General features: G+C 37.0%; 1 pseudogene; it reads right to left on the bottom strand.

The window, feature by feature from the left end:
• Positions 1 to 36,848: 36,848 nt before the first annotated feature.
• LOC141410245 (transportin-3 pseudogene) lies at positions 36,849 to 97,902 on the bottom strand (annotated as a pseudogene).
• Positions 97,903 to 125,797: the final 27,895 nt, after the last annotated feature.

The following is a 125,797-nucleotide window of genomic DNA, read 5'->3' as shown; positions in this document are numbered from 1 at the left end:
TTGCTTCAATTTCAGTTTTACCCCAAGTAGGACACAGTACACTTTTTGGGTAATAATGAACATAAAATATATATCTGGTTATTTCAATATGGTATATGTCATCTTCATTTCCTTCTAAATCAAAGATAAGTATCCATTATGCAGAGAAAATAATTAGAACATATTTGCCTTTCACTTTATGAAGTACTTTCATTAGTTTAAATAACATCATCTGATTTGATCCTTGCATCAAGTCTGAGATGTAGGATGGTTACCAAAGCACTTCTCTTGATTTTACAGTGAGGAAACTTAGGCTCAAGTTGACACTCAAGCTCACCTTGCAAGATAGTGGCAGAGCTGATAAGTTCAATGCTCTTTCTGTCATCCCATGCTGCCATAAATGTAAGTATGCATCCATAGGCATCATATAAATATGCCAATACCAAGTTTTGCTAAAGTACTTGAAAAGCAAAAACAAAAAATCTAGTACATTAATGTGTTATAGCATAATATATGTTTTAACAGCTCATTAGTTTGCATTAGCTAGAGAAAGATGTGCTTCTCATATTTGTGCAAAATTTGAACTATCGAATATTTTTAAAAGGATGAAGATTTACCTCTTTCAAGTATATAAAAGAAGTGGACCTGCAATAATTAAAGATTTCTTTTAGAGGTTCTTAGAGTGCCTACTTTGGTTAATACTTAAGAATGTTTTGTAATTATACTCTCAATTATCTTTGTGTAAATGGGTGTTCCTCAAGTACTTGAGGATGCTAACAACAGTGTATTCTCTTAAACAGTCTACATATGCTCCCTATAAACTTTATTTACACTACAGATTTGTTCAGCAAGTCTTTTGTCTGTTGATATGGTAACGGAAAACTTCTGCTTAGCCAGACTTTCAGTAGATCAGAAATTCCGATTTAAGGTGAGTCTGAATTAATGAGGTTTTACTTTATTTGCAATTTAATAGGTGTTGCCCCATATATCTGTCTTTACATACATGTATAACTTTATTAATATATATGTTTTTATACATTTAACAGTACTTTGCAGAGCTACTGACTTGATTTATCAATGAACCTGAGAAATTTCAAATTATTTTATAGCTTCTTAGCATAGATTTGTCTTAGTCTGTCTGTAGCTGTGGAGGAAAAATTCTGTTTCCTTAAGTCCTTTTATGAGGGTGCCAAAAGGTATAAAAATATGAAGCCATTTAATAGCCAGGCTCTTTGAAACTACCAAGCACACACAGTGTGCGTGCTAAGTTTAATCACAGTGATGGATTTACACATAATGTCTCAATTCCAGACTCCCTCATTAGTGCAGTCAATCTTGAAATTCTCCCCGGTGAGAAGGGTGAAGGTGACTTCAATACCCGTGAGGACGGCTGGATATTGACAACACCCAGAAAAAGACAGTGGGAAAAATCTCTACCATATGAGGCTATAATCCTAGCTGTGGTCAATGTGTTGAAAGCTTTATATTTCCTGACCACAGGATCTTTCTATAAAATGAACAGGGAGGAGGGATATTCCTAGGATTAGCCAGCTGGCTATTCCTATATGCTTATTAAAATTTCTGGAAGAAATGGTGGGGCCTTTAAACCCTTTTACAATAAAATGACTATATCCGTTTGAGAAATTATAACTTTTCCCTCCTCCAACTATTTCATGCAAGAGGGCAGAATAAAATATTTTCAAACTTAAAATTTGATAGTTGCAGCAAAGAAATGGGAATATAGAAAATGGTGGTAAAAACAGCAGTAGCAGCAGAAGCAAGGAGAGAATCCAGATGTCACCTTTGTAGGAAGTCTTTTTCTCCTCTGAGGACCCGCAGGTCAGGCTTTTAAATTTTGGGCAAAACACAGTTTTATTCCATGCCATACAGAGTGTGGAGACAGCCTTGTCTTTTGGAGGCTGCATTTGGAACCTGCTGCCTCTTTTATTCAACACCCACATGTTATTCCTCTAGCTTGCTGAGTGAATCCCTGCACAATTGTGGCATTAAAGAAAGCAAAGCACTGGCAATGTATCTGGCCTCTTTGTTTAGGAGAAGAAAACCAAGTAACTTAACACTTAACATTCATCAGAAGACACTGGGTCATCACGAACACTGTAGAAATAGCATTAGAATTGGGTCCCTTTTATACGAAATCCTCAGGGTGTTTAGTCAATAGTACCAGACGCCGGAATATTGTGTTTTATAGTCTTCTTTCTCCTCTTCCTTCTCCGCCCCCCCTTCTTCTTTTTGATAGAGATTTAGTAAGTAAAGCCAAGATGCGTGCGCGTGCGCGCGCGCACACACACACTCTCTCTCTCTCTCTCTCCCCCTCTCTGTGTGTGTGTGTGTCTCTGAATATATAAGTAGATCTCCATTTCCTTCTTCCTCTCCCTCTACTTTAAATAGATCACTAAGCCAACTAGCTCTTCATTTTCAGATGAGGGCCCTCAGGATATACATAGAGGATATCCAGTGAACCTTCAGTATCTTGACATTTTATCATTCCATTTGAGCCTGTGTATTTTGTTCTAATTGATATTTTCAGAACTTGATTGGGGCCTTGAATGAACTTGAAGGAAAATCTTTTGTTGAAAAGTATAATTAAAACAATAGTTTATATTTGTTTAGCTTTTGTACAGTTTATAGTGTGCCTTCATACATTTTATTTAATTCCCCATAACAATTTATCTAATATAATATGAACTACTTAGAATTAGTTAAGCAGAGGGCTGTTGAGGAAAGTTAATAGGCTTGTTCAGCAATAAGAAACTAAAGAGATTTAACCTGACTTTCTGGAAGTCTTCTAATTGCCATTGGACATCCTGCCACACCAGAGTCCTCTAAATCGTAATAGACAATCCACACTTATCAATTTGACTACAATAATTTAGGTGGATTATGAAAGAATGAATTAGCATATTTTAAAGGGGTGTGTATATCTGAATTAGCATATTTTTAAAGGGATGTGTGTATAAGGGACCCAATTCTAATTCTACTCCTAAAGTGTTCCTGATGACCCAGTGTCTTCTGATGAATGTTAAGTGTGTTTTCAACCCTCTGGTTTCTGGGGGTGGGGTGTATATATGTAAGTCATGGGTGGTAGTGTAAGATGAAGAGAGGGCACTGAGTTTTAGAAAGATGTCTGCTTTCTGGCATTTAATCATCAGGATTTAAGAGCATGAAAAGACAAAGGATATGTTAAATGATTGTCCAAAGGGGGAATGAGGAAAGGAATATAAGGATGGAAAAGAAAGCAAGATAGGACAGAATGGAGAAATAAAGGAAAAAATAGATTAACAAGTGGGAAAGTAAGTGAAACAGCTGGTAATACCACTGTTCTTTCTGACTGAAGGCTAATTTTGGGACCCTCAAAGATGATGTTGAAATTGACTCAGCCAGATATTTAACATGAGTTCGAGACAAGAAAAGGCTGCCTTCACTCTAAATATCTCTTCTACCTGATTCTTGAATGGCAGAAATTCTCTTAATATGAGGCAAAGTTTTTCAGTTCTCTATTACAAATTAAAGATTTTTAAAGCACAAATCTATAGGTAAAAGAGTACATTAGTATAAATGATTTTCTGTCAAAATATAAAGGGTAATTTCAGCTTATTTTTTGTTTGGATATACGAGTTGTATTCACAGTAAAATATTATTTGTGTTTTCAATAATGAGGTGGAGCTACTACTACACAAAAAATGAATGGAGTCACTGGAGACTCTAAAGAGATATTTTACAATTTGCACCTGGTTATATCCATGCACTTGCGTATGGGCAAACAGGTTATTCATAGCGATGTCTTAGTAAATGTGATATGTGTAATTAGACAGTTTACTTTGTAGTAGCCTTTCTGATCATCTCTCAAAGGTATACATCTCAGATATATAGTCAGATGACGGATTTAGAGAATGATGGTTTTTCTAAACCAAAGAGAAATTCCAAACCCTAGAGAAAGATTCAGAAAACTTTGTCTTGCAGGTAAATATTTTTATAAGTCTGAGCAAATGATTCAATTAATTTCAACATAGTAAACTTTACTATATAGAGTGCAATGCACTAGCTTCTGCAGAGGAAACAAGGTGAAGAGACACAGCTTTCTAGATCCAAAAGAACATAAAGTTGAGTTAAGGAGGCAATGCTATTTCTTAAGTTGGATAAGATGAAGAGAAATTAAAAAAATGTATAATTTAAAGCTAAGTTGAATTTCCCTTCCCTTCTCTTTCTTTCTCTTCTCCCTACCTTCCATCCTTTCATCCGTCCTCTTTTTAAATTTCTTCTCACGTGTCTTTTTTCCTTGAGTGCCAGCTTTGTTTTTACTCAAAGCAAGTCAGCAAGTCTGGCATTCATCAGTTTAGCAGAGATAATCCTTAGTTCCTAGAAAGGCTGATTTTTTTGTTGTTGTTGTAATGAAATCAAGAAAACAAAGGCCTAGCATTCCAGGTTTATACATGCCGATGTATCCAAGTAAAAGAGGAAAGGCATGAATCTTCAAGTAAAAAGTACTAGATAATTAGAGATAGGTGACTTTACTCTAAATTCAATTACTAGCTACTTGTGGCTTTAAGGGACTGTATCTTAGTTTATTCATTTATAAAATGGAAATATCATTTTACACTTGCCTCCTAGAGTTGCTATGATGGTTAGTATAATTAATATATGAAAAAGTGTTCTGTTTCAGTGCTACAAATGTTAGTTTACAAGGAGCCTGGATTTTTTCATTAACTAATATAGCACTTCACGTGAAATGAAAAATAAAAAGGAACCCTATTCTGTATTTTGCATGTGAAAGAAGAGAGACATAAATTGCTTTCATTAAGGTTGCACATAAGGAAAGCAAAGACAGGAAAGCAAATCACCTTTATGTGTTTTATTGTCTTAGCTGGAGTGGGTTGAATTTTGTCCTTCAAAATATATGTTTAAGTCCTAAACCTTGGCATCTGTGAAGGTGACCTGATTTTTTTTTTTTTTAAGAGTTTTGCAGATATAATTAAGCTAAGGATCTTGAGATGAGACCATCTGGGATTAGGGTGGGCCCTAAACTCAACGGTGGGTATCCTTAAAAGAGACACAAAAGAAGATGCAAAGAGACACAGAAAGAGAAGCCATGAGAAGACAAAGGCAGAAATTAAACTGCTGTGTCTTCAAGTCAAGGAATAACGGAAATTAAGGAGAGTCACCAGAAGTTAGGAGAGAGGCATAGAATAGGTTCTCTCCCAGAATCTCCACCAACATCTTATTTTCAGACTTCTGGATTTCAGAATGGTGAGAGACTACATTTCTGTTGTTTTAAGCCACCCAGAAGATTCTAACGCGAACTAAGTTTCAGACCTACTGCTTGAGCATTGAGGGAAACAAATTACCAAACTAGAGCTCATTATTTCTACTTAATGTCTGGCAGGTTGTTTTATAGGAAACTCTCACCTTACTTGTAGGCATGATTGATACCAATTAGCTTCAGATAATGCTAAGAAAAGTTTCATTTCAATGTCCTTTCAAGGAAATTAGCTCTAGAAATCAGATAATTTCATTGATAGGGTAATAAGTACATACTAGGGGAAGTTTCTGGTTTAATTTGAGAATGTCGTCTGACAGAATACATTAGATTTAGACCAAAATGTGTTACTTTTCATTTACTCTCTAAACCAGAACTTGTTGGAAGTAAGAACATTCTTTTCAGATTTAACTAATTTATCATTAATAAGCTGTGTTCTTCAGTACATGGTCCTGCCAAATGCTACATTAGAAAAAGTTTCCTTTGACTTGAAACCATTATCAGGATTTTCGTCTCTTACAGCTTTAAGATGCATGGTAAATGCTCTGAGAAATCTTGCAATAAAAAAACTATTTATCCCTGTTTAAGAATTACTGAAATTTATTTGAAAATAGAAGGTTATTTTCCTTCTCTCATATAATATCAATGGATAATACACAAAATAAGTGATCTCCAGAAAATTGTTTTTTAAAAATATATATTATTAGAATTTTGTCTGGTTGAGAAGAGACTGTTAAATGAGACAACTTAAGGGGTTCACATTTGACAAATCTGGGACAATTTGCCATCAAAATGAGTAAGGATAGTAATGGGTTATAACCCATGAAAAATACAAAAATTGATAATTCCATACTAATAATCAGTTGATTGATAATTAAGTAGAAGGAAAGGAGAAGAAAGCTCTTCCTGGTCGTAGGATGCCAAATAATAAATGTAGAGAGACACACACTCATCCTTTTCTATGGCTGCATAGTATTCCATGGTGTATATGTGCCACTTTTTCTTAATCCAGTCTGTCACTGATGGACATTTGGGTTGATTCCAAGCCTTTGCTATTGTGAATAGTGCCGCAATAAACATACGTGTGCATCTGTCTTTATAGCAGCATGATTTATAATCCTTTGGGTATATACCCAGTAATGGGATGGCAGGGTCATATGGTACTTCTAGTTCTAGATCCTTGAGAAATCGCCATACTGTTTTCCATAATGGTTGAACTAGTTTACAATCCCACCAACAGTGTAAAAGTGTTCCTATTTCTCCACATCCTCTCCAGCACCTGTTGTTTCCTGACTTTTTAATGATTGCCATTCTAACTGGTGTGAGATGGTATCTCATTGTGGTTTTGATTTGCATTTCTCTGATGGCCGGTGATGATGAGCATTTTTTCATGTGTCTGTTGGCTGAGTTTGTGTCCTTTGTAGGGACATGGATGCAGCTGGAAACCATCATTCTCAGCAAACTATCGCAAGAACAGAAAACCAAACACCGCATGTTCTCACTCATAGGTGGGAACTGAACAATGAGATCACTTGGACTTGGGAAGGGGAACATCACACACCGGGGCCTATCACGGGGAGGGGGGAGGGGGGAGGGATGGCACTGGGAGTTATACCTGATGTAAATGACGAGTTGATGGGTGCTGATGAGTTGATGGGTGCAGCACGCCAACATGGCACAGGTATACATATGTAACAAACCTGCACGTTATCCACATGTACCCTAGAACTTAAAGTATAATAAAAAAAAAAAAAGAAAAAGAAAAGAAAAAGGTTTGCATGTTGTATACATGCATACTGAAGTATGTGGGAGTGAAATGGAATGAGATCTGAGATTTGCTTTGAAATTCTTCAGTAAAGTAAAGGAAGGAAGGTCAGGAAGGAGGAGGGGAGAGAAGAAAAGAATGACAGAGGAAGCACAAATGGCAAAATCTTGCTAATTCGGGAATCTGGGTTATGGCTATAATGAAGTTCATATTGTACTTTGGTCTTTTGTGTATGCTTGAAATTGTCTATTAAAAAATATTTTTTGCCGTAAAAAAACCAGAAAAACAAAAAACAAAATAAATGTAGAGAGAGTGATAAGAGTTTTTAAAAATCACCATTTTGCAACCATCATTGTAAAAATTGATTTGGATGAGAGTCATCAATAGATCCTAAAATTAATGAGCACAATATGATGGATGTCAAGTTATTTATATAATTTCAAGGCATGCACCCAACTGATTACTTATTAATTGTAAGAGAAAAATTATTATCAGTAGAAAATGTTGACTACCATTGTTTCAACAAGTACCATGTGTCTCCTCATAAGAAGCCACTTAAACTTTGACACTCTGCTGTTTGAAACTTGGGGAAAAAAATGCATAAGTTGAATTTAATCACAAAGAAACATCAGGTAAACCCAAATTTAGGGACAGTGTACAAAATAAGTGACTTTCACTCTTCAGAAATATCAATGCTGTGAAAGATAGAGACTGGCCAAGGAACTCTTTCTTTCAGATTTTAAAAGACTTGAAACTAAATGCAATTTATAATCCCAGAATAGAAGCTGGATCCAAGAAAAAATTGCTGTAAGGATTTATTGGAGAAACTGATATATATTAATCAATATAATCAATATATTAGAAATATAATCAATATATTAGAAAATAATGTTGCACAAATGTTTTCTAGTTTTGATATTTGTACCTTCATAAAGTGACATGATATGTGCAACTTATTCTTTTTAAAAATTATTATTATTTTTGAGACTGGATCTCATTCTGTTGCCCAGGCTGGAGTACAGTGGTATGATCATAGCTCACTGCAGTCTCAATCTCCAAGGCTCAACCATCCTCCCACCTTAGCCTGCCAAGTGGCTGGGACTTCAGGCCTGTACTACCACACCTGGCTAATTTTTCAAATTTTTAGTAGACATGAGATCTCGCTGTGTTGCCCAGGTTGGTCTTGAACTCCTGAGCTCAAGCAATTATTCTGCCTTGGCTTTTCAAAGTGCTGGGGTTACAGGTGTGAGCCACTGCACCTGGCAAAATTAATATTACTTTTGATTGACAAATCATAATCATATGTATTTATAGGGTAAAATGTAATGCATATATATATATGTATATATATACACACACACTCACAGGGTAGAGCTTATTTTTAAATATTTTAGGAGAACATGAGAGAAGGAGAAAGGAAGGAAGGTAACAAAATGAGGTAAAATGGTGAATCTGTGTGAATATGGGAATGATTTCTTCTGAAATCACTTGTGTAAGTTTGATAATGTTTCTACATAAAAATGTTGTAAAAAGTGGAAAAAGCATTTTTTTTTCCAGAAAGAATTTCCTGCTGCTAAAGAGAGGAAAATTGAATTATGCATTTGGGCTGTGTTTCTACAACTAATAACTTTTCATCTCTCACTAGTGAATAAGAGTAACAGGCTTAGATGCTGTCATATTTATTTACATTAAATACAAAAATCTAGCAGTGTTGAAGGTTCACATTGGTCAAACAACATAGCTCACGCATTTGTAATATGTAATATTATGTTTTCAGCATAAACATATAATGCAAGATACTCTACAATGGGTTAGGCCTAGGTCAGATATCATTTTGTTTAATATGCAAACACAAAAATCTTGATTGAAAACCTGATTTGTGACCATTTGGTAGAATTTTCTCTCTTTAAAAGTGATCAAATGGAGTTATTTGCAATATATATAAAGACACTTTATAAAGATACAAAAATATTAAGAATAATTAAATGCTCATAATAGAATGAAATAGATGTACTTACTAAATCATTAAATTACACACAACTGTAGACAAAACGAACTTTTTTTTTTTGAGACGGAGTTTTGCTCTTGTTGCCCAGGCTGGAGTGCAATGGCGCGATCCCGGCTCTGCGCGATCTCACCGCAAACTCTGACTTCCCGGGTTCAAGCAATTCTCCTGCCTCAGCCTCCCGAGTAGCTGGGATTACAGGCACGCGTCACTACGCCAGGCTAATTTTTTATTTTTAGGAGAGACAGAGTTTCTCCATGTTGGTCAGGCTGGTATCGAATTCCCAACCTCAGGTGATCCGCCCGCCTCAGCCTCCCAAAGTGCTGGGATTACAGGCGTGAGCCACCGCGCCCGGCCCGACAAAACGAACTTTAAGTATTATTTGGGAATAGTGATATTATAGTTCTGTGTTATTTCTTCATTTCTTCCCACCAAAGCCAGCAGCAGATGTGGCTAGAAAAACATCTCTGTTGTGGTTCAGGTCCAGACACTCAATTTTTCTGTTACCGCCGGAGTCCACATCAGTCCATGCCCATGTACCCATGCTGATGTGTTGCATCTTACAGTGGTCCATAGAGGCCTTGTCATGCTTCTGTCATATTTATATATGAATTATGTAGAATTCTTTGTCTCTCTGCCTGCGACAACAAAGTTTAGCATTTGAAGTGCAAAATCCTTATCTACTGGTATCTGTTTACTGGTAAATAAAGCCTTATCTGCTGGCTTTAGCTATTTGCTTCCTATCTCCTACTACATGGATTCATGTTAATGCTGGAAATGTGATTAGCCTCCCTTTTGGTACTTGTTTGGTTATTCTATAGCTGCCTAGAAACACTTTCTTTTTCTATTCTTTCTTTCTTTTTTTTTTTTTCTGTAGCTATGGGGAGACTTTGTAGATATTCCTGGATTTTAGGGGTGGGAAACAGAACAAATTTCAGGCTGAGCACTAGTTAAAAAGTGTCTCCCCCACTACTCAGAAGTAATTTACTTTATTGTTACTTCCTGTGTTTTGCTATCAACAACCCCCCATGACATCAGCAGCCCTTGGTTAAAAGCTGTTCACTGATTCCTTGACAGGCTTTTGCTGTTTAACTGTTTCAGGCTCACTTAAGTATGTCATACACACACGCCTCCCAGTGATTTCATTGGGTTTTCCCATGAAAAAGGTCCTAGATCTAAACTAAAATCTTCAAAGACACACCCTGTTTTAAAAAGTAGCAGGTTTAGAATTTAGCTAGAGGACAAAATGTGAAAATGCACAGACACCATGGGGCTCTCTTGAAATTCTTTACTGTCGAGATTTCATCATAACATAGGACACAGCTGGGTAGTACAGTGGGAATAGGAAATTTAGGATTGAGAAGGGGGAACATGGTTTTTTTTTCTGCTTCTATATAAACATTCTGATCCCTGTCTTGTTTCCTGACAACTAAGGATTGTACAATGGTCCAAGCCTCCACCAAAGAGTGATTTCTGCCGTATCTGAGTCAGTGCTGTAGCAGCATCAGTCAGAACATAGCCATTAGCAGGAACTGTCACAAATGTAGGGGCAGCAACATGGTAAGAGAGAGTCTCCCTTCAGCAGCAGTAGTTCCTTGGGGTCTCCATAAACATAGCCTCCTATCAGGTTGGCTTACAGATTGCCATAGTGTTTACAGATTGTTCTGGAAATGAAATGTCATGTGAGGGGGATCCTGGGGTGCCGCTCTTGAAATGAATTCAATATGAAAAATTAAAGCGATGTGAGATCTTAGTACAAATCAAAAACCTATGCAGAATTATAGATGAAAGGAAGTTAGTACTGTAAATTATGTTATCACAGATGGGGAACATTTATATCAATCATTAGGGCTAGAGGATGAATTTATATAGGGTTAATTGATGAGCCACATTAAAAAAAAAAAAGCTAATGTAGATAATAGATGAGTAGAGAATAGTACTCCTGGTGTTTGGGCCTGCAGCTGTCCTCTGGGTCATAGTAGGTAACAGTCAGGAAATTATTTTTAACTGTGTGTGTAAGAAAATGCTGAGTACCTTTTCCTCTAGACATCCCTGAACATCTTAAGTCATTACAGGTGCCACAGCCATGCACGGAGTTTAAAGCACTGCTTTACAGATTCCAGAGGAGAAGGCCTGTGTGGTCTATTTTACTGCAAGCACAGTAAAAATTAGTGGGCCCTATTTATTCATTATTAATCTGGTGGCAGAGATGTATCTTAATTCCTGATGGGTTTTACATGCTGCTGCTATTATTTGTTGGGAAATTTCCCTTTTTTTTTTCCCCCTATTAAATCTTCATTCCAGGAGTTGTGTTTATTTGGCACCAAGTTAAAAGGAGAGGATGTTGTTAAAAGAAGGGACCACTTTACTGTTTCTTTTAACACAGCATCTCAGTACTTACTACTACTAAAATTCAATTGATTCAGTCTCTGAAGTCTGTCATCAAAGATTAATTCAGAAACTATTTAGAATTTGCAGATGTAATTTTTAAATCTAAAAATATTTATCAGAGTCAAATGGTAGGAGTTTTGTACAACAAATTTCCGTTCTCTAGGTTTTGGTAATAGGTAGTTGCCATATTGTATTTTGATTTCATTATTTTTCAATGCTTTTCATAGAGTACTTTAGACTTCCCATCCTAGAGGTATAAGGAATTTAGAAAAGAAACAAAACTTCTTCCAATAAAGAATTCTGTCTACACTAATATGTACAAATAAGAGCATTTCAAATTGGTGCAACTGATGAGCAATGTCTGAAGTATCAGAAGACTGAAGTGTCCAGACATTGGCTGTAATGTTATCTATCTGCTCTAAAATTGAAGTATGGTGCACAAATAGAAATTTAATAAAATTCAAAGAGATAATAAATAGTACATTCTCTTCCAGAAGAGTAATAATTTAATTCTTAAGATTTTCCCTTTTCCCCAAAGAATTCAAGGAACTAGTAATGTTAAGTTCATTTGAAGCATTTGTACACTTCATATTATATAGGCATAATTGAGTGAACACTCCCTAAGATAACCCCGTTTCCTTTTAAACCCAGAACCCAAATAGGTATTTCTTTCTCATATGTGCAAATATGTATTAGGATATGTTATACTATGTGCCTGTACCTAACTCCCTGATCCTTTAAGGGACTCAGAAAGACCATTTGTGGTATTGACCTATTTTGATTTCAGTTGAAGATTCAGATGTCCTAAGAATACTGGAGTTTAGAGCTGGAACTTTATTGAGGGTACCTGGAGAGTCAGGTCGATATTATAGTGCTGGCTTTCCCCTCTTGTTACAGGTATTCTGGAGGTGGGGAGCAATGGCCATTCAATGTGCCCAGAACAACTCTGGACAGAGAACCATTTTATGACTCTCTAGAATGAAAAGCTAATTTTTACTTAAGTTTAGGTACACCCTACATTGATTTGACTTTCAGCCCTTTTACTATTATTATTATTATTGTTTTGCAAAGAATTTCGATGGTAGTGCAAAGCAGTATAGATTGTGTTAACTCATAGTTTTTCTTTCATTCAGCCATTTTCATTTTGATTTTGTTTCTGGTTTGCCTGAAATAGACTCCCCAAATTGGGCTGCTCTGAAGCTTGATGTAGGGGCTGCTGAACTCATGGGTACTCCAAAGACTTTTATGGCTCTGTTGTTTGCCCCTTCCTGTCTATCTCGATATTTAAACCCTCAGGAATACTCAAATGTTTTTGAATATAAGGCTTTGTTTTTGTTTAGGTAAGTCTTGTATAAGAATTCAATTTATTCCAACTGAAAAAGAATGCCTGTTACAGGTCAAGGGCTATGCATTAAAGTGAGGATCTGATAAAAGCAGGAGGGGCATGCTGTAACTCAAGAGAAATATCAGAGAAAAATAGAAAACGATGAAAACTAGATACTGGTACGGTCTGATGAGTAGTTCCTTTTCCTTATTGTGAGAATTTTTGAGAGCGTATACACTAAGACTTATGATTATCATATCAACTTTTCCTCCTCAGGAAAATGGGACCACCACATTTTATTTTATTTTTATTTATTTTGTAGAGACAGGGTCTTGCTATGTTGCCTAGGCTCATCTCAAACTCCTGGCCTCAAGCAATCCTCCAGCCCTGGCCTCCCAAAGTGCTGAGATTACAGGCCACAACACATATATTTTGATGACATTACAGTTGTTTCAGTGGATATCTGAAAGAATAATGATATAGGATTAGTAGGTATAATTAAGCTCTTGAGAAAAATAAAGCACTACATTAGATTTCCAAGCTATGAAAACAATGGAATAGCATATTATAGATTATTTTTATCAATGTAAGAAGGACTCCAGATATGTGTTCATGATACTTGGGTTCCAGTGCTGGCTCTATCACTAAGTAGTCACATGACCTTGTAATTAGTTAATTCTCTTAACCTCCTTGGGAGTTGGTTTCTTTGCCTATAAAATGAGGGGGCTTTGGTAGACAGTTGAACTTTATAGACTTTGTCAGCTCTTTAACTCCATGCCTTTTGAAGGCATTTTGAGAAATAATCAATTAGCCTTCTTTGTTTTTTATTTTTTACAAAAATCTCCTGTTGGAGTATGTACCCACATGACAGCTGGGGGCTCTATTTAGTCAACTTATTAGTGAAAATATTCCTGAGTTTGTTCAGAAGATCTACAGATATGCTAATTGGCAGCTGCTCCATTCTTCTCAGGGAGCAATTCCAAGTGAAATATTTGGAATTGGGTTGGAAATACTTTTTCCTTATTTCTGCCTGGGGGATTCATGTAAAAGAATAAAAAATTTACCCTAAGTCAGAAGATTCTCTGGTCTGTTCCATCTCTTCTAGGACTTTATGAGCAGGAGGGAAGGTTATGGCAGTTTTTCATTTTCTATGAGAATGTCAGAGCTTGGAACAATAATGGAGTCTGGAATTGCTCTTCATAAAAGTGTAAGAATATTATCAGCAGAATGGGAGGGAAATGCAGCAGGTGAGATCAGAGATAAAAAAATAATTTTCCCATTACAAAGTAGTTTTCTTTCTCCAAATGGTATTCAGGGATAATCCTCCCTGATATCCATGATGGGTATTTATCTGGGTATTAATATATTTCACTGCAAATAACTTCATACTATACTATTATTGTGATAAACTCTCCTCTATCTGGAGCTTTCCCAAGTGGTGTAACACCCTAAGCAAAGCTGCTTCTGTCAACAATGCAGGTGACTGTGGAGTTCTTTAGAACTCCAGACCATGGATGAGGCATTCCATGAAACATGACATCCAAAGGCTAATAAAAATCATGAATTTTAAGTCTTGACTAAGTTTGCAAGAGAAAAGGGGATAAGGCAACTCAAGTATCCCAGGACAAACCAACTACAGTGCCTCTGAGGAACTGGCATTCGTATAACCCTAAGAATGTAAATTGAATAATAATTTTGTAGACTTTAAAGCCACAGCAGATGCCTGAGGTCAATATTAAATGCAGAAAAGAAGATACTGTGCTTAAAATTCAGCTATAGAAACTTGAATACTTTGTCAGATGTCCAAGGCTTTCTCTCAGTAGAAAAAAAACATATTCTGTTGAGCACATGCATGATACATTATACATGCAGACATTCTAGGGGTTTATGAGTGGTGGTAGAGAGAGTAATTATGGACTACTGTTCGCAGAAAAGGCAAGAGGAAAGACAGAATTGCATTTTAATGTCACAAATAGTTCAAAGACAAGCCTGAGACATTTTTAGAAAGGGAAGAATTTGAGCAGGAAGGAAGATACAGAGCCATCCCCAAAGAGACTTGCTCGGAGCAGAGAGCCCTCCAGATCATTCTCTGGAGAATGGTCTTAGAGTTAGAAGGAATCATTGAAGACCTGGAGCTTAAATTTCCTTTCTGCTGAATGTCTGTGTGGAAATACTGCTTCTTTTTTTTATGTATTTGCTTTTTCTCTTTTAAAAGAAAATTATGAGTCCTGGGTATTCATTCCTCATCAGATTTGTTTTAATATACAATGCCCACCAAAATTATTTGTATTCCACGGTTCTTAAACCTAGTTCAGTCAATTTCTATGTAATCAATTCCATACTAAAACAAGGTCTACATTTCGAAATGCAAGCATCAATATTGGAACAAAAAAAATTGCTCTTCTTGTTATTAAGCTAGTGAGATGCTTCTGTCAATTCTGGCATCCTTGTAGGGAAAACACATTACTTTTCCATTAATGAAAGCTGCGATGTAAATTAATAGCTTGGTAATTATTTGTCTTGATTCATACAAAAAGGATGATGAGCAGCCTAGTGTTGTAAAAAGAACAGCAGCTTTGTAGTCAGAAAGGTCTGTCTATCCCTACCACTTACTAATTTGTTTGGTCTTGGGAAAGTTGCTTAAAATCTAAGCTTCAGTGTTCTCATCTAAAAAGTACAGTTATAATACTTGCTTTATAAAAATATTCCAAATGTTAAAGTGAGTAGTGAGTAAGGAGTGTAAATCACTTAGCACAAAGCCTGGCAAATTACATAATTCAAATCAATATTAGTTTAGCAAATCCCCCCGCTCCAATTTCCCCCACCCCTACTAAGAAGTGCACTCACATGAATGGAAATGTATTCTAGGAGTTGTTTTCCTCAGCTATCCTTGACTCAGTGTACTGGCAATGCAGCTGTATTGAGCACTGAACTGTGGTGCTCCCATCTTAATGGGCAGGGCTCCTAACATCTCCAATCTTTTTTTTTTTTTTTTTTTTTTCTGCACCTGCTTCTTCCATTTCTCTTGCCTCAAGACAATGGATCTCTATCTTGAGGAGTGGTAAACCTACTTCCACTCCTGTTGTGGCGTATGAAGAACCAGGAACCATTCTTTCCAGGTGGCCCTTAATTAGAGCTTCAGAAGGGTAACTTGGAACCCTTAGACTATACCCTTTCTCTATCTCTTTTTCTACGTTTTTTGCCCTTAAACTTTAATTTTATTGTTATATTCTCTATTGTCTAGATCATTTACTTAAATATTTCACTAGCTTTTTATATACTTTTGATATTAATTATAAAATATGAGACTATATAAAAACTTTAATTTCTATGGAATTACATTGATACCAATGTTTTTCATAGTTATGCATCCTGTTTCCTCCATTTAAACATAGCTCCTGGGTAGAGATTTGATTTAGTAATAGGTAGGAGATATACTATGTCACTGAGATTGGGGTCTTCCAAACTAGTGTCACTCATGATGAAACTTTTTTTTTTTTTAAAGCTTTGTTCAACAACCTAAAATAACTGAAGACTGGAGGCCTTTGATGTAAATTTGACTGATGTTACTGTATTGTAATATGATAATGCAGTAGTTTGACCATAGCACCAATGCTGTGTTGGAAATATAAGTATGATGACTTTTTGCTATGTATTTTAAAGGGGTAGCGACACTTTGTGACCCTGGGCATCTCAGGCCTGCAAGGCCTGGCCACTTGTGATGAGAGTTAGGGCTTCATCCAGTTGACTAGAGGACCAGCTCTCTGGAACAACCTGAGACCACAACATGCTCCCAGGGTATGTTTGTTGTACTCTGTAACCTGCTAACATTTTCTTAGCCTAGGTCCCCCTAAAAAAGAGGCTGAGACAAGCGTTTGATGTGGTTACTTTGGGAAGAAAGTCCACAGAACAGGGGTAAAGGACTAAAAAATGTGAAATCAAGAACAATTTAAAAACAATCAAAATGTGCATTATGGAACTGATCAATACTTTGCGAAATTTAGACCAAGGAAAGAAATGTATACCCTTCAGCTTCCAAGCTCCAGAAATGGTTCAGAATTGCTCCTGGAACATTTTGCCTTATGCTTCCAAGTGTGCTCATGCATCTGGCTGACTTTGTGCTTCTGCAGCACTCCTTGTAGGGACAGGGTGTGGAAAGCAAATGGAACTTGGTACAGTTGGAAAGAGCTCTTTCTGGATGCCTTGGAAACACCTGGAGAAAACAAAATGTCCCATAAGTGTAAGAAGTATTTAACACAGAAGTGCTCTTTTCCTTCAAGCCAGTCAAGGAAGGACCCAGTTTCCTTAGGGATCTGTCTGGAGTAGTGAAAAACCTGAATTTGAGACTTGACTCTGTAGTTGAAGTCCACAGTTGTAGACTTTCATGTGCTGCCTTAGTTGGGTTCCCTTGAAAGCACAGCCTGCTACAAAAGTTTGGATGGAGGTAGTTTATTTGGGCATTTCCATCCCAGGGAGCCAAAATTCAGGAGGAGGGGTTGATATAAGGAATGAGGGAGAGAAAATTAAAAGATATAAGAGTGTGTATTATTGATTAGGCCACACTGGGGGGACTGGGGATTGATCTTGCCTGGACTTTTGAGGAGCAGTATGTAATGTGTCTCTTTCATTGTCCCCCAGGCTTAGGGAAGTTAAGTACATCTCCTTAGGTCACAGGGCTAACAAGTGGCAGAAGACAGATTTTTAATTCAGATCTGTGTGACTCTCAAAACCTTCTATTTAACTACCAAGCTGTAATGTTTGCCTATGTGGCACCTTTTTCTTATGATAATCTCATGTCTATTTAACCTCCACCCTCAGTCTAGAAGATAGAAGTTGGGTTAGAACAAAATTATCACACATTCTTAGTGATCAGGCATAATCTGATTTTTAAAGATTATGTCATTATGTCATTTAATTCTATGTCCGTAAGACTATCACCAGAATTTGAGATGATAATAAATAGATTTGCCTACTACTATTCCCAGAATAGTAGACAGGAAATTTAACAGTTAAAATGTCTTGAAGGAAAGTATTCCATGTTACATACACTAACATTGTTTTCCTTTGTTTGTTTATTTACATGTAAAATATCCAGGGAATCTAATACTTATGGTATAGTATGGAGGGGTATATGAGATATCATACAACTTGGACAATTTTTGTGATGACAGGGAATAGAGCTGTTAAAACAATAATTTTATTACTCATAATAATATTTTGATTCATCATAATATTGGCGATATTTTTGAAACTGTCTAAGAGCATGTCTGTGGCTTCATTGTTTATGTTGTAGGCAAGCTTAATTGTCTGTGGATGATTTTTTGATGTTAAAGGGGCAGTTGTTTGTCTGTCTCTACTTAGGACCCACCTAACCAAAATTACGAAGGTGCAATGTTTGCCTTTAATGTCTTGAGGCTTCGTTTTGGTCATGGTTTTCCCTTTCTCCACACTCTCAAATGGCAAGTACATCTATTCTAGCAGGGGAGGCTTTATGATCCATCATATATAATTAGCTATGGACTTAAATAGGTGTATTTGTATTTATTACCCCTTGCCACATTCCTTATGTTGCAACAACCCTAAATTATCTTCGGTAGCCTAAACACAGTGTGGCTCTGATGTTGGCTCTATTCATGCGTCCTCCTTTTTCTGTAAGGCCCTCCTCCTTCCTCTTTACTTGGCTATCTCCTGCTTATCTTTTGAGACTCAGCTCAGGGATAACTACTTCAAAAAGTCGCCCTCGATACTCTTGTCCTTTCCAGAGGTAGGAGACCCTCTTTTCTGGTCCCATAATGTTCTGTGTAGATACCTATTATTATACTTATCACATTACTTCACAGCTATTGTTTTCATTACATAGTGATTTTCTTGAGGGCAACAACTGTGTTCTCACATTTGTCAACTCAGGACCTAGTAAATAGAAGGCACTTTATATATGTCTGCTAAATTAAATTTGAACTAAATTTAATATTTTAGGGGCAAGAATTCTTTCTCTAGCTCCTAAAACAATATCATAAAAAGGCTGCTTCTTCTACTTGCCCAGTGGAACATCAATATTTCCATTCTATAACTCTTACACTCAGGGTTTATAACTCGGTGAAGAGTTAAATTTGATCTACATAGTTTCATTTGATTAAAATAATTTTACATCATAGTGGGAGAGTTGAAATGAGTTGGAATGGAGTAGAAAATATGTTTCTGAATTTTTAACTGACACAAGAAACCAATTTTAAAACCGAAATAATATCCTTTGGTTTTAGTGACATTTTGTGCCAATTCTGAGTCATTGCATAGCTAACTAGAAGCTTCAGAATATTTAAAAAATGTGCATGCTGTGTGGATGGTGAGATGTCCAGAAAGTTGTAACCTTGAACTTGTGTACTCACTGCTTCTTTCCCTGCTTTTTGCAATTCCTTCAAATATGAGAAGATTACCATATATATGTAATCGTTTATATTTGTAAGTTTGAATCTAGTGCTTAGGCAACCTACATAATTCTAAATTTTAAAGACTGCATAAATACATGCTCATGGATATTAAGGGAATTTTCAATTCCCATTTCATACATAATCATGTCATGCATTCTAAAAGCACAGTGTTGGGGGAAAATCACAAATCAAAGTCATTTATATCTAACGCCATTAGTGAAAAAACTTTAATATTAAAATGGTAAACATCAATTATTGCTATCACTGTGACAGCTTGGTAGAATGAACTTAAAAGATGGGGGAACCTAGACAGTTAAAATACATGTTTTGTTGCATTTTAATTATTGGAGCTCTATATGTTGAAAAAACTGTTCAAACAAATATGCAGGTATACATATGGTTTACTGTGTACTTGTACTGCCACTATTTTAGAAATATTTTTCTCTTTCTTCCTCCACTGTTATGTAGACTCTACTAATCTACATTCAAAACTTACTTAAGACTTCATTTCAAACATTTTTCTTTTCAAAAGGTTTCCATGATTTATACTAACTTGCTCTAATAATTTCTTGTTTTCTATTTCTCAGCATTTATTTATCTAATTTATCTTGCATATTTTTCCAAACATACAAACTTTTTCACAATTTTATCTTTTATTCAGTGATATTAACTGTGAGCATATCTCTCTGTGTGTGTATGTGTTAGTGTGGTAGGAGTTTCAAAAAGAAAAAAATGGTTCTTTTCACTCACTGTGTATCTGCCAGGGTTCAACCAGAGAACCTGTAGGAGGGGGGTATGTGTGTGTGTGTGTGTGTGTGTGTGTGTGTGAAAAACAAGAATTGCCTTGCATTGTCAGAGCTGGGAAAACAAATTCAAAGTCTATAGATCAAGCAGTCAGGAAAGGAAAATTATGAGCAGGATGAAACTCCACAGATGAAATTACTTTCTCTCTGTTTCTCAAGCCTCAGCCCCACTTGTAAAGCCTCCAACAGGTAATTCAGGATATTTTCCTTTCCTTAAACTCAACTGATGATGAGAAGGCCCCCAAATACATCGGCAAAATCTCTTTACAGTAACATATAGGTTAGTATTTGATTGAATAACTAGACTGTGGACTAGTTATTGTGGTATATCACAAATGCCATCAACTATATTTACACTCTGATGGAGAGTCAGGAGGGCTATAAGGTGTGCATTAATGAAGCCAGTGAGTAAAAGGATAATCTGAAAACTATGCGGTACTGTTAGAATTCAAGACATATACAAGGTTATTAAAGTACTGAGGTTAATCTAAGAAGGTTTTAAGCTGGGCCTTTGGCAAGAATTGAGTATGGCAGTTGAATCTGGAAAAGAGGTCATGGAAAATATTCCAGATTAAGAGAGAGGTATAAATATGGGCAGATGGGTAAGACAAAAAGGTAAAGGACAGGAATTAAATTAGGTTGATTGGCAGGAGTTACAAACTTAACATTCCTTTATGGGCTAGGCAGGCAATGTTAATTATCTAAGTGGGAAAACATCTAAGGCAACTAGGAGTGGTGGGAACTGGGCTGACCAGGAGAGCTTGTACCCACCTTAAAGGCATCACATTAAAACAAGCAGACAAAAAGCGCTGGTTTCAGCCAAACAAAATAAACTGGGAGCTTCAACAAAGGATACCCACATAGAAAATATTACTTAGTGGTTGTGTGACCTTGGGTGAATTATTTAATTATGCTCATTTTTAAACTAGTGGTAATAATAGTACCCCCTTGGTAGGGTAAAATACTAGTACATGAAAGTGCTTAAAAAGGGCATGGCACATAGTAAGTGTTAGTTGTTTAATTTTTTAATAAGTGCTAGCTGTTTCTGGCCTCTCTCCCCATCCCCTAGCCCCTCCACCCTCAGGGTATACTATCTGTATCTATATATCTATCTATATCTATATCCATAGCCAACTAGTCTAGTAAACTATGTTAAATTGATAGGGGTACAAATGGAAAAAAAGTTTTTTTTTTCCCCTTCTGTTGTTTTCAAACATGCTTTGATAAATCTTCTTTCTTTACACCTTGTCTATAACTTGAACAGACCCATTTCTTTCCCAGTCACTCATAGGCATTAAAGCATCTAATTTTCAGGTATTTAAAAGTTCATTCCAATCTAAAACTTAAGTTCTATTCAATTTCCCTCCCTACTCCCCTCCCTTTTTTTCCTTCTTTTGTTCCTCCCTTCCCTTCTTCTCCCCTCCTCTTCCCTTCCCTCCTCCCTTCCTGTCCCCTTTTCTCTCCCCCTTTCCCCTCCCCTCCCCTTCCTGTACAGGTATTTTTTGAGTGCTTAGTCTGTACTAAGCTCGCAGGGGGTTTTTAGAGGAGGATAAGGGTGGGGCTTCAGTGCCGGGAACACTGAAATAATGATAAGTACTTGCTGTCTATCGGGATACATAGGAAGTGTATGTAGATCAATACTGAGGCATCAGGGATGTCTTTCTGGATGAAGTAATGTCTAATATAAAACCCGAATCATAAACAGGCATTAGCTAAGTGGGTGAGGAGGGACAATAAGGGTACAGAGAGAATTTCTGGCAATGGGAATAGTAGATGAAACAATAAAAATTAGAACATGCTGATTTCTGGGAACTACGAGTATTTCACTATGGCTAGAAAAAAAGTGCAGGTAGTTAAATAAGAGAAATGAAAAAAATGCGGCATTATACATACATTTTTTTTTTAAAAGGAGGCTTAAAGTGTTTTATGTCACTTTCCTGTGGCCGAGTAGGCAGTATAGCTAGAACCAGGTTCTCCTTTGTCTCCTTCCCGCTTTACTGAGCTCACACCATGCCATACCCCAGGACCATCCTGCCTCCTCTTTATTAACACTAATGAGAGAGAGAGAGGCAAATGAAGAGTCTGATTCCACTCATCCCTTCACTTAGAAAATCCATAGGAAAAGAGCATTTTCCTAAGTCATAGCTTTCAGAGGGAATGTTCTGCAGACAAAGCCATTCAGAGGGGAATATTCTGACTTGTGTGGACACAACCCACTTTTTTTTTTTTTAATGTGATTTAATTCTTTTGATCATTAGATTCTTTTGTTTCTTTAAACTTTTAGGAGCTTCACTTTTTAGGCCTCCATTATTGTGAAACTGGCCTATCTGGGGAAGGGGGGCAAAATTCTTTTTCCTCACTACTTCCTTACTGGTAGCCTGTAATTCAGGCATTTTTCAGGAGCCATTCTCATCCCTGACCTGGACTGTGTTTTATGGGGATTTTGCTGCATTTTAGCATTTTAATTTCCATTTCTGCAGTATAATACTATTGATTCATTCAAAAACTTGTTCTCTATATAATATTTTATATGTTGGTTATATACTTTTTAGAAGTTTAAAATATATGGTAACAACATAGTAATACAAATAATGACATGCTCAATTTGGTCCAAATTGCCTTTATATACTAAATAAAAAAAAGTTCTATTCACACACACACACAAATATATATATATATATATTTATATATTTATATATATATATATATATTTATATATATATATAGTTTGTTTGCTTGTTTTGAGACGAGGGCTTCCTCTATCGCCCAGGCTGGAGTGCAGTGGTGCGATCTCGGCTCACTGCAGCCTCTGCCTCCCAGGTTCAAGCAATTCTCCTGCCTCAGCCTCCTGAGTAGTTGGGATTACAGGCATGTGCCACCATGCCCCGCTAATTTTTGTATTTTTACTGGAGATGGGGTTTTACCATATTGGCCAGGCTGGTCTCGAACTCCTAATCTCAAGTGATCCACCCATCTTGGCCTCCCAAAGTGCTGAGATTACAGGTGTGAGCTTAAAAATAAGCCAGTTTCTTGTAATATAGGTGTGGTTTCAGCTGTAGAGTTTGCATATTGCAGAAAAGTTGGCTTTAGCAGTTTTTGGAGAGCTGTCATATTTGCAAAAGTATTTTAAATCAGAATATCCTATTATCTGCCTTGTATTTCCTATTTTACTCATAGGTAAAATCTAGAGACAACATCAGGGAAACTAGAGAAAAGATCAGGAAAAATGGAGTTTTATATAATTTATTTAGTTATTATAATTAAAAAATCACCACAACTCTTCCATTAATGATCATAAATACATTGTAATTCTGTGATGAGTATGAGAGTGCAGATATCTTTTCAAGATACTTATTTCATTTCCTTTTGATATATACATCTAGAAGTGGGATGACTGAATTATATGATAGTTCTATTTCTGATTTTTCTTCAACAGCATTCTTAATGTATTAATGTTTATAGGATCCCACGCCAGACAGTAAGTAAAGGTATATATTGTGCCAGTCACAATGACTACTTGAATCTCCACATTCACTTACAAATTGACCAACTCTTTTATCTGTAGAAATCTTTTAGTCCTATGGAGTTTAAATCTATAGAATGAGAATTTCTAGGGCTGAGCATAATTATTCATTAAATATTGGCTTAATTGAATTTACTTGAATTCAGAAGTGGTGTCAGGAACCAATATTTTCATTTTTGGAGAGAAGCAGCAGTAAAATGGTTATGAAACAGAGAACAAAAAGTAGGTTGATGAAAACTATGCCTGAATTGTTTTAATTTTATAAGTCTACATTAACTATAAATAGTGAAAAATTCTTTAGAGAATGAAGTATGTTCATAGAGTAAATAAAAGAAGATAAATATACTTAAACATTCTAGAAATGTATAAACTGGGACAAGACTCATTCTCTTTGAGCCTTAGAACCTCTTCTGTAGGACTGATAATTTTTTAAAATTCTAGATAATTTTACGGGACCCTTTCTGCCTAAAAATCTTGGATTTTGTGATTTAAATTTTCTCTTCATCAAATAGACAACCAAAGATCATTTATTCGTGTGTGTGTGTGTGTGTGTGTGTGGTGTCTTCCTGTTAAGATCTTCTTATCCTAAAGTGAAATTGTACAGCCAAAGTATAACCCTCCAAGGAATCTGTGGAAATACTGACAGATTTAGCAGCAGGAATAAATTCTAGGGGTTCATCTTAGAGTTCAGATGAAGACATTGAAAACCCTGGGGCAACTCTGAGAGAGATTATATTATTAAAGGAATTTGGATAGAATATAAAGTATTGCAAAGCAGCATCTCCTGTGCAGAGGAGCTGTTAGGAAGATATAGTGAGGAGTGCTCAGTGTCACAGGGGAGTGCTCTTTGAGATCTCTGCTAGGGACTTTGGAGGAGGGCAGTGTAGAACCATGAATCAGGCAGCACACATGTGCAATGGTTGTTAATTATGTACCCTCTTGAATAGTTAGGAGAAACTTAATCTAAGTTCTATATTCCAACCAGAATAAATGCTTTTGTTTGAGGCATAGTTGTAGTACACTCCCACGGTACTTAGCACGGAGCACATACTAGGTGCCAAATAGCTACTTGTGGAGTGATGATGTGAATGACTACTGGAAATCAATCAAGGGGGCCATATGTCTTGACCTGCAGCAGTGAGAATTAAGAGAGAAGTGGAAAGACAGTGAGGAGAAGGGCTGAGTTGTTAATGTTAGGCTCTGTGAACAGACGCAGTGGCTATGAACCAAACAAGTATGTTAGTGAAGAGCCAACCTGAGAAGAATTAAAGTGTGTCTTTGTGCCATACAGGTAGCTGATACAGGCAGTAGCTGCCTCCCACCTGATGGGCGAGTCAGAAAGCTAGAAGAAACCGTTAAAGTTTGAGGTCATTTGCTCTACTCTTCTTTTGGAGCTGAAAATTCATTAATATTTGTACCAGAGACTCAAGTAACAAACCTGGATAATTTTTAAAAAGAAGATACATGTTCTTGGATTTCTAGCAAAATAGACCAAACCTGAAAGGCACTGTCTTAATACCAATGATCCAATTAGACATTGATCATTGCAAAAGGGCTTGGATGTTGTAGATCACTAGGAACAGGCTTCCTCGAAATGACCAGAAATGGAATGGTATTGGTCTTCATGTAGCTTGTTGTTTCTGAATGCTTTGCGGTTGCTCCCTAGGACCAAGCGTCATATGCCTTTTCAAATGTGTGGTTATTCAGAAATGATTTTCCTACCAAGTCAAGTAATAGACAAAGTAATCACAGAATATTCTGTTCTTGTTGAACTAAATAGTGTGGTTTTTCAAAGGAACAACAATCAAAAGTGGTGGAAATCACTCATTTGCACATTTGCTTCTAATGAAATTAGAAACATTGAAACAAGTATCCGTGGGACTTTTCAGCCTTCTGGAATTCTAGTCTGTTGTGTTTGAAATAATAGTGCCTGGAACATAATAAGCACTTGAAAAATATTTGTTAAATGATTGAGTCAAAGTGTTTTCTCCAGCTGCATTTTTGAAAGCTTAATAATTCCCCTCTATATTTAAAAACTGGAAAGCCCTTATTTCTGCAGCAAGAGGAAAGGATTTGGGTATCTATGGAGGGCTTGTCTATGCCAGGAACTTTGCTAAGAACTTTATATTATTTCAATTAGTTCCTACAACAACCCTGTGAGGCAGGTATTTTCACCATATTTTACAAAAGAAAATTAAAACTGCATGGCCAAATAGCACAGAGTCCCAGAATGGTGGACTTAGGATTTCCTTTTGAGTTAAAGGATTTGTATCTCCAATGGCCTGGTTCTCTGGGAATCAAACCCAGGCAGTTCCTTATTTTTCTTTATTGCATCTATGTGAATTAAGATGAAAACAATAGGAATATCTCCTCCATTTTCTCTTTCTAGAACTTCCTTCATTATTCTCATTTCCAAAAATCAGTCTGGTAAAAGTTGTACAAATACTTATCATAGATTTAGAGAAGACTATGAAAATTATTTTTGAGAAACAATAGCACTTTTCTCAGAATGCTCTGTAAATATTTGAAAAAGTCATGAGAAAGCATGATTCCAGGACTGAGATCAGGTTCAGGAAATTAGGTGATGCTTCTAGTTTTCATTGGAAATGAAATGTTTTCCACTTTTCATATTACCTTATTGAGATTTAAATCATCTTGTTGAGATGTGAGAATATAGACGCTAGAGTCATGCTGCTGGGATTTGCATCGCAACTCCTCCACTTATTGGCTGGTGACCTTCAGAGAGTTACTTAACCTCTGTTTCTTACTCTCCTTCCCTGTAAGATGGGGATAATCGTAGAAACACATGGGACTGTTATGAGTATTAAATAAGTTAAATTTCGTAAAGCACTTAGAATACCATCTGGCACAGAGTAAGCTCTATATAATATTGGTTAAATAATTACATAAAATGATCTGTCCCTAAAAATATATTGAAAAATCTCCTTCATACAAACTAATCTCAAAATTTCATTTATTTTCTGTTTTTAGAGTGAAAGTAAGATAGAACCAGACTTCAAATGAAGACCCTGTATGCTTTCAACATAAAATAATTAAAATATTTGATTATCAGTATGTCTTACTGTTTCATTTGCCTGAGAAAAATTGGGGCAGAGAGTTTATTGTTTAGGTTTGTTTATCACCTGTCTACTTGTAGACAAGCATCACAGTGATGGGTACCAATCTTTAATTTTACTGAGTAAGGATTAGGAGGTAGGGATTTGGCAAGAGCAAAAGTACTGGACAACATTGAATCACAAAAGATAAAATAGTCTCTGAAATTTGAACTATATACAAAATGGTTACATTGACATAATTGACATGATATCTCCACTGAAATATATGTTTTAAAAAACTTGAATTTCTATGTGTTAGGCAGTCACATTTTCTAGATGACTGAATTTCAACTCGGGAAAGAAGTGACTGAAAGGACTGAGTTAATACCTGGGCAAGATACCAAGAAATATATTATTTCCAACCCTCTTCTCGCACACACAGTCTAGCAATAGCATTTATTCAGAATCTCTTCCTGGTGCAGATTTAGATTGTATACATTTTAGAAAATGTGCAGAAGATAGACAAGATGGGGGCAAAGGACATGGACATTGTCTGGGCTGAATTACCTATGTTACCTCTTTGGAATCCAGGCTCCTGTATTTTGTGGTCATCGTGTCATATCGTTTAAAATAGCCTGAGTTTTTTTTTCAGTGCATTGAGGGCTAGAGACACTCCAGGTTAAGAGTACACATATTCACTTTTAGGAGATATGCTCTTAGTTTGCTAACCAGTCCAGGGAGACTTCCAGATACACAGATCAAATGGTAATGTCAGGATATTTAGCATTCAGAGGGGAAGAGAAGGAAGCTAATATTGAGATACCTCTGGCCTAGATTTCCTGCCTGCCAGTGGTGACTATCACTATCAAATATAGAGACATTGGAGCATTAATCTGTGCTTTCTCTGTGGCCCATTTGGTGCTCCAATGAACACCTGATTCCTTTAAGTATGAATTTTGGCAATTTAAACTACTTTATCTGTCAGACAGCCAAATATATTTAATGTTTTACCAATTCATACTGGGGGTCAGATTATTAACTGAATCAGACACAATTATTAAAAATTGTTTCACAAGGTCAGGAAATCGAGACCATCCTGGCTAACATTGTGAAACCCTGTCGCTACTAAAAATACAAAAAACTAGCCGGGTGTGGTGGCAGGCGCCTATAGTCCCAGCTACTGGGGAGGCTGAGGCAGGAGAATGATGTGAACCTGGGAGGCGGAGCTTGAAGTGAGCCGAGATCATGCCACTGCACTGTAGCCTGGGTGACAGAGTGAGACTCTGTCTAGGGGAAAAAAAAAAAAAAAATTGTCTTTTTCCTATGGAATATTTTGTGTTTTTTATGTAAATTTTGAAAAGATAGGGATTGGGTTCCATATTCCTCTGCTAAGCCACTGCATATTATTGGAAAAATCACTAAATCTCTCTCGGCTTCAGAATTTTTATTTCAGAATCGTGGAGAGTATGCCATTTCTTAGCCACTTGCGTATGTTAGAATGATGTAGGAAGTCTTATCTAAAAATGTTCTTTAAAGACTGGGTAGGTTAAAGGTTTGAACATTAAAATAACAAAAAATTTATCTAATTTATTTTAAAATTCACTTTTAGAATATTGGAGTTGACATTGATGTTAGGGATCTTGTAGTCTCTGCCTCTTCCAATTAAAGATGAGGAAAATCATGATTTGCCTTCTATATTTAACAGAAGCAAAGCTAGAACCCAGGGCTCCTGACAGAGCCACATACAGCCTCAGAAAGGGTGCTGCTTAAAATTCTGACTCAGAAAGGGCACTGCTTAAAATATTTGATTTGGGCTTTAAAAATGTCATGGTGGAATCTGGAAGCAAGCCAGTTGCTTTATGCTTTTTATCCTTTTTGGTTTGAATTATTAGCTCTAATTCTGCACAGGTCACCGTGTTATGGAAGGGGGCTATTGGAAGACAGCAAGATTCATGGATTTTAGACTTTATACTGCAATAAAGCAACGTAAGAAGAGGAGGGGCTTTGGGGGCACATGATGACAAATGTAATACATCACAACACAAACTTCTTTCAGCCCCAGAAGCAGTATGTGAGATGACCAAAGTCTGTAAAATTAAGCACAAGAGGAAGAATGTCTGATATGAGGTTTCCTCCAGAGTGATCTAGCTTTCACTAACTCCCAATTTATTTGCAATATTAACCCTCAGTGAATAAGAAAGGAATAAACCATAATATATTATTATTGGTAAAACAATAATAAGGGCAACCTTCATGTGAACTGGACAATAAAACAATTTGCATGTTTGATAACAAGTTTAAAAGCTCTTCTAAGAAAATAATTTAATTATATATATATATTTTTGCATGCTCTACTTTACTCTCCTATAGAATCTCAGTTTATCATAGCATAATCACAGTGCATTGTAAATTGCTAGTTACTTGTCTATCTCCAGCATGGGGCTTTAAGTTCAGTGGCCCCTAATTTCATCTGGTGCCTGCTAAATATTTGCTGAAATAATAAATGAATGAATGACACTTCCTTCTCCCCAGTCTGTAGTTTAAAAATAGCCCGAAAGGTAAGATTAAGATAGAAAATACTGACATGATGATATATAAGATGAAGAATTATCTGTTTCAATTAATTAGTCAAACAACCAGTATTTTTGAGCATCTGATAAACTAATGTTAAGCAATTTTTATGTTACTTTTTCTGGTAGAATGTTTTGGAGGCTCCCACTCCATTAACTCCTTTTGCCAAGACTTACAGGTGCTTATAATACTACGGAGCAGATAGAAGCTGCTCTATAATCCTAACAGGGAATTGACATCTCCTAAGTATGAGACACTGAATCATGCCCTCAAATGAAATTTCATCAAGGTGGGTTTGGTTAATCTCAGAAACTAAAATGATTACACACTATGAGGGCCTCCATGTTGGGTGATGACAGAAAAGACTGAAATTATGGGAAAAAAAATGAAGGATGCCCAGCTTGCCAAAACATATAATCATGGGACTCTAGTACATCAGGAAGGTGAAGTGGGGGGACGGTAGTGAAGAGTAGGGTAGGGTAAGGTCTTTGATCTACACAACTCAGGCTATGATCCCAAAGAAATAAAATTAAACACCCAAAACTTAATTTTCATGACAGTGTGTAACCCTCCATAATAGCTAATCATTCAAAGAATGAAGTCCTTTGAAGTATCCAAACAGGGCAATCCTTACCACCCTCCTACCCCATCCAAGGAATAGGCCAATAAACTGAAATCAATAGTTTGGAGCTTTCTTTCATTCTGAAACATTACAGCATCTTCACAGTAATTTGAATAGGAATTAAACACTAAGACAGTAGAAGAAAAGATAAGCTATATCCTATCAATTCTGTATTATTTTCAGCATTGCACAGGCTCTTTCATATCATGCTGTGATAAAACTTACAAGTTTTCAATTTTATTTTATTTTTACTGCCCTCCCCCTTTGGATTACATAAATATCAAAATGAATACATATTTTCTAGCCCTACTCTGTTTTTTCCACTTTAATACTGCAGCTAATGAGGCAAAAGGCAATCCTACTGATTCAAACACAGCAATTTGGCAACTTTTATTTCCCTAGTTCAGCTGATTTTGTTATTCTCATACATTTTTATAATTGCTATTTTTCAACTATCAAGTTAATATAGGTAGAAGGAAAGCTAGTTTGAATCTGAACCTGGTGCTAGAGGTCACAGGAAGATTATGTAACAGGACTGAGAACCTCTGCAAAGTATTTAATAGCAGAGCATTTCCAGGAGAGTTCAAAAACATAAAAGTGAAACCACAAGCCTAAAACATTTTGCAATTACTGACAAAACTGTGCCTTGTCAGATAATGCCGGGGAATAGCTCAAGCAGAGGAGAGAGTTGCTAAATGGCAATAAAGAGTGTACATCTTGATTCTGAAACAACTGATTTCTCGTGTTTAATTTCTTGCCGTAATGGTTTTCCTTGAAAATTTGTGAATAGGTAGGTAAGACAAAGAAGAAAAAAATTTCAACGCTTTGTGCAAAGGACATGATAGAGATTATGGGTTCTTTTCGAAGCAAACTCTAAAAATCTTAGTTCAGAAGCTTAAATGTGGACCGAGGGACTGTGTCCTGTTTCTCCCTGCTGGGTTCATTTAGGCTGAATCCCAGGCTGTCCTGCGTTTTAGTTGGAGACTCTCACAGTGGGGGTGATTGGACTTTCTCTGCCCTAGGCACAACATATGCTACTTCCCATCCCTTTTATAGGCATTAGTTCTGCAGACAGCACTGGTCAAATGTACATTATTCACAATCACTTTAATGCAAATATGCAAGGCTGAGGGAGAAAATATGTCACAAAGAGGCAGTCATCCATTTCTCTTCTTTTCTGATTTCTTTCTTTATAGGTTCCCTTCTATATGTTTGATTTTATAATTAATACAGGATAAAAATAAATAAATATGTAACATCCACTGTGAGAACCATAAAAGAGCTCCCTAAAATTCCCTCAAATGCCTTTTGTTAAATGCTAGTAACTAGAACCCTATAAATTGTTTTGTTTTTATTGTTGTTCCTTTTTTTCTTCATGACTGTGCTTTTTTTAATTAAGTGGAATCCCTGCATATACTCTGACACTGTCACATTTGTAAGAAACAGAAGAGGAATCAAAGCAAAGGGTAGGACTATATTTAATCTGTTAAATGAAAATAAAACACACAATTAGTTTTGTACTGCAAAAATTAGCTTTTGCCGCATTTTCAACCTCTATTTAAAGAACTGTTTGATTTCTCAATAACAAAGCATCTGATCTGTGGCAGAACATTTCTAGGACAGATTTGCAAATGTATATTACACAGGCATGCATTTTAAATTTGAGCAGAGATTATGTGGTATTTGTCTGTCGAAACCATGAAGATATAACTTACTTTGCCAGTAGTGAACCCGAGTCTTACAAAATCATCTGCCAAATATAGAAAGACTCCTGGATTTCTGTTACCCTGTTTCGGAGAAGTTAAACAGTTCTGTTTTGTTTTAAAGTGTATCCAGTGAATTTATTTATATGGAACTATTTGTCACACAAGACAACCTGACATGCTAGGCCTGGCTTTACATTAAGCACATGAAAGTTCTTCTATGTGCAGAATGAAAAACTAAAATGTAAGCATCTGCAAATGATATTTAGAGGTACATAAAATTGTGCCAGGGACTCTGAGAAGCCCATATGCATGAACAGCAATATAGAATTAAAAAATATGCAGATTAATAGAACATTTGGAAGACATTGTGCTACTTGAAATAATGCAATTAAAATGTTAAGCAAATCCTATGTTAGTCTAAGGTACAAGTGTAGCAAACATTTGTCATAAAGGAAACAACATGCTTTTATTGTGACTCAATTCTGTTAATTTAATGATCTATGTCAATGTGCTTAGATATCATGTAATGCACTCTTCTGTCTTTTCAAAAGCAGTCACTCTTATTCACCTTTATGTTTACTTTGTTATTGTTATGCTTATGATTAACTTAGGAAGTAGGGAAAATAAAAGCCAAATAAAGTGTCAGGTCACCCATTTTTTCTTACCACGTTGTTTTAATGTAGTCTTAACCTCAGACAATTATATTAATAATGTTACTTTTTCCCCTTGTCCCAAAATTATCTTTTAACTAAAATAGCCAATTACCCAATAGATGGAGGAGTTCTCTTCCTCTATTGGTGCCTAGTGATTTACATGGACCCTTATTAATGCTAATAGAAGATACATCCGTAAATCTCTTCACTCCAAAAGGATAATGGCCTTCTATTAGTCTCCCATAAAAGGAGAATAAGCAAACTCTGTCTTTATAAGTGATACAGGTAGTGAATTACTTAAGGGAGATTTACAGCACCTGTAATTAAGTAGTTTAAACTATTTTGTTAGCATTCTGTGTACATCGTTGTAAATTTTAAAAATGTCAGATGTCTTCGACTCTGCATAAACTGTCAAAATTAATCCAGAGGACTAGTATTATTAATTAAATACTTGTGTTTTCAGAGGCAAACACATTTGGTAGGGAAAATATATGTCTTGTTGTTTCTAAGAAAAAGAACACATAAAACCTTTTAAATTTAATTTAATTAATATTTTGTTTCAAAACATTATCATGTGCCTAATTTTGAAAAAAGAAGAAAAAGGGTTATTTTATTTCATTTTTAAAGAGAAGTGAGATACACATTTATTAATGTGAATGAGGGGCTGGGGTGGGGAAAATCATAGAGTAATTATTTCACCTACATGATGGGGTACAGATAGTAATATACCAACAAAGTTATTGTGGATTGGGTGTATCAATTTTCATTAAAATTAAAAAAGAATTTTTAAAAACCTAGATTTTGACATAAGAATGAAATGACTTCATTTAAGTAAATAACATGGCCAGCATTGGTATTGGGATTCTGCATTACTGAATTGTAAAAGAGGAGTAGGTGTGTGTGAAGTGTTATCCTAAAGAGTTACCTAATAGTCCCTTAATTCCTGGGCCCTAGGGAAGGTCATGGTGTTAGAGTAGTTTGCTGGACACCTACACAATGGTAACACTAACCTTTGTCAAACTGAAGTAAATGAAATTTGTTTCGGCATCAACTTCCCATGTATATACTGGATTCTCCTTTATTTGCTGTCCTTTTGCTTCTTCAGACATTTATATCTCACCCTTCCCAAAAGTTTGTTTGAAAAATGATACTTCAAATTCGTCATTTAAATCTTATCGAAACTTTATTAATGTATATACTACCACTAGGTCTATTTGCATTTTAAATCTCTTCTCTAGAAGTTCTCTTAGACTCCATAGTAAAGGACTCAGATACATAGGCAGATTTCTTGAAATTATATTAACATGGTACTGCCAGGATTGGCTTTGGTTTACAGCCTGGTCTGAACTTTGCTTGAGAGCGTAGGGAATAGGAAGGTTGGAGAGAATTTGGGAATCCTGGAAAAGGTTGAATGGTTTGCTATTTGTGGATTTACAGGTCTACGTTTACATAGATGTGGTTATATTAGCCTGAATCTAAATGTCCATGATTGCTTCCTTTTCAATTCACATAAACCCTTGTTGTCAATATTCAGAATTAGTGCTAGTTTCTTGATTTGGGGCCTAAAATTAAAATACATGAGATCAGATTAAGAGGTTCTATTTACTATATACAATCTTTTACTCTTTCTCAAAAATAGGGCTATTCCCATTACCGATTTCTTCTTGAGTACATTTTGATACTTTGTGTTTTTCATTTAATCTGAATTGTTCATTGTTTGGCCTAAAATTATTCATAGTGATCATTTATTGTTATTTTAATGTCTATAGAACATTTAGTGGTATTTTATTTTTGATATTGATAATTTATTTTTCTTCTAGAAATATTATGAATCTGGCTAAAGTTTTATAAAATTTATTTATTTTTTTGAAGAAACTGATTTTTGATATATCAAATTTTTTCCTATTATTATCTTTTCTTTTTTTGTTTTCTACTCTTATTTTTATCATTTTCTTTTTTCAATTATTTTAGATTAAATTTTCTCTTTTTAAAAAATTTCTAAAGATTGCTTTTGATAATGAATTTAGATATTAACTTGAGAACCCCTTTTTCTAATATAATCATTTTAAAGCTCTCAATTTCTCTCTAAGCTCTTCTTTGGCTGCATATAACAAAATTTTAAATGATGTTTTTATTTTCCTTGTCTTTAAAACATTTTCTAGTTCTTATTGTGTTTTCTTCTTTGATATAATTTCTTCTTGGAAATAATGTGTTTTTTTTTTCTCTGATTGCTCTTAAGTTTTCTATTTGTCACTGATGTTCAGCAAATTGAACACAAAAGTCTTGGTGTGGTTTCCTTTTTGTTTATTCTACTTGGGGTTTGTTGAAATTCTTAGATTTATAGGTTTATAGATTTGGAAAATTTGGAAAATTATATATATTTTTGTCTCTTCTCTGTCTTCTTTTTTGGAACCCTAATTACTTGTATGTTAGAAAACTTGTTGTCATGCGATAGGTCACTCATACTCTGTTCAGGTTGTCCAATTCTTCCAGTGTTTCATTTATTGTTTTTTACTCTTTATTTTTTGTCTTTGAAATTTCTAGTTCCATATTTTCAAGTTCATTGATTTATACTTCTGCAGTGTTTAATCAGCTGATGATTTCTTCCAGTGTATTTTTCCCTTCAGAGATTATATTTTTCAGTTCTGTAAGTGCCATTGGGTTTTTTAAAAATATTTTGCATTACTCTTTATACTTAATACTTAATACTTTTTAGAACATACATATTTTTAAAACATATATTTTAGAATATATGTATACACGTATAACTTAATTATATATTATATATATATATATATATTCGCTGTAACATCTTTTCCTGATAATTCTACTATCTCTGTAATCTCTAAGTCTATTTCTCTTACTTGATTATTCTCTAATTTATGTTTCATCTTTTCCTGTTCCTTTGGTAACTTTTCATTGGATATTGTATATTGTGCATTTCATATTTTGGTGTACTGTAATTTTTTGTATTCCTTTAAATAAAGTTGGACTTTTTTTCTGGCATGTGGCTATATTACTTGGAAATAGTTCATTCTGTTTGATGTTGGCTTTTACATTTTATTTTTATTTTTTATTTTTTTGAGACAGATTTTCACTCTTGTCGCCTAGGCTGGAGTGCAGTGGTGCCAGCTCAGCTCACTGCAACCTTTGCTTTCTGGGTTCAAGCTATTCTCCTGCCTCAGCCTCCTGAGTAGCTTGGATTACAGGTGCGTGCCACCACACCTGGCTAATTTTTGCATTTTTAGTAGAGACAGGGTTTCGCCATGTTGACCCAGGTGGTCTAAAATGCCTGACCTCAGGTGAGCCACCTGCCTCGGCCTCCCAAAGTGTTGGAATTACAGGCATTGAGCCACCATGCCCAGCCGGCTTTCACATTTTATTAAGGTGAGTCTAGAAGAGCTTTTACTATAAGGTTAATACAGTTCTACTACTAAGATGATACCGCTCTGAGGATTCTAATCAATGATGCATGATTTAGGAAATTTTATCTGGTGGAAAATCAACATTTTTCAGTCCTACATTGGCTCCAAGAATATGCACAGCATTCTATTTTCCAGTGATTTGATTCCTGGTTTCTCATACATGCATAGATTGGTACACAGCCAAAGACTGGAATAGACCTCTGTAGATTTCCAGATTTGGGCTTCTGGTCTACAGACTTGTAAGAGAAAAAATCTGTGTTGGTATAAACTATCCAATTTGTGATAGTTTGTTACAGCAGTCGTAGGAAACTAATATAAATTTTATAATTACAGTTCTTATACTTAGGCCTATCATCTGTTTTGAGTTCATTTTTTATATTGTGTATGAAATGGGTACAATTTTAATCTTTTGTCCATGAATATTAACTGTTCCAGTACCAATTGCTGAGAAGACATTTCTTTCCTCATTAAATTGGGGAAATCAACCTTGTTGAAAATTGATTAGCTATAAATGTTAAGAGTGTGTTCCTGAGCTCTCAATTCTATTACATTGATCAATATAGTTACTGTTAGGCCAATACTACATTGATTTGATTACCGTAGCAGTGTACTAAATTTTGAAATTGGAAAGTGTGAATTTTCCAACTTTGTTTTTCAAGACTATTTTTTTTCACATTTAGTTTTCTTTTTTTTAAAGTTTCCTTTCCTTCCTTCCTTCCTTACTTCCTTCCTTCCTTCCTTCCTACCTAGATGCAGTCTTGTTCTTGTCACCCAGACTGGAGTGCAATGCTGTAATCTGTAATCTCAGTTCACTGCAACCTTTGCCTCCTGGGATCAAGCAATTCTCCTGCCTCAGCCTCCCAAGTAGCTGGGATCACAGGTGCATGACACCATGCCCACCTAATTTTTGTATTTTTAGTAGACATGGGGTTTCACCATGTTGGCCAGGCTGGTCTCGAACTCCTGACCTCAAGTGATCCACCTGCTTTGGCCTCCCAAAGTGCTTAGATTACAGGCATGATCCTCTGTGCCAGGCCCTTTTTAAAAAAGTTTCTTAAAATTATTTTTCCTTTTAGAAACAACTTTACCAGGAAACCAGCTCCCCTCCTGCCACACTGGGCAGGCTGCAGTCATCTTTTTTTCAAACTGCCCTGATTTTCCCTCACACCCCCAAACAGGATCTCCTCAGGATGGCCTCAGAAAGCTGGAGTCTCTCTGTGACTGGTCATACATCCTGCTGGTGGTGAAGCCCTCTCTGTCACATTGGAGGTTTCTGATTGTGGGACACAGTCTGGTTTTTTGTTTTCTTCCTGTCTTCTAATTTAAAAGACAGGAAGAGTGCAGGAGTGTGAGCTGTTGAAACAACCTGGTGAAGTCTTGCAAGGTCCAGCAAATTGCTTACATTCCTTTGCACTAGTGACTTGCTCATGGAAGTCTGTAAGTTGTTTGTGTGTCATGGTGCTGGGCTCCCACGGTTGTCTCCTTTGGCAATCCTTTCAAGGAATTATCTAACCATTGACAAAAATATTGGACTTTCAACCTGCATGACCTCCTAGAGCACTTTGGCCACATCTGGTAGGGTACGTTGGGGAGGAGACAAAAGCAGCATGTGTGGAGCAACTGGCTGACAAGTTACTGTCTAAGCTGGTTCATCACCTGCCCAATCAGATCTTTGTGTAAATCAAAGTCTTTGCCATGATCATTGGTTACCCCTGTATGGATGGTGGGAAACTCATGACACTACAGTTGACATCTCAGTGGTCCAGGGTAGTAGAGGCAATGGCCCACTGTGAGATAAGGGTGATTACTTGGCTCTTCAGCAAGGTAACAGGGCTATACTAAATAAACCTGGTGGCTATCCAGGCTAAACATGTCATCTACAGTGTCAGGGTGATTCTGGAGACCATTCTGCTGTTCTAGGAGCTGAAAGGAGGGGATGCATATTGCCTGGACATGTCTAGTAGTCCCTGTGTTTTGGCTACTTTGGACCCCTACATTTCCACATGAATTTTATGATTAGACTGTCAATTGATGAAAAAGGTAACACATGATGTCGAACATCTTTTTATGGGTTCATCTACCACGTGTATATCTTTCATAAGTTGTCCACTTCAGAAATTTGCCCATTTTAAAATTGGCTTGTTTCCATATTGGGATTTAAATTTTTTAAAAAATATGTTTTAGATACAACTCTTTTATCAGATACATGTTTTGCATTTAGGTCCTCTCAGTCTGTAGCCTCTGTTTCCATTTACTTTTTACTTAACTTTTTACTTAACTTTTCAGGGCCTTAGTTTTCTCGTTGGGAAAAAAAAAGGTATAATAATATAATCCACAGGATTATATTGAAGTTTATGTCAATTAACATTCAATTCTTTAAAACCACTTCAGGTATTTTAAACAGTAAGATATTTAATACAGGTTAATTATGTGCTCATGAAATTGTTGGAAGAGCTAAAAAGCAAGCACCAGGCTGGACCGCGAGGCTATCCTCTGAAAACAAAACTATTCAATTGGCTTCCCAAGAGAGTTACTGCCTCTGCCACATATGAGAATGTGGGAGTCAAAAGGCTGCCACTGGAACCATGTGTTAATAGCTCACTAAAATTTAGGATTTGGGAGCTTGTCATAACCTCTGTTACCACCACTCCCACTGCTACATCTATAACTGCCTGAGGATTGGGAAACTGAGCCCAGGTGCTATTTCTCCAATTCCTTATCAATGTCTATAAAGCTGTGGGCATTGACTTTTTCATAGCCTTGCTTGTCATCAGAAAATATGCTGAAAGCCACAGGTATGTGATCTCCATTTACTTCTGCTTTCCAGATTTCAGGGGAGTGCTTTTAATTGGTGAAATCTACTTTGTAAACCTAATGTGTTTTGTTAGTTGCAAAGAAATTCTGGGAATATACTTTTAAACTTTCCAGTGTCTGTAATAAAATGAGAAACCATAGAAGAAGGTGGGAAAAAGTGCTGAGTGCCAATATATACATACCATATCTAACTCAACCATTAAATGAGGTAGGTTATCCTCATTTAATTGAAAATTGAAAATCAATCAATTTTCATGATTACTAATTTTAGCTCATTTTGTGAGCCATGAATTAAGTCATGAATTTTCCTACTACCATAAATTAAAAATCTAAAATTATTGATGTCAGATGCCGCGACTACACCTTTAAATGTTCCACAATTCCTTCAAGAAGGTGTATAATGTCTCTTTCATAATGTCCCCAATAGAGTAAGATTTGGTTTGGTGCTGTTGTAGAATAGCTATTTCCTCCTCATGTCATTTTTCGCTAACTTGTTCACCTTTGGAATTGTCTAAATTTGGTTCCTATTACTCCATTTTCTTGATTTTGAATTCTGAAATCCTTTTCACTCAGTTCTTTTTTTTTTTTTTTTAATCCTGACCTTAATTCTAGACCTTCACTTTGCTTCTTTTCTCTTTCTTACAGGCCAGAATCTGACTTTTTCCACTGCTTTTCTGGTATTGATTTGTGATCTGATCCTGGTTTGGGTATTCCTATTGCATATCTGTGACCCACCTTTACCACCACAGTATGGCAGTGCCTTAATCCTTTTGTGTTTCTTTATGTAGACAAGTTTCTATTTCTAGATGCAACATATTAGAAATTTTGAGGCCAATTTTTCTTTTCTTTTCTTTTGAATTGTGTCTTGCTCTGTCACCCAGGCTGGAGTGCAGTGGCATGGTCTCAGCTCACTGCAGCCTCCACCTGCTGGGTTCAGGTGATTCTTGGGTCTCAGCCCCTTGAGTAGCTGGGATTCACAGGCACGCCACCATGCCCAGCTAATTTTTGTATTTTTAGTAGGTATGTGGTTTCATCATGTTGTCCAAGCTGGTCTCGAACTCCTGGCCTCAAGTGATCCACCTGCCTCGGCCTCCCAAAGTGTTGGGATTACAGGCATGAGCCACTGTGCCTGGATGAAGCCTATTTTAAGGTATCAAATAGTTTATATTTTGTCTACAAGTCAAAATCTTTTATCTTCCTAGGCAATTCTAAATCAATGTATATTTTATAAGATATTTAATTGATAACCCTTTGACTTACATATTTGAACCATTAGTATGCTTGGAAATGGCCATTTAGGAGTCTATAAACCTCCAGCATGTTATTTTTCTTAGAATAAGTTTGCCCTAAGTGAATTAATTTATCTTTCCATGTTCAAAGCTTGGTTTCAAACTTGACACTTTGAATATAGAAAAGGTTTTGTTTGATTTTGGGAATTTTGCCACCTCTCATATCTAATTTAAGAAAAAGCATTTTTTTTTTTTAGCTACCCATACTTACAAGTTTCCAAACAAATGATGGTTGTGGGAAAGCAACAGTCAGTAAGCATTTGAATAACGCATTTTTAAAATATTTTGTCCTCTTTTCCTGATCTTTAGAATGTTTGCTTCTGTATTTTGGATTAATATTTACTTTGTTTTAATTTATTTATTTTAATAGGAACCTTTTTACTGAAACAGAAACTCCATAGGATTTCTGAATTTGGAAACTGAGAAATACATAACAGTGTTAGCCACTTGCTACAGGTGATTTCATTTTAGCTGTTGAAGGAAGGAAGGAAGGAAGGAAGGGAGGGAGGGAGGGAGGGAAGGAGGGAGGAAGAGAGGGAGGGAAGGAGGAAGGAAGAAAGTAAGGAAAGAAGGGAGGGAGGGAGGAAGGAATAGAGGAAGGAAGGAAGGAAGGAAAGAAGGGAGGAAGGAAGAGAGGAAGGGAGGAAGGAAGGAAAGAAGGGAGGGAGGAAGGAAGAGAGGAAGGAAGGAAGGGAGGGAGGAAGGAAGAGAGGGAGGAAGGAAGGGAGGGAGGAAGGAAGAGAGGAAGGAAGGAAGGAAGGACGGGAGGGAGGAAGGAAGAAAGGACGGGAGGGAGGAAGGAAGAGAGGAAGGAAGGAAGGGAGGGAGGGAGGGAGGAAGGAAGGAAGGAACTTCAAAATCCCATATAAGACATGATGAAACTTGATTATTTTTGGTTATATCTGATGTAAGTAATAAACTTATATTCTTTTAGAAATGGCAGATACTTTTGATAAACCTAGGGCTCCTCCAATTGTGTTCAAGCATTGCAGTACAACTTTTAGTGGGGAAAAATACTGAGTACTTTCTTTTCCATTGCTTTTCCAGTATTGCTTTGGGCTTTGAAGAGGGAAAGTATTTTGTATGCTGTTTTCAGCAAGAAAAGCTTTTGGAGACCTATAAGGGAGAGCATAGTGTGCTTCCCTATAAATTTGTCACCCTATTTTTAAGATTGAACAGAAAGAGTAAAAGATAGGAACAATTAAGCAATAGATTATTTATTCAAGTATAAGACTATTCCTGTTTATCTCTTTTATCTTGTGGTGTTGAATACGTCTTTTACTTCTAAGGCTTCTAAGTTTCTTAAATTTAAGACATAGGGATAATACTAAGTCTTTAACTGTGGTATATATGTATGCGAAGTACATTTTGTCACTTTCATTCGTTAATTTTTGAAACATATGGAGGACCTATTGTGTATCTTTAGCATCAACAGGAACTAGGAATACACAGTTGGAGCCAGAGGAGACAGAGAAACTAGCCAGAATTGTTCTGTGTGATAGGTGCACTGATAAAGGTGTACCCCAGGAGCTTTGGAGGATGGAGAGAGAAGGTTTTCTAGAGCAGGTAACTACCGTTTCAGAGGACAAGAGGACCTAACCAAGAGGAACAATTGGAGAGAGGTGGGGGAAGGGAAAGGCAATGTCTCTTCAGGTAAAGGGAAGAGTATGGCAGATACTGCTAGAGGAAGTTCCACTTCCTTTTCCTTCTGATACGTGAGAGGAAACTACATTTCCTGCCAGGTTGCAGTTATATGGGGCCATGTGACTGTTCCGGCCAATGGAATGTGAGCAGAGTGATTTATACCATTTCCATGCTGAATCCGCATGAAGACCTCCCGGATGATTTTCCATGCATTCTTTTTTACCCTCTTTCTCTTCCTTGTTTGGGATGCAGGCAGTTGATTTAACTAAAAATGCTGAGCTCTCAGATTAGTGGCTCTTAGCTTTAGCTTCTGGGTAATTCTAATATGCAGCCAGTGTTGAAGACCATGCCCTGGAGCAGCCTTCCTCAAAGGGTTCATAGAGAAATAAGCTCTATGGAAAATGATTTAATGACTATTTTCTCAATTCATGCAAGGCTAGTACTTAGCTAGCATCATTACAGATGTGTAGGAGATGGCTAATTCCTCACATGCAGTAAATTTCTATGGAAATTACAGGTTAAGTCTTTCGTGGAATTCTGATTGAGGACTGTCCTAGAGGATACTGGGGATACTGAGTGGAAGGGGCTTGGATTCTTTTGACGACTGAGTAGAGGAGAGAGAACCACTGCTTACTTGAATTGGATAGTGACTTGAGTGAGAAATAAGCCTTAATGCATTAAGTGACAAAATGTTGAGGTTATTTGATATGTCAGTTAGCCTATCATTACCAATACAAATGGCATGTGCAAATGTATTATGGCTACAGAAGGCACGGGGAATCAAAGAGGTCGTATAATTTTTTCCAGATAGAATAATGATTATGTATTTATTTGAGGTTGGGATGAGTTTAGGGAGAAGAAGGTATGGTTAATGTTGAGGCTGAACAACTATTCAGTGGCCACAGTATTAAGAGCCTTGTATGACTTTTTTGGCAATTTCTCTTACTCTGAAAGTAATGAAATTCCATTTATTTCAAGACTTCTCACTGGATAGGTAGCTTGACAAGTTCTACACTTTTGAATACTGCTTCAACTAAATCTTCCACAGTCAAAGTGAAGCCAATACTCTGATGGGAACTGAAGCCTGAAAAGGATGACAGCATTCCAGGGTTTACTCTGTAGTGATGAAAGCAGGATAAATGAAACTGGGAGAAGGCACCCCTCACCTTGCTGGAAATCAAATGATGTTTGCTACTTATTCCAACTGACTGCTAGCCTTGGTGATATTTAAAGAAGGCAGCCAGGATGCCACTGCTTAAACAAACATGTTTTTTATATTTTATTCTCTATGCCATTACACAATTAACGCATGAGCTAACTGAACCAAGCAGAACAGCAAAACAATACAATTAGAAATGGTAAGCCTAGGGCAATAACCACTACTCATGCTTTATGTGGATACCTCAGTGCAAAAATCTGAAGTGAAATCCTGAGTAAGCACCATTCTTTGGATGTTCATTCAGTTAGGGGTATTAGTATAAAGACGAGCAATCAGGAAGGACTGCTAAGCTTCACCTTCACCTCAGGGTGCAGTGGTATTTGAATGGAATCTTATGTGCTCCATTCTGGTTGGCTTTTGTTTTTAGTGGGTTTTTGATGTCTGAAAAGTAGGGGATCACTACACAAATCTGCAGGCATGCACACACAACATGGTTTCTCAAGCTTATATTGTTCTCTTGGGTAGAAAGAGAAAAAGGAAACCACATTGGGAAATGCTAGAGTATTTTCTTGTAGGAAGTTTAAAAATTATCCATTCAAAAACCTGACAAATTAGGAACCAAGCCTTCCTGGGTGTTTGTCTGAGTCATATTTTCCAATCTATTATGAAAAACTTGAATAGGGCAGTCATTTTGAAGATGGCTTTGACCTTTATCAAGAAGAAGGAGCCAATTACATTCAGCACTATCTAGTCTACAATCAGTCATTGTGCTGTCTGGGCCTGCTTTCTTTAAGAAAGCTTATTTTTCTTCTTTCTTGTTGCTCATGGGCCTTGTCGTTTATGATTCCTCTACTGCAGGAAGTCTCGTTTGTGAAGAGTCATAGACTGTACCAGGTTTCCTTTTTCTGTAATAGGATAGATGAGGAGAAGACTTCACAGCTGCCACATAAGGTTATTCTGTGCTTATAGTACCTTGTGAAGGATCTGTCTCTAAAGAATCTGTGTGCCATGGAGTAGTCCCTGAATGGCTCCATGCCTCTGTTTTCACCTGAAAAGCAAGCATACCACCTGCCTCCCAGAAATGTTTATAAAATCGATGAGCTCACATACTTGTTTATCACCTCTCTCCCTCCTAAAGGGAGGTGTCCCCTTGAGCAGTCATTCTGAAGTGATTAGTAATTTTAAAAAAGACCCTTTTTTTTTTTTTTTTTTTGACATAGTCTCACTCTGTTGCCCAGGCTGGAGTGCAGTGGCATGATCTTGGCTCACTGCAACCTCCATCTCCCAGGCTCAAGCAATTCTCCTGTCTCGGCCTCCAGAGTAGCAGGGATTACAGGCATGCACCACCATGCTAGGCTAATTTTTGTATTTTTAGTAGACATGGGGTTTCACCATGTTGGCTAGGCTGGTCTCAAACTCCTGACCTCAGGTGATCTGCCTGCCTTGGCCTCTTCAGGTGCTGGGATTATAGGTGTGAGCCACCACATCTGGCCTAAAAAGGCATTTTAAACTAGTTGCTAGGGAAATTTTCCCATAGGAATATTGATTTTGCATGTAGAATAGTCTCTACCGTATGAATAAAATTTCTTTTGGGGTTTTGTAGAACAGGCAGAAGTGTTCAAAGATTAAACTTTATCTCCAATCAGAAGCTCTTCTAAAGAAAAATAAGCAACAATGAAGTGATTACAAATACGGATTTTGCAGACAAATGGTCTGGGTTCAAAACTCAGTTCTGCCATTTAATAGCCATGTGAGCTTGGACAAGTTTTTTTTTTTTTTTTTCCCCAACCTTTCTGTATCTTGGTTTTCTCATCTGTTAATTGGAGATAATAATGGAAACTTCATTTTAAGGTTGTCCGAAAGATTCATTTAAATGATAGTACTTGTAAAATGATTATATGTGTTTCTGGTACAAATTAAATGCTATGTGTTGTTTAATAAAATACCGTTCTGGTTATCTCACCTCTTCTGTTTGGAATATACGTATTTATAAAAAGTGGAATGAAACCTGTATCTCTCTTACTTTTCAAGTCTTTACTGAAATAGATCCTGCGTTAAAGGGGTTATAGGAATTTTCTTCGCTCCACTAAATTTTTCAAGCTCTCAGCTTATCTGCCAATATGGAAAGTCCCAGAGGCATTTCTTAAACTTCCTGGATAGGATCAAAATCTGCATCTCTATCTCATCTATCTGTATAGGTGTTCCGTGTTGGAAAAAAGAGTGTCATTGGAAGCAAGGCCTTTGCTTATGTTTAGAACCCCATTCCTTGTTTTCTTGTGGAATATTCTAGGTTTTTAAAACCTAACCATGATAATCAGTTTGCTAGTTTATTAATATACTTTCTTTTTACATGTTTGCTGGCCTCTCAATAACTCTAAATTTTCAAGCATTTTATCTACATCTATAAAATTTGTCATATTTAAGATCGAATGCCTCTGTTCATGAATTAAAAAGAATTTATGTCATTCATTGTTCTTATAAGAAAAAAATTGCTTGAGCAAGAACTACTGGTCTCTGGATGGGCACTCTTAGCATATTTGATCAACAATGTTTCCAGAGATCATATAGACTGGGGATAGAAATGCAAGGGTGGAACTGGGAGAGAAAAATTAAGGAAAATTAATATGGTTATGATAACTCCTAGTTTTGCAAACATGTAAATCTTAAACAGTATACCACTGCCTTACTAGTCATATAGTTAGTCTTAGAGCAAATAAATCTTGTTACTTTTTCTGATCTACTCAATCTCTTTCCCTTCAGGCTGGATTATACTTCATCATACCAGACACGTGAATGTCTATTCAGGTTTTTGTTGCGGCCATTCTTAACTTATGTTTAATTGTCAATGACACAACCGTCTTGAGAGTTATGGTGATCTTCTTTGCCTGAGACTCTTGTAAATGAAATCACAGTGTAGTATGCAGCAAGTTGCAAATGAGCTTTTATTTGTTTGTTGGTAGGTTTTATTCAAGGAATTTTTGTTTATTCTATTATTGGCCTAAAAATGTGATGCTGGAAAAGATGATCCTTTTAAGAAACATGATTCTATGAAACTTAAAGAAAAAGAATTATTTAGAATTATGCAGTTGTAAATTATGATGAGATTATTATATATATTTTTTATAGCCAAAGACACACTAATAGAGGAAGAGATCCATAAGGTCTGTTTTATCTTTTCAACCCAAATGAGAAGGATTGAATTCTCAAGCATGAAATTGCCATCTGTGCTTCCCCTTCCCACCCCTCACATTAATACTTTTTTTTTTCTTTTAGCAGACCAGGTGAAGTCAGAACTTTGTTTTAGAAAGAATGATGTCATTGTATAATTGAATGTACGCATTCATGAAGCTACTAGGGATAACAACTTGTCACTTTAAAAATATGCCCGAGATAAGTTTCTCTCTTCCTTTTTCTCCCTTGGATTCTAACCTCATGCTAATAATAACTGCTACTGGTTTTGTAAGCATTTGGTCTGGGCACAATGCTAAGTGGTTTAGGTTCATCACTTCTTTTTTAGGCCTTTTAAGAAACTCTTTAGGTAGATGTAATAGTGTAAATATTCCCACTTCATAGTTAAAGGCACTGGAAACTAAAGAGGTTAAATAATCCCCAAATGCCATGAGGCTAGTGCTAGTGTTGGGTGTCTATCTCATCTGATTAAACTATTCTTTAGCCTAAGAACATATGCTGACCTTTCTCACATTGATTTCTTTGTTTATGATGTTCTCTCTGCTCACACTGTTCCTTCACCTCTGCCCATTGAAAATCTGCAGAACCTTCAAAACTCAATGGAAAGTTCTCTCTTCTCTGTAAACTAAGTTTCATAGAATCATGTTTCTCTGCACATTCCAGTACTCCCTCCTATAAAATTTGTACACATTTACATATTAAATGTATTACTATCTTCATGGTATTAACAAATCAAAACTTGCAGCATAATTATTATTGTACATGTCTACTCTCTCCACTAGGATGCAAAGTACCTGAAGAGAAAGCCAGACTGTTCTTTGCTGCAGATTTATCAAGGACAAATCTCATGTTTTAGCCATTTGAATAATTACTTATATTTACTTATATCTCATCTTGTTTCAGAAATAATTCAAAGAGAATCCAAGAATATAGAAAATATAATCATATAGCATAAGAAAGAAACAAGGACAGAGGCATAAAGTGGAACCAGAAAAGGGATTTAGCAGTGCTTACCATTTTATCTACATATAAATTTATTTTTTTAAAATAGGCTTTCCAAAAGCTCACTTATTTTTCTTTGTATTCTTAATGCCAATTGCAGGATCTGGAACATAGTAGGGTCAATAAATACTCATTTAATTGAATACTTGCATGTCAGATGTGGGAGGACAGTGGAGAAAAGATTGGTACTTGAAGTCTGATTACTTTAAAAAAAAAGGTTTGTTGAGGTATAACTGATACACAGTAAGCTGCATATATTTAAGTTATAAAATTTGATAAATTTTCAAACTTATAGACACTGGTAAAAACATCGCCATATGCAAAATAATGAAGATTATATAATCAAAAGTTACCTTGTGTTCTTTTGTATTCTCCTCCTATCTAAGCAACCAGTCATTTACTCTTTCTCACTCTATATTAGTTTGCTTTTTTAGAAAGTTATGTAAATGGAATCATCCATATAGAGTGTGTACCAATATTGTTCATTCCATTTTATTGCTAAATAGTATTCCATTATATGGATGTGCCTTATCTTGTTTATCAATTGGTTGATGGGCATTTGGTCATCTAAGGTTTTGACTATTACAAATAAAGATGCTAGGAACCTTTATGTACAAGTATTTATGTGGACTTATGCTTTCATTTTTCTTGGATAAATACCTAGGAGAGGAATGGCTGGATTATATGATGGGTATGTGTTTAATTTTAAAGATATTGCTAATCTGTTTTCCAAAGTTTGTGGCATTTTCTATTTTCCTCAGTAGTGTATGAAAGTTCCAGATTTTTCACTACTTTTCCCTGCCTGGCATGGTCAATTAAAAAAAAATCAGTCACTCTAACAGATGTGTAATAGTACCTCATTGTGGTACATTTCTACAATGACTAATGAGATTCAACCTCTTTTTATGTGCTTATTTGCCATCATTTATCTTCTTTGGGGAAATGTCTGTTTAGGTCTTTTGTCTGTAATTTCATACTTCTGTTGGGTTTTTTTTTCTTATTACTGAGTTTTGAGAGTTCTTTATATGTTCTGGGTATAAGTCTTTTAACAGATATGTGACTTGCAAATACTTTATCACAGCCTGTGGTTTTCCTTTTCGTTCCATTAACTATCTTCTGAAGGCACTGTGACAGAAAATTTTAATTTCAATGAAGTTCAGTTTATCAATTTTCTCTGTCATGGATTGTACTTAGGTATTGCAACCAGTAAGTTTGTGCCGATACCTCTTTTTCCTGGAAGTTTTGTAATTTTAGGTTTTGCATTTAGATCTATGATCTATTTTGGGGTAAATTTTGTATATAATGTTGAGGTATGGATTGATGTTGGCTTTTTTTTGCATATGGATATCTAATTATTTTCTGATTTTTTGAAAAGATTATTCTATTTCCACAGAAATGCCTTTGCAATTTTGTCAAAAACCAGTTTCCCATACACACACACACACACACACACACACACATATACGTGTGTGTGTGTGTGTGTGTGCGCGTGTATTTTGGGGATCTATATTCTGTACCAATGATGAATTCATCTTTATGCCAACACCACACATGCAGATTCATAATGAGCTTTAACATCAATAATGTTAACTCTCTAAATTTGCTCTTTTTCAAAGGTGTTTTTGGCTATTCTAGGTCTTTTTATTTTTCTATAAATTAAGAATCAGTTCGTCATTTTCTACCAAAAAACCTTGCTGGGATTATAAATGAAAATTCATAATATTTGTAAATCGCTTTTTAGACTTGATATCTTAGCAATATTTAGTCATTTGACTCAAGAAGATGGTGTATCTATTTATTTAGGGCTTCTTTCAGTGACATTTTGACGTTTTCAGTGTACAGAACTTCCATGTTTTGTCAAATTTATCTCTCCTCACTTTATTGTTTCTGATGCTACTGCAAATAATGTTATTTTGAAGTTTTAAATCCTGATTGTTTATCAATAATATAGAGAAATACAATTGATTTTTGTATTTTGATTTTGTATCCTGAGACATTCCTAAATTCAGTGATAAATTCTGTAATTTTTTTCTCTTGGTAGATATTATCTGATTTCTAGTTATTCCTTTGGGAACCAGGTTTTTTGCAAATACAGTTTTACTTGTTTCTTATGCCTTTTTCTGTCTTTCTCTCTCTCTGGATAGAAATTCCAGTTCAATGTTGAATAAAAGTGGTAGTAGCAGATGTCTATCTCTGTCTTGTTTCTGATGTTTGGAGGAAAGTTTTCAGTCTTTCACTAATAAATATTATAAATATAATGTTTGTTGTAGGTTCTTTGTAAATGCCCTTTATCAAGTTGAAGTTTGTTGATACTTTATCAGAAATGGATACGGGATTTTGTCAAGTGCTTTGTTTGTATGTCTATTGAAATGATCATATGGTTTTTCTTTTTCTTTTTTTTTTTGATTGTTAGTATAGTGAATTACATCAATTATTTGAAAATGTTAAACCAATCTGACATTCTTTGTATAAATGTCACTTTGTCATGATGCCTCATCTTTTTTATACATTATTGGATTTGATTTGCTAATATATTGTTTAGAATTTTTACATCCGTGTTAATGAAGGATGTTGGCCAGTAGTTTCCTATTCTGAAAATAACTTTGTCTGGATTTGGTAATAGCATGATAACGGCCTCCAATAATGAGATGGAACATTTTCCTCCGTTTTAAATTTTCTGGAAGAATTTGCATAGAATGGTATTTTTTTTTCCTTAGATGTTTAGTAGAATTCATCAGTGAATCCATCTAGTTCCAAATTTTCTGAGAAAAATTTTAAGTAAATATCCAATCTAGCATAAAAGGTTAGTATCTTCGCTCTTTTTTTCTTGATCAATCTGAACAAAGACTTTCAATTTTATTCATTTATTCAAATAATAACTTTTTGTGTTGTTGTTTTCTTTTCTACTTTGTTTTCATTGATTTCTGCTCTTTAAAAATTATACCATTTATTCTAGTGGCTTTGGATTTTATTTGCTCTTCTTTTTCTAGTTTCTTAAGTCTGAAGCTGAGATAACTGATTTAAGAAATTTCTTTTCCATTATAGGCATTTAGTGCTATAAATTTCTTCATCGATGCTACTTTAGTGGCATCACATACATTTAACTTGTTCTTTAAAAAATTTCATTCAGTTCCAAATGCTTTTCAGTAACTCTTCTTTATTTTTAGAAGTATGTTATTTAGTTTCCTATTATTTGGAGGAATTTTTCAGATATCTTTATGTTGTTGATTTATTTTTTAATAGAACTGCCAGATTTACTTATTTTTATTTTAAAAACTTGACAGATAAAATTGTATCTATGTGGAACCTAAAAATATTGATCTCTTAGAAGTAGCGAGTAGAACGGTAGTTATCAGATTTATTTTTTAAAATTTTTAATTGATTTCTAATTTAATTCTTTTTATTCAGAGAATGTACTTTGTGTGATCTGAATGCTTTCAAATTTGTTGATACTTACTTGTGATCCAGAGTATGTTCCATCTTGGTAAATGTTCAGTGTGCACTTCACAGGAAGCTGTTTTTGGGTGAAGGGTCTGGGTCTGATTGATACTGTTCAAATTTTCTATACCCTTACTGATTCCTATCTAATTAGTCTGTCATTTATTGAGAAAGAGGATTGAAATCTCTGACTATAATTGGAGATCTGTTTATTTCTCCTTCCAGTTTTTGCTGCATTTATTTTGAACTGTGTAATTAGGTTTAGGATTATGTCTTTTTCATGAATTGACCCCTTTATCACTATGAAATAATCATCTTTATCACTGGTAATATTCTGTACTCTGAAATTTACTTTGTCTGATATGAATATAGCCACTATAGCTTATTTTTATTTGTATTCACATGTGCTATCTTTTGTCATTCTTTTACTTTTACCATATCTGTGACTTTATATTCTAAGTGTGTTTTTTGTAGTTAGGTCTTGAATTTTTTCATCATCTATTTGGCAGTCTCTCCTTTTTAATGGGGGTATTTGGACCATTTACATTTAATGTGATTATTGTGTGATTAGGTTTAAGTCTCTCAGCTTAGTGTTTGTTTTATAATTGTTCTATCTGTTCATTCTGTTTTACTATTATCCTGTCTTTTTGGAATTATTTGTATATTTCTTAAAATTACATTTTATCTCCTTTGTTGTCCTTTTTTAATTTTGCTATATTAATGGTTGCTTTAGTGTTTATAGTATATAGCTTTAAATTATTGCAGACTATCTTCAACTGATAATATACTAGTTTGTATGTTGTTTAAGAATCTTGAAATAATAAATTTAATTTCCTTCCAATTTTATGTTATTTTGTCAAATATTTAATTTCTACATATATTATAAGTCTGATACTACATTGGTTTATTTTTATTTTTGAGACAGATTCTTACTCTGTTGCCTAGGCTGGAGTGCAGTGGAGTAATTTCAGCTCACTGCAGCCTCTCCCTCCTGGATTCAAGTGATTCTCTTTCCTCAGCCTTGAGAGTAGCTGGGATTACAGGCACCTGCCACCACACCTGGCTAATTTTTGTATTTTTAAATAGAGACAAGGATTACCATGTTGGCCAGGCTGGTCTTGAACTCCTGACCTCAAGTGATCCACCCACCTCAGCCTCCCAAAGTGCTGGGATTATAGGTGTGAGCCACTGCACGCAGCCTACATTGATATTTTTATTTAAACAGTCAATTCTCTTTTAAAGCATTTAAATAACAAGAAAAAAGCAATATATTTACTGATGTAGTTACCTTTTCTTATGTTCTTTATTCTTTTGTGTAGATATATATTTCCATCTGGTATAATTTTCCTTCTGCCTGAAAGACTGCCTTCTATAGTTCTTTTAGTATGAGTCTGCTGGAGATGAATTTGTTCAGCTTTAATATTTCTAAAAAGTCTTGATTTTACTTTGATTTTTAAAAGCTGTTTTCAATGAGAATAGTTCTAGTTTGACCCTTTGCCCCCATTACTTTAAAGAGATTGCTTTTCTATCTTGCTTGCATTGTTTGATTGTTTATGATGTGAAATCTGCTGTCATCTTATTTTTGATTCTCTGCACATAAGGTGTTTTTCATTCTTGCTGCTTTTGAAACTTTTTTTCATGACTGGTTTAAAGTATTTGGTTACAATGCACTTTAGTTTTCCTCAGATTTTTTAATGTTTTGTTCTCATTGGACTTCTTAAGTTTTTGGATTTATAATTTTCATCAAATAGGAATAATTTTAGCTCAATATTTCTTCAACTTTTCTGACTTACCTCATTCCCAGTTCAAGAACTCCAGTCACATGTATATTAGACTGCTAATGTCTCCCAGCCCACCATTGCTTTTTTCTTTTAAAATAAATTGTATTGTGTATATTTAAGGTATACAACATGGTGTAATGGGATATGTGTAGATAGTAAAATGGTTACTATAGTAAAGCCAATTAACATGTATTTCAGCTTGCATAACCATTTTCTATATGTAGCAAGAGCAGCTAAAATTTACTCAATTAACAAAAATCCTGAATATTATATTATCAACTATAGTCCTTATATTATATATTAGATCTCTAGACCCTCATCTTACATATCTGCTACTTTGTATCCTTTGACCTACATCTCTCAATTTCTTCTCTAACCTGTGCCCCTGATAACAGCCTTTTTATTCCCTATTTTTGTATATTTGACTTTTCTTTTTCTCTTCTTTTCTTAGATTCCACATGTAATGAGATCATGCAATATTTATCTTTCTCTGTCTGCCTTATTTCACTTAGCACATGTCCTCCAGATTCAACCATGGTGAGGCAAATGGCAAGATCTTCTTTTTAAAGGTTGAATAACATTCCATTTTACACACACGCGCACACACAGACACACACACATGCCCCACAGTTTCTTTACCCATTTTTCCATTGATGGACATGTAGGTTGTTTGGCTATTTTGAATAGGTAATGAACATGGGAATACAGATATCTTCACAAGGTGATGATTTCATTTCCTTTGGATATGTACCCAGAAGAGGGATTGCTGGGTCATATCATGGTTCTATTTGTAATTTATGTAGGAACCTCTATACTGTTTCCAGTAATGGCTGAACCAATCTCCACTTCCACCAACAGTGTACAAGGATTCCATTTTTCTCTATACCCTCATCAACACTTGTTATTTCTTGTCTTTTTTTAAATGGTAGTTTTATGCTATTGAGTTCTATGAGTTCTTTATACCTTCTGGATATTAACCCCTTTTCAGATATATGGCTTGCAAGTGTTTCTTTTTTTCTAATCCATAGGTTGCTTTTCATTTTACTGATTGCTTCCTTTGCACAGAGCACCACACCCAGCTTTCTTTCTCTTTCTTTTTTTTTTTTTTTGGTAGATACAGGATTTTGCCATGTTGCCCAGGCTCATCTTGAACTCCTGAGCTCAAGCAATTTGCCTGGCTCCACCTCCCAAAGTTCTGGGATTACAGGCATCAGCGACTTCACCTGGCCAGGGTAGCCTGAGCTTTTGATGTGTTATCCAAAAAAATCATTGCCAAGGTCAATGTCAAAGAGTTTTCTCCTGTGTTTTCTTCTAGGAGTCTTATGGTGTCAGGTCTTACATTTAGGCCTTTTGTCTATTTTGAGTTGAATTTGTGTATGGTGTAAGATATGGGTCCAATTTTATTTTTGCATGTGGGAATTCAGTTTTCCTATTGCCACTTATCAAAAAGACAATTTTTCTTATTGTGTCCTGTTGGTGACCATATATATTTGGATTTATTTTTGGGTTCTCTATTCTATTCCACTGATTTATGTCTGCTTTAATGCCAGAACCATGCTGTTTTGATTCCTATAGCTTTGTAATATAATTTAAAATAAGGAAGTGTGATGCCTCCAATTTTTTTTGTTGTCGTTAGGGAGGGGGTGGATAGTTGTTTTGCCACCCAGGCTGGAGTGCAGTGGGGTGATCTGGGCTCACTGCAACCTCCACCTCCTGGGTTCAAGTGATTCTCCTGCCTCAGCCTCTCAAGTAACTGGGATTACAGGCACTCACCACCATGCCTTCCTAATTTTTATATTTTTAATATAGATGGGGTTTCATCATGTTGGCCAAAATGGTCCTGACCTCAAGCGATCCACCCACCTCAGACTCACAAAGTACTGGGATTATAGGTGTGAGCCACTGCACCTGGCTCAATGTTGTTTTTTCTTTCTTAGAACTGCTTTGGCTATTTGGGGTCTTTTGGGGTACTATTTGAATTTTAAGATTTTTTCCCCTATTTTTGTGAAGAATGCCATTGGGATTTTGATAAGGATTGCATGGAATCTATAAATTTCTTTGGGTAGTATGGATATTTTAACAATATTAATTCTTTGCTTTTTTCTTGCTTTCTTTTTCTTTTCTTTATTTTCATTCTCTCCTTACTCTGTGACTCATTTTGGATAGTTTCTATTGTTATGTCTTTAAGTTCACTTATCTTTCCTTCTGCAATGCCTAATCTGTCATTAATCTCAACTGGTATATTTTTCTTCTTGAATGTTGCAGTTTTTATCTCTGAAAGTTCAATTTGGGCCTTTAAAAAAAATCTTCCATGTCTCTACTTCATTTTTTGAACCTGTTTAATTTAGTTATCAACCATTTCAATGTGCTTGCCTACTAAATCTAAAAAATGTATCAGCTCTGGGTCAGTTTTGAATGATTGATCTTTCTTCTTCTTTTTCTTATTGTGAGTCCTATTTTCCTGCTTAGTAATCTTTTATTGTTATGTCAGACAGTGAATTGTACCTTGTTGGTTACTGGAGAATTTTCTATTTCTATGGATATTCTTGAGCTTTGTTCTTGGGATGCAGTTAAGTTACGTGACATTATTTTGATCTTTTCAGGTCTTGCTTTAAAGATTTAATGAGTAGGAATGGATTCTCCATTACTGAGGCAAGAGCATCCTACGTACTCTACCTATGCCCCTTGAATTCTGAGGTTTGCTAGGTACTATAGCTGACCCTATGTGAGTGTCAGGCACTGATATTGCTAGATATTGCCTGTGATTCTTTCCCTGTCACTTCCTCACATACATGTGTTACTTGTACTCAGCTGAACACTGAAGGGCATCTTCTGTAGATCTTTAAGGAGTTCTCTCCATGTGCAGTTCTCTCCTCTTTAGGAATTTGTCCTACAAATTCTGGCTGCCTTGATCTCTTCAGACTCTCAGGACTGTCTCCTCAACTTAGGGGGTCTTCTGGGCTTCACCTGGGTTCCATATTCTTGTGCGGGAGCTGGGAAACCCTCTCAATGACTGAATTGGGGGAAATTGCAGCGCTCACTTGTTTGTTTCCTGCTTCTCAGGAAACATTTTTTCTCGCTGTTCCTCATTGTATAATGTTAAGTGTTTTGAATATTTTGTTTTATATATTTTGAAAACCTATTTTACATATTTTATATTTTGGTTGTTTCAAGCAGGAGAGTAAAATTTTCTCCTGTTATTCCATAGAGGTATAAACGAAAGTTTAGGCACAATTGGTTTGAATGGCTCAGTCATTTAGTTGCTGTCAGACCTTAGATACATTTCTTTAGTACTTTGAACTTTAAATTTTTTATCATTAAAACTAGGAAAATACCAGAGCTTTCTTAATAGAAATAAAAGATAACATTTAAGTTGTGTCCAGCATGGTGTTGAGTATATAGTTGGTATTTAATGTATCTATATTTTTGTGTCTCTTCTCGCTTCTCTTTGCTTATGATAGTGTGGAGAAAATACTCATTGAGTTTGTTAAATTAGTTCTGTGATTCCAAATTCAATTCACTCTGTTCTCAAAACATGAAGATTAAACAATGCCACACTGTTGAAAACTGCCCAAACATCTTTTTCTTCTGAGTGTCCAAGGGCAAATAAATCATCTGCTTCTATTGCTAAGATTTGTCTAATTGCTAAGAATTGCTTAATCTTATGCTGTTAATGTGAATAGTAGAGAAATACAAGTGAGGTTCATTGAATAGTACAGTGTTTGACCCCTAACATCTGCCTTCCTTTTCTCTTGTGCTAAATGATAGTTTGCAAGTGTTTAAAAATTATTTTATTATGCATGGCTTTAATATCATGTGGCGGGATTGGGATTATCCAGAAATTACAGGTTCTAATCTGTAAGATTTCACTTGATTCACACCATATTTATCTTTAAGGAGAGATATGTAGACAGAGCAATCATATTTAAATATATTATTTGCATGTACCATGTGGTACTTAATCTAAATACCTATGTGCATATACATACGCACACCTATATGTATTTAATTTTTAATTATGTCAAATGATTTACTAAATTCCTTACATACTACCTATGGTTAAAATTTGAATTTTAGCTGTAGACTAATAAAACTTGTTCTGAGGCAGCTATTGCAACCATTGCATTTTTTTTTCTCTGAGCATTAATAGTCAATTTTAGAAAGAGTAATTGGATCTGTTATCTATGTTCCTCCAATTCTCCTACATAACTTTATCAAATTGATCTTCCTTAATCACTGCTTTCACGCTGTCATTCCCCTTTCTCAGAAAAAGTTTAGGAAGTCTGAGTTTTTATCAGCTTACAAGGGAATCCGTTTACTTTCTTTCAAATCTCTACCCACATAGTTCTCATCCTTCATATAAAAGCCCACTTCCTTTTACTTTCCTATGTGAAGGCTTCAGATAGGTCAGAACATTGTCTTGTTGGTTCCCCTAGTCTGTCCCACTCCTTCTCAGTGTCTTCTCATACGTTTGTTTCTGACCCTGACCCCGCAAATTTATTTCTCACTTTTCACTTAGGTAGATCACCTTAACTTCCTTAATGAAAACTTCCATGACTCCAGCCCTCACTGATACCCCCTATCTCTATTTATCTAATAATGTGTAATTATAGAATGATAGCCAGTGACATAATATTGTGTTGAAACCATCTGGGCGAAATAAACCTTTATGTTTAGGTAGGGGAAATTAAAGTCCGGGAAGTTGATTACTAGCTCAGGCTCACACAAGGTGCTAGTCGTAGAGTCTGAATTAGAATTCGAATCCAGGCATGGTGTCTGGAGCCTGTAATCCCAGCTACTCATTTAGGGCTACAGTGAGCTATGATGGTGCCATGGCATGCCAGCCTGGGTATCAGGAACAGATCTTGTCTCAAAAAAAAAAAAAAAAAAAGGATTCTTATATTTTGGACCACTGTACTTTATAACTGTGTGTAAAATTTTATTCATTTGTTCATGCAATTAAAAAATATAGAGAGTGTACCTTCTTTGATCCAATCTTTTAATCTACACAACAAGAGATAGATACTGTTGTCATGTTGATTTGACAGACAGGGACTGATCTAAGGCATCAGAAGTAAATGTCAGAGTTGGGATTCAAACCCCAGTCATTGGGCACTAGGACCTGTGTGTTTAATCACCATGTGACGCTGCCTGTCTTTGCTGCAGATCTAGCTCCCTGGCTACTTTTTATGTACATGAAGGATGAGGTCATGCCACATACTTCTGGTTCCCTGTTGTCTTCCAGATAGGGAATAAGCATACAGTGTGCCTCAATATTTGTTGATTGACTGGTGTCTGATTCCACAAATTGCTCATTAAGACAGTCCCCAAATCTGAATCAACATTGCCCACAGTCATATTTTTTAAAGAAATTACTTGAATCTAGATAAAGGATTCTGTGTGTATATACGGAAATTAAAATATGAGGTAATCATGAAGATAATTGAGGCAATACCTCACTTTTTACTTCAATAATTTTCCTTTTTTTCTTTGTTTGACTTTGTCAGTGCAGCACTGTAGCTCAAACCACTTGACCTGCACCAGTCATTTAGTTTTTGTCACAAAGCCAGGCAACTATGTAGAGAATTTGGATGGCAGAGCCAAAGTCAGTTCTTTCAGCTGTTTGACTGAGTTTGATTCATTCTCACCACACAGTCCAGGGTTATCAGTGGATTTCTTTACACTCTGGTCTGTGTAGAATTTGTCTAGTGATCTCCATATTTCGTTGCTTCACATGAAATGTGTATATTCCAGAAAGTAGACTATATCTATATCTTTATATTAATATCTGTATTTCCAGAAATATTTTCCCGGATAAATTACACAGCCAGCCACCATGCCTGGAATTAAGTGAAGGAAACAGACCCACTAGAAAAAAAAAATACTTTTTGCAGTCAGGTCATTCCAGACCAAAACCTCAAATCCTTATTGTCAGTAAGTATAATATATCATAACAAGATAGTGATTTGTGATGCAAGGCACCAATATAAAATATAGAAGATTATTATTATTCTTATATTTAACTCAAGAGCAATATAAGGTTGATCTGCTTTTACTCTTTAAGTAAATACTGGTGAGCTTACTAGGTTTATATGATCAACTGCTAGGACTTACTGAAATGATAATCAATAGTATAAATTCTAGTTTTACTTGATATTGGTATAGATATATAGTGGTGAGAAGTTCTATAAGTTCACTGATTGTTATCTTTTTCTCTCACAGATAGATGAGTAATAAAGTTCTTCTTGAAATAGAAACAAACGACTGTGTTAGGAACAGGGTTGTTGATTTGAACCTGTAGTAGAGTCTGGAGAACCAGTCCAATTGTTGCTTTGATCTGAACCTGAATTTATTTTAAAAGATATAAAGTTTCATAACTCTTTTCTGTTCTAGGAAACAAAATGAAGAAGAGGGCTTTTTATATCTTCCTCCATTTATTTATTTTAGGATAATTATTTAGATGTCATGTTTACTATTAGCATTGCCATTTGGAGCTATTTCCAGTTTTAGTTCAATTTCCATCTATTAGAAGTAAAGACAGAACAGTTTTTACCCCCTGATGGAAATGAAAAATGGTGACTGTTAATGTCTTTTAGCACAATAACCATGCTTGTTATGATGATTTAGTTGAATTCACTGGAACAGATATAATGGCTAACTTTAGCTGTGTCTACAGAATGGCAGATGCAGATCATTTGCTGAAAAAAACTGTAATAGTGCTCTGTACATCTCTGTTGATTTTTATTGTAAACAATAAAATATTTCATTAAAGGAGGCTACTACTTGATTTTTATGAACATCATCTGATCAACTGGACCTGGGATTATAGAATGCAGATGTACACTTGGGTTTCAACAAATGAGTGCTCTCTCTCTTTTTTTTTCTAGTTGAATATTTCCATTTATGTTACTTGGGAAAAGATTGCCACCATAATATGAAGCATCATTACTAAATCTAAACGATGCCCAATTAGGAAGGAGCCATGAAAGGTAAAGGAGAATATTAACAAGAGAAACTCAGCAAGAAGCTTGGCAGGCAGTTTAGGAAGAGACTCTAATCAGTGCATTAGATCTATTTCATCATAATCAGAGATAGTAATTTACTTGAATGAGGCCTAAACTAAGTACTTGGCACAGATTTGGATAACATAATGCAAAACAAAGACATACTGAAAGTGGCTTCGAGGGCCCTAGACGAGGGATCACATTTCTCCCGTGAAAAAATAACACAAAAACCTGATACCTTTTTTCTTAGGCTACCTGGACACACTTCTGTCATTGTGAAAATGAATGCATGTGGATAGCTGTGGCATCCATTCGTGATTATTTTTGTGCTATGTAGATAGGTAGAAAAGGGTGGTTGCATAGTAGTTTAGTGATTAATACTATACGATATCACCGGATTCAAAATTCATCAATGGAGGCCACCCTGCTAACAAGTCAGAGTGCTAAAATTGGCTGTGCTGTGGCTGGGTTAGTTCAACCTTCTGACAAAGGAATGAGTTAGCAAATACCTTTTGGGTTCTGAGGTTGTGGTGGTCGGTGCCATACTGTGGCTTATTTCTAAACTACTACTTCTGAGCTCGAGCAGAGAAGCTATGATGATGACACCATTTGAAGACACTTTTGGACCTTTTTTTCAAGTGTCCTTTGGTCTGTTTTGTGTGCTTTCATCTCTAAAGTGTCTGCTCCAGCCCTGCTGTCATTGCTGTTGCTACACATTTTTGAGACTTTATCAGAGGGGTTGGCAGCTGTTCCTATAATCACACGTTTCACTACCAGGCCAAGCATGATTCAGTTTTTCAGTCCACTAGAATCTACAATGTTTTGGGAATTCCACGGCTATGTATTTTAATGTAAGGCTTTATCTACTCTATTGCCAAGGTGACGTAAGACAGATTTAGTAGTGTTTGAGCCCCTTTAACTCATTTTTGTACGTTCTCTCATTGGTAGAACTTTGCCCCATTTGTATGTTCTCTTCCAGCTATTAGGTTAGGCCAAGGAACTTCCCGAGACTTCTTGAGTGATTGATAACTCCGTTGTGATTGGGAGAGTGGTGACTGAGCATCGATGCTGTCAAAACCCTTCTATCTGCTCTGTGGGCATCAGCATTTTGATGGTGCTGTTATGGATTTACTCCCACAGGGAGTTGAGAACCCAGTACTTGTTTCAGTTAACCTACTAATCTAAACTCAGTATTATAGCTTTTCTGCTCTAGAAAATCAGTTTTTCAGAAAAGTGGCTTTCACCCCTTCATTTAAAGATGTAGTTTCTGTGTGCATCAAACATTTAGGGAAAAAAATCATTGATATGAGATGTCTTATAATTATGGGGTTATTTGTTTAGCATCAGTCATGTGTCAGATACTGTTCTATCTCTGAAGATAAAAGAGTGAAAAACACAGGCAAAAATACATACCTTGAAAGAGCTTGCATTCTATTGGGATAGGATGGGACAAATAATAAAAGTAAAAAATAAATAAAATACATAGAAAAAGAACTATGTGATAAATTTAAGCAGCCAAGTTGGTAACGAGTTGTTATGGTGCCAATAGAAAACTACTACAATTGTGCGTATCCAACATTTCTTCATTTGTATTGCTCAGCAGTGTTCCAGGGGTCAGTGTCTTAGTGGACTTACCAGCTCTCCCATTTTTGAGCCTCTAAGTTGATTTTAGTTGTTTAGTTATTATAAATAAAGCTGTGGAACAAGAAAAAATAAAGTGTGTGGTATGTTGGATGGTAGTAAGTGTTATTGAGAAAAATAAAGAACAGAAGGCTTTCGTTGAGATGGTGGTATTTGAGCAGAGGCCAGAAGGAAGTATGGAGTGAAAAGTCTCCCTGGCACACAGACCCATTAAGAAACAGGTCCTGATTCCAGGAGTTTGCCTGGCAAAGTGAGAGCAAGGAGTGGAGTGGATAAGAGAGAGACCAGTAGGAGGTGAGGTCTGAGGGAGAATCGGGGAGGGCAGAGGTTGGAGACGGCTTCCTTGTTGTTTTTGTGGACTTAGTTGATGTATTTAAGTCTATTCACCCAGTTGTAATAATGTGGCAACTGTGAAGGATTGGTTGCCCAGGGAAATTCATAAGTGAAATTTTTCGTATCTGTAAAATCAATCCACATACCAGTATCCCTGTAAAGGGCTATGCTGACAGATGTTTAGAAGGGAACAGAGAGCACGTGGATAGCAAGTGTCTTTATGGGCAGGCACGAAGGCAAGCCAGCCTGCGTCTCTCATTATGATGATTTGGTAGATAGTATTTTACCTTGTCTTCAAAAGACAGCGACTTGGCAACTGAGCAAGGACAGCTACTTGTGAATTTATCAATACAAAAATGTTTAATAAGGTTTTCTTTTAAACAGTTTCTGTTTTTTACCTTCATGCTTTGAGACATATCTAACAGTTGTTCTTTCAAATCTTGAAACAAGAAATAAAGCAAAACAAATAATTTTGGGTGACAATCTCAAAATAAATTGAGAAGAACAGTTTTTGGAACAAGGTGTTACATTTTTAGTGATAACATTGTGTGTATACATATAGTCAAATTGCTTTTATCTGTGTTCCTGTTTGTTGTTCATCACAATACCCAAATTTCATGGTAACAGACTGCATCCTTATAGTTTTATTGCAAGAAAACTCAGTGTTCCAGAAATTTCCTTTTTTAGTTTTCAATGTGCTTATTTATCTGGACCCCTAGCACTGAATAATCAGTGTTACCACAGTAATTAAATGCTTTTTCCAACTTCCAGAAAAGTTGACTTTATTTGCCTATTTATTTAAATAAATTTTTATATAGAAAATATATTACAATATTTTAACTTTAAAACATTCAAACAGAGTTATAAGACTAAAAGGTGAAATTTCTTTATTATCTTTCCTTGTAATAACTACTTGACTCTCCAGGAGCACTAATCACAATTTGGTATGCATCTTTTTAGATCTCTGTTATTTTATAACCTACATATATCTGTACACTTACACATATAAAGTGACAGATCATACCGTGAGTCATGTCCTACAACTTGCCATTTTTATTATATTTTTATTTATTTTATTTTTTTGAGATGGAGTCTCACTGTCACCAGGCTGGAGTGCAGTGGCGTGATCTCGGCTCACTGCCACCTCCACCTCCCGGGTTCAAGTGATTCTCCTGCCTCAGCCTCTCGAGTAGATGGGACTACAGGCGTGCACCACCATGCCCAGCTAATTTTTGTATTTTTAGTAGACATGGGGTTTCACCATGTTGGCCAGGATGGTCTCGATCTCCTGACCTCATGATCCACCTGCCTTGGCCTCCCAAAGTGCTGGGATTACAGGCGTGAGCCAGCATGCCTGACTTGTTTTTATTTATTGACAGGTCTTGGGGGCCTTCCATGCCACTATCCTACTTCTTTCTTTTTATTTGTTACATAGTATTCCATAGAATATATCTATTCCATAAAATATTTTCATGGACACTTCTGTGGAATATTTTTAAAAATATATTTAATAGACCCATAATAATGCTATATGTTTACGGGATACAGTGTGGTATTTTGATATATGTATACAATGTATAATAATCAAATAAGGGTAATTGGGATTACCGTCACCTCAAACATTTATCGTTTATTTGTGCTGGGAACATTCAAAACCATCTCCTCTAGCTATCTGAAAACATGCAGCAAATTGTTAGGTATCATCACCCTGCAGTGCTATAGAACAGTAGAGCTTATTCCTCCTATCTAGCTGCAATTTTGTATCCATTAACCCAACTCTACCTATCTACCCTACCCCTTCCCTTCTCAGCCTGTAGTAACCACTATTCTATCCTCTGCTTCTATGAGATTATCTTTTTTAGCTTTCTATGGAATATTTTTATATACTATTTATTTATAATCTACATTTCATAAAGGAAATGTGTATTACAATAATATATAGTGTACAATAAAAAATAAATTTCATTCATTTATTTGTTTATTTTTAGAGATGGTTGCTCTGTCACCCAGCTGGAGTGCAGTGATGAAATCATGGCTCACTGAAGCCTTGACTTTGTGGGCTTAAGTGATCTGTCTACCTCAGCCTCCAAAGTAGCTAGGACTACAGATGCATGGCACCATGTCCAGCTAATTGTTTTAATTTTGGTAGAGATGGGGGTCTCTCTATGTTATCTTCCCCAGGCTGGTCTCAAACTCCTGGCCTCAAACAATCCTCTTGCCTCAGTCTCCCAAAGCATTGGGATTACAGGCATGAGTTAGGAAACCCAGCCAAATTTTTGTTTTTAGATAGTGGTGCTTCCTTATAGGTTGACCTTTTAATCAAGTGCACATTATTTCTTGAAAACAGAAAGTTAAAAGGAAGAATTTATTAGTTGAAGGATATACTCGTTGTCTACTCCCTATTGTAGTCTAGTTTAAAAATGAACACATTAGGCCGGGCATAGTGGCTCACGCCTGTTATCCCGACACTTTGGGAAGCCGAGGCGGGTGGATCACCTGAAGTCAGGAGTTCGAGACCAGCCTGGCCAACATGGAGAAACCCCATCTCTTCTAAAAATACAAAATTAGCTGGGCGTGGTGGCAGATGCCTGTAATCCCAGCTACTCAAGAGGCTGAGGCAGGAGAATCGCTTGAACCGGGGAGGTGGAGGTTGAGGTGAGCCGAGATCGTGCCATTACACTCTAGCTTGGGCAACAAGAGCGAAACTCCATCTCAAAAAACAAACAAACAAAAATTGCATTAACATCATAAACATAACATAATAAATTCCCATGGTACAAATTCAAATACTAAAGCAAGGCATAATGTGAAAGTTAGTGACTTCTTCATTCCCTAAACACTGTGTTTTACTTGCTGCAAAGGTAATTCCAATTAATATTATTTTGAGTATTTCAAGAACAATTTTAAGAATGCACATACACAAAGAACACACACCCAGAGACAGATATGCATATGTATATTCATGTTTACACAATGTAATTTTATATTATATATTTACACAGACTAAGGACAATCACTTTAGAAAACATTTAAAGTGATATGGTTTAGAAGTTAAAGCTCTGGAGTTAATTTTGTAGGTTGTATACAATGTTTTTCTTACTTCAAATTCTCTTTGGTCTTCCAAGTTAATATATTAAAACAGCAGAACTATTTTAAGTAAATTTATTAATATTGCAATTTCATATTTGCACATGGGAATTTTACTACAAAATAATACACAATCTTAACATAGGTATCGTATTTGCATCTGATATCCCACTCTCACCATGATTGTGGATGGTTTAATTTTCTTGCTTACATGCTTACCTGCTTGCCCTATATCAGTGTAAATGAAACCATAACTCCTCAATGAAATATATTACATTTCCTTACCAAATGCCTCTCCTTGTGACAGCATTACACCCAGCCAACAGGTATTATTTTTAACATTATAAAGTAGCAGCTTTCTTTCTCTGCGTTGTTCATTTCCAAAAGTAAATTTTTGCATGCCTGTAATCCCAGCTACTGGGGAGGCTGAGACAAAAGAATCACTTGAACCCAGGAGGCAGAGGTTGCAGTGAGGCAAGATTGTGCCACTGCACTTTAGCCTGGGAGACAGAGTGAAATTCCTCTCAAAAAAAAAAAAAAAAAAAAAAAGAATAAAATGTGAACATACAGAGAAAATTTCAGTTTAATGTTTATTAATGCAATTCTACAAATATGTGCTAGACACGAAGGAGAATATTAGACACCAAGGATAATATAAGGATGAAGAAGAAATATTTGTGTCTTCAAGGAACTTCCAATATAGTTACAGAGCTAAGAGAAAATATTACAGTACTATAGATTATAATATGTTTTACAGGAATGGCATGTACAGAACACTTGGCAAAAGGCTACAGGAGATACAGAGATGAATCCTCATCTTAAGAAGCCTAGTTTATGCCAGTGAGGGGGCTTAAGGCATGTATACAAATAACTTTCAGTAAGCAAGAATGTATTAACTGTCACAAGAGACAATGTAATCAGTGTTCAAAGAAGGCAAACTCCTATTTGACCAAAAGAGGCAGGAAAAGGTTTCAGAGAGGAGGTGGAATTTACAGTGTGCTTTGAAGGATGCATAGAAATTTGACAGGCTACTAAAAGTGTTCAAAAGGAACAGATGCATAAACATTGTAGGAATTATTTCATTTGATCAAAAAGTACTCGTATGTATGAATAGCTTTGAATAAAAAATAATCAGTGACATCTCCGCTGGTCTTTTACAGAAAAATGCAGACAATTACCCTTTTAGAGGCATAGGCATGACTGAGGCAATGTCTAGATAAATTGAGACTATAATTCAGTGATTCTCTAAGCCTGAACCCAAATAAAGTAAATATCTACTTATTTAAAATAAAATTTATACCCATACCTAAAAGGGGTTGAAAAAAAATCACATAAATGCCCATCTTAGTGGTACTTATAATAACTACAACCATATTTTACTAAAATTTTTGAAGAAATTAATAAATTGTGGATTGCACGTTCTCACTTTTCAGGTGAAGGAATGCTCAGTAGAGTTAAGCAATTGTCTTGAGTTCACACAACCATTAAGTGGAAGAATTAGGATTCCAAACCATGTCCTACTGACCCCAAAGACTCTTTTCTTCACTGCTGCTTAACACCGTCTTCTTACCTGTTTACTGGAAGCATAGGATAGAGTCAATATGGTTGTACTAGAGTTCCTGTTTGCCAAAAACAAATGTCACTCTAGCTAAGATAAGTAGAAAAGTAAATTGTTAAAGGTGATTGACCATCTCACTGAATCTTTAGGAGAGCCAGGAGTCAAACTTGAAGGCTATGCATCCAGATAGGGTACCCAGTCCCACTGCTGCACTGATTTGATAGAGACCCCATGATTGCCACTTTTGTACAAAGCTTTGCACAGGGTGCTGTTGACACTGATTCAAGGTGCCAGTAAGACCTGGGCCACTGCGGCTCCTGGCTGCTAGATAGCCCTATGCCTCTCTTGCCAGAAGGAAGGAGTTCTATGCGGTGTCTCCTTTCTCCTTTCACTTTCTTCCAAATTGAAGTTGGAAGTGGGTGGGTCTAATTGGCAGAGCCTAAGTCACATGTCATAACAAATTACAAGAGGATGTGGGCAAGCAAATGCCCAGCTTCTAACTTCAGGAGGAGAGACTCAGAAATTGAAAGGATTTTCAAAAGGTCCTGAATAGGTTAAAAAAATCAGTGGCCAGGGAAGTCTCATCTTGTATAGGATTCCAGCATTTGTCTAAATTTTTCTTTATCTGTCTGAAATTCCCATCTGCCCTTTACTTCCTTGTTTTCCGAAGGTGACCTCACCAGCATCTCAATTCTAACATTATGCTGGCAATGACCCAGGCAGTAAAAAATATATCACCAAATTAATTTAGTGGAAACACTAAAACATTCATGGTCTTAAAATTTTAACAGAAGCCTGTGTTTTCTCCATTAAAAAAATGAATCGTGTAGGATGTCTTTAATCAAAAGACAAATCAACTGGGTCGCAAAAAAGACTAAATAATGGCATTGTAACTGTACAAATCTGACTTTTGGCTGCTTTTTATAGGCCTGAAAAAAAATATCAAAAGCAGTAAAAACTTATATTATTTCTGTCAGTAGTCCTTTTCATAAAATGTTGTGAAAACAATCTCTCTAAGAAGGAAGCAACATACTGAGCAACAAGCCTCAGTCACAGGAAGTTCATTTTTTCTTTGGCTTACAGCCCAATGCCATCAGAACTAATTAAAAACAGAGCCACGCTGGTATGGGGCTCAGTGTTTGGGTTTTACAATAACAGAGTCACAAAGCAGGGGGATGTCTAATGAGAATAGTTTCTGAGTTTGTTTTGTAGCATTGGGCAACTATGTCAATTACTGGAACTGCAGCTCAGGGCCAGCACCCATGCTGGGATGTGAGAAAGTCTTACTGCCTTACAGATTGAGCTTCCTCTTTGATACATGTGATATGCATGTCACTTGTATACTGGTGCCACTCCTTGGCTGCAGATTAGATCAGAAAAGGCTGATGCCACCTAGCTTCTCTCATCTGAGGCCAGATCAAATGTTACCAGGCCCAGATTTCATCTGCATTATTAGCTATGCTCCAGTTAAAAAATAAAGTATGTCTTTTGGTTGAAAATTATTAGAAATGAAGGCCCTGACTTATACAGCCATATGTATGAGCTGCTGGAGAATTAATGTGGAATGGGAGGGGAGCACAGAAAGACGTACATTCCAAGGTAAAAATAGAAGAACACAGTAGTACGGCTAAAATATCTTCTTGCTTTCCTGCGTGTATAATAGGGATAAAAGCAAGATTTTTCACCCTTGCTTAAAGAATCAAAATTCACTCCACCCATACCCTAAAAGAACCTTTATTTCTTATATGTGTATATGGGGATTATGATATATGATATTCTGGTCATTTAAGAAATTGACTTGGAAAAAGAAGGTAGGAGAGTCATGGAAATAGCTGGTAAAACATGGCTAAGTAGTTATCAGTAGAGTGCTTGCAACTCCATATTATCTTTTCAAATTTACCAATTTAACCTTGTGTTCAAGGAGATTTTTCTTCTCCTTCATGCAAACCATAATGACAGAACAATTCAGTGCCAAACGTAAGTACCATCGATATACTTAAATATAACTACAGGGCTGAGCATGGTGGCTCCCTCCTGTAATCCCAGAGTTTTGGGAGGCTAAGACTGGAGGACTGCTTGAGGCCAGGAGTTCCAGATATTTTGGACAACATTGCAGCACTGTACCCCAGTCTGGGCAACAGAGTGAGACGCTGTGTCTAAAAGTAAAAATAAAATAGAACTGCAATAAGAGCTTAACAAATTTTGTATCCACTTCTTTTGGTGTAATTTAGTGCATTTAAGACAGATGTGTTTATTTGTATTTCTGTTTCATTTACATTTCTTTTCATATTATAAGAACATATGTAAAGAAAAGTCAATAAATATGTAGTTCTAGTAGAGGAATTAAAATAAATATTGAGACATTAACTAATTAACTTATGTAATCAAGCAATTGGTCATTTCAATTATTAATGTCTCATGAAACATGTACCTAGTTATATAAGATCTTACTTTATACTTTTAAAAGTTGTGAGCAGATAAGTTTATGGCAGATGAACATGCTATAAGAACAAGATTCTAAGAAGGCTGACATACACATTCTAGTCCAGCAATATTTATACAAATTAACTTAAAACATTTAATAATTTATATATTAATTATCAATCTCAGTGGTGATTGGGCAAAAAGAATAAGATTTTTTAAGTATGTGCAATTAATATTACTTTGTAAAGTAGAATATAACTTTATGCTTTTTCTTTTCTTACTTTGTTCACTCGCTGGACTTTCAATCTATGTTAGTATTGGATATTCCCCCTATATCACGTATAGTGCACATCACGGAAATGCCAGACATATATCTGCCTTGAGAGTTATACATAACAAAACCTAATTGGCTGGGATTCCTTATTGTCTCTCTCTCCAGCATCTCCTCCCTCTCCTCAAAAAGTATTTCATCCCATGCCCCAGGAAGTCTTTGATAGTACACTGAGCTAGATATCCCATAGCTGTGCTCCCAAGTATACTGGTTTTCAGGGGGCTCATATAGCAAAGCTCTAAGTCAGGCCTGGTGGCTCATGCCTGTAGTCTCACCTACTTGGGAGATTGAGGCTGGAGGATCATTTGAGCCTAGGAGTTTGAGACCAGCCTGGGCAACATAATAAGACACTGTCTCTTACAAAAACCAAAAAACCAAAAACAAAACTCTGGACAGAAGGTTCCAAGCAGTTTGTTTGGAGAATGGCAACAACATTAGCACCCTGGAAGTGTCATGTTGGAACACTTGGTGATGTCATGGACTAGAGAATGATTAAGAAGTGGGACTTGTCACTCCAGAGTCTATTAATTGTGGACCAGAGAAAGGGAAGGTAGGGAAGGAGGGAAGGAGGGAAGGAGGAAAAGAGATGGGAACTGAAAGAAAGTGTGACAAGCAGAGACCTCTTCAAGTTGAATTCAGGTCCTGTGACTGGACCTGAAAATGATGGGACAGTCTCTAAAACTCTACTCTGTTCAAATAGAAAGGGGCAACATCAAATCTATTGTCACAGCAGGATTTACCAGGGGGTGGAGTTTGCAGTCTAAATCCTGCAGAAGTGGAACACTGAAAGTCACCGGTGGTAATTTAGAACATCAACAGCATGAGTGAAGAAGACTTGATTTTTTTCCTTTCCTTTCACTACAAAATATGACGAGAGAACGTGATGTGTTTGGGGAAGGTGTGAAGAGTTTGGGTGATTTTGGAGTTTTTGCTTTGGTTCCTGTTTATGCTCAACTTCATGTATAAACTTATGTAAGTGACTTTGTAGAGCAGCCCCAGTCCCTTGTATAATCCTCTTAATGCAAACATTGATTTTATGATCTATGGCTTATAGTGTTGTAACCAATGAATGGTGAGGGAAGAGAAACTATATTTAATTTGGTATCTGTTACATGCCAGATCCTTTATGACATATCTTATTTATTTCTCAATACCACCCCCCAAAATGGGAAGTGATAATTATTTTTCACAACTAAAGGAACTGAGTCTAAGATGGAATTAAAATTAAGACCACATAATTTGATTTAAAGAAAACCATTTTCTTTGCTTCAGAGGCAATTTTTTTACATTCCACCACATATTATTTATATGTTTATTATATTTCTTACGGATTTTGAAAATCATTGCAATCCAGTGGCAGTCCAAAATGATGTATTAATATCTTCGAAGTATCTACTACTTAAATAGGAAATTTATCTCCCTAACAAAAATAAAAATAACATCTTTGGCTAAAGCACACAGGATGTTGACTACACTAATGTGTATTTGTGAAGTGCTTTCCCATATACATGGCAGGTTCACCAGCATAACTCATCTGATCTTGACAACAACTCTGTAACCCGGATATTAGGTAAAATTGATTGAGGTAAAAATCTAAAAACAAGCTGAATGATATTAAGTAATTCATTGAGGATCCCAGTAGATAAACTGGAATTAGAATTCAAAACTTCACATGCCTAGTCTTGTCCTTGTAGGATGAGATTCATGTTAAAAAGTATACTGAAGACATGTGCAAAGACTTCTTCTGAAATTAATTTGGAATATCACAGGATTGAGTTTGATCTCTCAGCGCTCTGCATTGCTCAAGGATTTGGGGGATTAGAGAGAATGTGCTTCAAGTAGCACTTCATGGTAAGCTAAGACATTATGAAAAGTACTTCTGTGGTTTCTTTTTATCCAACTGATGTAAGAGGATTCCCGATGGGGAAAAAAACTGATTTTTTAACATTCTGGGCCACTGAAACTTTCCCACAAATTTTGACATATAAGTATGTTGGTATCTAGAAGCTGAACAAATAAGTGGAATTTTTTTTCAAGGCACCCGAATTCATCTCCTACCAATTCAGTGGCATCAAATATTCCTTATTTCCTGTTCAACCACTATACTTGGCAATTACATGTAGCACTGGCCTGTTGTTCTGTGACTGTGTCATCATTTCAGAGGTGCCAGCTAGGCTTTTGGCAGAAGCAGGATTAGTGTGCATTACTGATAATAACTACCAACTGGGCAGCAGTGTTGCCCCTGGTGCAAATTATAGATGACCTGTGTTTTTAGTCTTATCATATTCCTCTTTATCTTATTAATGCCTTTTAGAAAACACTTATGAAACTCTCATTGGATGCGAGTCATTATGGGGATGCTACAAGAAGAGAAAACAAAGTGCTGTTCTCAAGGAGCTTCAGTGTGATAGGGGAGTTAGGCAGATGTAAACAGGTGCATCTATAAGGTTACCTCAACAGTGTTCTATGGGGTCCATGAGGACATTTTTACTGTTTAGCAATTTTACTGTTCTCTAAACCAATCATTCACTTTGACTCTATAATATTTGAAAGAAGAAAATATTAATAGGTGCATTTGGCTCCCTTTCCTCCCTAAAATAAAAGCCATTTCTTCTTTTCCATAGACTCTTTTGGAATTTTTTGGTGATTTGTGCATAAATTCTTTCCATGAACAATTGCTGATAGTGGTACATAAACATGTAGAGGTGAATAATTGGATGGACTGGAAAGATAATGTAAGATGCTGCTGCTTCAATGTAATGTGTAGTCATTAGTGCAGTGGTCACTTTTTCCAAAACAGAAGGGGAGAATATTGATGTATCAAAGTCTTTCTTTTGTTTAATGTGAGTTTTGGTTTGTTGAGCCATCTCTTACAGTATGACTTTCTCAAATTCACTCACTGAAAATGGATCCAGAAGAGACTAACATTATGCAAGTTTAATTGACTGTAATCCTGTAAAAAATTAGAACCACATTTTTTCTGTGTCCTCTACATGTGGGTGTTGAGGAAGAAACCTTCTAAATGAGGCCTCTTGACCTGGCTACAGCCATTGTGTTTGAGTTTGTCTTAGTAACACCAAACCTTACGTTAATTACCACCACCGAATTTTCCTTCATTAAAATTTAAGATAAAAACTGCTTTAAAATGTTGGGTGTTTTGAAAAGAAAGCCAACAGCGTTAGAATAGAATAGTCATGTTAGTAGTCGCCGACTTGTCTATATAGTGAGCAGCTATTGAATTAATATAAATGGGCAGAATAAAGGAAAGAAAATATTAATTGACTGGATTGTTGGGGTTTTAAGTGGGATTCCATAGTTTCCCTAGGTATTTTGGCTGAATAAGAATGCCACCTGTGGTGGGAATGTAATGGTGCAGTTGCTTTAGAAAACAATCTGGCAGTTCCGCAAATGGCTAAACCTAGAGCTACGCAGCAACTCTACTCCTAGGTATATACCCAAGAGAGATGAAAACATATGTTCATGCAAAAACGTGTACATAATATTCTTAACAGTATTATGCATAGCAGACAAAAAATAAAAACAACAAAAATGCCCACAGGTTGATGAATGGATAAACAAAATGTGGTATATCCATATAATAGAATATTATTTGGCAATATAAAGAAATGTAATACTATAACATGGATGAACATTGAAAACATTATGCTAAGTGAAAGAAGCCAGTCACAATGTACCCCATATGATATGACTCCATTTATATAAAATGTCCAAAATAGGAAAACTTATACTTAGAGGCAGAAAGTAGAATAGTGGTTGCCTAGGGCTGGTGGGGGAAGGAGGAATTGAAGAGATTGGAGGGTGATGGCTAAGGGGTATAAGGTTTTCTTGGGGGAATGAAAATATTATAAAATTGATTGTGGTGATGGTGCACAACTGTGTAAATATACTCAAAGTCATTGAATTCTACACTTTAAATGAATGAAATATATGGTATGTGAACTACATCTCAATAAAACTGTTTTTAAATAAGAAGAATGTTGCCTGCATTCACAGTACCAGTATATAAAACTGAGCCACTTTATATTATCAGTTTTAAAACCTTTACTTGTATTATGTTAGTTAATCTTTGGTCTCTTTTAATAAAGATTTAGTATGACTTATATTCCATTTTACAAGGTGGGTATATAGAGCTAGGGGAACTATCTTATTATCACATATAATATACCAGCAATGCTTTTGGTCACTATGTAAAAGAGACCCCTTTTAACCATGAAAAATCCGACTGGAGCCAATCGCGAAAGAACCACATTCATTTCAGAAGGATTTGTAAAAGCAAAAGTAATTGGCAATAATATATATAGGACTTGTAAATATTACATATACTTGATGAATTAGGTCTGAAACTTCTGGACTCTTGTCATGTGGCACTTCACTTGTACTCCATTCTTCCAGACCTCTCAAATTCATAAAGAGACGTTAAAAAATTGTTGTTAAGCTGTTGGGACTGCATATGGAACATGGGATGTGGTTGGCGATATACTCTGCATCTCATCACACAGCAAACTACAGAACTGGGATGTTGGTTTTTGCTCACAACATGTTAAAGTACTGCTTGGCAAGTTTGAACAGGTCTATATTTTCTCTCTCCTATTCATCTTATTAATTGTGCAATAAGGTGTCAGTAATAGAAAAAGACCTTGCTTCTTTCCTTCTTATGTTTAAAGAAAAATGATTCTCAGTTTCAATGTTTATAAGAACAAGTGAAACGCTTAAAGTATCAACAGTACAAAATTACAGATAATGTTATTTACCCTGTATGTATTCAATAATCTGAATGTATTTTTTAAAGCTGTATTTTTTTTCAAGAAACATGTGTATGTGGTAATACACCTTATCAGACGGTATGCTGGTAAATGTTTAGCAATCAGATCTCCTGAAAAAAAAGTCTCAATTTGTTGAGACTCTTTGGCCAACTTTGGTCATGTAAATATTCCCACCATGGCTGATTTCAAACTATCTGTGAGATGTCTCTAATGTGGTGTTAAGCAAAGATATACAAAATGGCTCTTGAGAGGTTGTATGAGTTGACTGCAGCACACCATTGGGTGCCTCTTAACATATATACACACACAAACACAGAGACACATGTACATGTGCACAGACATGCACACACTGTCATTTGTAATTTATACAACTGTATTGAGAGATGATATGTTCAACAATATGTTTTTATTGATACATCCAGAGATACTTAAAATTTTTACCACACTGGAGTCTTCTCTTGCTAAAATAGATGATCAAATTCCTTGCTGACAATATAGAGCAGGGGTGTCTAATCTTTTGGCTTCCCTGGACCACATTGGAAGAAGAATTGTCTTGGGCCACACATAAAATACACTAACACTAACGATAGTTGATGAACTCTAAAAAACAGCCAAAAAAATCTCATAACGATTTAAGGAAGTTTATGAATTTATGTTGGGCCACATTCAAACCACATTCAAAGGCAGCCCTCAGCCACGTTGGACAAGACTGATATAGAGTATACCTTAAGAAATGTAATCTTTGCTTAATTCAAAATCAATTGTTAGAGTAATAAAGTAGGACTAAGATTCTTATTTCAACTCAATGATTAAGTAGGGGTGTGTGTGTGTGTGTGTGTGTGTGTGTGTGTGTGTGTGTGTATGGGGAGATTACCTTAATTGAGAGATCCCCTCAATCATCTCCCTAGGCTTTGGCTTGATTTACTTCATTACATTTAGCAAGTTTCATTGGATAAATTCCAAATCCCTTCCATTTCCAAACCTATAGATTTAGTCATCATGAATTGATATATGCCACAGTACTAGTTTCAGTAGAGTATGATTGGGAGTGATTATATCTGTTATTGAGGTTTGTTCTCTTCAGTTGTTTGTGATATTATCCTTATTTTTGTTCTTGAACTTCAGATCGCCTTCCTCTACCTTTAGTTTGCTGCTTCTAATCTAATGGACTTGGGAGAAGCAACTTACGAGAATGGTATGTAAGCCAAGAGCAAATGAACTAATGTCTGAGGGGCTGGCTTTCCAAAGAACAAAAGATGGAGCGTTAGATCATTCATTGAGGAGTTTCTTGCTCTTACAAGGTCTTTGCAATGATTTGAGAGAGGAAGTTGCTAGATAATGCTATCTGGATGAGTTCTTTGTATTTTTACTCTGCATTTTATTATTTAGTATTTATTCTGTGTTTTGGTTATATCACAATATTCTGGTAGTTTGTAACAGAACTTCAAAAATTCAGGTTTATTTAGAAGGCATATTTTAAGACATCTAATTTTCACATGTGGAGAATTTGAGGAAGATATTTGCTCAAAGCCACACATCATATTTCAAGCACAGACAAGACTAGAATTCAGACTTCCTGAACTTTAGGACTATTCAAACATTCATAATCCACCATCCATCTAGGAGTTTCAGTAAATAGGCTGTAGTCTTTAAGCTATAGAAAATTTTATTTCTAAGTCCTTCAAAATAGATTCATGAGGTACAAAATGTTGCATTCCATTCTTTATAAAGTAATTTGATTTGGCCATACTCCCTGGTGAAATATTCTAGCTTTATCATTCTTGTAGGCCCCTGTTGGGTCTTGAGTAATCAAAGGTAGTTACAATGCCTCGGCTGGTGGTCCTCTCTGATCATTAGCTTTTTTTTCAAGCAGGCTGCATCTCATTGTGTATTTGTTCTTTTTCCATTGTGACTTTAGGTTTGAGGGTCATTGTTGTTTTCATACCACAGTTGAGACATAACAATCTTTACAAGGTTTCCAATGGTGCCATCTGTAAATTTCCAAAGATACTATTTTTCTCAAAGGTCTTACACCCCTTGTTCTTTGCTCCTCTAGGACTTAGAGACCTGTCTCCCCTCTCTAATTCAGTGGGAAATGCTTTTTCTTGTTTATAAAGACAACCTTCTCCTTTGCTTCTTTCTAGACGCTCTGCTTGTTTCTGTAATTCCCCTTTGCACTTTTCCTTTCTTTGACAACTCGGTTTGTTCTCCCATGGGACAGATTTTAGAAACAGGGACAGAAAGTCTGGCAGGCTAATTCTGCTTTTTCTTCTTTTACTGAGCACATCGCACCTCTCCTCCGCCACAGATTTTGAAAAGTTAACTGGATACCTGCTTGAATGTGGGAATGTAAGAAATGTGTATAAAGACTGGTTGCTTCAAGGAGGAGGGATTAAGGATGAGACAGAAAAAGGTCATTAATATTTTCTTTATTCACTTTTCTAATTCTTGATCTTTCATAATTAGCTTTTATAATCTTTTAAATCCAAAACTCTAATAAATAATTGGTTGAGTTTGGAAAATAGACTAGAGCTTTGCTAAAATAACTTTTTAGTTCCAATAGCGTTTTTTGTAGGCCGCAGTCTGTTTTCTAAACCGCAGTCTTACTTGCATATATTAGCAACAAACAAATGGAAATCGAATTGGATAGTTGACTTACAATAGCATAAAAATAAAATATTTAGAAATAAGAAAACTGAGGGAAGGGCAGTCTTTTCAACAAATGACAATTGGCTATTTGTATATAAAAAAAACTCAAGCATTACCTTACATGTTCATAAATATTAACTTACAACAGAATATATAATTAAATGTAAGAGCTAAAACTTTAAAGTACCTAGAACAAGATATCAGAGACAATCTTTGTGACTCTGAGTTAGACAAAGCATTCTTAGATAGGATACAAAAATATGAAAGAAAAAAATTGATGTTACACTTCCTCAAAGTTATAAAAATTTTACCCTTTGAACAACACTGTTAAAAACATGAAAAGATAAGCTATAGAATGGGAAGAACTATTTATAAAATGCATATTTAATAAAGGACTTATATCCAGAATATATAGAGAACTCTTACAACTCAGTAGTAAGAAGACAAATCCTTGATTAAAAAAATCAATAGACAATTCAATAGACAAAATGTATGAATGGTCAGAAAACACACACAAAAAAATGCTTAACATTATTAGTCATCAGGGAAATGCAAATTAAAACCCTTAACATTGAGATATGCCTACACACCCACTAAAAAAGCTGAAATTAGAAGGATAGAGAGTTCCAGGTACTGACAAGGATATAAAGCAACTAGAAGTCTCACACATTGCTGGTAGGAATGCAAAATGGTACAGTGACTTTGAAAAATAGTTTATCAGTTTCTTATGGACTTAAACATAGAATTGACTTGCTGTAAGACCCAGCAACCTCACTCTTAGGTTAGGTAGGTTGGTGCAAAACTAATTGCGGTTTTTTCCATTACTTTTAATGGCATTACTTTCAATACAATACTTTTTTTTTCTTTTTTTTTTTGAGACGGAGTCTTGCTCTGTTGCGCCCAGGCTGTAGTGCAGTGGTGTGATCTCGGCTCACTGCAACCTCTTCCTCCCGAGTTCAAGCAATTCTCCTGTCTCAGACTTCCAGGTAGCTGGGATTACAAGCACATGCCACACTTTTAATGGCAAAGACCACAATTACTTTTGCATCAAACTATTATTTAGGTAAGATAAATTAAAACATATGTTCACAAAAGCTACATATGTGAATGTTGATGATAGCAGCATCATTCACAGTAACTCCACACTGGAAACAACCCAGATGTCCATCAGCTGGTGAATAGCTAAACAGGTTGTAGTAAATCCACGCAATGGAACAGTACTCAGCAACATGAAAAAATAAGCAATCAATAAATGCAACAACCTTGATAAACCTCAAAAGCACTATGCTAAGTGAAAGAAGTCAGACACAAAATATTACATACTGTGTGACTTCATCTATGTAAAATTCTAGAAAAAGCAAGAGTAGAGGAACAGAGTACAGATCAGTGGTTTCCAGAGTCTAGGGTGGGAGAGAGATTGACTACAAAGAGCCCAAAAGGAATTTTTTTCAGGGGATAAGATAATAGTCTATATCTTTGTGGTAGTAGTTATAGGACTATATACATGTATGCGTTTCAAAATTTATTTAACTGTGTACTGAAAAAGAGTAGTCTTTATGTAATTGTACTCAATAAACCTATCTTAAAATATACTGGGGGCAGCGGGAGGAGGGAATTATATCTCCCTGCTTCAGTTTCCTCATCTGTAATGTAGACCTGATTATAAAACACTGCAAGCTCCACCTCCCGAGTTTACACCATTCTCCTGCCTCAGCCTCCCAAGTAGCTGGGACTACACGCACCCACCACCATGCCAGGCTAATTTTTTGTATTTTTAGTAGAGATGGGGTTTCACTGTGTTAGCCAGGATGGTCTCAATCTTCTGACCTTGTGATCCGCCCACCTCAGCCTCCCAAAGTGCTGGGATTACAGGCGTGAGCCATTATTATTATATTAATAATCATATTAGTTATTGTATCAGTCAGGGTTCTCTACAGGGACAGAATAGAATAGGTGTATATATGTAGAGGAGTTTATTAGAGAAGTTGACTCACATGATCACAAGGTGAAGTCCCACAATAGGCCGTCTGCAAGCTGAAGATCCAGGAAGCCAGTCCGAGCCCCAAAAGCTCAAAAGTAGTGAAGCCGATAGGGCAGCCTTCAGTCTGTAACTGAAGATCTGAGAGCCCCTGGCAAATCACTAGTGTAAGTCCAAGAATCCAAAAACGGAAGAACTTGGAGTCTGATGTTCTAAGGCAGGAAGAATACAGCACAGGAGAAAGACGGAGGCCAGGAGACTCAGCAGGTCGGCTCTTGCCATGACTGCTTTTATGCTGGCAGCTGATTAGATGTTGCCCACCCAGACTGAGGGTGGGTCTGCCTCTCCCAATATACTGACTCAAATGTGAATCTCTTTAGGCAACACCCTCACAGACACACCCAGGATCAATACTTTACATCCTTCAATCCAATCAAGTTGACAATATTAACCATCATCATAATTATTATTATTTATGGCTTTTCTCTGTTTTACTTATTTTACTTAGTAAAGATTAGTTAACTTATTGTAGTTCCCCATAAGATTTCACTGGAAACAAAGTTTGCTGCTAATAAGCACAAAATATAAGTTTGTAACTACATCTAAAAACTATGATCATGGACAGGTGTTTTTCTGTGTTTTGGCATTTGTGAAATGCTGGCTGGGCAAAATGTGGGAGGCTGTGCTTATCTAAAGCCTTCAGGGTCCTAGAACCCTAGTTCACTGGGCATTAAGGCTCATGGAGTTGTAGCAAACATCTGCTTGGATTTGGAGAAAGAGTATGTCAGTGTGTTGTGTTTCACTCTTTGAAATAACATAAAAAATCCCTGGTTCTTTCTGGTTCAGAAGTAAATTTTTTCATCAGTCTAAGTTCCCTTACTTCTTACTCCACCATGCTCTGAATAAGACCCATTCTTCATACTTACTCTATGTGTGTATGTATTACATACATACATACTCTTACTTGCATACATGTTCTTCCAATTTTCTAACTCTGTAGAAGGACCAACTGATTCCTTTATATCCCTGCATTAATTAAGCACTAATGAGGGCAGTTTTCTGCCTATTTATTTTAAACATTTTATTTTAAAATACTTTCATACAATTATACTTAATTTTATTGTGCTTTGTAGTTATTGTATTATTTACACCTGAAGGTTTGTGGCAATCCTGGGTTGCCACAAACATGTACCAAGAGAGTACATGTTGTTTTTCCAGCATGTACTCTCTTCCTGGCTCTGCATCACATTTGGTAATTCTTGTACTCCTTCAAATATTTTCATTGTCATTATATCTGCTGTGGTGATCTGTGATTGCGGATTTTTGATGTTACTATTGTAATTGTTTTGGGGTGCCAAGAACCATTCCCATGTAAGACAGCAACATCATCAGTGAATGCTGTGTGTGTTCTGACTGCTCCACCAACCAGTCATTCTGCATCTTTCTCCCTCTTATGGGGCTTCCCTTTCCCTGAGACACAACAATATTGAAATTAGGCCAATTAATAACCCTACAATGACCTCTAAGTGTTCAAGTTAAAGGGAGGGTTGCATGTCTCTCACTTTAAATCAAAAGTGAGAAATGATTAATCTTAGTGAGGAAGGCATGTCCAAAGCTGAGACAGCCCAAAAGTTAGGCTTACATTTACATAGCTAAGCTGTAAATGCAAAGGTAAGGTTCTTTAAGGAGACTAAATGCGCTACTCTAGTGACCACACAAATGACAAGACAGCAAAATAGCCTTATTGCTAACATAGAGGAAGTTTGAGTGGTCTGGATAGAAGATCAAACCAGCTGCAACACTCCCTTAAGCCAAAGCCTAATCCACAGCAAGGCCCCAACTCTCTTCAGTTCTATGAAGGCTGACAAATGTGAGGAAACTGTAGAAAAAACAGTTTGAAGCTAGCAGAGGTTGGTTAATGGAGTTTATGGAAGCAATCCATCTTCACAACACAAAAGTGCAGGGTGAAGCAGCAAGTGCTAATGTAGAAGCATCAGCAAGTTCTCCAGCCAAGATCATTGATTAATGTGGCTACACTAAACAACAGATTTTCAGTGCAGATGAAACAGCCTTCTATTGGAAGAAGATGCCATCTAGGATTTTCATAGCTAGAGAAGAGAAGTCAGTAGCTGGCTTCAAAGCTTCAAAGGACAGGTTGACTCTCTTGGGATCTGGTGACTTGAAGTTGAAGCCAATGCTTATTTACTATTCCAAAAATTCTAATGTCCAGGCCGGGCGCAGTGGCTCACGCCTGTAATCTCAGCACTTTGGGAGGCCAAGGTGGGTGGATCGCGAGGTCAGGAGATCGAGATCATCTTGGCCAACATGGTGAAACCCCGCCTGTACTAAAAATACAAAAATTAGCTGGGTGAGGTGGTGCGTGCCTGTAATCCCAGATACTCAGGAGGCTGAGGCAGGAGAATGGCTTGAATCAGGGAGTCGGAGGTTGCAGTGAGCCGCGATTGCGCCACTGCACTCCAGCCTGGTGACAGAACAAGACTCTGTCAAAAAAAAAAAAAAAGAAAAAAAAATTCTAGGGACCTTAAGAATTACGCTAAGTCTACTCTGCTTGTGCTCTCTATATGGAACAACAAAGCCTACAGGACAGCATAACTGTTTACAGCATGGTTTACTGAATATTTTAAGCCCACTACTGATACCTACTGCTCAGAAGAAAAGATCCCTTTTGAAGTATTGTTGCTGTCTGACAATGTACTTGGTCACTCAAAATCCCTGATGGAGATGTACAAGGAGATTCATGTTGCTTTTATGCCTGCTAACACAACATCCATTCTGTAGCCCATGGATTAAAGAGTAATTTTGAATTTTTAAGTTTTATTATTTCAGAAATTCATTTTATAAGACTATAGCTGCCCTAGCTAGTGGTTCCTCTGATGGATCTGGGCAAAATAAATTGAAAATATTCTGGAAAGAATTCACCATTCTAGATGCCATCAAGAACATTTATGATTCATGAGACAAGTTTAAAAGATCAGTCTTAACAGGAGTTTGATGGAAGTTGATTCCAACCTTATGGATGACTTGGTGTGGTTCAAGACGTTAGCGAAGGAAGTAACTACACATGTGCTGAAAATAGCAAGAGAACTAGAATTAGAAGTGGAGCCTGAAGATGTGACTGAATTGCTGCCATCTAATCATCAAACTTGAACTACGAGGAGTTGCTTCTTGTGGATGAAAATAAGTAAGTTTCTTGAGATGAAGAATCTACTGATAAAGATGCAGCAAACATTGTTGAAATGACAACAAAAGATTTAGAATATTACATAAACTTAGTTAATAAGCAGTGGTAGGATTTGAGAGGATAGACTTAAGTTTTGGAAGAAGTTCAACTGTGGGTAAAATGCTATAAAACAGCATTGCATGCTACAGAGAAATCTTTCAAGATAGGAAAAGGCCATCCATGTGGCTGGCAAACTTCGTTGTCTTATTTTAAGAAATTGCTATAGCCACCCCAAGCATCTGTAGCCATCACCTTGATCAGTTGGCAGCCATCAACATTGAGGCAGGACCCTCTACCAGCAAAAAGGTTATGACTTGCTGAAGGCTCAGATAATTGTGAGTACTTTTAAGCAATATTTGAAAATTAAGATATGTACGTTGTTTTTACAGACATAATGTTATTGCATACTTTAATAGACTACAGTATAGTGTAAACTTAATTTTATATGCACTGGGAAAATAAAAAATTTGTGTGACTTGCTTTATTGCAATTTGTTTTATTTCAGTGGCCTGGAACTGAACCTGCCATATTCTCTCAGGTTTACCTTCAGTTAGATAAAATTTGCAAAATAGTACAGGAAATGTTTACCATTCATGGAGCTTTCCCTAACATTAATATTATTACAATATAATCATAGAAGTTAAGAAGACCAGGAAATTAACACTGGCACAATGGAATACTGTTAATTTGTCTAAAAGCCTCATTTACATTTCACTTTTTCCCCACTAATGCCTTCTCATTTTGATCCATGATTCTGTCCAGGATCGTGCTTAGCTATTATGTGTCCTTAGTCTGCTCTAATCTGTGACAGTTTCTCAGTCTTCCCTGTCTTTCATGACTCTGACACCTTTGAAGATTCTGGTTAGTTGTTTGGTATAATGTCCCTCAATTTGAGTTTGCCTGATGTTTTATTCATGCTAAGATTGAGGTTATATATTTTTTTGTGTGTGTGTGTGTGTTTTTTAAATTTTTATTTTTTTGAGACAGAGCCTCATTCTGTCACCTAGGTCGCAGTGCAGTGGTGCTACCTCGGATCACTGCAACCCCCGCCTCCTGGGTTCAAGCGATTCTCATGCGTCAGCTTCCCAGATAACTGGGATTACAGGTGCCTACTGCCATGCCCTGCTATTTTTTATATTTTTATTTGAGATGGGGTTTTACCATGTTGGCCAGGCTGGTCTCAAACTCCTGATCTCAAGTGATCCATCCGCCTTGGCCTCCCAAAGTGCTGGGATTGCAGGCGTGAGCCACTGCGCCCAGACTGGGGTTATATATTTTTGGACAAGAATAACATAGAAATGATGTTGTGTCCTCAGTTCATCATAGGAATGGTATAAGATATTGGTATGTCTTATTACAACATCTTATTACTGATGATGTTGACGTTGATCACTTGTTTAAGATAATGTCTGCCTAAGTTATCCATTATAAAGTTACTATTTTTTTTTCTTTTTTTTTGAGACGGAGTCTTGCTCAGTCGCCCAGGCTGGAGTGCGGTGGCGCGATCTTGGCTCACTGCAAGCTCTGCCTCTCGGGTTTAGGCCATTCTCCTGCCTCAGCCTCCCGAGTAGCTGGGACTACAGGCACCCGCCACTACACCCGGCTAATTTTTTTGTATTTTTGGTAGAGACGGGGTTTCACCTTGTTAGCCAGGATAGTCTCGATCTCCTGACCTCGTGATCCGCCCGTCTCGGCCTCCCAAAGTGCTGGGGTTACAGGCGTGAGCCACCGTGCCCGGCCAAAGTTACTATTTTTTAAGTTGCTTTTTTCACTTTTATAATCAATAACTATATTTGGGAGAGATACTTTGAGGATTTGCAAATATCTTGTCATTATTATATTTTTTCCTACTAGTCTCAATACAGAAAAACATTGGTTTACCCTGATCCTTAGCCAAGTGGCTCAGAAATAAAGAAAGCATTTAGGGACTTCAAAATGTGAGTCCCCAATAATTGGATGTATAAATATACTTTAGCAGTGATTCCTTCTGAATATGCACAAGATTACTTAAGGTCAAGTGAGGAGAGGGAGTAGACTGAAAATGTGCATTGCAGGTTTCTGAAACAGCTGACTCACTCAGTCACATTCATGGCATATTTTTGAGTCTTATTTCATATAGTCCCTGCTGCCACTCTGACTTACTCCACCTCCAGGCCATTTCACACTGAAGTTTGTGAGGATTTCGGCTCAGTGTCCCCAGGGTGTTTATTTCCTAGTTTCTCAGAGGGAAGGCTCAGTGTGCCTACCCTGGCCTCCCACTCCAATCACAGATTCAGCTACTTCCACAGATGCCCATGTAAATCATCTTTAGTAGAACAATGAGAATCTGGGGAAAACCCCTCCTAGGGAAACGAGTGTCATTTCATTAAAAGAAAAAAAAACCACAATCCTTCAAATCTGGTTCATCTCACAGTCTAAATGCAAGTTCTTAATTAAAAGCCAACAGAGATTTCTAAAGTTGGAGAAAAACTGGAGCAACAACTTTTAAAATTATCCTGTGGGCTTTTTTTTCCTTCTTAGTCTCTTAAAGGGAAAAAGGCTAATAACCATTCAGTGGCAAATTGCTGTTCCTTCAGAACAAGGAAGTGAATGAGAATGAAAAGTGGCATCCCAGGGGAATAGGGAGTCATCCTGTAATTAGACGGGGCACCATGTCGAGAGGCAGCAAAAAATTACTGGAATGGATCAATGAGGAATTGTCCTATTAGGCCTGAATTGTTTATTCTAATTTCAAGTTTCTGGAAGAAATTGTGTTTTCCACGGTACCTAAAACAGTGCTGAGCATAAAGTAAGAACTCAGTGAATCCTTGTTTATTGATTTGAGGATTCCATAGTTCAAAGTCCCTGGTGTTTTGGTAGACTGTGAGTTTTGTTTGAGCATGTCAGTGCTGAATGATGGTGATGATAATAGGCTTTTTATGTATGGGGTTGATCTTCCTCAGCACTACTGACATTTGGGACCAGATGATTCTTTGTTGTGGGGTGTTCATTGTGGGATATTTAGCAGTGTTCCTGGCTTCTATGCACTAGATGTCAGCAGCATTGCTTCAACACATGACAATCAAATATGTCTCCAGACATTGCCAAATGTTTTTATTTCTTTATCCCAAGGTTATCCCACAGATAAACGGTAGAATTGAGGATAAGACCCAGAGAGTCTGAATCCTGGCCTTTAGTAATTGCCATACTATAACCCTACTAATTGCATCATTGACTACACTGATATGAATGAAATGTTAGAAGCATTGACATACAGCAGCACAGTTTTAAAAAAAATTGTTTAGCATGAACTCCATACACACATCAGTTATGCAACTTAGTGGCATGGTGACCACCTTGAAGAATCAAGAAATTTTGTCCATTTTGCAGGAGAACCCACTGACCATGGAGGCATGAAACAAACTGAGCAGAGGAGATTTGCTTTTGCTTCTTTCTGAGTACCAGCCGAGGTCTGGGCAGTACTGAATCCGAGTCTCTTTCCTTAATTTACATATTGCCTCCATTTTAGCAATACAGAAGGGAAATGAATAAAAACAATTATCCTCAAAGACATTCAGTCTGGTCTTGACTTGTTAAGAACGATAAAAGTCAGCAGTTAGAAGCATTTAATACAACTGAACAAACCATAGAGTCTCAAACAGCTTCATCTGGTGCATTTCCTCTCAATGGCAAATAAAAAGGAAGACTATAATTAGGGCATGATTCTGCACAAGCTATCCAATAAAAGCTTTTAAAAATGATTGCCCTTATAGACAGCAATGTAAAGAACAAAGGAATCGTGAATGGTTCATTTGCTTATTCGTATTACTATATGATAATCTATTTTTTGCATTTTAAACCAAAATGAAATACTAAAATGCTCACATGATTTCTTAAGGATATTTTTGACACCTCATTCAAAGTATGCTGGTTTGTTGTTTTCTGAAAGTCAATTCCTCAGATTTTCAATTAATCAATAAATGTTTATTAAACCTTATGCTGTTCGCCAGATCAAGGGTACTGCACAAAATTTGGTTGGAAGATCTGAGTCTTCTCTTTCAATCTAGAAATTGAAAGTTAAGTAAGAAAAAGAGGAATCAGTGACCCTGATTCTTTAATGTGCCCGTAACTCACCTGGGATCTCTTTTTTTTTTTTTTTTTAACTTTGCTAGTAGGTACTTTTATTATTATTATTATTATTATACTTTAAGTTCTAGGGTACATGTGTACAACGTGCAGGTTTGTTACATATGTATACTTGTGCCATGTTGGTGTGCTGCACCCATCAACTCATCAGCACCCATCAACTCGTCATTTACGTCAGGTATAACTCCCAATGCAATCCCTCCCCCCTCCCCCCTCCCCATGATAGGCCCCGGTGTGTGATGTTCCCCTTCCCGAGTCCAAGTGATCTCATTGTTCAGTTCCCACCTATGAGTGAGAACATGCGGTGTTTGGTTTTCTGTTCTTGTGATAGTTTGCTAAGAATGATGGTTTGAGTTCCTGACTCCGCAGGTCTAGGGTAGAGCATGAGATTCTGCATTGCTAAGTTTCCAGGTGATGCTGATGTTGCTGGTTCAAGGATCACATATTGTGTGGCAAGAATGGAAATGACAGTCCAAGGATACATGATATAAAATAAGCTGAGCTCTAATTACTAAGTACAAAGTATGTCTCCTGTATGCTCAAAGAGTGATTCTCTTCTCATCTCTGTGGTATAGCAATCACTGAGGATGTTTATGTGCCTTGTGCTTTTGCCCATTGCTGGTACTGCATGTTTTTCTTTGTGCATGAAAACTTCCCTGCATTTTACTACATGGAGATGGGATTGGGCTTCCACTGTTGTGCACTGCTAAGACGTATCTAAGCTGTTTGGAAAGCCACTTATAATTTGACATTGGCAGATGGTCTGGATTTCCACCGGAACCTCTGTGACTCCTGTATTTTCTATTTAGGTTTTATAGTTGCCCAGAGACTCTTCAAATTGAAGTCTATGGCCTAACCCTGTGTACTAAGCACATGGTCCCTAGAGTACACTTCTAGTCACTGTCTCTTGATGCAGTGTGAGAAAGAAACAGGTATAAGTAGAGTCATGCTTTCTATTTCAAATAAATGTGTAGAGGCCTTCTCTTTCAAGAGCTGCTCATGTCTGATTGTAACATTGTGCTCAGCTAGCAGCTTAGCGCCTAGACCAGCAGTGTCCAATAAATCTTACTGCAATGATGTGATTTTATGTTTCTGTGCTGTCCGTTTGGTAGCCATTAGTCACATGTAGCTATTGAGAACTTAAGATATAGCCTGTGAGACTGAAGAACTAAATTTTGAATTTTTGTTATGTTTAAATTTAATTAAATAAAATTTAAATACTATTTGCGGCTAGTCGTTACCATATTGGACAGCACAGCCAGATGAAATTCTCAAAGACACATGCACTCACAGGAAGGCAGCAGAAAATGATTGGATTCAACCAAAACTAGACTACTTTTGACCTGGCTTTCTAATTTATCAAGGTCATGGAGTACCCTGGGAAAATGTCTTAGTTTCTCTGTTCAGTTTTGTATCTTTCTTAGAAATATGAGAAACAGTAGGTATTTAATTTTTAGTTTTAAATACCTTTCCGTTTACTTCATAAGAAATATGTAATCATTATAGAAGGCTTAGAAAATATTATTATATAAAATGAAGAAAAACACTGATAATCCCACCATTTAAAAATAACCAGAGTGAACATTTTGGTGAATAGCCTTTCAATGCTCTGTGTGTATGTATCATAATGATCTATAAATAAGCCCATATATCTATAAATCTATACATATTACATGAAAACATTTATTATTATTATTATTTTGAGACAAGTTTCATTCTTGTTGCCCAGGCTGGAGTGCAATGGCACGATATCGGCTCACTGCAACCTCTGCCTCCTGGGTTCAAGCAATTATCCTGCCTCAGCCTCCCGAGTAGCTGGGATTACAGGTGCCTGCCACCATAGCCAGCTAATTTTTTGTATTTTTAGTAGAGATGGGGTTTCACCATGTTGGCCCAGCTGCTCTGAAGCTCCTGACCTCAGGTGATCCACTTGCCTTGGCCTTCCGAAGTGCTAGGATTACAGGCATGAGCCACCGCGCCTGGCCTTTTTTTTTTTTTTTTTAGACAGAGTCTCGCTCTGTTAACTGGGATGGAGTACAGTGGTGTAATCATGGCTCGCTGCAGCCTTGACCTCCTGGGCTCAAGCAATCCTCCCACCTCAGCCTCCTGAGTAGCAAGGACTACAGGCATGCACCACCACACCTGGCTAATTTTTAAAATTATTTGTAGAGACAGGGTCTCACTTTTTTGTCCAGGCTTGTCTCGAACTCCTGGCCTCAAGCAATCCTCCCACTTTGGTGTCCCCAAATGCTAGGATTACAGGCATGAGCCACTCTGCCTGGTTAAAGACACTTACTTTAGATAGAATACTTTTGGAAGGGGTCGTAGTGACTTAGTGGTGGTAAACATGAACCCCTAGATGTCACTGGAAAAGGAGAGATATGGTAATTTTCTTCCTTTTTCTTAGAAAAAGGAATGCTTTGTTTTGTTAACTATGTCCATCCTAAGAAACTTTTTTGTAGACATCAAAGAAATGGAGTCTATGAGTGACTGATCAAAACTCATGGGTTAACAGACGGACCCTAATCTAGAAGCCCTGGATGAGCACTTAACCATCTGAGTTGCTGGCGGTATCACAGCCAAATAACAGATGGAAATGGTGGGAGAAAGTAGACCTAGCAAACTCCAGGATGAAGTTTTTCTTCATCATGTAGCGTTAAGTACTAAACAAGATGTTCTCTAGTTAGTAGAGTTGTTTTTGTAAATGCCCTTATGTTACTGCCTAAGCAGCCCCTGCCTCTGTTCAGGCCCACAAAGGGAAAACATAAATTGCTTCAAGAATCAAGATGGTAATGTTTTGGGTTAGTTGAGTGGAGGGGAAAGTTCCTTTGCAAACTACACGTGGACATGTGAAATTTAAATTTTTATATCTGGTGAAATGCAAATCATCTTTAAAAAAATCAAGATGACTTTCTGTGGGACAGAGAAAGGAAGAAACAGAGGAGGCTGCCCAAGTCAAAGTATCAACCAGCGATTCACCCAGAAAGTTTCTGCAAGAGAAGCTTTCAAAATGTAGCTTCGTTTTCACTTCAGATCAGGGGCAGTGTTAAGTGCTTAATCAATCTGGAAGCACTGTCATAATAACAGCTGGCAGTACTGCTTTTATTCTTTTTCTGTCTGTTTCTCAGACTCACACAGAATGACAGGTTCAAAGTTTATGAAGCCTAGCAAGATGTACTCAGACTTTTCTCTTGTATTCTGTGAAAGCTTTATATTGTCCTCCCTGCCACCTAAGCCAGAAGTACAAATATGGCTGCAATGAACTGGTGATTCTCTTTATGAATTACTGAAGGGTTCTTCCTTCTTATATTTTCTGCTCCCTTTTTGACCAGTTCTCTGAATATTTAAACTTACGACTCCTGTGATATTTTCCTTCTAGAGTACTGGCTGCAGAGTGGTTCACAGAGCATGAGCCCTGGGGTTATACTGCTAGATTTGAACCCTGGCTTCACCATTATTTGGGCATGTTTCTGTGTAGCTTTGTGTCTCAGTTTTTCCTTATGCAGCCTATTATCCATTATTATTGTCTGTTATGGATTGGGGATACTATGCTCCAACTCATAGAGTTGTGAGGCTGAAATGAGATAATCCTTGAAAATTGTTGGTTATAGTGATCAGCATATTCAGTATTAAGTATCTATTAGTAAGAGTTGCACAGGCTTGCCATTTTTCTCCAAGGGAAATGACCAGGGAAATTACATGTCCAAGCTTAAAACGAATTTTTTTCTCTGGAGAATATTCATTTATGGTTTGAATGACACCTACCAAAGTCTGATTCTACACTGGTGCCCCCTGCTGCAGCATTCAATTCAGGGTACACAATGGGTGCTTGACTTAAAAACTGTATATATACTTATAAATACATATAAATGTATATATAAGTGTATAAATATAAAACTATATATACACATATACACACATATATCTCACTTATATAGCATTCACTATGGGTCAGGTATTCTAAATACTTAAATATTGAATCATTTAATTTTCACAGTAACTTCCATGAAGTATTACTATTGTCATTGTCATTTTACAGATAAGAAAACAGAGGCACAGAAAAGCTAAGGGGTCACAGAGCCAAGTACATGACAAAGCTGGAATTTGCACTCAGAAAGTATGGCTCAAGAATTTGTGTTTTGGTCCACTACACTATGCTGCCTTCAATTTATCCGTATATATTCCCATTATATATATATATATTCCACATATATTTCTCCTTACAGTCTTCATTTTCTTCTGAATCTGGAAATCAAACAACCAAATGTAAAAGAAATATTTCTCTTTAAAGTTCTTTTCTTACCTCTCTTCTCTCCCCTCCCCTATTCTTTTGCTACCCTATCACTCCATCTCTCAGGCCATTCCATTATATAAATTCCATTATAGGCTGCTGCTGTCACATGCTGGACACAATATAATTCAATGTGACACATGGTGAGCAGAGATGTGTAGAAATACCTGAAACTATTAGAGCCAAACAGCTTTCTGTTAAAGTTTTTTACTGCCGCATAAATATTCTCGTAGCTGACTGGAGTCTCTGAGTATAAATACTTCATTAGGGACTATATCCATGGCAGTAGCATGGCCCTCTGGGTCTTGCCTAAGAGACCAAGAAAATGCAAGGGTCTGGTGACAGACATCTGGTTTCTTTGTATTTAAAAGGCCTTCTCTAGTTTCCAAAGTACAGGGGCATTATTAACACAGTCCATTTGGCTTATTACATCCCTAGAAGAAATCCCAGCACCTCTGTGGACAGACGTAAAAATCAGTTAGGCAACTTGTATTTATTAAGTACTTACTATGTGTCCAACCTGTGCAGGCACTATAATAGAAATAGGTAAGCATTAAAAACCACAGCTCATTATCACTGAATATTCAAGGATTCTCATATGAGCTCTCTAAAGTGTTAACTGGACTTTAACTAGGTAGAGGGTCTTTTCATCCAAAGACGGCACATTTACCGTCCACAAAGATTTCTGAAAGAAAAAATCATTATTATTTATTTCCATCTAACCAGTTCTTGCCTTTTAGAATACCCAACCACATCTCCAAAATGCAGACAGAAAAAGACTTCCCTGGCTGTCTCTTTTATAATATTTTCTGAGGGGGCCAAGCTCATCCCCAACCACTCCAGGTGGCTGATAACACTATACTCCTGATAATGTAGAGATTATTATTTTCTCAGGAGGGATGACTTAGGAGGAAGGATGGGGGTCAGACCATTCAGGCCCAGCAAGACTGTATCATCAGCTTGTCCACAGACTTGCCAGATTCATTCATCCTTGTGCTCTGTCTGCCCCAGGCTATGCCACTCCAGAAACATGGGAACAGAGTGGCAGCATACAAGCTGGGCACTGCATGCGGGCAAATGAGGCATACCCTCAGCCCTGCGTAGGTATGAGAAGGGCATGCCTCTGCTTTCTCCGATCCACAGATCAGAAAATTAAGGTCTGCATCTCTTTAGTCTAAACAACATCTCAGTGAGATGAAGCGGAAAGGAGGCAGTCAGCCTTATTGCCATTTCACAGGCTGGAGAGTTGAGACCTGGTGAAGGCCACACCTCCAGAGGGCAAGATGCTGTGAAGGCTCTCTCCAATGACGTGTCACATGCTTTCTACTTGACTGAGCTTCCCCAAACTTGGGTAATTAGCAACATCACCCATTGGCAAGGGTTAAACACATGGATTCCAAGGCTCATCTATCCCTCAGAGATTCTGATTAAGTAATTCTGGGTACCAGTAATCCATATTTTCAATAAGCCTCCCACATGATTCTAAAGCTTGGTTATGCACTAAATCACACGACTTTCCTTCTTTTTCCATAACTGACATGGGATAGGGGAAAAAGGTTATATTTGACACTGATTGAAACTATAGTCAGACAGGTATTATTTGCCCTGTTGCATGAGATTCTATTGGGTTTTAAGCAAAGGATATCTCTTGAAAGAACAACTTTTCTGAGGTAAGGTCAAGCCAGTTCTAAACAGCTAACACAGGCCCTGCCAATGTGTGATCAGAGGACTACAACATGAGGCTTTCATCCACCAAATGTATATATATTGTGGTCATAGAAATGCCACACTATTTTGCTTGACATGTATGCTCCCTGGGTTATGTTCCAGGAGGTTTTGAAGTTTCTGGGAGACATCAGTGTGAAAGGTATGCCAAATTCATCTCATGAGGGGTGTCCTTTGGCTATGGAATGTCTCAATCACATGGGGATTTGGTCTATTCTGTTTTCAGGGAGTTCTGTGGAAACAGCACACAGATGGCAGGTTTTTGCATGAAGTCACATTGGCGATGGGGTCTTCCTCCCACTCTGGTGTTGGATCAGGTTGGGAGGAAATTGCCAAATTTTATGTCAGTAAATAAACTACATAAAAGGATAAGAATTATCAGAAATGAAGCTGAATGAACTCCTTTTCTGATATTCCCCAGCTAATTTAATAAATCACTAATCAAACATTAGCCACAGCAAGGAATAGGGATAGTGTGGGTAACTGAAACCCACACATAGTTGCTACTCTTACCATTTTCCTTTAAACTCATGAGAACCCAGTTTTGTGAATAGAAAATCAAATAAACTGATTTAAACTCTTCTCTTTTTCTTCTCCTGTCTACCTTCCTGAGAAGGTACTTCATTTAAAAACATTTATTTATTTGAAAGAGGAAGGGGATGGGGTGGAATTTTATTGTCCACTTGGAAATAGGGAAAAATTCAATTATACTTATGCAGTAATCTTTACAGATGATTCCAGGATCCACATGGACATATTGACATATTTGGTCATCTCAAGAGCTTTCTGAAAAATTAACATTGCTAATGCATATAAAACTGCAATAATATTTTTAGGTGAAGAGAAGTTCAAATACGTGGTTAACTCAGTTTTGCTGTGCATATACGTAGATTTTGCAAGAAGTTTATTAGATTTTGCAAGAAGTTTAAAGCTAAATGCCTGAGATAGAATGTTAGCTATTTGCCTGTGTATGTCTTATGGAAGGTCCTGTGTGTGTATAGAGCTTGCTCACTATTTCTAATCAGCACAGAGATGTCCCAGAGCTGTATGCCTCCCTTCAGTGGCTAGTTCTATGCTTAGGTTGTGGTGACAATAAAATGGGTTTAGCCTCTGCTCTGTCTCACCACATGAATTAGGGAAAGAATGCAGAGTAATAATGGAGTGAACTCAGCTCTGAGTGTATTTTATTTCATTTTATTTTATTTTTTGCTTCACTCCTGAAGCCACAGTCAAAATGATATTTTTCTCCAGTTTGTCTCACTATTCTTTAAAAATAGATTTTTTTGTCAGTTTCCTAATTTTCACTGCTCAGGAAGACTTTTCTAATTCATTTTGTAACTAACTCTCAGGGGCTGGCAGTGATTTGGTTAACCATTAACTTCCAAATAGTATTAATCACTGTACCAAATTCCTCTTGCTATAAACCTCCGGAAACTGTTGCTTTAAATGTGTGATGTCTTCCTTTCTTACTTTTCACTCTCAGCAGATCCTAGATGCCACATTTTAATAGTCAATAAATATATCTAAGGAAAGTTTGGAGGTTGGAACAAAATTTTATTTAAGAATGCTACTCTGTTGGGTTTAGCAGCATAAAGCATTTGAAAATGTATTGCACTAACATTATTGGAGGTACAAAATGGTAATCAGAAGACTTAATCTCACACATTAGTAGAGACCCTTTGAAGTACTTTTCACTGGATCTACAATTTTTAAAAGATATGGTTTATTTTTATAATATAAATACATGTTTACTCTTCCTCTTCCACCACCAAAGCCAACACAATTTCTTATCAGGTTGGACTGCTCAAGTATTCATGATTCCTTCTCACATCTGTTTCCTTCTCCTTTTACTTCTAAATGCACTTCATTGTCTGGCTACCTATTCTCCAGACTTCGACAGACTTCTGCATTTATAGAGTCTTTATCCCCACGATCATGCAAATTTTTCAATCCTAGAGTCTTCCTTTCAACAAAGTCACATAAATGCTTTCTTTGTAACTAGCCTTACCCCACCCCTCTTCTTTCTCTCTCCTAGTTTTGGAGAGCTGGCTCAAATTGGATGTAGTATATATACAGAGACTAGTTGTTCCCATGACTCTTTCTTCCCAAACAGTTATTCAAAGAATTAGTAGGTGTTATCTCCTTTCCTTCAAGAATGTTTGTTTGGGTATGTATGCTACAAAAGACACACCTAAAGAAAACTTTGCTACATTCTCATTATTCTATTTTCTGCAGCCTCTCAAAGGTTTTAATAATCTGAGCTCAGCCTTCTTCAATGTAAACTTCCTCTCCCTTGGTGAGTCCATATATCTGAGGCTCAAGTCAGTATCTACAACCCTCCTTCTTTTTTCTATGAGGCTGATTCAACAAAGGTTAGTATTGAATACCAACTGTGTTCCAGGCATTGTAATGAAGCTATGGATATAGCAATGAAACAAATATGAAACTCCAGTTTTCATGAAGCTTACATTTTTAGGTGAAAGAGATTAACAGACAAAGAAAGGGGAAGTAATGATAAGTGCAATGGAGAATATAAAGTGGGGTAAGGTTGATAGGAAGTGACAGTGGTGCTTTCTTTTTATGAGGTCATGAAGGAAACCTTCTCTGATGACACTAGAGCAGAGACCTGAAGAACACAAGGAGGAAAGCAGTCCATGTGACTATGGGTGGTATGACATTCCACGCAGAAGGAGGAGCAGGTGCCAAAGCCCCAAGGCAGGAGAGGACTGAGGAGGTCCTAAGAAGAGTGGAGAAACTGGTATGTCAGGAAGGAATTGAATAAGGAAAAGAAAGGCGGGAGGAGAGTCGGAGAGGAAGCAGGGAGACAGAATCTTAGGGCTGTGAACAATGATGAAGACTTTGGATTTTATAGTGAGTGAGATTGGAACATTTTAAGCAAACAAGGGACATAATGTGACTTGTTTAAAAAGTATCATTGATGTTGTGTGAATTATAGACTATTGAGAATAACACAGAAGCAGGGAGGCCCATTAGGAAGACACAGTATTAGTTCAGATGAGAGATGATTATGTCTTGGGCTGGAATGGTAGTTACAATAGCAGTGAGAGAGAGCCAGGTTTAACATATATGTTGAATTTGCTATAGGAGAGTTTGCTATAGGAGAGTCCTATAGCCAACAGAATTTGCTATAGGAGAGTTTTCAAGGAAGTTGCAAATGTTTAACACAGAGAAGTGAGACTGACAACATTTGGGAGTGGTTCAGTTTTTTTTTAATTAACTTTAGTTTTTAGATAAGTTTTAGGTTCACAGCAAAATTGAGCAGAAAGTTCCGAAAGTTTGCATATACTGCCTGTCTCCACATACAAACAACCTCTCACTATGGACATCTCATAGCAAAGTGGTACAGTAGTTACAATTGATGAACCTATATTAACATATCATTATCACCCAAAGTTCATTGTTTATGCTAGGGTTCATCCTTGGTGTTGTACATTCTGTGTCTTTGAACAATATATAATGACATGTATTCATAATTGTCATATTGTTACCTGGTGTAATGCCTATGTAAAATAACTAAATTTCTACCCTGCTGTAACTGTGTTTGTCTTTAAGAAACAGGAAACCTGCAATAAAAAGTTCCCCTGTAACCAGACCAACTGAGACTGCTTAGAACCAAGATAGCTGACTGAACAGCTTCGAAAAGACTTCAGGCTTCATTATAATCTCTTTTCCATGCTAAATGACACTACCACCAGTGCCATGACAGTTGACAGTCTCCATGACAATAATTGGAAGAAGTAATAAAAGGACAGAAAGGATGGCAACACTCCGGTTCCAGGAAGTTCCCTGCCCATTTCCAGAGAACACATGAATATTTTTCCCTTGCTTTTTTTCTTTTGAAACGGAGTCTTGCTCTGCTGCCCAGGCTGGAGTGCAATGGTGTGATCTCGGCTCACTGCAACCTCTGCCTCCTGGGTTGAAGCAATTCTCCTACCTCAACCTCCTGAGTAGCTGGGACTACAGGCATGTGCCACCACACCTGGCTAATTTTTGTATTTTTAGTAGAGACAGGGTTTCACCACATTGGACAGACTGCTCTCAAACTCCTGACCTCAAGTGATCCACCTGTCTTGGCCTCCCAAAGTGCTGAGATTACAGGCATAAGCCACTGCGCCCGGCCTTCCCTTGCTTTTAATGTCCCACTTATTCATTAGAGAAACTATATTTTAACTTCCTCACCCTTCACTAGTAGAGAAGTTGATTTGTGAGCCAAGCTCCCACTTCTCCATTCCATTGCCATGAAATAAAGCCTGCACTGCTTGACACTTTTGGCTTTGCATATTGGCTTCATGGCACCAAACAGGCAAGGACCCCATTTTTTTGGTGGGGGCAGCTTTGTTGGTAACAATTTCATCCAGAATAGTTTCACTACCCAAAATTTCCTCAATGGTCTACTTTTCTCCCCCAAACTTTTGGCAACTACTGATTCTTTTACCGTCTCCATAGTTTTGCCTTTTCCAGAATGTCATATAGTTGAAATAATGAGTGTGTAGCCTTTTCAGATTGACTTCTTTCATTTACTAGTATGCGTTTAAATGTCATCCATGTGTTTTCATGGCTTGATAACTTATTTCTTTCTACCATCCCATTGTTTGGATATACCATAGTTTATCCATTCACCGAAGGACATCTTCGCTACTTCCAAGTTTTGACAATTTGGAATAAAGCTGTCATAAATATCTGAGTGCAGGTTTTTATGTGGATATAAGTTTTCAACTCACTTGGGTAAATATCAAAGAGATAAATTTCAATTGCTGGATCATATGATAAGAGTGTTTAATTTTGTAAGACACTGCCAAACTGTCTTCCAAAGTGGCTGTACCATTTTTGCCTTCCTACCAGCAACAGTAGAGAATTACTGTTTCTCAGCATCATTTTCAGTATGTGTTGTTGTCAGTGTTTTGCATTTTACCCATTTGAATTAATGGGCATGTAGCGATATCTCATCATTAATTTGCAATTCCATAATGACATATGATGTCGAATATCTTTTAATATGCTTATTTGCCATATCTTCTTTGGTGAGGTGTCTGTTCATGTCTTTAGCCAATTTTTCAGTTAGGTTATTCATTTAAGACCCAACACTTAAGACTGTATTTTGGATAATAGTCCTTTATTAGACTTGTCTTATGAAAATATTTTTTCCCCATCTGTGGCTTGTCTTCATATTCTCTTGACATTTCTTTTTGTAGAGCAGAAGTTGTTCATTTTAATGAAGTGCAGCTTTAAAATTATTTCTTTCATGGATCACGCCTTTGGTGATATATCTAAAATGTCATTCCAATACCCAAGGTAATCTAGGTTTTTATCCTGTTATCTCTTAGAAGTTTGGGTTTTAGAAGTTAATTTTGAGATACCTATGAGATGTTCAATTTGAAGTTCAATGTATGAATCTTGAGTACAGTAGAAGTCAAGCATGGACACACAAATTTATGGATACTCAATATGAAATTGATCATTAAAGCCATGCAACCAAATTGATCATCTAGACATAGATAAAGAAAGGGTCAAAGGAATGAGTTCTTCGGCCCCCAAATATTTCGTTTAGAGGTTGGGAAGATAAGGAAAAACTAGTTAAGGGAACAGAGAATAATAATCAATTAAGTAAAAATAGAAGCAAGAGAAAATATTGTCCCAGAAGCCAAGTGAAGAAAGTGTCTCAAGATGCAGGGATGATTAAGTGTATCAAATCATGCTGATAAATTAAATTAGATAAGGGCTGAGAAATGACCATTGGATTTGGCAACATAAAAGACATTGATGTCATTGGCAAGAATTATTTCAGTAGAGCAGTGGGAAAGGAAATTCTAATGGAGTACGTTGAGAGGGAACAGAAGGAGAGAATGTCTAAACAAAATTGTCAAGGATTCTTGCTGTAAAGAAGAGATTAATGACATGGTTGTGAAGTACAGGGAGATTGTTTTAAAGATAAAAGATATTAAAGAATACTGTCTGTTGAGGGGAATAATCTAATACAGAGAGAAAAACTGATAACACAGGAGAGTTAGGAGATATTGTTAGAGCAATGTAGGTGAGAAGGGACCAGATCTAGTGTACTGTAAGGGGATTGATGCTAGAAAACATCATACAATAAATATAATGATAATAATCCATTTAATAGGAGGGAAGGCATAGATAATGGGTGCTGATATAACTGGGTCAATAGATTTGTTGCTGAGAATATATGAAAGGGGGTATTTCCTGTTGATTTTCCAAAGACACCTAACATATAATATCATGAACACAACTTATCATTCTGGTCCCATCCCGAGTAGCCAATGATATTTCTGCTAAAAACACTACTGTTTTACCAATCCCCAAAACAGTAAATTTTTTTTTGCTGTTTCTTATTTATTATTGTTCTGTCACCTCATAATTTCCCATACCTGTTCCCACCTTAACATTTGTGGAGCTACAATTCCATGTCAGTGAGGTCATGTGACTTAAGTGTGTATCTATTTTAAAACTTTATAATTCCTCTTTGAGTTATAAGATCTACTATTAAAGATTTTTATTCTTCATCATTGTTAAGTTTCTTGGCATTAACTAACATATGTCCTCCTGAACTATAATTTTTTTCTTGCTTTTTGAGGAAGATTTATGAGGATTACCATTATTCTACTATTATTTCTAATGTTTCTCTTTTCAAAACACTTTAAATAGTCTTTTTGCTATATCAATTATTTTTTGTTAAGGAGTCCTTACCTTTCACTTTTCTCTCTACCTTCTGTACTTCGTTTGCATACACTTTTCTCAGTTCCTCTTTTCTGTTTATGCTTTCCTTTATTTCCTTATACTTTCCTATCTGTTTTATTTCATTAAACACTCTGCAGCTGAGAATGTTTGTTTTGTTTGGTATAACCTTCATCTTATCTCCTACCAATGAATATTTTTTATATCGTATTTTAACATATGACTGCCTCTCTGATATCTTGAGAGTTAAGCTTTGATTATTCTTTTTATCATAGTTTTCATTTTTTCTTGTTCTAACAGGACTTGGTTTATTCATCTTTTATTTATTTAATATTTCAGGGATTTTGAGACATTAATACCAGTTATCACCATAGCATGATTAGCAAAGATGCTATCTTTCATTTTGTATTATACAAATTTTGTATTACACAAATTTTCTTATACATAAATCATATCACTTATAACTGGCCCATTTCTCTCTTTTTGTCATTTAATTTTTTCAGACTTAGTATAATGCACACAAAACAGTCATAACAGATTTACTTATTATTTCAATGTGGTTGCCTACACTGAACTCATATCTGGGGTAACAAAGCTCTTTATAATGGTGGCATTTAGAGTAAAAAATAAATAACCATACCGAAAAGGCATTTGAGTAATTTGTGCTCAATTTTGAAGATTATTTTTCCTACCGTAAGTCATGAGAGTCAGTCATATTCTTCTAAGCCAGTACAATATAGAAGAAATTAACAAAGGAAATTAACAAGCCCAACAAAGTAGTCATGCCTTCTATACTTTATGTGTAACATCAACTTTCAGAATAACAAATAGAATTTTATAAACAGAAACAGAACAGTAGAAACACAAGAGATAAACTTAAGTGGCTACATCCAGAAAAACTGTATAATTGAAAAATTATAGAGCTTATTACTATAAGCATATCGGCATTGATATCTGGAATTAATGAGTCTTGTATGAAATAGGAAGGACCAAGACGGAAGTCATATTTTAACAACAGTTGACAATTCTGGCCAAACATTTCTTGTAGATATTTTCTGGCTGAGGGGTATGTATTTACAGTTGTATATTACTCACAAGTACTGTTGAGTAGAGTTACATTTAATTACATCATGTAGTATGTAATGCTTTTTATATGTTCAGTTTTCCTTAATAGTTTCTTCCTTAAAAAATGGCTTTAAGATTAGCAGCAGAACAGGAACTGATTGAACATTTACTATTATTTCCCTTATGGGGTAGTTTGGGTAGGCCAGATTTTACTTTATGTTTAAAAATATGTTTCATCCATATTTTGTCATACATCAATAAGATTACTTTTCTTATTGTTTTCTTATTCTTCTTATTCTTTTTTTTTTTTGAGACAGAGTTTCACTCTTTTTGCCCAGGCTGGAGTGCAATGGCATGATCTCGGCTCACTGCAACCTCCGCCTCCCGGGTTCAAGGGATTCTTCTGCCTCAGCCTCCTGAGTAGCTGGGATTACAGGCATGTACCACCACACCCGGCTAATTTTGTATTTTTAGTAGAGATGGGATTTTTCCATATTGGTCAGGCTGGTCGTGAACTCCTGACTTCAGGTGATCCGCCTGCCTCTGCCTCCCAAAGTGCTGGGATTACAGGCATGAGCTACCACGCCCAGCTGTTTTCTTATTCTTCTTATCCTGAACCTTACAATACTAACATTTAGTTAAGATGGACTTTCAACATCATCCTTCTTGTCTGCAGTACTTATGCCATATAGATTTGTATGCAATATGTCACTTTTGATCTATAATCTTATGTTTAACCTCAAATTAAATTGATTTTTTCATCTCACAGTGCTGTATCCTGTCTTTTAGGCTTCTCCAGTTTATGCTATTTTATTTATTTATTTATTTATTTATTTATTTATTTATTTATTTTTGAGATGGAGTCTTGCTCTGTCACCCAGGCTGGAGTGCAGTGGTGTGATCTTGGTTCACTGCAACCTCCACCTCTTGGGTTCAAGTAGTTCTCCTGCCTCACCCTCCCGAGTAGGTGGGATTACAGGCACATGCCACCATGCTCGGCTAATTTTTGTAATTTTTTTTTTTTTAAATAGAGACAGGGTTTCACCATGTTGGCCAGGCTGGTCTCTAACCCCTGACCTTGCAATCTGCCTGCATCAGCCTCCCAAATTGCTGGGATTACAGGTGTGAGCTACCGTGCCCAGCCTGCTACTTTCATTATGTCTACCCTTTACCTAGTACTATCCCCATGATTTTGAAAATGTATTTATTTTATCTTGAGGCCTTCTTTCTTCTCCTCAAACTCTCATCATTCTACCTAAAGCAAAACAAAAACGTTAAAAAAGCCACCTTTCTTATCTGTTTCGCCTTCTAAAACTTTGGTTCCATATATAGAGAACCTGTTTTAATTTGTCTTTGCTTTCATTTTTGTCTATTAATTTCTCTGAATGCTTTATATCTTTCCTGTCAAGAACTAAATCACTTCTTTTGAAGGGTTTGTTCTCTCCTTTCTTTCTTCTGCAAGAACCACCCTTTCCTTGATGTCTCCTCACTGCTCTTGTCATCTGTCTCAAGCATTTCTGTGTTCCTCACAATATGGGGTTTCTATGTTCTTGAAACCTACTTTGGCCAAATTCTAAACTGAGGAGACTTTTAAACAGCTTTTCCTCTGCATACTGGATACCAGCCAAGATTTGCTAGCTGCCTTTTGCCATTAAACTGCATTGCATAGGTGGCATCACAAAAAGTGTGCTGAGTTTTCTCATTAACCAAATCGCGTTGGGCATTTTGGTCTCTGTATTTAAAACTTTTGTCTGGCTGCATAGTGATTGCAGAAAGGCCACTGCTCTAGTACACCGACTTCCATAACAGGTGCCACAGAGACCTAGAGGTTCATGAAACTGTGTCAAGGGCCACTGCAGGATGTAGGAAAGACTGAGGGCAGAGTCCAGGACCTTTGCCTCTAGCTCTAATGTGAATTCCTCCTACGTGTTGGGATTCTATATAAGTTTTCTACTTGAAAAAAAGTTTTATGGATAAAAATATAAGCTTGAAAACAGTTGGTACAGTGAAGAAGAATTGGCCAGGAAGCCAGAAGGTTCTTTACCTACCCCCTGGGCAATCTTGAATACTCTCATCTGTAAAGTGGAGATGTTATAACTCATTTAACTCACTTGGAGTTGGAAGGATCACACGAAATAGTGTAAGAATGCATGACTGTCAGAAAAAATTAAATATGTTAAAGAAATCTCTGTATATAAAGATTTATGCATCTCAAAAGATAATATTTCATAAAATAGGCAAGTTGTAGAATGGTAGATACAGTGTGACAACATTTGTATTAATTTAAAACAAATACAGAATAATACCTGTTATTGCTGGAGGATTAGCAGTGTGCATTAGGACACAATGGACTTGAGGATGATATGTAATGCTTTTTTTTTTTTTTTTAAACAGGCAATTAAGTCAAATGTTAATAATAATTGTACTGGTTATGTTATCATGTACTTTTTATGCGTTTTAAAGATAACCCTCTTCTCCCAAACCTGTAAATACTATTTAACTGTGTTCATGGCATTTTATTAAGTGATTTCTTCATCGACATTTATATCTTCTCTTCATTAGTCCCTAAAACTGTGTCTGTGCTTAAATGAAAAGTTCAAGGGGAAGAGAAATTGATGGTTGCTTTTCTGGCATGGTTTATATATTGGAATATATTTAGTTTATACCTTCTCGTCTACTCATTATTTTATTCCTATAAAAAGTAAAGGAAAGCTAGAACTCTGGGTGGTATCATCATTTATTTTTTCAGCTATCCCATCTCTTTTCTCTGCTCGGAAACAAATCTCCAAAATAAGTTATTCTTTCACTGCCAATTTGGAAAACACATCAAACTTCCTCCTTCCCAGGCTTGAATGCCTGCAGATCAATCTTTTGAATATGTCGGTTCAATTACTAATCAGGGATTCCTCTGCTGTCTACCAGGATGCTGAGCATTGATCTTTTCTCAAAGGGTCCTGATGCTTCCCTCCCTCCATGGAAATGGCAAGTATCCAAGATTACTTGTTTTTCCTCCTCTTTCTTCTTCTTCAGTTCCTAACCTGGAAGGACACAATAATATCTAAAGCCAGCTGCAGAGGTGCACACCTGTAATCCTAGCTACTCGGGAGGTTGAGGCGGGAGGATCATTGAGCTCAGGAGTTGAAGTGCAGCCTGGGCAACATCCCCATCTTGAAAGGAAAACAGGAAGGTGGGAGAAAGGAAGAAAGGAGGGAAGGAGGGAAGGAAGGGAGGGAGAGAAGGAAGGAAGGAAGGAAGGAAGGAAGGAAGGAAGGAAGGAAGGAAGGAAGGAAGGAAGGAAGGAAGGAAGGAAGGAAGTTACTATTTCCTTTGCTCTTTAAATCTCCCCAGTATTTTCTCTCTTTTCTCTCTGACACTGCTCTGACTCATTCCTTTAATGCTCTTCTGTGGACGTTCATTTTGTAGATCAGAGTTGACATTATTTAGCAGATGGGAAGAAGAACTTGGGAGTTGGGGGATGGAGATATGGACTGCACATATTTTGGAATTAGCACAATGTCACTCTTGTCTTTCCTCTTCCCAGTATGGTATGGTATTTCTTGAGTTCACAACTTTTGTCTCCTTGCCTGCTAGAGGTGCTGCAACATTTCCGTGGTGACTTGTCACAGATGAAAGCTTTTGTGCCTTTTAACAAAGGTAGAAGTGTGGCAGGCACAGGTGATAATCCTCATTTTATAGGTGATGAAGTGGAAATGAAGAGACCTTGATACTAGCTTCTGATACAGCTGTGATTATGGCTTGGGCCTCTGGTTGTTAGCTTCGGCCTCCTTCTTCTTCACTTTTTGTCCTGGTTAAGAAATCTTTGCAGTCTTTGTTGGATCCTGCTTCACTCAATTCTAAATGCTAGGATGTCTTCCCCAGTTATACTTACTTTCTTGGTAATCTCATTCAGCTCCATTTAAAATACCAACTATATGCTATTGACTTCTAAATAGATATCTTTTGATCTGACCTCTCCCTTGAACTCTAGTCTCATTTATCTTACTTATTTGACATCCATCAGGATATTTAATAGGCATCTCAAACCTAGCTTGTCCAAACTTGGTTCCCCTCCATCCTCAAACCAACTACTTCCTGAGCTTTCTCAATGTGACAATATTATTCACACAGCTGGCTTTTGTTAAAAAACAACTTGGAGTCAATATTGATTCTTATTTTTCTTTCATACCATTATTCAAACCATGATTCAAATCATGTGTGCCCCACTTTCAAAATATATCCCAAATCTGACCACATCTCACCATTGCCATCCTATCAAAGTTACTTATGTATCATCTATTCCAGGAAGACTCCTAACTGGTTTCCTTGAAACCAGTCTTACTTGCTATAATCTATTTTCCATGCAGCTGTCAGTGGGGTCCTTGTAAAACATAACTCAGATCATGACATCCCTTTGCTCAAAATTTTCTGATGTCTTATCAGCATATTTTTAGGTATTCCAAACTCCTTACGATGGCATCTGATGACCTACATGATGGGCCACTGGCCAATTCTTTAATTATATCTCCTCATTTCTCTCCCTCACTCACTCTGCTCCAGGCACACTGACCTGCTTTCTCTTGAGTTGCCAAACACACTTGGCTTCAGTCTTTCCTATTGCTGATCCTTTGCCTGGAAATGTCCCAGGAAAATTGCCCTACTCCCATCTTCACTTCTTTCAGGTATATGCAGATATCACCTCCTCAAGGACACTCAACCACACTAACTAGAAACCATAGCCCTATCCCTCGCTATCTCCTTTCCTGCTTTCTCTTCACAGCAGTTACCACATGCTGACTTTATACATCTCTTTATATATTTATCTATTTCTATTTATCTTTCTAGAATGTAAGCTCTGTGAGGGAGATACTTTAACACTCTTCTTTACTGCTGGGTCCCCACTGTCTAGAACTGCTTCTAAGTTATAAGAACAGATTAAAATGGACTCACTAAATATTTGTTGACTCGATGACTACTGGAGGATACTTCAGGCTAGACTACTGAGATGGGCCCAGATCAGAAGAAATCCTCTGACAAGGAGTCATCACACACTGAGCCTTACTGTGGTTGAATGCATGCTATCTATCTACACTATATAAACACACTTGTTTTGGGGACAGGCCCCATTTCTACAGTCTGACTTACCTTAGCTTTTAATATTATTTTGTTTCTATAAATATACTCATATTTCTCAGACCACATATTTATTGGGTGCATACCAGAAACCAGTCTCTATACTATTTTTTTTTAATTTTAGTAGGTTTTTGGGGAGCAAGTAGTTTTTAGTTACATGGATCAGTTCACTAATGGTGATTTCTGAGATTTTGGTGAACCCATCACCCAAGCAGTGTACACTGTACCTAATGTGTACTCTCTTATTCCTCACCCCACTCCCACCTTTTCCCCTAAGTTCCCAAAGTCCATTGTATCATTTGTATCAGGCTTTGTACTTTTCTATTCATTATGTATTTTAATCCTCACAAGAACTTAAGGGCTTTTATTGAGCTTAAGTACTTTGCCCAAAACTGGTCAGTGGTGAAGTGAGAATTTTAATCCTGGAAGCCTGACAAGAAGGCCAAACTCTTAACCAGCATCGCTCTGCTTTGTGTTCTCACACTGCTCCTGGTGTCTCCGTTTTTGGCTGAGAAGCTATGAATATCATAGCGAAGCAACAGTGCAGCAATGCTCCCGGAGGATTCACACACCGTTACATATTTACTGAGGTGTGTGATGGAATGGCATTTTTCTTTTTAAGATTCAACAACCCATTAATTCTGCAACTTTAGGACAACCTGTCCCATGTGCTGCCCAACAAATATTCTTTCTCCTTATGATCATTGGACAATAAAGAGACCATGTTCTGGTCATTTCTCCCCACCTTGTCCTGCCCTCCTCCTCCTAAGAACTGATTGTTTCCTACATTCTGCAGGCTGCTCAGTCAACCCGGTCACTGCGATATCCTCAGTGCTAAGGACACTGGAAGCGGGAGTCAGGTTTGCACAGTTAGATTGACAAGCAGATGCTAAGCTGATGTGACACAGCTGCTACTGCTGAGCCAGGAAAAGCAGGTCAAGGTTATTAGGAGAAAGTGTAGCACTTGTCCATAGCTGGAAGCAAAAATATTCCCATGTACTATTCCCTTTTCCAGTCTCTCTCTTCAGATCCCTTCTTGTTCTCTCTTTGTATTTCTTTCTGTCTTCTCATTTTTTAGAGTATTGTGGCCAAAGAGACACATATAGAAATAGCTGGACCTCTCTAAACAAAGGACATCCATAAAACAATAACTTTATTTTTCTAACATTATGTGTATTATTTGCTCTTCCAAGTAGTACCATGCTTTAAAAGTAAGTCAAAGATTAACAGTGACCATTTGCCATTTATTATTTGATTCTATTTCTTTATTTCTAAAACATGGTTTCACATCTGAAATATACAGAACATTTTGTACTAATGCATCAGAAATGCATGGCACATTAGCATACATGCAATGCAGCCAGGCAGTCTAGTTTGTGGTTTCCATTTTTCGTTGAATTGAATTTATTGGTGGCTAAATTTGACTTTTCATCCAGAAGAACCTGTTTCCCCTAAGGTCTTTTTAGTTGTTTCTATGTAATTTTGAACTGAATATGATTTAATTAGGTGAAAATGACCACATGAAATAAACCAACCCTAAAACCAAAGGCATTTTAAAATGCTCATCTTTAGATTGACTACATCAGTAACTACCAGTAGAACTTGAAGCCATATCAGGAAGACCACCAGATAGTACATGTTGCCCTGCCCCCGTTTGGGAATTCTCTGACTGTTACAAGTAGTGTGGCACCACCCAGAAAGTTCACTTCCCTTCTAGACCGCCCCCCGCTAACCCATTATGCCAATCCCCAGCCTGGGACCAGGCCTTATCCTCTGCCTGGAAATCTTTGGGCTCACCAAAAATTTGGAGACCTCTGCTTCAATTATATGTTATATGTAATTTTGCCTTTACAATCCCTTCAGAATACGTCATGTGGAACATACGAAGAGCACTGAGATGGAAGTCTGGGATTGTATTTGAGCACTGGCACTTATTAGCTGTGTAAGTACAGGGAATTGCACATCTCTCTGAGCTTCAATTCCTTGTTTGTCTGAATAAGAAGGGAGTGATGAAAGAAACAAAATCTATGAAGTACCTAGGATAATATAGTAATATCTGCAATAAACAATAGCAATTCTTATAATATTGTTATTGTTTCCCTGAACTAGCTTTTGTGCTCCTGGTAATAAAGCACCTCAAGGCAGAGAATGATAAGTGAATAAATTAAAATGACTTTTCACCAAGTTTTGCTTGTAAAATGTCTGAAATTTAAGCAAACAGACAGCAAACTTACATATAGTCAGGACAAGTAACTAGGTCATGGAGAAGAAATGCCAGATCTTACAAATGTAAAAAGTAGACCCAGGATTTAACAGTATGTTTCTAGGTCATATCCATAAGTGGGAATAAAAGTAATGCCTGCTGCATTGTGTTGTTATGAGAATAGAATGGTTTAAACCATATAAAGCACTTAAAAGATGTAGGGAGCAAAAACCCCAAATTAGATATTGCCATCATTGAATAAAAGACTTGACTTTTAGTCTCGGTGGCATGCCAGTGGTTATGGGGAAGTCTCCTTCGTTTGAAATAGTGCAAGTCTGATTGTGGTATTTCTTGAGATTTTGAGGATGTCTAAATAGTATCCCATTAGCTCCTTGAGGCATTTATCTCTATATCTTACCTCTTGGTACAATATTTGGCACAGACTCAGTATTTAGAGAATTCTTATTGAATGAGTGGATGAGTGAGTGGAAAAGCTACCTGTCTTGTCTAATTCTAAAGGTTACTTGGTTAAGACCATAACATTTTGATGCAAATTGCAATTTCTTTATTTTTCTTCTCACTTTGCTCACCCACCCTAACCCATCAGGCACACAATTGTGCAACCTCCCTACCTCTTCTCACTCTAGAAAGCATTTACCTGGAAGCAGTCTGGAGCCACAAACTCTAGAGCCCACAGGATCCACACAGGGAGTATGAGTGAGTGGAGTGGTCCAGGGGATGATAGATGAGTCCTCCCAGAAAGTAAGATTAGGAGAGCAGCCGCCTCACCTGTGTTTCAATTGTGTCTTTAGTCAGCAACTAGAACAGTGCCATCTACATAGTCCATCATAAATAAATACTGGTTGAATGAATAAATAAATACTCAAAATGAACTGACTGTTGCATGGAAAGGATGAGGACTAAGTGCTGTCCAACTCTTAGATTTCTTAAGAATTGTACTTTTATGTGAATTGTGTTGCTTTCAAAAGTTGACAACAAATTAAAAATGTAAAGACACTGGGCAGATCAAACAAAAACATATCTAAGGGGAAAATTCCACTCCTAAGCTCCAGTTTGAAACCTCTACTCTTCATAATAGCTTATGTAATATTTTCCCACTTGCCCTGTAGGATCACTTTTGTTATTACACTTTTTTTTATATGTGCTGGATAGTATAAATAGTATTGTGCCCATTTTATGGATGAAATCACTGAAGCTCTGAGAATTTAATTGACTTGTTTAAGGTCACAACACTGGTATGTAATGAAACTGAGACTAGGATTTGTTTTCTGACCTCAAATCCTGTGTACATTCCAGGGCACCATTCTGATTATTTTACCGCACATCCTTTGGGAGCAGAAGGTAAATCACAAACCATTTACTTGTTTTTACTTCACCCACTTGAATTTCTATTCTTATGATTGTCCAGCACTTTCTCACTGCTTCTTCTCCCCATCCTCCAACCAATCTGGTTCAAACAAGTAGTGCGCAATGCAGCATTAGAATTGGAATTAAAATAAAGTTGTTTCCAATTGGTGTTATTAATTCACAAAAAGGCTGATTTCTCTTTGGCTATCCACTTGTATGTACATACATCATTTTGAATCATGGAGAATTGGTAGTTCCTTCCATTTGGATCTAGATTTGATCACTGCAAAAAGAACATAATCTTTTTAACAAGATAAAAGTTGTTTGTATTTTCCCCTCTTTCATGTACATCTGAACATAAATAGTCCAGGGATGCTATAGGGGCTCCAAAGTGTTGGAAAGGTAGACTTTAAAAATCTATTATGTGGTTGTTATTCTTGTCTGCTTTACCAAGTACACTCACTAATATGTTCATATTAAATTCAGATGGGCAGAGGAAAGAGAAGGGGATTGTGTTCCCCTTCCTCTTTTGGGCATGAAGTGAAGGTTGCACGTATTGCTTCTGCTCACAGATTACTGGACAGAATTTATTATTTAGCCACTGAGCTGCAAGGGAGTGAGAAATGTAGTTTTTTTATCTGGATGGTCATGGGTTCAATGCCATATAAAAACATGATGACAAATATTGGGGAGCAATTTGTGATATCTGCCACAACAGCTAAGCATGAATGTGTTCTTTAGTGTTTAAGCCGTATTTTCTAACTGGATTGAGCAATCTTGTTACAGATACTTAGTCTTTTTTCTTTTCACTTTTCATCTGCAACATTTAGTATGAATAGTAGGTGTTTGGTGGATGAATATTTTAATACATTAAATTAAGGTGTTAACTGGATAAGTCTTAAGACTCTTCTCTGAATTAATTGCAAATCATTAGGTAACTTTTGAAACTTGAAATTTCCAGGGAGTTAAAATAGTCAAGTATGTTAGGACTTGGAGTTGATAATTGTGGACAGGGGCCATTGAACAGGAATTAATCACATTACTCTTTGGAGATAACCCCACCCCTCCTATTCTTAAGTATGTGGTTGACACAACCATTTCACATATCCACTCATCTTCTGATACTTGGGAGGTTTCATTCATGAGAATGCTGAAAACATTACAGGTTAATTATTTCTGTTTTTGTGGCTGTTGTAACAAATTACCTCAAACTTTGGGGCTTAGAACAGCAGAAATGTATTCACTCACAGTCTTGGAAGCCAGAAGTCTGAAGTTAGTATCACTGGGCCCAAATCAAGGTGTCTGCAGGGTTGCACTCCCGCGTAAGGCTCCAGGGCAGAATCTGTTCCTTGCCTTTTTCAGGTTTTGGTGGCTGCTGACATTCCTTGACTTGTGGTCGCATCACTCCAGTCTCTGTTTCTGTCATTACGTTGCCTCCTTCTTTTCTGTGTCAAATTTCCCTTTGTATCCTTCTTATAAGGCCTTTTATGGTTGCATGTAGGACCCCCTGAATAATCCAGGATAATCTCCCGATCTCAAGACATAACTTTATCACATCTGCAAAGTCCTTTTTTTTGCCATGTAAGGTGACATTCACAGATTCCAGGAATTAGAGCATAGATATTTTCTGGGCAAATTATTATTCTGCTCACCATAGTAATACTATTGTTGTTGAAAACAGTAGCTATTTATTGAAGCTATACTGTGTGCTGAACATTGTGCTAGGTACTTCAGAGAATTTATTAACTTAATTTTTGCCTTACATTAATTTTATTTTACTTTTCAGGAAACTAAGGTTCAGAGGTGCCGAGTAACCTGCTTTTGATCACCCAGACTGCTCTAGCTGCTTTTACCCACATTGCTTTCCTAAACCAGTATTCAAGTAAATGCACAATCAGTATATACACAGTCAGCCTAGGACAGCATGACAGAATGTCCCCTTTCCCTGCTCTCATTACCAGGTCAACTTAAGTAGCACTACCTGCCTCTCCCTTTTGACCTTTTTGAGGCCTTTTGTGACTCCTTTTTCCAGTCAAGGGTGCCTTATTAATGTCCATTTTAACCTCATTTTACCTGTGTGTGAAGCTGAATGTCTGGGAGAGGTGCCACATGCCCATGTAACTCAAACTTTTCATAATTTACCCAAGGGACAATTGGGAGAGTATCAAGTTCCCTTTGCATAATTGAATCCAGAACTCTTCTAGACTCTTGGAGTTACAAAGTTGGGTTATAAATGTCATGAGAACAAACTCTCTGGCAAAATATCTAATGCTACTACTTCCAGTCTCAACTAGACATAACAGGAGCCTAGCTTTTCCCAGGGTATTTTAGTGCTTTGGGTTCTGGTCCCAACTGGAATCAAGTTGTGAAACAACTTCCAAGTAAACATTCAGAATGTTAGTGAAAATGCTTGGTTCAATATTAAGTGTATCAATAAGTGAAGCTGGGAGAGTGGGGTGATGAGAATGAGTGGAAGGAGTATAGGCATGTTTTTTTTCCTCCAAATTATTAATGATTAAGACACCCATTGGAGTCCTAGATGGATCTACTGGATATTTTACATGCCATTTCCCAAATAGTTCTGTGCAGAGGTAGGGCCAGCTCAGCTGTATTGTTGCTATACTAATGTGGTAGCTCAGTCATTTGGAGTTAATTGTTAATCAGGCCAGACATTACTGCAATACTATTCTGAGAGGTAGAGACCAAAAATTCAATATCTTGTTATCCTTGTCATGAAAATGCTCTAAAAATTCTTTGATAATAAATAGTCAAAGGAATGACAGAGACAGAGCTATTATAAGAACCAAAAATGCCTCTGTTTTTGGTTTCTATTTTCAAATCATTTTTATCTATGAATTAAAATCAGCTGGAAAGGATCTGACACATACTGGAAATTGCAAAGGCTGGCTTCCAGCAGCACCCTCTCTGTGACACTCATTTTGCTATTAAGAGAAGCCACTTAACAAACCAATTGTCAACAGGGGGAGATGAAAACACAATAGTTAATCAGGCTTTACAAGGTCACACATCTAATTCAAATTGTAAAAGGACCCCATTAGTGCCTTCTTTCCCTTGTTCTCGAATGTAGCCTTTCTTCAAATTGAGGGCTTACCACTTTGGATCCCCCTACAAGATAGCAGTAAGTTAATAAAGGCTTGAAGTACTATTTTCCTAACGGAGGGCCCCCTTTGGAGCCTATTAACACCCTTTTTTTATGGTGAGCAGAGCAAGTAGCCACCTCCTGACATGTGTTGGCACTTTCTAAAAGGTCATTAATGCTCCATATTTCAGAGTATAACAAACCCAGGAAGGCTTACAAGGAGCCCAGCAGGGGTAAATAAAAACAGTGAGTAATTTACAGAACTTCTTGTTTCACCTAGGTGGTGCACGGTAAATGAGAGAGAGAATTAGGCTGTTTCCCTCTTTTGACTTTTGCAAGGATTTGCAGGGTCCTAGAAATTTCCAGGCAAAATCTAGAAAGCAAGCTTTTGGAGAAAAAGCCTTGACCAAGTATTTGTGTTATAGAAAAGCATCATCACAGCATCAAGGTAGTCTTATTCCTCACCTATTCTTATTCTTTAGAATGAATATTATTTATAGGTAGGCCTTTCTGGCCTTCTGATGAAGCTCTGCTGTGATTCTTCAATAATATATCATATTGAAAGTGGCAACTGATGAACAATTCTGGAGCTTCACTTTTTTTTTTTCATGTTTTCAAATTTCAAAGACTTTTTAAAAATAGATAAACTCATTATATACTTTCCAGGGGAGCTACTGATGTTGCTAAAACTTATATTGAACACTAGATTGATGGTGGTTTATTTTCATAAATTACATGTTAGGGTCTATGATAGAAATGAATGTAAAAATGTTTTAAAAAAAAAACCTTAAAGCATTATCACAAATAAAAAAGTATCTAAATTTCACTTATATATAAGTCTTTGCAGAACTGACAAGCCAATGACCTTTCTATATATTTAAAGCTAAATATCACACCAAAAAATGTGTATGCAACAATCCCTTCTTGCTCACATTGTAGTTTCCTCAAAGGATGGAAGGACCATTCCCACTGACCATTGCCTCTGGTGAGGTGTTCCTGTTCCTCCCGTGTTCATAAGCATATCCTTTTGTACCAGTCCAGCATTTGATAGGATTCTAGTGAAAAGTACCTTCTTACCATAAATACCTCCTGACCATGGTAAGAATGCCCATGACCCACCCATCTTCTATTTTTCTGAGCCTGTTAGAGGACCAGAGAGGTGCGAAGCGACTTGAATTATGCATGAAGGAAAGACCTCCTAAATAGCTGCCAGACATTTCTTCAGATAAGTTAGGCTGGCTAGTTAGGGACAGGGATTTTTTATTCTATCTCAAATTCAGATTTAAGGTGACAGTATATATCCCAACAACTATATTGAGCACTTGAGCACCTACTATGTGACAGATACTATTTTAGGTTCTAGGGAAACAATAGTAAATAAAGCAGAGTAAACCTCCTGTCCTCATCATGTTCGCATTTGTGTGTGTGTGTGTGTGTGTGTGAGAGAGAGAGAGAGAGAGACAGACAAACAATAAACAAGATATACAGATTACTTAAATACTATATTTTTTAAGTTTCTAAGTGCCATAGAAACAATAAAGCAAGAAAGCAAGGAAGGGGAGAATGTATGATGAGGAGTTGTGATTTTGAATTGAGGATTCAGGAAAACCTCTCTGAGTAATTACTATTTGATCACAGACTTGTGAAATATACTTTTTCCACTTAATTGGTAATTGATGGATAAAATGAGTATTCCCATCAAATAGTTATATTAGAAGAATTAAACAGGTTTCATTTACATTTCAAGATAGATATGTTAAGTGCCTTAAGAAATCTATGAGCAAAACAGCAGAGTGGGTAGAGGAGAAAGATAAGGGAAAGTTGGTGGGAGGAAAGAGAGAAGACAGAGGTATCCTCTCATTAAAATGATTAGAATCTTGCCCGGGCACGGTGGCTCATGCCTGTAATCCCAAAACTTTGGGAGGCCGAGGCAGGCAGATCACTTGAGGTCGGGAATTCGACACCAGCCTAGCCAACATGGTGAAACCCCGTCTCTACCAAAAATATAAAAAATTAGTCAGGTGTGGTGGCAGGTGCCTGCAGTCCCAGCTACTCGGGAGGCTGAGGCAAGAGAGTCACGTGAACCCGGGAGGCAGAGGTTGCAGTGAGCCGAGATCCCACCACTGCACTTCCAGCCTGGGCAACAGAGTGAGTCTCCATCTCAAAAAAAAGAAAAAAAAGTAGATTAGAGCTAGATGTATGAAGAAGCATTGCCTCAAGACTATGAGAAATCTGATATAATTTAAAGATGTAATTGTTGCTGATTGTACCTTTGCTGACTCCCATTAAGCCTAGCCTATAGGAGAAGAGATGAATCAGGCCCTCTGACATTTTTATTAGGGCTTTATGAAAGGAATCAAAACTAGGATTGAGAAGCTGAGTTTCCTCATCCTGCTAACCATCATACTTGATTACAAAGGTGTATGCTATCCACAGGACACTTTAGTTAATACTCTCTTTATTACTGTGCAGGGCTTCGGCCCCATTGCCGATCTGTTCTCTGACCCTATAAGGAAGGGTGGCCTTGAGGGCTGACTCCTTTTATGGCTCTAGCCTGGGGCCCACCATTTACTGGAGGAGTGGGCTCCTTGGCTCTTTGTCCCAAACCCACACCTGTCCTGGCTCTCTGCTTCTTACACTCATACTGTGAATGGAGTTGTGGAACATAGAATGAAAGTGGTCATTTGTCCTGATCCAGATCCATCTATCGCCCACTTCTCTCCATGTAAAAGTGCTTCTGAGAACCCAATTGACCCTTCCAGAGCTCTTCCCACCTGTTAGTGAGTGACTAGGAGAAGCCCCAAACTTAAAGCAGAGCATGAAAATGAGCACTATGTAGCTCTATGTTATCAGTTTTAAAGGCTCTATGGTATTCCATTGAATGGAGGTAACATAATATAGTTAACTAAATATTTAGTAGAACGTACTGTGTTTATTTCTAGTTTTTTTCTCCCCTGTTACAGGGATGCACATAACTTAAATGATATATTATTTCTAGTATTTTATAATAATATAGTATTGTAGTATTTTCTAGATAGATCATTCCCACTTTAAATTATGAAAATATTTACATTTTCCTCTAATACTACTTTAATTTTTCTTTGTTACATTTTAGTTCACTTATGTTTTATTCTAGTACTTTTATGCTTTACTTTTTAACCTTTACATGTTAAATTTTAAGTATTTAAATGATATTCAATAATTTGATGGCTTAATATAAAATATTCACCCACATTTTATGTGGACCATTTGGAGTTGATTTTAGAATAAGAAGTGAGGTAGTACTCCAATTTCATATTTTATTAAATATAAATGCTAAATGCTAATCAATTTTGTAAACACTACTTATTGGATAATCCCTAGTTCTCTCTCATTCACAAATTTGAAATGCCGATCTTTTAAATATATCAAATGCTAAATATGCTTGTCTTTATTTCTGAATTTCTGTTCATTCTGATATCTTTCTTCTATTTCTATACCATCAGCACATGGTTTTAATTATAATAGATTTTATAATTAAACATCTGTCAGGACAAGTACCTCTTCACTACTTTTCTTTTTCAAAATTTTATTGTATGTTACAACATGTTTATTTTTCCAGGTGAAATTTTGTATTTTGTCCAGGCTCAAAAGTAAACCTCTTTTGGATTTCTAATATGGATCACACTGAATTTAAAAATGAATTTAAGGATAAATGGTATTTTTATGTTACTGATTCTACTGAACCAAGAGACAAAGTATGGCTTTCCAATATTTCAAGGTTTTCTTTGTTTTGTTTTGTTTTGTTTTGGTGTGTGTGTATTTCCCAGCAATGTTTTGTTTTATTCACTCACATTGTATCAGTTAGGATTTGTCAGGTGTTAGACAGAAACTGAGTTTAGCTAATTTAAACGAAAAAGGAATTTTAATTCAAAGAAAATTGTCAGCTCAGAAAGTTGCTAAAACGTTGGGGAAGTAAGCCCGGAAAAAAGACAAAAATCAGGGCAGTCCTGGCAGGAAGCACTGGGCAGTCTTCTCTAGGAACTGAAGCGGGAGAGATGAACATGCACTGTCTTCCTATGTTCTTGCTTTATGCTGCTTAATATCAAAGTTCTATTTTGGGACTGAGGTATCTAACTGGTTTGACTTTGATAATGTGTCTAGCTCCTGACATAAAAGAAAACTTACATAACTCTGGTAAGAGTCTCTACATGCATATAACAGGATGACCCAGCTGAGTCTCAATGGAAGACAAGCTCTGGGAGGTTGGTGACCTTATCTTCAACTAAGATTCGTTTGTTTTGTTAGACTAATGGGGTTGAGAAACATCCTGAGAAAAGATCATGAACAGGATCAATGATGGCAGTCTAGAAATATACAGTTATCCCAGAAAGCCTTGGGAGGATGCAGTGAAAGGCAAAACACAACATGTCAAGCTAGATTCAGTACAGGATATGAAGGACAGTAAGATGAGAGAGAGAAGACTATCTGAGTATAGTATATTACTATGATCTTAATGTACCTTGGCTCAGCCACTCTGACATTATGAATGCCCCCTTTGTTTAAATGCTCAGTGTATAAAAATTAAAATAACTGTCATAACTGGGGGTCTACAAACTATTTCTGACTGTAGTTCTAAGTAGGGTTTGGTGAGCAGAAAGCTGTTTTCTTTCCAAGTAGTGGCAGGTAAGCACTGAGAATTTTGATCAGCGCCAGGGCTATGTATGGTTGTGCAAGTTGTACACTGCACAATTTCAGAGGTTGTCTTTCACATAAACTACAGTGTGCAGGTACTTCATGGCTATACTTCATTCCCCTGCCAAGACTAAACATCAGCTGGGGCGGTAGGGAGAGCAGCATCTGAAGGCAACCTCAGTGGTCTGAGATGGAGTAGCCATGATAGTGCATGGCAGTGGGCTGGCCCCAAGTGATGGTCAGCTGTGGACAGTGACTTGGAAAAGCTCAATAACTTAAATTAGAGTGCTGGTCTGAGGAAACTCTGAGTATAATGGGAAACCCCTGGGAGCTTCCTGAGATACTAGGATAGGAGAGGATATTAAAAGGTGGTGGAAGAACTGGCTATGTTTGTGAAAATTGAGAAATTTGGTGTGTTAGTGGAGCCCATTTTCATAGGACCCTGGAGTCTTGGATTATCCACGTAGATGAATATGCTTAATTTATTTTCAGAACTTAGATTTGTGGCTGAGATCTGTTTGTTTTTTTTGGAGGTTTGATTAAAAATCCCTTCTTTGTTAATGGGAAGAGCATGGCTGCTGTAAATGTTTGTTATCTGGCTATGAAAGGGCACGTAGCCAGCTGGCCTAGTAGTCGCTGCCATACTACGTTTTTCCTAAATCTTGTTAACTGGCACAAATTTTAAAGTGAAATGACATTAAATGAACTGATGATCTGAGTGCTCCATGATAAATCACGAGAAAATAATTCTTGGCTATGACATTTAAAGAAAAAGGAAAAAATAATAAAATAAAGATTTTTAAGAGACCTTCAGGAAGGGGAAAAATTTCAGATTTTTTTTTTTTTTAAATCAGAAAGCATACACAAAGAGGATAAGACTACCTAGTAAAAAGTCTTTTTCTTTCAACCTAATCATAACAAAATAAACATGATGGGAAACTATAAGGAGTAGTTTTAACGGTGGAATTTCTGCGTCCACAGAGAAGGCAGTATCTTAAAGGCCCTGTAGTTCCAGCATTTTATAGAATTTCACGAAACGCAACCCCTGCTGCAATCAGCTCCAGAGGAGGGGGGCAGTGAGCCAACTGGCAGAAAGGCAAAGCTGACTCAGGCCAAAGGGTGTGGCTGAATTTTCACACCTTTAAAAATATCACCTGGACTGGGCGCGGTGGCTCACTCCTGTAATCCCAGCACTTTGGGAGGCCAAGGTGGGCGGATCATCTGAGGTCATGAGTTCAAGACCAGCCTAGTCAACATGGTGAAACCCCATCGCTACTAAAAATACAAACAGCTAGGTGTGGTGGTGGGTGCCTGTAATCCCAGCTACTTGGGAGGCTGAGGCAGGAGAATCACCTGAACCCGGGAGGCGGAGGTTGCACTGAGCCGAGATCTCGCCATTGCGCTCCAACCTGGGTGATAGAGTGAGACTCCATCTCAAAAAAAAAAATCACCTGACTGATGCCTTGCTTGTCCACACAATATCCAGCATAATCAATATTCAGCATAATATACCCACTTTACATTGAGCATTTACATAAAATCCTTGGAAGTCAAGAAACACTTTCTTTTAATGAGGAAGAAAATATGAGATAATTGATGAAAGAAAGAAGAAAAACTGGCCTAATATTCCATAAGCTATTTCTCACTACTAGCTTAGGATGTATAAAGAATTGACATCTTCAGAGTGGGTTTTGAGGAAAAGGTGTAACACATAAAGGCTTTGTAGAGAAGGAAAGCAACTATATATGAGATAACTTTAAATGCCAGGAACTTTGCATTATCTCTTGAGGTGTGGATATTATCATTCCTATTTTATCAAAAAGGAAAATGAGGCTCAAAAAGCATAAGTGACTGCTGGAGTCACTCATCCAGTAAATGATGGAATCAGGATTGAACTGAGTCACCTCTGAGGGTAACTCAGGTTCTGTTTCCACCACACCAGGCTGCTCTTCCTCCTGACCTCCCTCCAACCATGGAACCCTATGGTGCTCATATTTGTAGGTGCTGTCCTCCAAGTGTGTATTGGCAAACAGCCCCATCTTCCGCCCCCATTTACAGGTCAGGTAGCATCTCTGGACTCTCTATCAATCATGAGAATATTAGTGGTTCTACTCTATCGTCCACCTGATTGCTCGCTCACTCATGTCTTCACCTCTGCAAACCTCTGTTAACTCTTGTTTAAATATACATTGCTGAGAGTGATAGCATTTACATTCTCTTGAGTAAGTTTACTTAATTCTTCTGAGCTTTGTTAGTCAAGTAAAAGTTCACTTTAAATCCCGAAAGTGAAATTAGGTTCTCCTTTTTAAAAAATAAATAGATTGGTAAGGCAGAAATATATCAGTCTCATTAAATATGCCACCACTGTCATACTCAGAGCCAGGGAGAGGGAAGAAGAGGTTTCATTCATTGTTACTCCTGGAAGAGCGTGACACATTCTGGGGATGGAGAGGGACTTCCAGTAGCTATTGGGATGACAAAGAATGTGACTGCAATTCTGTTAGCAGGATCTAGGAGGTGTATCTGCAGTGGCACAGACAATAGAGCTTAGCCTGCAACGTCATCATGGCCTCCTAAAGGGAGAATAAAAGATATCAGGTTCTGTGTGGACATTTGGGGGTTTTACAGGAGTTACCAGTCTTTCACCAGTGAAGGTGCCTATTGACAAGTAACTTTCTCATTTTTTCAACTAATAACACAAAAGACAAACATAAATATATGCCTAAATCATCATTTATGCCCAAATTCAAACTACACTTCAGTTGTTTCTTCTTTCTTATTACTTAAGGTCTAAAGTAATTTCAGGGAAAGTCTACTGATGAAGGGGAAAATAGCTGTTTATTGAATGACAGTTGCTTTGAAGGCCCATTCTACACAAAGAAAGATTTTTCCCGGAGACCTCTACTTTGTCTATGTGTACATTTTCATAGCTGAAGTTCAGTGAAAAGCATTTACATTATTATACTTATGTAAATATTGCTCACTATATATAAAATAAATGTTACATCCTCAAACCCCTTATGACCCTTGAGCAATCAGTGTTCCAGTGCTAGGTCAACAGAATTTCATTTATTTAAAGTCTTTCAAATACGCTAATCATGTTGCAGTTTTCCTGGGGTTTCTAATTACTAGGAGAAGAAATAGAGCCTTCTGTACCGTATTATTATGACCTTGCAGCTTCTGGCTTATCCCATCTATTGAATGGGATCAATTCCTTTATCCTGCCTGAAAAGTTAGTCATGGAGCCCACTGAGTTTCTGTTCTTGTTTGGAGCAATTGCTTTATGGGTTGTCTATACCTCTGTCAACCTCTGATTTACTTTTATTGAACTTTTGAGTTATTCCCAGAGATTATTAATAGCTCAAGGCTCTTTCTTTCTTGAATTTGACACTTACTTTGTTGGAGCATATCTTTAAGTTGCTTACTTAAAAAGACTATGCAGGAGGTAAACTTTCTAAGCACTTTTGTATAAATGATGTTTCTATTTTCTCACTATATTTAAAATGTAGAATAATAGATTCAAAATAACTTTTCCCTAAAACATTTAAGAAACCAACCCACTGTACCTTTCTACATTTATTTTAGACTTCCTCTTATTTCTTTTTCTACAAAAATGTTTCCATATACCGTCCACCTTCAAGAAATTTGTAGAGTTGTCTCTCTCTTTTTAAAAAACCAAATGATCCTCCTTTCTTCACAGTTAGGGGTTTAGTCCCTTTAAGAGAAAATTTTATTATCAATTTAGTTGTATTCATGAAGGAACACAAGACACACTTCTACATTCTATTTATGCTCAGTCCACCTTCTTGATAAAAAACAATAGCAAACCCCCAAATAATTAAATTTGAAAATGAACAAAAGATCTGAATAGACATTTCTCAAAAGAAGATATATTAATTGCCCACACGTATATAAAAAATGTTCAACATTGCTAATCATCAGGGAAATGCAAACGCTGGCCAGGATGTAGAGAAAGAATACTCATACTTTGCTAGGGGGATGTAAATTAGTATAGCTACTATGAAAAAAAAAAAAAAAAACAGAAAAAAAAAGGTGTCTTAAAAAACTAAAACTAGAGCTACCATACAATCCAGCAATCCCACTGAGGACTACATATCCAAAAGAAAGAAAATCAGTATGTCAAAGAGATACGTGTACTCCCATGCTCGTTGATACTGTTTACAATAGCCAAGGTATGGAATCAACCTAAATGTTTATCAGTGGATGAATGGATAAAGAAAATGTGACACACATACACACACACACACACACACACACACACACACACACACACATACATTGTAATATTCACCCACAAAAAAAGAATGAAATTCTGTTATTTGTAGCAACATGGATGGAACTGGAGGACATTATGTTAAGTGAAAAAAGCCAGGCACAGAACTTATCCATATGTAGAAGCTAAAAGCAAAAATGTATCCCATTGAGGTGAGAGAGTAGAATAGCAGTTGCTAGAGGCTGGGAAGGCTCGGAGTAGAAGATGAAGAGAAGTTGGTTAATGGGCACTAAAATACAATTAGATAGAAGAAATAAGTTCTGGTGGTTCATGTCTGTAAACCCAGCACTTTGGGAGGCTGAGGTGGGTGGATCACCTAAGGTTAGGAGTTCAAGACCAGCCTGGCCAACACGATGAAACCCCATCTCTACTAAAAATACAAAAAAATTAGCTGGGTATGGTGAGGTGCCTGTAATACCAGCTACTTGGGAGGCTGAGGCAGGAGAATTGCTTGAGCCTGGGAGCTGGAGGTTGCAGTGGGTTGAGACTGCGCCATTGCACTCCAACCTGGGCAACAAGAATGAAACTCCATCTTTAAAAAAAAAAAAAAGAAGAAGAAAAAGAAGTAAGTTCTAGTGTATGATAACACAGTAGAGAGACTATAGCTAACAATAGTTTATTGTGTATTTCAAAACAGCCAGAAGCGAAACCTTGTAATAGTCCCAACACAAAGAAATAATTGTTTGAGGTGATGGATATCCCAGTTACCCTGATTTTATCCTTACACATTGTATGCATGTATCAAAATATCACATTACCCCATATATGTGTACAACCACTATGAATCAATTAAAAGAAATTTGGCCTTCACCTGTTAAAAGTACAAATACCTTTGGGGTAAGAGTGAAAGAGGCAGCTAACCTTATCACATGCATTCCGATAACCAACTTATTCTGAACAGCTGGAGCGAACAGTAAATCCGAGCTTTCCAAGGGCATATAAACAAGGCTTTAATAATACCTCTTTATGTGAACTAGGAAATGGATAACAGTTTATTTGGAACTGGAAAGCTGACAGTGGTTATAACTGGTGTTTAATCCTAACCCAGGGAGAATTATGTCAGTGTTGGAAATCCTGTGTACAAGTTGCTTTTGATTTTTTTGGTACTAGTGTCATATATATGTGTGTGTGTATAAATAGATATACATAGATACATATGCCATGTATATACACATATTACACACACATAGACACATATCTTTACACACATATTTACTGATCTATTAAACATATATAAGTACATATATACATATATAAACCTATATATTAAAGTTGGAGCCTCAACTAGTTTTATTTCAGACACACTTCCTTTTTTCCTAAATCTTATAATAGGATGTCTGGGTATTTGGTTACTGTAAGTCTTGGGGTTGCTACTCATGGGTAGAATTTAGGGCGCATGCCCATGTGACCTTTGAGGCAACCAGTCTTACTGAGTCTTTAACTCTTAGAAATGTTCAGACTCCTCCCGGGTCAGGTGTGGTGGCTCACACCTCTAATCCTGGTGACTTGGAAGGCCGAGATGGGAGGATCACTTGGGGCCAGGAATTCAAAGCTAGCCTGGGCAACATAAGGAGACCCTGTCCCTAGAAAAAGAAAGAAGATATTAGCTGGGTGTGGGGTGGAGTGCACTTGCAGTCTTAGGTACTGGGGAGTCTGAAGAAGGAGGATCACTTTGAGCCCTGGAGTTCAAGGCTGCAGTGAACTATCCAGCCTCGGTGACAGAATGAGACCCTGCCTCAAAAACAAACAAACAAGCAAACAAACAAAAACCTAATAAAAGAGAAATGTTTAAACTTCTTTTCTGGCAAAGTTGTGACCACTCAGTTTTTGTTTGTTTGTTTTGTTTTAACAAGACTTCATGGTGCCCTGAAGAGAAAATAACACCTTCTAAAGTTGATTTTATCATACAGTTCAAGCTTGTCCAACCCACAGCCTGTGGGCCACATGTGGCCCATGATGGTTTTGAAAGTGACCCAATACAATTTCATAAAACATTAAAACATTATGAGTTTTGTTTTTTTTTTTTTGCAATTTTTTTTAGCTCATCAGCTATTGTTAGTTGTAGCGTATTTTATGTGTGACCCAAGACAATTCTTCTTCTTCTTCCAATGTGGCCCAGGGAAGCCGAATGATTGGACATCCCTGTGGGGAAAAGAAAGAGAGATCAGACTGTTACTGTGTCTTTATAGAAAGAAGTAGACATAAGAGACTCCATTTTGTTCTGTATTTGAGATGCTGTTAATCTGTGACCCTACCCCCAACCTTGTCCTTGCAAGAGACATGTGCTGTGGTGACTCAAGGTTTAACGGATTTTGGGCTGTGCAGAGTGTGCTTTGTTAAACAAGTGCCTGAAGGCAGTATGCTTGTGAAAAGTCATCACCATTCTCTTAATCTCAAGTACCCATGGACACGTAAACTGCCAAAGGTCGCAGGGCCCTCTGCCTAGGAAAGGTAGGTATCGTCCAAGGTTTCTCCCCATGTGATAGTCTGAAATATGGCCTTGTGGGAAGGGAAAGACCTGATCATCCCCCAGCCTGACACCGTGAAGGGTCTGTGCTGAGGAGGACTAGTATAAGAGGAAAGAAGGCCTCTTGGCAGTTGAGATAGAGAAAAGCATCTGTCTCCTGCCCGTCCCTGAGCAATGGAACATCTCCGTGTAAAACCCTATTGTATGTTCTGTTTACTGAGAAAGGAGAAAACCGCCTTAGGGCTGAAGGTGGGACGTGCAATGCTGCTCTTTATGCACTAAAAAGGTTTATGGAGATGTTTGCATATGCATATCAAGGCACAGCACTTTTCCTTAAACTTATTCATGTCACAGAGATCTTTATTCATATGTCTTACTGCTGACCTTCTCCCTACCATGATCCTATTATCCTGCCACTTCCCTTTTTCTAAGATGGTAAAGATAATGATCAATAAATACTGAGGGAACTCAGAGACCGGTGCCGCGCTGGGCCCACTTTTTCTTTCTCTATGCTTTGTCTCTGTGTCTCATTTCTTTTCTCAAGTCTCTCGTTCTACCTAACGAGAAACACCCACACGTGTGGAGGGGCAGGCCACCCCTTCACATCCCTGATGTAGTTGTTCAGGCTGACCATACTACCATTTGAGACCAGAGTTCCTCTAGCTAACAGGAAATTTTGGCTTTGAGAATATGCAGGTGAACCTGGCTACTGACATAGGTTACCCAAGACCACGAAGGGAAGAGACCATTTTCTCAGAAGGCCTCACCTGTCACTAAATCTTTCCTTTGCCCACTGTGTTAAATGTCACTAGTTTGATCAATAGGATTAGTTATTCATACTTAAATGTTTAAACGTCCAAGATTTTTTCCTTCCATCTACTTTAGGCCTGTTGAGGAAATGAGGTTTGGAGGTGAATGGAGGGGTAGGTGAGAAAGGAAGCTCTGGGGCAAGCAGGGACAGGCAGGAGGTGGATAGGACTCAGGGAGAGAGTGAAAAAGACAGTGTGGCCTCCTCCCAAGGCAGCGTCCCATTATGCAAGCCGGGGACATCTGAGAGCTGTAGAATGCTGCTGTCCACATCACTAGTTTGAGACATCTCTTTTGGTGATAAAAGAGCAAAATACTCATTTCCCCCAAAGTTAACCCTCTGGTTTGAAGACCTGTAACCCTAATTCCTGAGGCATATCAGCCTCTTAGGCCAATGTGATCCAACAATGTCCATCCTAAGAATTCTCACCACAGCTTCCTCACAGCTGGAGCCATATTTGAACAAGTGGTGACTCACTGGACTGTGTATTCCAATTTCCCTGTAAGAAAGGTAATGAGAAAAGGAAATGCCTATAGGAGAAGGACTTCAGGGGAGGTTTTTGGACTTTTTCCTGAACATATGAGGCAATATTTATCTTCTAGGCCTTAGTTTGATGCTAAATGGGGGAGGCAGACTCTGTATCCCTGTTCAAAAAAACCTAGCTTTAGTTTTGTTTTATTTTATTTTATTTTTATTTTTTTGAGACAGAGTCTTGCTCTGTCGCCCAGGCTGGGGTGCAGTGGCCGGATCTCAGCTCACTGCAAGCTCCGCCTCCCGGGTTTAGACCATTCTCCTGCCTCAGCCTCCTGAGTAGCTGGGACTACAGGCGCCCGCCACCTCGCCCGGCTAGTTTTTTGTATTTTTAGTAGAGACGGGGTTTCACCGTGTTAGCCAGGATGGTCTCGATCTCCTGACCTCGTGATCCGCCCGTCTCGGCCTCCCAAAGTGCTGGGATTACAGGCTTGAGCCACCGCGCCCGGCAGTTGTTTTTTTTTTTTTTTTTTTTTTTTTTTTTTTTTTTTAATTTTTCTATTAGAATTAAAGAAGAGAACATTTTTGAGTTTCATGTGTTTAGATAGCTGCAAATTGAGCTCATTCCTGGGTCAGGCTAGCTAATTCGGCCTCCTGAAGCAGTGGAAATGTGCAGCCAGACCCCTGAAATAATATACAACAAATAGCTATGACATGATTGAGTTATATGTCTCTTACAAGTCACTTTCAGTTTGCTTTCTCTCATCTGTCAGGGTTTTTTTTTTTTTTTTTTTTACTACATTAATAATTCATATCTCACACACAGAAAATGAAAAGATTCACATTATGGATTACTCAAAATAAGTAATTTGGAATTTTTGCATATGCAGGATGAATTTAGATAGAGATTGAAAAGGGCTTAACACTTACTGAACATGTTTTATGTGCCAGGTATTATTTAGGTTCTTTAATATATTTTCCTATTTTATTTTCCATTACAAAAACAACAATACCACTTTGAGAAAAGTATTATTAAGATATTTTATACTTGACAAAATTGACTTGCAATGAACTGCAGTAATTTGCCCAAGGTCTCTCAGCCTATAAGTGGTGAAGTTACATTCAAATCTAGGTTTTTGTGATATCAAATCAGAACTTTTTCTGTCATCCCACAGTGTCTCTGAAAATGATGCAAAAAAGTCTTCCTGGTCAGAAATATTTCTGTCACTGATCCGCCACAGGGCCTGAAATTGCCTTTACTGAAGTCACTGAAAGATGTAATTTTTAGAGGTTGTCTATTAAAATGTGATGTGCAACCCACAGTAAGTATAGCAAGGAAGTCATATTAATCCCCCTGCCAACTCCTACTGGAGTTTACTGATAGACTCAATGTTAGACCACAAAGGGGCTCAGAGCATTTGGCCCACCTCTTCTTTTTAAAAATGATAAAACTTGATTGAGAGAAGTTAAAGAAACTCCTCAAATTTACATAGCTTGTGTGGTTAATTTTAGCAGAAATCAGGGCCCCCAGGGGCTAACACAGATGAGACTTGATTTATGGAGGGAGGAAGGGACAGATAAGTTTCACGTTCAGGGTGCTTCTTAGTGGAAAGCATGAAGACAAAGAGCATAGTGAGAAATCATGGCCATCCATAGGGCCACTGGTCTGGGTGCCTGGGTGGAGGCAGCCCCCAAAGTAGGGGAATGCCTATCATAGGGAGGTGAACATTGCAATTTTGCCCAGTACCAGTACTGTCAGAGGGCACAGATCATTAGAAATGTTTGGGAAGGCCTTTACCGTTGTCTGTTTCCTGGGAACTCCTCCAATCATTACTATCTGTAGTTCATTCAGAGTTGATGAAGTACTCAAATTAAAATAAACAATACTCTTTGAGAACAGTTTAGGCGCAATTTGTAGGCCAAAGCTCCCAAGAACCTGGCACCTGAAAATGGAGCATCAAAAAGCAAGAAGTTAAATTGTGACCTCATCCAATGTTTGGTGTGTCAGTGACCTCACTGGGCACTCGCACAGACAGCTTCCGGTTTACCTCCCTGATTCTGATAAATGGAACTGCCACGGAAATGGCAGGTCTTGCAAATGTGATAGCATTCTGGCTGGAGGGGTTTGGTTTTAGTACTCATATAAATGTGAGGAAAGCCTTTTACCTCAAGCTTAAAAAACAAAGGAGCAATTCTAGTTCCGAAAGCGAGAAATGCTACCCTGTTTGCCTCAGCCTAGGAAATAGCACCACTGGCAAATTTGGCAGCTGTTCTGAGGAGAGTTGTGTGGCCAGCTTTTCAGGCTAGCAGTGTAATGGTAACTGCATAATGATGTCTGAGAAAATCAAAGACCAAAGGAACAATTACAGTTTGGAGGAAACAAATATACAACCAAGCTCATCTTGGGTAATTTTTGAAAGGATGCCCTTGGGTCCTGGGGAGACATTCTGGCTATAGATTCTAGAGGAAAATCATAATCATGACAGGGCA

Source organism: Macaca fascicularis, chromosome 4 (assembly GCF_037993035.2).
Source record: "Macaca fascicularis isolate 582-1 chromosome 4, T2T-MFA8v1.1".
Lineage (NCBI taxonomy): Eukaryota > Metazoa > Chordata > Mammalia > Primates > Cercopithecidae > Macaca > Macaca fascicularis.
This window is presented reverse-complemented; position numbering and strand designations above follow the sequence as displayed.